This window comes from Oryx dammah, unplaced genomic scaffold (genome assembly GCF_014754425.2).
Source record: "Oryx dammah isolate SB20612 unplaced genomic scaffold, SCBI_Odam_1.1 HiC_scaffold_27, whole genome shotgun sequence".
Taxonomy (NCBI): Eukaryota; Metazoa; Chordata; class Mammalia; order Artiodactyla; family Bovidae; genus Oryx; species Oryx dammah.
In genome coordinates this window covers 80,596,749-80,740,927 of record NW_024070211.1, presented here as the reverse complement: position 1 = coordinate 80,740,927, position 144,179 = coordinate 80,596,749, and positions in this window count along the sequence as shown.

The following is a 144,179-nucleotide window of genomic DNA, read 5'->3' as shown; positions in this document are numbered from 1 at the left end:
AGTAATCATTAAAGATTACCATTAAGATACTTATCTTTGCTGTTTAAAAAATAGAAGGAGGCTGTTTCTGTTTTCAGACTCTCTGAACTTTTCTGGCAAATGTAGTTACCATGAATTTGCAGATTTATTTACAAGTGAACAGAATAATAACAGTAGTGTAAAGTAAGAGCTTAGAAGGAAGATGTTGAGGTTCATAGAGTTTATGCTATATTAGCATAAATGACCAAACATGTCTATTCTCAGTCATAATTATAAAGCTTTGTAAAAATCTAAAATTTACAAACAAATTTACTAGGGAAACACTATTTGCTCTTAGGGACTGTGGAAACAACTTCCCAAAATTCAGTGACTTATAAGGATTCTTCTGGTGTGGCATGCTTTATATCTACCTTATCAGTTCAGTTTAGTTGCTCAGTCATGTCCGACTCTTTGCGACCCTATGAATTGCAGCATGCCAGGCCTCCCTGTCCATCACCAACTCCCGGAGTTCACTCAAACTCATGTCCATTGAGTCGGTGATGCCATCCAGCCATCTCATCCTCTGTCATCCCCTTCTCCTCCTGCCCTCAATCCCTCCCAGCATCAGGGTCTTTTCCAATGAGTTAGCTCTTCACATGAGGTGGCCAAAGTGTTAGAGTTTCAGCCTCAGCATCAGTCCTTCCAATGAACACCTAGGGCTGATCTCCTTTAGGATGGACTGGTTGGATCTCCTTGAAGTCCAAGGGACTCTCAAGAGTCTTCTATAACATCACAGTTCAAAAGCATCATTCTTTGGTGCTCAGCTTTCTTCACAGTCCAACTCTCACATCCATACATGACCACAGGAAAAACCATAGCCTTGACTAGATAGACCTTTGTTGGCAAAGTAATGTCTCTGCCTTTTAATATGTTGTCTAGGTTGGTCATAACTTTCCTTCCAAGGAGTAAGCATCTTTTAATTTCATGGCTGCAGTAACCAAGAAAGTCAGCCACTGTTTCCACTGTTTCCCCATCTATTTCCCATGAAGTTATGGGACCAGATGCCATGATCTTCGTTTTCTGAATGTTGAGCTCTAAGCCAACTTTTTCACTCTCCTCTTTCACTTTCATCATGAGGCTTTTTAGTTCCTCTTCACTTTCTGCCATAAGGGTGGTCTCATCTGCATATCTGACGTTATTGCTATTTATCCTGGCAATCTTGATTCCAGCTTGTGCTTCTTCCAGCCCAGCATCTCTCATGGTGTACTCTGCATGTAAGTTAAATAAGCAGAGTGACAATACACAGCTTTGATGTGCTCCTTTTTCTATTTGGAACCAGTCTGTTGTTCCATGTCCAGTTCTAACTGTTGCTTCCTGACCTGCATATAGGTTTCTCAAGAGGCAGGTCAGGTGGTCTGGTATTCCTATCTCTTACAGAATTTTCCATGGTTTATTATCTACCTCATAGCTACATCCTAAGGAACACTTGGCTTTCTACGAAGCTTAGGGACAGAGAAGAGAGAACTGAAAGTTTCTTTGAACTTTCTTTAAAACAAGATTGTCCACTAGATTTGACTAGAATGTGGTATTATGAATCCAACAGTGTTTCAGAGGAATGGGCAAAGAGAAAATGATGAACTTATAGCATGTGGCTCAGCTGGTGAAGAATCCACCTGCAATGCGGGAGACCTGGGTTTGATCCCTGGGTCAGGAAGAAACACTGAAGAAGGGAAAGGCTACCTACTCCAGTCTTCTGGCCAGGATAATTCCATGTATTGTATAGTCTATGGAGTTGCAAAGAGTCAGCCATGACCAGGCAACTTTTACTTTCAGCTAAAGCCTAATTTGACAATGACACAAAATCAGTATTCTTCTCATATTCATTTCTACCTGGGCCCTTCTCCCCAAATCTGCAGCTGTCTCCATTGTTACCTGAATGCCATATCTCTTTGAAGATGTAACAAGATAAAAAAGAAAGAAAGAAAGTGAAGATGCTCAGTTATGTCCGACTCTTCATGACTCCATGGACTGTAAGCTACAGTCCATGGAATTTTCCAGGCAAGAGTACTGGAGTGGGTTGCCATTTCCTTCTCCAGGGAATCTTCCCGACCCAGGGATCAAATCTGGGTCTCTCACATTGCAGACAGACGCTTTACCGTCTGAGACACCAGGGAGGCCCTAACAACAAGGTGGAAGAGAGGATATAGGAAGAAAAGGAGGGAAGATGACAAGAGGAAGAAGCAGGGAGGAGGAGGCCAAGGGAAAGAGAAACAGCTATGTTAAAATCAGAATCCTCCTTGCTTTTTGTCTTGCCACCGACTGTTACTAGCCTGACAAACGTGGTGCTCTGTCACATCCCTGGCCTGACTCTAGCCTTGCTGCCTGATCATCCACTCACTAGTACCTAACAGGCTTAATCTTCTTATGGAGAGGTTCTTATACCTTATGGGTTGAACAAATCAACCCTTAAAGACTTGTTCACATATCCCTGACTGTGAAGCCTCCCCTGAATATTAGAGCTGCCTGGGAACTACATTTCCACTCTCTTGATTATGTGAGTTTCAGTTCAGTTCAGTCGCTCAGTTGTGTCTCATTCTTTGTGACCCAATGGACTGCAGCACCCCAGGCCTCCTTGTCCATCACCACCTTCCAGAGTTTACTCAAACTCATGTCCATTGAGTCAGTGATGTCATCCAACCATCTCATCCTCTGTCGTCCCCTTCTCCCACCACCTTCAATCTTTCCCAGCATCAGGGTCTTTTCAAATGCGTCAGTTCTTCGCCAAAGTATTGGAATTTCAGCTTCAGCCTCAGTCCTTCCAATGAATATTCAGGACTGATTTCCTTTAGGATGGACTGGTTGGATCTCCTTGCAGTCCAAGGGACTCTCAAGAGTCTTCCCCAACACCACAGTTCAAAAGCATCAGTTCTTCAGCACTCAGCTTTCTTCATAGTCCAACTCTCACACCCATTCATGACTACTGGAAAAACCATAGCTTTTATTAGATGAACCTTTATGTGAGTTTAGAATTACTATTTAGATTACTCCTCACATTTCCATGAGTTCTCTTCATAATTGAATTATAAACTTCTTAGTGAGTTGTAACTTCTTCTTCTTACTGCTGTATTCAAAATGTTATTGGCGTATAGAAAGAAGATGTTTACTAAGGACTAAGTGACTTAATTTGCTGTTTTATAAAATCATTGTCTTCCTATCACTTAGAACAACTTTGTGTCTAGAGCAGGACTTCAATAAGCATTTGACATAAGATTGACTGGTTCTCCTTTTAAATGCTGCAAAATGAAACAGCATTCATGGCAGGAATATATAAGTTGGCTCTTAAATACACTTTATAATAGCAATTAAGAAAATAAATTATAAATAGCTATTCCATTGTGTGTGTGTTACTCAGTTGTGTCCTACTGTAATGCCATGGACTGTAGCCTGCCAGGCTCCTCTGTCCATGGAATTCTCCAGGCAAGAATACTGACATGGGGAGCCATTCTCTTCTCTAGGAGATCTTATTACCCCAGGGACTGACCCAACTCTCCCACATTTCAGCCAGATTCTTTACCATATGATCCACCAGGGAAGCCCCCATTCCATTGCATGGTTTGATATTCAAATACGTACACAAACATTTTCCTTGCAAACATGGAATTTTTCCTAGAGTTTGGCAAAAATGAATATAAAAGCTAAGATGCAACTCCTTGGACAATTTACCCTGATTTTTTCTTCTAATTCATGTTTGCATATAATTAGAATGGGAAATCAGGGTAATTTTATCTGACAGTGTTGATGTTTAGAGAATTGTGCAAAATCAGCATAAACACATCTTAAATCAGAATATATTGCATGAAGTATGTAAAATGCTGTCAGAAATGCTTCATATTTAAATAAAGCTGTCAGAAATGCTTCATGTGTAAATCCTGTGAAGGCTGGAGCACTTTTAAAATTTTGTAAGAATAATCCAGGCAAAAATTTTGTCATGAATTTTTAATTTTTTTTCCTACCAAAATGTGCTAAATCTTACCAAATATGAATACTGCACAATAATATATTAAAATATTGAATGTAATATTTCCCCCAATAATTTTAACTAGATATTGCCAAAAAAATTACTGATAGAGGAAAATAATGATTAAATGGGAGAAAGGATAAAGATTATATAGTTGATAGAACTATATTGTAGATCTGGAGATACATATGTATATTTCTCCCAAAGTAAACATTATGGAGGCTCTACCAATGTGCAGAGTGCCATGAATTTTCCTTTGAACAGCAAAGAGTTGGACACGACTGAGCGACTGAACTGAACTGAACTGAAACCTATTCTAATCCTTGAAAGTCTGGTGAGGTAGCTGCTGTTGGTCTCATTTTGTACACAATGAATCTGTGAACCAAAAGTTAGGCATTTTCTTCCATGTCATAAAACTAATATATGTTGAAGTCAGGGTCACTGCAATATCCTCTTTGTAGTACTAATTCCACCACATCAAAAATACCTCCTGATAACACCTGTAGATAACAAGTATGAATTCCATGTCTAATGTACTCTTTTTTGATTCTTTATAGCTCAATTTTCTACCTCGCTACTTTTGTGGGATAAAATATCAGGAACTTCTCTTTCCCCAGTATAGTAATTTGCAATAATTTCCAGCAGCTTGCACATATGTGTATAAAGATAGAGACCTAGATGAAAGAATGACCAAGTTACAGTATAGAGGTAACTTCTCCCACAAACCTGCATTTTTGAAAATGTTTTATAATAGAATTTACATATTAATTTCTAATTTTAAAAAAGAGTACAGAGTGCTATTTCATTATCTCAACTGTTTGTGCTCCCCAGTTTATTGAGATATGAATGGTATATCCTTTATTGCTCTACTCCTTTCCCTTAGCCAGCCCATAAGATGTGTCCTGGTGAAATACACTTTTCTGAAGTCTGCAGATTGCAGAAGGCAGTTCCCTTACCTTAATTGCTGCATTGCCTGTAAATCAAGGTAATTTAAAGAGGACCACTTGTAAAAGAATAAAACTAGGTCACTTTCTAACACCATACACAAAAATAAACACAAAATGGATTAAAGATCTAAACGTAAGACCAGAAACTATAAAACCCCTAGAGGAGAACATAGGCAAAACACTCTCTGACATAAATCACAGCAGGATCCTGTATAACCCACCTCCCAGAATACTGGAAATAAAAGCAAAAATAAACAAATGGGACCTAATTAAATTTAAAAGCTTCTGCACAAAAAAGGAAACTATAAGCAATGTGAAAAGACAGCCTTCGGAATGGGAGAAAATAATAGCAAATGAAGCAACTGACAAACAACTAATCTCAAAAATATACAAGCAACTCCTGCAGCTCAATTCCAGGAAAATAAATGACCCAATCAAAAAATGGGCCAAAGAACTAAATAGACATTTCTCCAAAGAAGACATACAGATAGCTAACAAATACATGAAAAGATGCTCAATATCACTCATTATCAGAGAAATGCAAATCAAAACCACGATGAGGTACCATTTCACACCAGTCAGAATGGCTGTGATCCAACACAAACAATAAATGCTGGAGAGGGTGTGGAGAAAAGGGAACCCTCTTACCCTGTTGGTGGGAATGCAAACTAGTACAGCCACTATGGAGAACAGTGTGGAGATTCCTTAAGAAACTACAGATAGAACTGCCTTATGACCCAACAATCCCACTGTTGGGCATACACACCGAGGAAACCAGAATTGAAAGAGACACGTGTACCCCAATGTTCATCGCAGCACTGTTTATAATAGCCAGGACATGGAAGCAACCTAGATGTCCATCAGCAGATGAATGGATAGGAAAGCTGTGGTACATATACACAATGGAGTATTACTCAGGCATTAAAAAGAATACATTTGAATCAGTTCTAATGAGGTGGATGAAACTGGAGCTGATTATACAGAGTGAAGCAAGCCAGAAAGAAAAACACCAATACAGTATACTAACACATATATGTGGAATTTAGAAAGGTGGTAACGATAACTCTGTATGTGAGACAGCAAAAGAGACACAGATATATAGAACAGTTTTTTGGACTCTGTGGGAGAGGGCGAGGGTGGGATGATTTGGGAGAATGGCATTGAAACATGTATAATATCATATAAGAAATGAATCTCCAGTCCAGGTTCGATGCAGTATACAGGATGCTTGGGGCTAGTGCACTGGGATGACCCAGAGGGATGGTATGGGAGGGAGGTGTTAGGAAGGTTCAGGATTGGGAACACATGTACACCCGTGGTGGATTAATGTTGATGTATGACAAAACCAATACAATATTGTAAAGTAAAATAATAATAATAATAATTTAAAAAAAAAAACAAAAGAGGACCAGCCTTCCAGTCATGCCATGCAGAGCAAAAGATCAGTGATATTGCAAATACAGCACAAAAAATTGCGGCTGACATTCTGAGGAGAGGGTTGTTTTTGCTCAACAAATTAATAAGTCTCAGATATCTACTTTTTAATTTCCAATATATTTCAGATCAACAATTTTTTCTCTTTCACAGGATTTTTTCATCACATTTTCTATGTCTTTTTCAATAATTTGACCCTTATGTTTGTCTTTTGACTGTGAGATTAACATTGTTCTCGCCTTATCCTTTAATTGTATTAGCGATCACTACTTTTAATGCATGGTTTATTTAGCCTATATTTGGCTTGAATTGAAGTTGACTCAGTTGGGTTTTAAACAAACAAACAAACAAACACTTACTTCAAAAGGAGCCTTGTCATTTTAATCTTCAAGAGCTGTTTTAGCTGTTTTGTGGTTAGTGCCACTGAACCTTATTTTGTGTTCCAAGGGGCTATGCTTGTCTCTCTCACATGAAGTATCAGCAATGACATTCTGGCCCTCATTCTTTATTTTTCCTTCAAGTTATTCTCATGCTATCTCTCTTTCTTTATAGCCTCCCTGATTCCTCCTTTATAAAATAGTTCACCCAAGAAAGTATGCATATCCAAATGATTTAAGAAAGTCTATATATTCTGTCCAGATGCTTCTTTTAGGATTACTTATGTGGAACATTGTATGTAGATAATCAGAAAAGTATTCCCCCTTTCCTAGGTGTTTTACTGTTTTCTGTTAGCTTGTACACTCAAGTTCATATGATTGGAAGTTTTGGAGAGAGAAGTGAATTATCTAAAGTCATACAACAAATCCAGCCATGACTTTTACATCTTTTCTCTTTTTGTTAACGTTACATGAACAGATTATACTGGCTAGAACTATCTGTTGAACTGCAAACAGACATTTCTGGATTCTGGATTTATAAGATCATTAAATGGTGTTATCAATCATCATCCTAGGTCCACTGCAGAGGCATTCAGGACTCTAAACAATTTCCTATTGCTGTTTTGCCATTCCTCATCCATGTACATTATCTTTCATTGTCTGGCAATATTAAAAGCTTTAACATGTATGTGAAAAATGTCAATGGAATATAAATCCTTCATAATGTCATTTTATGGAGGAACTTCCATGGAAGATTGTTATAACTAACTGCTTGCAATTGAATATTAGAATTATAACACTGCATTTAAAAGAGTTGAAAGTGAGTTTTAAAGTGTTTTGGAAGCATCGCTTATTCAAAGCCAGCTTAATTATGTTTTAAAATAGATTCTATAGTCCACTAATCTAAAATACAAACCACAAACCTATAATGAAATAAAATGAATATTGAGTGTAGTATTTAAGTTTTTAGTTTATAACTGCATGTTTATTTTTATAATTTTTTAATATCAAATTGTGTATATCATTGTTGGAGATGTAATGTTGTAAACTCCAATGAATGGTATCTGAATGGATATTTTCAAAAATGAGATGCACTAGATCTCACTAAAATACATTTGATAATACAATTATTATTGCTGGCACTTTAAATAAATGGAATTTAAATTATTGCAAAGGACTCTAATTTTCTCAATAGAGGGGAAGAAAAGATAATTGAAAGTTAATGTATAATAGAAAATATATTTCACACAATGTGTTTATAGCTATTGCTTGCTTCAGTGGGTATTTAGTAAACTAACTTCAGCTTTCTTTTTAACAAACAATTTAACAAACATTTATTGGACATATACTATTATGTGCCAGGCCCTGAGGATAAAGAGGCAAATAAGCTTATTTGCTGTACTTTGAACAGCTTATTCCAATACAGATGCTTTGTTTAAAGAATGAGATGTGTGAAAAATAATGTTGGAACACCAGTGAAATACAGGGATTCGTTCTGATTGTATTAGCAGTAACTTGAGGTATTTGAGGAGAAAAAATAGAGAAGATGCCATATGATCAAAGCTGAAGTTTAAGCACAAAGAACAAGCCTAATAAAATGGAAAGAAAATTAGATTAAGACACCCTAAAGCCAATACAAGAGACATGTGTTCAATCCCTGGTGGGAGGATGTCCTGGAGTGGAAACAACCCACTCCAATACTCTTGCCTGGAGTATCCCATGGACAGAAGAGCCTAGTGGGCTACATACAGTTCATGGGGTTGCAAAGAGTCAGATACTCTTGCCTGGAGAATCCCATGGACAGAAGAGCCTAGTGGGCTACATACAGTTCATGAGGTGGCAAGAGTCAGTTGACTGAGTGACTGAGTATTCACCCTAAAGCCTAAATGAATCCATCTTTTACCCATAGTGTTAACTTTTTTGCCGAATAAAAACAAAGTGCATGTTCTGCATACTCAAAGTCATAAAAATTATCTTGGGACAAGTTGTAGATATCCACAGATCTTGGATATATCTGTTATTATTGATATCTTTAGCAATTTGTCAGGGGTCAAATGAATACTTAAAGAAGCTTGACTCTTCCTTCAGCAAAAGGGAATGTGGATACCAGGCATGGGCTTCTCTTTAGCTTTCTGTTCTTAGTTATTGATGCTGTCAAAGTCCAGGTTAATGATTAGTGATTACAATTATTAGTTTGTTATTCACTTTGGTTCAAGTTTCTGTTGCTGAATCATCACAGAAAACATGAATACTTGAGTTTTCAGGGTTGGGAACCATCATTGTATTTTCTTTTCCTTGCATGCATCTTCCCTGTGAGCTTACAAGGCAAGTCTTAGATATAAGCTTGTAGCTGTGTGGTATGTAATGAAATGAAGTAGGGGGACTTTGCAAAGCACATTATGTAAAAAAAAAAAAAAAAAAAAAACCCAAAAAACAAAAACAGTTACCTGTTAAGTAATTCATTACTTGTATACTTGGATCTTTTCTGTAACACTTAAAAGGAACAGAAAAATGATGTGTTCTGTAACAATTCTGAAAGGAACCTTTAGTTGGAGATCAAATGAAGATAACAGAAGAATTAAGAATGACAAGTCCACACAATTAATTGAAATAAAGTCACAGTGTGTATATATGTATATCTAGATATAAAAGTTTATATATAAATTTATATATAAATTAGATTTAATTTATATATATATATATGAAAACTAAGGCTTCTCTGATAGCTCAGATAGTAAAGAATCCACCTGCAATGTGGAAGGCCTGGGTTCAATCCCTGTGTTTGGGAAGATCCCCTGGAGGAGGGCATGGCAACCCACTCCAGTATTCTTGCCTGGAGAATCCCATGGACAGAGGAGCCTCGGACATGACTGAGCGACACAGCACATGCACACATAAACAAGCAAAAATAAATAAAAGAGATAAGAGATTTAAGTAACTGTACAGGAGGATTCTGATAAAAGGAATCACATAAGCCTTCACACTGCTTGCTGGTACCTGCTCATGAGCCCAGGCACAAACCCTTTTTCCCAGTTTGCATACTGCTGTCTTTGTGTGGCCTTTGTCTCTAGTGTGCTACCTGAAACCCTATTCTGTCGTGACCTAAACTGACCATGGCTTGCCCTTCACCCTGCAAACAGAAGTTATGACACCATGCCATTTATGAGTGCCACTATTAAGCATGAACCTGGTATGAGAATCCCATGATTTCTGTTTGCATTTAAAGACCATTGTTTGGTAAGCACCAAAGATATCAGTGAGCATCAGACCTTGCACAGTAATGTAGGACAATGAAAAGCAGTAGCAGATACCTGCCAAACAGGAATGAAGTGGGAATGTGTTCACCAAATTCTAATTATCAGTCTTTAAGTTCATGTCCTTAATTTTCAAAATGTAGAGACCATGATCTACTCAGACCCAGTTAAACATTTCCTGCATGAATCACAGTAGATAATGCTGGCTCAGTTTCACCCACCCTGGTTTCTTCCCCCATAATAGTATATATGCTCCAAAAATATCATTTTAATTGTTGTCTCCTTTTACTTTCCCCAAAGAACTAGTATCTCATTCAGTTCAGTTCAGTTCAGTCGCTCAGTCGTGTCTGACTCTTTGTGACCCCATGAATTGCAGCACGCCAGGCCTCCCTGTCCATCACCAACTCCCAGGGTTCACTCAGACTCACATCCATCGAGTCAATGATGCCATCCAGCCATCTCATCCTTTGTTGTCCCCTTCTCCTCCTGCCCCCAATCCTTCCCAGCATGAGAGTCTTTTCCAATGAGTCAACTCTTTGCATGAGGTGGCCAAAGTACTGGAGCTTCAGCTTTAGCATCATTCCTTCCAAAGAAATCCCAGGGTTGATCTTCAGAATGGACTGGTTGGATCTCCTTGCAGTCCAAGGGACTCTCAAGAGTCTTCTCCAACACTACAGTTCAAAAGCATCAATTCTTCGGCGCTCAGCCTTCTTCACAGTCCAACTCTCACATCTATACATGACCACAGGAAAAACCATAGCCTTGACTAGGCGGACCTTAGTCAGCAAAGTAATGTCTCTGCTTTTGAATATACTATCTAGGTTGGTCATAGTGGTTTACATAATTTTATTTTAAAAATGTGTGCATTTCTTGATCCTCTGGTTGCTTTAGCTTCACTCTCAAACTTCTAGCATACACATATTATTTCTAATTCCTTTCATGAGTTTTTTGTTTCTCCATTAATCTGTCTGTCAGTCATGTCTCAATACTGTGTTGCTTCTGCTTTATCAGTACCATGCATTTTCAGTCATCTTTGCCTTAAAAACTACCAGTTTGCATAAATATATTCACAGGGTTAAAATCCCTAACAATGCAGAACTATACAAAACAAAATACTCTCATCTCCTTTCACTTTTCTCCCCAGTCTTCATTCTCCCTCCCAGAAATAACCATTTTCAACCATTTGGAATATGTATTTTCAGGCATCTTTCTGTGTGTTTATATATATATACAAATGTATGTGATATGGAATAGATGTGGATATGTTAATTTACATAAATATATGTATTGTTCTGTGCTGTACTTTATTCATTTAGCCATATGCCGGATAGGGTATTATATGATAATATATAAATTTCTTCCTTACTTTTTTTAAATCTTAAAATATTTCATAATGGAGCTAAACCATGCATATTTTTAAACTACTTTCCTGCTGTAGGATCTTTAGTTAAGTTCACTTTATTTTCTTCTATTCACATGGTAATGAACATTCTTGTCAGCATATGTTGATATTCTTATGACAGCTTCTCCAGATTAAATCCCTACAATTGAAATTCTTGTGTTCAAAACAAAATTCTACAGTTCTAACTTTGATAGACACTGCCATATGGCATTGAAATAGACTTTATCAATTGACACACCAATTGTAGGTTTTAACATTTGGTATTATTAATCTTAATTAATCTAAGGTTTTGTTAACCTTATGTGAGTGAAGTCGCTCAGCCGTGTCTGACTCTTTGCGACCCCATAGACTGTAGCCCACCAGGCTCCTCTGTCCATGGGATTCTCCAGACAAGAATACTGGAGTGGGTTGCCATTTTCTTCTCCAGGGGATCTTCCCGACCCACGGATTGAACCCATGTTTCCCACGTTGTAGAAAGACGCTTTACCGTTTGAGCCACCAGGGAAGTCCCTGTTAACCTTATAACCACATTTATATCTGGTTATTTTTAATTTACATTTTCCTTATTGTTCCTGAAGTTGAGTCCTTTTCCTTTGTTTTTGTACATATAATTTTTTATGTTAGAAATTCCTTGATAACATGCCCATGCTTTTTTGTATTGAGTTGTTTTTTACTAATTCAATAAAATAGTTTAGATATTCCAAATATGAATAATTTTTATATACCACTAACTTAGTGATGACTCCCAGTGTTAAACAGTATATATTTATTGCTTATTTTTATATTTTTTATACAAATAGATATTAAACTCTATTAGTTCAGGGTCCTTGTTTTATATCTTTTCTAACATACTCAGTACTCAACATGACATAATAAAAAGTCGCTCAATATTGATTGTCCATTGATAATGGAGACTTCAGTGGCAAATGTAAGACAAGGGTTAGTGGAAATATGCTGGCAATTCAATGCCAGGAATGACACAGTCAACTCTGGGTGAGCTGTGCGTGGAGTCCTGAAAATCCTGAAAGTATAAAACCAGGGGATAAAATGGTGCTTTTATACCCAGAGATACAAGCACTTCTTTTGATCTGTTGATAGTTTACCTAAGAGTTAACTATACTAGTCAAACAATGTATTTATCTTCACTCATCTGTCTAGCTATTTACATGATAATCGTGGAAAGGCAGATTAAACCAAAATATTTTTCAAAGGCTTCTGTCAGGAAGTCATGTCCTAAGTGTTATTCCATAAGGCTGCCTGCAAAAGCCAACTGAAACACTTGTACATGTTCCATTTGTCAAATCACTCATTTTGCTTAGTTTTTATTTTTAAATCAGCTTTTATTTAATAAAGCTTCTTCCACATACATATTTATAAGCACATACAATATGCAGATTTTGCATATAGATATAAATATTTTTAAGTGAGCAGAGTACTAGTTCTCTCAGGAAGAAAGAATATATCTTAAGATTCAAATGAAATATAGCAAACCCCTTTTTATATTTTGCCATTTCTCTCAGTCCAGATTAGCATATACACTTCCCTTCTGAAAAACTTTATTCACATTATTGCCAGATTCTGAGGTAACATCCAATGCGTTCCATCCCTAGTCAAAGAGGCAGTTTGTGTTTATCCTTTATGGAAGGATACAGTTTTCTCTAATGTTGTAAAGTGTTAATTACTCAGTCATGTCTGACTCTGCGACCCCATGGACTGTAGTCAACCAGGCTCCTCTGTCCATGGGATTCTCCAGACAAGAATACTGGAGTGGGTCACCATTTCCTTCTCCAAATGTTATAAAAGACAGGAGCTAATTTAATTATGCAAGTTTATAATACAGGTTTGTAGGAAAAACTGTCTTTCCCAACCATCCTGTACAGTCCTAAAGCAGCAAAATTTAATTTTTTTTTTTTTAAGGGGAAGAGGTTGGGAGATGAATGAAAATAGTTTCTTTCAAACCTGTCAGTATGTGTATGTATTTGACTATGGTTTTGGCTTGAGAAAACTAATTATGTTATGCAATCAGTAAAATTCTTGAATATCAAAATACTAAAATGGGCATTTTATAAAAATAACAATGAGTGAATGAAGGCTTTAGAATATCTCTTGTTTTAATGGGAAATTTTTTTGACAAGTAAAACCAAAAGCCTGGCCAATCTCCCATGATTGACTTTTAGTTGAAATGGGCCCCTCCAATCATATCACTAGAAGTCTTTTTAAATTGTAAAAAGCTAATTAATCTATGAATTTAATATAAATGCAGCAAGAATGTTTATTATATATAGCTTTTATATAAAATGCATATAGCACTACATTTTTATATATTGCAAACATGCTACAATTAATATCTGTCATAAATCTGTAATGTACAACTGTAATTGCTGAAGTATTAATAAGAGAAACATTGAAATATGTGAAAGGAACAATAGATTGAGATGAAGAAATCTTTAGTTTTGGTGCCTATTTCTACAATCTACTTTGGTATATTAAAAGAATGTCACACATCTTCTCTGGACATTTGTTTTTTTTTTATTCATTCAACAAGAGACTTGAACTTGTTAATGTTCCAAAATCACTTTTAGCTGTTAAATTATATCAAGAAGTGTAATTTTCCTGTTTTACATGATTGCAAAGGTTTATAGTTTTTATAGATTTGCTTTTTTTGACATCTTATTGGGTATATCTGTGATTTATTCAATGCAAAGTCCTGCTCAGGAATATAGCTCTCCAATTATAACATTGTTTCTGTGGAAAGAGAACAGTAAGTTTTAAAATGGACTTTTTTGGATAGAATTTATATGAACACATTATATCAGGAATGTAGACTGCTGGTATATTTCAGTTTCTCTAAGAGCGAATTCTCCCTGTGGGCTTATTTGTTTTCTGAATACTCTTTATCTTGAGACTACATGAAAGTAAATGCATATTACTTTGTGAAAAATAATTAGTAATGTTTAATTATTTTAACTGAAGGTTTATAGTTAATTTATTTGGGATCAAGAAGAGGGCTTCAAATCCTGTTTATTTTTTTAAATTTTTTGGTAGAAATGTTTAAATAAAACAGTATATAATATGAATTTTATTACTATCTGCCATGCTAATACAAGAACTTTAGCACATGTGGCTAATTTTACTTTAGATTGCTTAATTTTTATAGTTTTTCTTTCAGAAACTCAGCAGTCCTTTAATGTAACTTGAGTATGCCTGTGAATATTCATAAAATAAGAATATATTTAATGGGTACAGAGTTTCTATGTGGGATGATTTAAAAGTTCTGGAAATAAAATAGTGGTGCTTGTTACACAACACTATGAATATATTTAATGTACTGAATTGTACCCTTAAAAGTAGTTAATGGTAAATTGTATGTTAGCATATTTTACTACAATAAAAATATAAATATTATAAGAGCATTATATTCATTATCTGTGGAATTAAATTTGTGAATTCAAAGGAAAACACTTCCCTGGAAGAAAAAAATCAGAAAATACTTTGTATTTGATATTTGAGGCTGACTTTTTCTATACTGGGTTCTAGATACCTAACTGTCTCCAAGCAAGTCTGGTATAGTAATGATTTGAAAGTAATATCTCTGACTCAAGGGTAGGATGACCTCTGTGGGTCTATTAATTCCATATCCATATACATGTTTATGGTTCTTTCCTTATAACAAGACTATTCCCCTCTGGCATTTTGATGATATGGATGTGAATGGAATATACAATTACAGTGGCTAAAGTTAAGAACCTGTATGCAAGTCAAAAAGCAACAGAACCAGACATGGAACAGACTGGTTCCAAATTGGGAAAGGTGTACATCAAGGCTGTATATTGTCACATTACTTATTTAACTTATATACAAAGTACATCATGCAAAATGCCAGGCTGAACGAAGCACAAGCTGGAATCCAGATTGCAGGGAGAAATATCTACAACCTCAGATATGCAGATGACACCACCCTTAAAGTAGAAAGTAAAGAGGAATTAAAGAGCCTCTTGATGAAGGTGAAAGAGGAGAGTGAAAAAGCTGACACTAAAACTAACGCTAAAACTCAACATTCAAAAAACAAAGATCACAAGCATCCTGTATCATGCTTCGAACCTGGACAGATGCTTGGGGCTGGTGCACTGGGATGACCCAGGAGGATGGTATGGGGAGGGAGGTGGGAGGGGGGTTCAGGTTGGGGAACACGTGTACACCCATTCATGGATTCATGTGGATGTATGGCAAAACCAATACAATATTGTAAAGTAATTAGCCTCCAATTAAAATAAATAAATTTATATTAAAAAAGAAAAAAAAAAGCAGAGACATTACTTTCCCAATAAAAGTCCATCTAGTCAAAGCTATGGTTTTCCCAGTAGTCATGTATGGATGTGAGAGTTGGACTCTAAAGAAAGCTAAGCACCAAAGTATTGATGCTTTTGAACTGTGGTGTTGGAGAAGATTCTTGAGTGTCCCTTGGACTGCAAGGAGAGCCAACCACAATCCTAAAGGAAATCAACCCTGAATATTCATTGTTAGGACTGATGCTGAAGCTGAATCTCCAATTCTTTGGCCACCTGATGTGAAGAACTGACTCCTTGGAAAAGACCCTGATGCTAGCAATGGTTAAAGGCAGGAAGAGAAAGGGATGACAGAGGATGAGATGGTTGGATGGCATCATGAACTTGATGGACATGAGTTTGAGTGAGCTCTGGGAGTTGATGATGGACAGGGAATCCTGATGTGCTGCAGTCCATGGGTTCCCAAAGAGTTGGACACAGCTGAGTGATTGAACTGAACTGATTACTACTATCATTATTAAAGTTGTTATTCTCATGTTAAGTCATAGCTCAGTTGGTAAAGAATCTGCCTGCAGTGCAGGAGACCTGGGTTTGATTCCTGGGTAGGGAAGATTCCCCTGGAGAAGGAAATGGCACCCAAGCCCAGTATTCTTGCCTGGAGAATCCCATGGACAGAGGAGCCTGCCAGGCTGCAGTCTATGGGGTCACAAGAGCTGGCCAAGACTTAGCGACTGAACCACCACCACCAAGTTATCAAGCCAGCTTCACAAATACAAGATTCTAAATTGAAGACTGCAGAAAGGAAAAACTCTTCCATCAAAAATTACCCAGCCAACCCAGATTAGTATCTGGCTGGTAGGCAGCATAGTATTTAAAGAATACAGTCTTTGTAATAGAAAGACCAGGATTTGAAACTTGGATTTTTTTTTAAACTAAGATACTTTAGCTATTATAACAAACCCAGGACTAAAACAAAAATTCACCTCTAAAAAAACAAAAAAACAAAGATCATGGCATCTGGTCTCATCACTTCATGGCAAATAGATGGGGAAACAATGGAAACAGTCACAGACTTTATTTTGTTGGGCTCCAAAATCACTGCCTATAGTGACTGCACCCGTGAAATTAAAATACGCATACTCCTTGGAGGAAAAACTGTGGCCAATCTAGATAACAAAAATAAACAAAGAGGACATAATCCAACTTATAAGCATTTGCACAGCAAAGAAAGCCATAAATGAAAGGACAGCATACGGAATGGAAGAAAATATATGCACACAATGCTACCAATAAGAGATTAATTTCCAAAATATACAAATAGATCATATCACTCAATAGCAAACAATCCAATTTAAAAAATGAACAGATCTAAATAGACATTGCTCCAAAGTAAATGTGCAGATGGCCAATAGGCACACGAAAAGATGCTCAACATTGCTAATGATAAGAGAAATGCAAATCAAAACTACAATAAGGTGTTGCATCCCCTCAATAATGGTCAGAATGGCCATCATTAAAAAGTCTGCAAATAATAAATGCTAGAAAGAGTATAAAGAAGAGAAAGCCCTTCTAAGCTTTTGATGGGAATACAAATTGATACTGCCACTACGTAGAACAGTATGGAGGTTACTTAAAAAAAAATAGTGTTGCCATATGATCTAGCAATCCCATTCCTGGGTATATATCCAGAGAAAAAAATTTTAAGATACATGTATCTTAATGTTCTTAGTGGCACTATTTACAATAGCCAAGACATGGAAGGAACCTAAATGTCCATTGACAGATGAATCAATAAAGATGTGGTGTATGTACACACACACATATATATGATGGTTGCTTAGCTATAAAAAATAATGCCATTTTCAGCAACATGGATGGACCTAGAGATTATTAGACTAGGTGAAGTAAATCAGAAACACAAATATCATTTGATATCACTTATGTGTAAAGTCTATATTATGATCAAAAAGAATCTACTTCCCAAACAGAAACAAGCTCACAGACATAGAAAATAGACTTATAGTTACCAAAGAAGAAGGGTGGGCGATAAATTAGAAGTATGTGATTAGCAGATAAAACTCCTATATATAAGTTACACAAACAAGAAATCCTACTGCATAGCACAGGGAACTGTATTCAATAACCTATAATGGAAAATAATATGAAAGTGTGTGTGTATGTATTGTTGTTCGGTTGCTAAATCATGTCTCTTTGCGACCCCATGGACTGTAGCAGACCAGGTCTCTGTATTCCTGTCTCTTGGAGTTTACCCAAGTTCATGTCCATTGATCAGGTATATTATATATACACACACAACCAATGGAATACACACACATATATATTATATATAATAGTATATAAAATATGTATTATATTATTAGGACTGATATATATATTTTATATACTATTATATATAATATATAGTGTGTGTATTCCATTGATTGTGTGTGTATATATATGAATCATTTTGCTATATGCTGGAAACAAACACAACCATTGTAAATCAAGTATACTTTTAAAAATAAGAAAAAATAAAAAGAAACAGGATGGAGCAAGTAAGGTGTAATTACAAAACAAACAAACTTGAGATTGATGAGTCTTCCTAAAGGGTAATATGAGATGGCGTGTTATTTAGTAAATAATGTGGTAAAGGAAATGTCTGGTAATTCAAAACATGAGTCCAGACATTGATTGCAACATCCCTTGCACACGTTTTCTGATCAGTTTAGTTCAGTCGCTCAGTTGTGTCTGACTCTGAGCCCAATGGATTGCAGCATGCCAGGCCTCTCTGTCCATCACCAGCTCCTGGAGTTTACTCAAACTCATATCCATTGAGTCAGTGATGCCATCCAACCATCCCATCCTTTGTTGTCCCCTTCTCCTCCTGCCTTCAATCTTTCCCAGCATCAGGGATTTTCCAATGAGTCAGTTTTTTGCATCAGGTGGCTAAAGTATTGGAGTTTCAGCTTTAGCATCAGTCCTTCCAATATTCAGGACTGATGTCCTTTGGGATGGACTGGTTTGATCTCCATACTCTCAAGAGTCTTCTCCAACACCACTGTTCAAAAGCATCAATTCTTCGGCATTCAGCTTTCTTTATAGTCCCACTCTCACATTCATACATGACTACTGGAAAGACCATAGCTTTGACTAGATGGACCTTTGTCAGCAAAGTAACGTCTCTGCTTTTTAATATGCTATCTAGTTTGGTCATAGCTTTTCTTCCAAGAAGCAAACATCCTTTAATTTAATGGCTGCAGTCACCATCTGCAGTGATTTTGGAGCCCAAGAAAATAAAGTTTGTCACTGTTTCCAATTTTCCCACATCTATTTGTCATGAAGTGATGGAACCAGATGCCATGATCTTGGTTTTCTGAATGTTGAGCTATAAGCCAGCTTTTCACTCTCTTCTTTCACTTTCATCAAGAGGGTCTTAGTTCTTTTTTACTTTCTGCCATAAGGGTAGTATCCTCTCCATTTCTGAGGTTATTGATATTTCTCTGGCTTGCGCTTCATCTAGCCTGGGTTTTGCATGATGTACTTTGCATATAAGTTAAACAAGCAGGGTGACAATATACAGCCTTGATGTACTCCTTTCCCAATTTGGAACCAGTCTGTTGTTCCATGTCCAGTTATAACTTGTTTCTTGACCAGCATACAGATTTCTCAGGAGGCAGATAAGGTGGTCTGCTATTCCCATCTCTTTAAGAATTATTGACAGTTTGTTGTGATCCACACTGTCAAAGGCTTTGGCATAGTCAATAAAGCAGAAGTATATGTTTTTTCTGGAACTCTCTTGTTTTTTCGATGATCCAGAGAATGTTGGCAATTTGATCTCTGGTTCCTTTGCCTTTTCTAAATCCAGTTTGAACATCTGGAAGTTCATGGTTCACATATTATTGAAGCCTGGCTTGGAGAATTTTGAGCATTACTTTACTAGCGTGTGAGATGAGTGCAATTGTGCGGTTTGAGTGCATGAGTGCATTGCGGTTTGCAATGAGTGCAATTTGAATATTCTTTGGCATTGCCCTTCTTGGGATTGAAATGAAAATTGACCTTTTCCAGTTCTGTGGGCACTGTTGAGTTTTCCAAATTTGCTGGCATATTGAGGGCAGCACTTTAACAGCATCATCTTTTAGGATTTGAAATAGGTCATCTGGAATTCCTGGAGGAGGCAATGTCAACCCACTCCAGTATTCTTGCCTGGAAAATCCCATGGATGGAAGAGCCTGGTAGGCTGCAGTTCATGGGGTTTCGAAGAGTCGGACATGACTGAGTGACTTCACTTTCACTTTTCACTTTCATGCAATGGAGAAGGAAGTGGCAACCCACTCCAGTGTTCTTGCCTGGAGAATCCCAGGGACAGAGGAGCCTGGTGAGCTGCCATCTATGAGGTCACACAGAGTTGGACATGACTGAAGCAACTTAGCATCAGTAGCAGCAGCAGCAGCTGGAATTCCATCACCTTCACTAGCTTTGTTTGTAGTAATGCTTCCTAAGGCCCGCTTGACTTTACTTTCCAGGCTGTCTGGCTCTAGGAGAGTGATCACACCATTGTTATTATCTGGGTCATGATATGTTTCTTGTATAGTTCTTCTGTGTATTCTTGTCAACTCTTCTTAGTATCTTCTGTTTTTGTTTGGTCCGTACCATTTCTGTCCTTTATTGGTTTTTGATAGTTACTAATTAACTAGTGGTTCATCATGATAACATGAACGTTATTTAGATAGATTGTATTTTGAATAGTCTGGGACAAGGGATCAGGAAAAATCTTTGCTAAATTAAAATTTAAAAATCCACAAAACTCCATAAAATATGAAACTGTTATTCAAGTGGGGATGGGTAGTTCAAGGTGTGGGGAAGTTCTGAGTGTGACAGTTAAATTCAGTTAAAGCATCCTGTATGATAATTTTCATCTGGGAGTTTGATCTTATCCCTTTTCTGTTTTCTGTTCCTTTTTGCTAGTGACTTAGCATTTTTTTTCCCCAATAATCTCAGTCTTTCTACCTTTGCCTTCAGCACTGTGGAAATCAATATAGTAGGCTCTCTCTATTCTGTACTCAACACCTGTAGTTTCCTGTATGTGATGGTCTGAGTTTCTGTAGATGTTTCTTAATCCAACAGCCACAGCATGATCCATTTGTCCATATAACATTTTCCACAGCAGCAGGGAACATCAAGCTACTGCTGTGGGTGGTAGAATATTGCCTTTTGTTAGCTACAGGATGCAAGAGGCCTTGGAAGAGGTTAGAATAATGTTTTTGTTTTTGTGGGTGCTTTGAAGATTGTATTGATCCAGCTTATAAATGCCTTGACATGGGGTGGGATTGCTCTTCTCTCATGCCGTTTTTCCCTTAGCTTCTTAGTGACTTCCCTCTTGGTGGGAACAGAGAATTTAATCAAATAGCTGGCTGGGAATCTATTCTCTGCAAGGGTCATATGAAGGATATGGATTGTCTATAGGAAGAAAGACGATTCAGCCACAGCCTTGGTTTGATATATTAACCTTAAATTCAGTGTTCTCACTTTGAAATACAATTTTCAAAACAGTTGGTTAAACAAGCCCAAGTTACATTTAGAGTTAAGTGCTAGCCATACCAACTTCATAAGATTTGCAGAAGGTGGAAAAGATGGAGGCAGGCTATTTGGAACCTTTTTTCAAGGCAAAATTCTTGCTCATAACAGATACTTAGGTAGAAGCAGCACTTACATGACTTCAAATCTTTTTTATTGTATTCACTATATACTTACAAAGTGTTCCAGGTGCTGTGAGTAAAACCAGGATGATTAGTTTGTGCCTTCATCGGGTGGATGTTACACTTTACTTCAAGAGTTCATGGCTCAGAAAGTGAGGTACCAAACAGCTAATTTAAATTGATGCCAAAAGCTCAGCTTCTCTATTCACTAGTGCTGAATTAAATCTCAGAGAAGGAACTTTGGGTGAAGAGGCAGAGGATAGATTTATTGCTTTGCCAGGAAAAGAAGGCCACAGTAGGCTAATGCCGTCAGAACGCTGTGTGTCCATTTGGGGAAGATAGAAGCTTTATGGTAATTGTTTAAAGAGTGCATGTATCAGTCCATGAACATTCTTCTGTCAGGTTGATGGTGAGGTAAGTGCGAGCCAGCACCATCAACCTTCATGTGCAGTCAGTCTGGGGGTCTACATGCTCGAGGGGAGAATACCACCATTAATTGTTAAGTTCTCCCATCTGGAGGGGTTTTTGGTAGCTGCAAAATAGCTCAAGGATATTGTTGTATGTATCTCTTGATGAGGAAACAGAACCTTGCCCCAAGGCTACTCTTGGCTTATTTTTTCTTCTTGGTTGCCCATCCCCTCCTTTCTCTAATTAATAACTGCTTGAATCTGCCAGTTGGAACTCAGGGAAGGTCTTGGAGGCTGAATGAAGGCTGTTTGCTATATAATCAGAGAAACTGGGGACACAGAAAGACTTGTGCCCAGAAGCCCACTGGGTTCTGCATAGTACCAACAGTACTGTAAAGAAGTGATGGCAGTCTAACCTGGTCTAGGGGTCAGAGAAAGCTTCCTGTAAGGAATGATGCTTAAATCGAGGGGCATAGAAATGGTAGCAGAATTTCAGGTAGCTTACTGCATTTAGTCTTGGTTGTTTCTCCATTTCTCTCATACCCCACTCCCCCCGATCCCCACACACTAGAAATGACTTTAGTAAATGGAGGGTAAAAATGGCATCAGACTTATAATATATTAGGAAACTGTGAATCTTGTTTTTCCAAAGACCTTTAAAAGTCATTACTCACAGTAAATTTGAAAAAATATAGATCTCACAGATTTAGCTTAGTCTCTTAAGGAGTATGTGACCTTTGGACATCATGCTTCTCATTTGTAAATGGCAATATACCTAGGTTATATAATAGATTGGTTCACATATTAGGTGATATATGTAACATTTTCATAAAACACTTGTTCATAATAGACAATTATTATAGCTTCCGCTCTCCCTCCCCAGGCAGCTTGTACTCTTGCTAGAGAATTTGGAGACAGTTATCTTACCTTGTTCATATGTTTATTTTCCTTAAAAGCCAGCTTCTTAAATTCCTATGGGCCACCCAGCAGGAGAGTTCTGTTAAAAGCATTAACTCTTCCATCAAGAAGCTTGTTTCCCTAAATTATAATCAGTCCACACCTAATATCAAGGGAGCCAATGTAGTTAAAAGGATAGAGAAAAACACTAAGCTCAAGAACAGTGCCAATGACTTTTCTGAGAGATACCTCTTTTCTGAACCCAATTTAATGTACCTTTATCACTGTTGAACCATCAAATCAAGCAAAAATAAAGTTATGTTTATAATTTGATTTTCATCATTTATTCTAACCAACATGAAAAAAATAAGAAATTACATTTAGTGGTGGAAATGTGACTCAGGGATTTTGAGTCTAGATGAAGATTCTTAAGTTAATAGTAAGTTATAGGGTCCTATTATTCTATTCACTGATCAAAGACCCTTGTTCTTTTCTCACAGCCGCCTACTGTAGGTTAGCTCTAAACCTCAAAATATGTCAAATTGTTACCATATTCTGCGATCATTTATTTTTAAAATAGATTTTATCTTTTAGAGAAGGTTTAGATTCATAGCTTTCCGGGTGGCGCTAGTGGTAAAGGAAAGTGAAGTCGCTCAGTCGTATCTGACTCTTTGCGACCCCATGGACCATAACCTACCAGGCTCCTCTGTCCATGGGATTTTCCAGGCAAGAGTACTGGAGTGGGTTGCCATTTCCTTTTCCAGGGCATAGTGGTAAAGAACCCACCTGTCAATGCGTGAGATGTAAGAGACACGGGTACAATCCCTGAGTTAGGAAGATTCCCCAGAAGTAGGCAATAGCAACCCATTCTTGCCTGGAAAATGGATAGAGAACCCAGTGGGCTACAGTCTGGTGCCACAAAGAGTCAGACATGACTGAGCACAGAAGGTTCACAGCAAAATTAGGAGGAAGGTATAGAGATTTTCCACATTCTCCCTGTTCCCACACATTCATAGCCTCCTCCATTATCAATGTTCCCCATCAGAATGGCACATTTGTTGCAGTGAACCTACTTTGACACATCATTAACACCCAAAATCCATATTTTACCCTAGGGTTCAGGTTCACTCTTGCTGTTACATGATGTGTGTTTAAAAAAACACATGGGTTTCAGACAATGTAAAATGACATGTATGTACCTTTGTATTATCTTACCCAATAGCTTTATTGCCTTAGAAATCCTCTGTGCTTTACCTATTTAGCCCTCCTGTTTCCTTACCCCTGACAACATCTTTTTATTATCTTCCGCTGGAATCATACTATATGTAGCCTTTTAAGAAGAGCTGTTTCACTTAGTAATACATATTAAAACTTCCCTCTTGTCTTTTCAGTGATTAATAGTTCATTTCTTTTTCTGAATAGTATTTTATTATCTAAATAAATCAAAATTTAACCATTCACCTATTAAAAGGCATTTTGGTTCCTTCCAAGTTTTGCCAATTGTGAAACATCCATGTGCAGGTGTTTGTGTTGACGTAAGTTCTTAGCACATTTGGGTCAATACTAAGGAGAGTGATTGCTTACATATGTGGTCAGAGAATGTTTAATTCTGCAAGAAACCATCAAACTGTCTTTCAGAGTCTGTGTAGCATTTTGCAATCCCACCAGAAATGAGTGAGAGTTCTTGAGGAGTGCTCCATATCCTCAGCACCACTTGCTGTTGTCTGTGTCTTGGCCTTGTTTTCGTTTGCAGTTCTCTAACAACATCTAATGTTGAGTTATTCCATCATGTCCTATGCTTATTTGCTATCTGTATGTCTTCTTTGAAGTGTTTCTTCAGGCCTTTTGCCCATTTTTAAAGCAGATTATCAATTTTCTTATTTGTTGAGCTTCAAGATTTCTGTGTATATATTTTCTTTTATTAAATATGTCTTTTATAAATACTATATCTTCATGTGTGGCTAATCTCCTTATTCTCTTAATATTAAAAATAGTATCTTTTATAGAGCAGAATTTTTAACTTTTAAGAAATCCAGTTTACCAGTTATTTCATGCATTTTTTAATGTGTTGTATCTGAAAAATAATTGACATGCCCAATGTTTTTTTAGATTTTCTGCTATGTTGTCTATTAGAAGTTTTATAATTCTGAATTTTACATTTAGGTCTGTGATCTTTTTTAAGTTAATTCTTGGGATGAGTGTAAAGTTTGGATATAGATTCATATTTTTGCATGTGGATTGCCAGTTGTTGAAAGGCTATTTTGCTTCATTGCTTTGCCTCTCTCCTTTGTCAAAGATCAGTTCACTCTAGTTGTGTGTGTTTATATATAGGATCTCATAACTTATTTTTGAAAGTCTATTTTCCTCATGTGTTGTGAATTTTATAAAGGCCCATATCATATATTAATCCTATTTATGCCTAATATTAAAATATAGGAACTAGATGAATATTTTCTATATGAATCTCCTCATAAGATTGCAATAGATGATTAACTACTACATAGAAAAAATAAATAATATAAAGTTAAATGTGTTTTATTAATGCTGTAAAAATATGCAATATATTAATGAAATCATTTCAAACCTCTGATAATATAACTATTCTGAGGCACTTTTAATCTTATAGCTTCCCAGTCAACACTGGAAGCTTTCAAGAGAGGGTTAATAAAAAATTCCAGGTGTTTGTTATGCTCAGTATAATTAGGTAGTACTGATATATGTGAAAAGTAATTGCAAAATTCAGGATATCTAACATTGTATGTAAATATGTACTACATTTATTCATTTATTCATTCATTTACTTAGTAAACATGTACTGAGTTCTGAGTATATCAGTTGCTATGCCTGGGGAGAAAAGGTAAATTATAGAGGCAGGTAAAAGGTTAAAATAAGTGCAAAACAGAAGCACAAAGTAAAGAGTATTTGAAAAGATTAGAGATTTCACAGAGTAGATAATTTCTAATATCCTTAGTATGCTTTTTATCTGACTTTCTTCTGACTTTTCTTTAGCCCTAATTAGGATGGATATATGATCCAACACACTTTTTAAAAATCCATTAACTCAGGCAATTGAAATATCCTATCACTGAGTATAACATTAATTATATCACTCAAAGTACCATTACAGGTTTGAATAATTGCATACATTTCTGCTGAATCATGTTGGCATTGTGTTGGTAGCTCATTGAAGACTTCATCAGCTGAATGAATTCTCTGACTTGCAAAGAGAGAGGGGAAGGACTAATAAACAACATTTTAATTTAAATTACTATAAAAATCTACTACTAGGAGTAGAAGACATTATTACTATTATTATTTTGCCCCTTTGAGTTGCATTTTCAAAAAATGAGATCAAAAGAATGAATAATGTTAAAATAAAGTTTGGTTTTGAAAATAGTAACTAGACTTATAATCTTTACTGTCAGATATATATAAATAAATATATATATATACACACATATATATTCATCAAACAATATCTTTAATATTGTTTCATCCAAAGGCAAGAACTTTCTAAGTAGATATAAAAAACATACATAAGCAATTTTGAATGAAAACAAACCATGGTTTTATGGAAAGAACATAACATTAATATTCTGGTCCATTTTTTTTTTTTTACTAGCTGTAAATACTTTTAGGTGTTTTATTTACTCTCTTTGGGCATTACTCTCTTCATGTACAAAATGTTAGCTGATTGCTAACATTTCTTCTATTTTAAAATCTATGATAAAATATCTACTCTGTACAGCATTAAGCATATGTCTGGTTGTCAATAAAAATTTTGAATGAACACAAAAGGCTTACACCTTATACTAGCTGGCGTTAGGTGTTTGTGATGAAAGATTTACTTACTTGTGGTTAGTTTCATATACATATATAATATATACTAATTTTATTCCTTTAGTCTGTGTACCTATTGTGTACTAATCCTGTGTGTTTTAGATAGCATAACATTTCTCATTAGCAGTACTGAATGTGATATTTCTATTTGCATACCGAGATGGGGATATCTAAAATAACACTGTGAGATTTTCTGGTAAAAATGGAAAGATTATTACCCTAAGATTCAGTTCAGTTCAGTTGCTCAGTCATGTCTGACTCTTTGCGACCCCATGAATTGCAGCACACCAGACCTCCTTGTCCATCACCAACCCCTGGAGTTCACTCAGACTCATGTCCATCAAGTCAGTGATGCCATCCAGCCATCTCATCCTTTGTCGTCCCCTTCTCCTCCTGCCCCCAATCCCTCCCAGCATCAGAGTCTTTTCCAATGACTCAACTCTTCACATGAGGTGGCCAAAGTACGAAGTTTCAGCTTTAGCATCAGTCCTTCCAGTGAACATCCACAACTGATCTCCTTCAGAATGGACTGGTTGGATCTCCTTGCAGTCCAAGGGACTCTCAAGAGTCTTTTCCAACACCACAGTTCAAAAGCATCAATTCTTCGGTGCTCAGCCTTCTTCACAGTCCAACTCTCACATCCATGTATGACCACAGGAAAAACCATAGCCTTGACTAGGTGGACCTTAGTTGGCAAAGTAATGTCTCTGCTTTTCAATATGCTATCTAGGTTGGTCATAACTTTTCTTCCAAGGATTAAGTGTCTTTTAATTTCATGGCTGCAGTCACCATCTGCAGTGATTTTGGAGCCTGAAAAAATAAAGTCTAGGAAAGTTAGTCAGTATTTAGGCAAAGAGAATGAGTGGAAGATGTGTGTGAATTACTTCTTTTGAGGAGCATTTCTTTTTCTGAAATTCTTCTTGAGCCAAATAATGTGAAAGGATTCCTAATGATTTAGGGTGCCTTGTTTGCAGTATTCACTGCTGCTGCTGCTGGTAAGTCGCTTCAGTCATGTCTGAATCTGTGCGACCCCATAGATGGTAGCCCACCAGGCTCCCCCGTCCCTGGTATTCTCCAGGCAAGAACACTGGAGTGATTTGCCATTTCCTTCTCCAATGCATGAAAGTGCAAAGTGAAAGTAAAGTCGCTCAGTTGTGTCCAACTCTTAGTGACCCCATGGACTGCAGCCCACCAGACTCCTCCATCCATGGGATTTTCCAGGCAAGACTACTGGAGTGGGGTGCCATTGCCTTCTCCAGCCAGTATTCACTAGTAGTGTCTTTTTTTTTTTTTAACCTTCGGCACAACTTCTTCATATCAACCATGTAATTTATTATGCCAATTGTTATTTTATTGAAGTATGTGTCAATTTCTGCTGTACGGAAAAGTGACTCAGTTTTAAATATGCATCCTTTTTTTATCTTCTTTTCCATTATGGTTTATCACAGAATATTGAATATAGTCCCCTCTGATCCACAGAAAGATGTTGGTTATTCATTCTTTATACAATAATTTACATTTGCTGATCCCAAACTTAATCCATCCTTTTCTCACCCCTACTCCCCTGGCAATCATATTTAAGTTAGATTTTGAAGAATGTGATGTTTTCATCAATTCAGAGTTTATTTAGACATGGCCAATGCAAGTTAACATTAATATTTCCTTAGTTATTTTTAATTAAGTGACTATAGTTTTGAAAACCTTTTAAAATGTACATCTTTAAATCTGATAAGTATCTTTAGGAAATGGGCGCTTGCATTCTTTTTTAATTTTTTTAGTAATCATAGCCAATTCCAGCTGGAGTTGCCATAGTCTTCAAGGACAAGTTGATGTCATGCTGAACTCTCTGTGTTATGCTGATAATCAGCATCATTGGACCTGAAACTCTGCCATCTTTCTTTTGTGTGATTGACCTTGTTATTTTAAAGGTGGCAGGGACAGGGGAAGGAATTTGGCAAAGCATCGGAAAATCAGAACACTTCATAGCTCAGCAGTTCACTCTAGACATTAAGGTCAGACCAGGTGCCAAATAGCTTGACAAATTTGGAATGAGCAGCAGGGCAGCTACCTAAGGAACGTCAAAAGTTCACAGTGCACCAGAACAGCACAAAAAGGATAGCTACTAGCAATCCATTTATATTTATCCAGTATTATTTTTGGAGACAATGAACTTTTCTTATTTTCCAAACAGACTGTATGTATACATAGCCTGTCAATAAAAATGGATTCTTACATAGTCTGAGAATAGTTAATGCACCCATCTGTAATGTGAATCACATTACTGATGCCATAGCAAGAAGTTGAAGTTCAAAGGGCAGTTTCTAAGTAGATATATTGAAAGATATGTAGCAGAACCCTGTACTACCTGCTGACGTGCAAGTTCTAATAAGGAAGTTAAGTACAGTAATTGACATCAAAGTCACATAAATAAAAAAGAATTCATTTCATCTTTATTCAACATTTTAAAAAGACACCATTCACAGTTCTATAAAGAAGTTTTTAAATTGGATACTTTGCTATGATATTCATAGATGAGCAATTTAAATGTATAATGTACAGTGTTTCAAATCACAAATTTTCCTCTTAAATAGAAACAAATACTAGAAATTATCCAGTGATTAATTAAATCCCTTGGTATAAAATGAAAGAGAGGAAAAATATTTCAGTTATTTTGTTGGATCTGTTGCTCCTCCCTAGTAAGTTTTCCTTCTTACTCCCACAATATTTTCCCCATGCCTTTATTTTCACATCAAATCCACAAATTCAAACTTTTGAGAGGAATATCTCTCACACAATTGTCAGACAAACTATTCCATTTTCTGTCCTTCCCCAGTTTAAGTTCCAGCTACACCTAAATATTTTAATTTGTGAAGTTTTGCCTAGCCTAGGAATATAGCAAGATTTCCTAATTATTTTCCAAATAACCCTTAATTTTGACATCACTGAGATAGTTGTGTGATTAGTTTAATTGTTTACTTCTAGTTTGCAAAAAATAGATCATGAAATCGCCAACACCCGAATAATTCACTTCATAGAATAAACCTTGGCAGAAGGTTCCTCTGCTTATTTAATTCTAACTTTGTTATTTTCTACCCTAAGTCATTTATCTACCAGTAAATAGGAAATAGTATTGGCTGTTATTTATATTAATTTTTAAAATTTTTTTATTATTTTTTACCTGTTTCCTTTTTTTAAAATTTGAATTTTATTTTTTTTTACTTTACAATACTGTATTGATTTTGCCATACATTGACATGAATCCACCACAGGTGTACATGAGTTCTCAACCCTGAACCCCCCTCCCACCACCCTCCCCATATCATCTCTCTGGGTCATCCCAGTGCACCAGCCCCAAGCATCCTGTATCGAACCCAGACTGGTGATTCATTTCTTACATGATAGTATACATGTTTCAATTCCATTCTCCCAAATCATCCCACCCTCTCCCTCTCCCACAGAGTCCAAAAGTCTGTTCTTTACATCTGTGTCTCTTTTGCTGTCTTACATATAGTGTTATCATTACCATCTTTCTAAATTCCAAATATATGTGTTAGTATACTGTATTGGTGTTTTTCTTTCTGGCTTACTTCACTCTGTATAATCAGCTCCAGTTTCATCCACCTCATTAGAACTGATTCAAATGTATTCTTTTTAATGGCTGAGTAATACTCCATAGTGTATATGTACCACAGCTTTCTTATCCGTTCGTCTGCTGATGGACATCTAGGCTGCTTCCATGCTCTGGCTGTTATAAACAGTGCTGCGATGAATATTGGGGTACACGTGTCTCTTTCAATTCTGGTTTCCTTGGTGTGTATGCCCAGCAATGGGATTGCTGGGTCATAAGGCAGTTCTATTTGTAGTTTCTTAAGGAATCTCCACACTGTTCTCCATAGTGGCTGTACTAGTTTGCATTCCCACCAACAGTGTAAGAGGGTTCCCTTCTCTCCACACCCTCTCCAGCATTTATTGCTTGTGGACTTTTGGATCACAGCCATTCTGACTGGCATGAGATAGTACCTCATTGTGGTCTTGATTTGCATTTCTCTGATAATGAGTGATGTTGAACATCTTTTCATGTGTTTGTTAGCCATCTGTATGTCTTCTTTAGAGAAATGTCTATTTAGTTCTTTGGCCCATTTTTTGATTGGGTCGTTTATTTTTCTGGAATTGAGCTGCAGGAGTTGCTTGTATATTTTTGAGATTAGTTGTTTGTCAGTTGCTTCATTTGCTATTATTTCCTCCCATTCCGAAGGCTGTCTTTTCACCTTGCTTATAGTTTCCTTTCTTGTGCAGAAGCTTTTAAATTTAATTAGGTCCCATTTGTTTATTTTTGCTTTTATTTCCAGTATTCTGGGAGGTGGATCATAGAGGATCCTGCTGTGATTTATGTTGGAGAGTGTTTTGCCTATGTTCTCCTCTAGGAGTTTTATAGTTTCTGGTCTTACGTTTAGATCTTTAATCCATTTTGAGTTTATTTTTGTGTGTGGTGTTAGAAAGTGTTCTAGTTTCATTCTTTTACAAGTGGCTGACCAGTTTTCCCAGCAGCACTTGTTAAAGAGATTGTCTTTAATCCATTGTATATTCTTGCCTCCTTTGTCGAAGATAAGGTGTCCATTGGTGTGTGGATTTATCTTTGGGCTTTCTATTTTGTTCCATTGATCTATATTTCTCTCTTTGTGCCAGTACCATACTGTCTTGATGACTGTGGCTTTGTAGTAGAGCCTGAAGTCAGGCAGGTTGATTCCTCCAGTTCCATTCTTCTTTCTCAAGATTGCTTTGGCTATTCGAGTTTTTTTTTTTGTGTGTATTTCCATACAAATTGTGAAATTATTTGTTCTAGTTCTGTGAAAAATACTGCTGGTAGCTTGATAGGGATTGCGTTGAATCTGTAGATTGCTTTGGGTAGTATATTCATCTTCACTATATTGATTCTTCTGATCCATGATCATGGTATATTTCTCCATCTATTAGTGTCCTCTTTGATTTCTTTCATCAGTGTTTTATAGTTTTCTATATATAGGTCTTTAGTTTCTTTAGGTAGATATATTCCTAAGTATTTTATTCTTTTCATTGCAATGGTGAATGGAATTGTTTCCTTAATTTCTTTTTCTATTTTCTCATTATTAGTGTATAGGAATGCAAGGGATTTCTGTGCATTGATTTTATATCCTGCAACTTTACTATATTCATTGATTAGCTCTAGTAATTTTCTGATGGAGTCTTTAGGGTTTTCTATATAGAGGATCATGTCATCTGCAAACAGTGAGAGTTTTACTTCTTCTTTTCCAATTTGGATTCCTTTTATTTCTTTTTGTGCTCTGATTCCTGTGGCCAGAACTTCCAGAACTATGTTGAATAGTAGTGGTGAAAGTGGGCACCCTTGTCTTGTTCCTGATTTTAGGGGAAATGCTTTCAATTTTTCACCATTGAGGATAATGTTTGCTGTAGGTTTGTCATATATAGCTTTTATTATGTTGAGGTATGTTCCTTCTATTCCTGCTTTCTGGAGAGTTTTTATCATAAATGGATGTTGAATTTTGTCAAAGGCTTTCTCTGCATCTTTTGAGATAATCATATGGCTTTTATTTTTCAATTTGTTAATGTGGTGAATTACATTGATTGATTTGCAGATATTGAAGAATCCTTGCATCCCTGGGATAAAGCCCACTTGGTCATGTTGTATGATCTTTTTAATGTGTTGTTGGATTCTGATTGCTAGAATTTTGTTAAGGATTTTTGCATCTATGTTCATCAGTGATATCGGCCTGTAGTTTTCTTTCCTTGTGGCATCTTTGTTAGGTTTTGGTATTAGGGTGATGGTGGCCTCATAGAATGAGTTTGGATCTTTACCTTCCTCTGCAATTTTCTGGAAGAGTTTGAGTAGGATAAGTGTTAGCTCTTCTCGAAATTTTTGGTAGAATTCAGCTGTGAAGCCGTCTGGACCTGGGCTTTTGTTTGCTGTAAGATTTCTGATTACAGTTTCAATTTCCGTGCTTGTGATGGGTCTGTTAAGATTTTTTATTTCTTCCTGGTTCAGTTTTGGAAAGTTGTACTTTTCTAAGAATTTGTCCATTTCTTCCATGTTGTCCATTTTATTGGCATACAATTGTTGTTAGTAGTCTCTTATGATCCTTTGTATTTCTGTGTTGTCTGTTGTGATCTCTCCATTTTCATTTCTAATTTTATTGATTTGATTTTTATCCCTTTGTTTCTTGATGAGTCTGGCTAATGGTTTGTCAATTTTATTTATCCTTTCAAAGAACCAGCTTTTGGCTTTGTTTATTTTTGCTATGGTCTCTTTTGTTTCTTTTTCATTTATTTCTGCCCCAATTTTTAAGATTTCTTTCCTTTTACTAACCCTGGGGTTCTCCATTTCTTCCTTTTCTAGTTGCTTTAGGTGTAGAGTTAGTTTATTTTACTTTTTTCTTGTTTCTTGAGGTATGCCTGTATTGCTATGAACTTTCCCCTTAACACTGCTTTTATAGTGTCCCACAGGTTTTGGGTTGTTGTGTTTTCATTTTCATTTGTTTCTATACATATTTTGATTTCTTTTTTGATTTCTTCTGTGACTTGTTGTTTATTCAGAAGCGTGTTGTTCAGCTTCCATATGTTGGAATTTTTAATAGTTTTTCTCCTGTAATTGAGATCTAATCTTACTGCATTATGGTCAGAAAAGATGCTTGGAATGATTTCAATTTTTTTGAATTTATCAAGGCTAGATTTATGGCCCAGGATGTGATCTATCCTGGAGAAGGTTCCGTGAGCACTTGAGAAAAACGTGAAATTCATTGTTTTAGGGTGAAATGTCCTATAGATATCCATTAGGTCCAACTGGTCTATTGTATCATTTAAAGTTTGTGTTTCTTTGTTAATTTTCTGTTTAGTTGATCTGTCCATAGGTGTGAGTGGGGTATTAAAGTCTCCCACTATTATTGTGTTATTGTTAATTTCCCCTTTTAACTTGTTAGCAATTGTCTTACATATTGTGGTGCTCCTATGTTGGGTGCATATATATTTATAATTGTTATATCTTCTTCTTGGATTGATCCTTTGATCATTATGTAGTGGACTTCTTTGTCTCTTTTCAAAGACTTCGTTTTAAAGTCTATTTTATCTGATATGAGTATAGCTACTCCTGCTTTCTTTTGGTCTCTATTTGCATGGAATATCTTTTTCCAGCCCTTTACTTTCAGTCTGTATGTGTCCCTTGTTTTGTGGTGGCTCTATTATTTAAAATTCACAGATGTTTGTTTCTCCCTTTTTACTTAATCTTTATTTGCCAGTTAAGAAAGAAACTCAAAATATTGCATTGAGTCAGTGACATTATTATGAACACTGGTGATCATTCCAGAGTACTATAAATGTTTGTGAAGGTCGCTCAGTCATGTCCGACTGTTTGTGACCCCAGGGACTATACAGCACATGGAATTTTCCAGGCCAGAATAATGGAGTGGGTAGCCTCTCCCTTCTCCAGGCGATCTTCCTAACCCAGGAACTGAACCCAGGTCTCCCACATTGCAGGTGTATTCTTTACCAGCTGAGCCACCAGGGAAGCCCAAGAATACTGAAGTGGGTAGCCTATCCCTTCTCCCGCAGATCTTCCTGACCCAGGAATTAAATTGGGGTCTCCTGCATTGCAGGCAGATTCTTTATCAACTGGACTGCTAGGGAAGCCCCATAAATGTATACTTTGATGTATATGTAAGAGTGTGAATGATGGAGCTAACCATTTATTGGCTGTAGAGACAATCCTAGCATTTTACTTTTCCAAATATAAACTGTAATGGAAATAAAGATCATTGTGCTGTGGTCTGGCTGTTTTGTTCTCCTGGGAATACATGGCCTTAGAGCTAAACAAATGAGAAATACACCTTTTTTTTTTCTTTTTACTAAAAGGTTAATGAAATTCTTCCTGACTTTTTGGAGGAAAGTTCAGTTTGGGCTTTTGCCAAGGTCTGGAAACTTTCCCAGTATGTCCAACTAACCTGAATGATACAAGCCACTTTAAAAATCAATACTATAACCAAGACTTCAACCAAATGGGTTCTCAAAGGGCATCTTTATTTAAATATGTCAAAAAACAGTGTAAAAATGGAGTAGGAGAAGAAAAGTTACTAGCACTGATTTTAAAGGTTATAAAATTTTATGTTTCCAGTGGTTACATATATTTTAATTTTGTAACAGGGTTATTATACCATGAATAATTCCAACAGTAAGTAAATATGTAAAATATGTATTAGTATATTGAACCTAATTATTTTAAAATGTAACAAAATCATTTTAACTTAGTATAATAACATCATAGTAAATAAACTGTGTTTCCTTCTAGTATCTAATGTCTTTGGAATACGTTTTAGGAAAGAAAGTGAAAGAAGTCGCTCAGTCGTGTCCGACTCTTTGCGACCCCATGGACTGTAGCCTACCACGATCCTCCCTCCATGAGATTTTCCAGGCAAGAGTACTGGAGTGGGGTGCCATTTAAAAGAGAATGTTTATTACTTCTTCCACATGCCATTTCTATTTTATGGCTTGTGGCACCGCACTCCAGTACTCTTGCCTGGAAAATCCCATGGGCGGAGGATCCTGGTAGGCTACAGTCCAGGGGTTTGCTAAGAGTCAGACATGACTGAGCAACTTCACTTTCACTTTTCACTTTCACACATTGGAGAAGGAAATGGCAACCCACTCCAGTGTTCATGCCTGGAGAATCCCAGGGACAGGGGAGCCTGGTGGGCTGCCATCTGTGGGGTCGCACAGAGTCGGACACGACTGAAGTGACTTAGCAGAAGCAGCAGCAGCAGAAGTATTGTGTTAGTCACTCAGTGTCCGACTCTTGAGACCATGGACTGTAGCCCACCAGGCTCCTCTGTCCGTGGAAAGTCCAGACAAGAATACTGGTTTTGGGTACTAAAATTATCACCTTTTAGAGATGCAGCCAGTCATGCCTGTATCAGCTGTTTTCAGAATAATCAGTGCGACATAACAGCTTTGTAAAAGATTGCTCAAGGGAAGATACTGTTACCAGTTGTTCTTGTTGTTTAGTCACTGAATTGTGTACATCTCTCTTGTGATGCAGTGGACTGTAGCCCACCAGGCTCCTCTCTCCATGGGATTTCCCAGACAAGAATACTGGAATGGGCTGCCGTTTTCTTTTGCAGGAGATCTTCCCAACCCAGAAATTGAACCTGTGTCTTCCTTCATTGACAGGCAGATTCTCTACCACTGATCCACCAGCGTTACTCCTTTATTAATCTTTACTGCCACAACTCCACGATTATACAAATTATCTTGACTTCAAAAATGGCCAGTTATAAGTAGCATGAAATAATAATGTTAGACAATCATCAGTATTAGCTTTTCAATCCACTAATAGTATGGTTTTAGAGTGGGTGGACACTTGCTCTCAATTTAGGCTACTCCCAGAACATTTGCTTCCTTCAGAGATAAATAAAAGCTGTATCACTGTGTTCTGTCTATTTAATCTCAGGTCCCAAGGGAATCCAAGCATCTATTCTCCAATCTTATCTTTCATTTGTGGAGAGAAATTGCTGTTTTGCCATTCTTGTTGAACTAAGCTCCAGATAATTTGAATTCATTAATTCACAAACACTCTTAGTTTCTTAATAACTCATACATTTAATCTGTCGTTGATTATCCCACTTTTTCAAGAGCAGGAAATTCCCTAGCACGTATTTAAATGAAACCAATCAGACAGATTATAATGCAAATTAATTGAATTGTGGAATTATTTTTGGCTTTTCTTTACTTCATCCAATCAAATATCACATCCCATAGATGGTATCTCCACAGTGTCTAGCATATGCATTACTTACTTATTATTTTAACAGAGATTTAGTAAGCTCTATAATGTCTAGAGGTAGAAAACTGTCAGAATAAAGTACTAGATGTAAGCCCCTCTAACTGTTAAAGAAAGAGTTTATAGGTAACAATGAGAAACAAATATGAAAATGGATGAGAAAACTCCACTCCAGTATTCTTGCCTGGGAAATCCATTGCACAGAGCATTCTAGTGGGAAATCCAGTACACAGAGGATTCTAGTCCATAGGGGTCACAAAAGAGTCAGACAGGACTTAGTGACTAAACTACAGCAACAATGACACTAGTCAGAGATGCATATAATCAAATGCGCAAATATCTTCTCTTCAAGCCCAGGCTCTTTGATTATATGGAACAGAAATTATCTAAGAAAGTTCAAGAAAAGCAGCTTGATGTGAGGATAAAGGTAAATGTTTTATGCATACAGAAGTAAACCAAGTTAGGAACCACAGACAGGCAAGAAATTTGTTGGTCTCTAAGAATAATTCTGGATTCCAGACTGCTTTGTGGAGCTACAGCAGATGAAACCCTGGAATCATCCCTATATTTTATTTTAATGCAACTTACTTGAACTCCACAAGCTTATTTTTGTTGTGATACCAATGTATTGCTTCTTAAATCAAATTTTGAATAGGAAAAAATAAACTGGCATAGTTCAGCCTCTGGATATTGTTTGTTGTTTAGTTGCTAATAGTGCCCAACTCTTTGTGACAACATAGACTATAGCCCACAAGACTCCCCTTGTCCATGGAATCCTCCAGGCAAGAGTACTGGAGTGGGTTGCCATTTCCTTCTGTAGGGGATCTTCCCCACCCAGAGATCAAACCCACATTTCCTGCTTGGCAGGCAGATTCTTTTCTATAGAGCCACCAGGGAAGCCCCTCAGCCTCTGAATGGGTTTCCTTAATTTAAGTTTCCACATTGATTCTGTCAAATAGAGCTCAGAAAAATGTCGTTGGAAACATTGGTCCATGCATTCAGCAAAGACTGTGGGTAGGGGATCAGGTGAGCTTAACCAGCCAACATATGGAATTAGAATATCCTTTCCACTCCCACTGATATTCTTATTCTAAAAATAAGAATTAAGCTATATTAATAACATCCTAACTGACTGAAGCTCTGTATAGACAGACATCAAGCAGATTGCACACAAACAATCCATCTGTTGTTACAGATATTCTCATAGTGCTTAGTTTTTATTTCTATTTTAGCATTGTTCACTTACAAGTCTGTCTAATATGACGGTAACATAGAAGGAGCAAACCAATGTATAATACATGAAAGAATAACTGAATAATGAGATTGATTTAGATTGCCTTGCATATAAAAGTCATTATACTTTTTTGAGTTCAAATAAATGGAACTTTCATTTGTTAATGAATCCAAGACAGAGGGGCTGTCCACCTTTTAGCACGGTGAAGAAGGACCTTCCACCAAATTGTTATAGGATCTGATGAAGTGACAACTAATGACTAGAGGGAGAAAGCACTTGAGAGAGGACAATAATTTCCTAGTTAAGGGCATGGTCTGTTCTTTTTTACTCTGTAGACTACAAGATACCTGCCTATAGGTGCCTGGATAGTCACTCACACCCAGCAAAGTGGCAGTACTTCTCATTGGGCCTATTAAAAACTGGCTTCATTTCTCTGGGGCTTCCCTGATGGCTCAGAGAGTAAAGAATCTACATGCAATGCAGGAGACCTGGGTTCCATCTTTGGTTAGAAAGATCCTCTGGAGAAGAGAATGGCTACCCACTCCAGTATTCTTGCCTGGGAAATCCCATGAACAGAGAAACCTGGTGGGCTACAGTCCATGGGGTCACAAAGAGTTGGACATGACTGCAAGATGAATGTTTTCATTTTTCTGATGCTGATTGCAACAAGTCTATAACATGTCTTCATTTTCTTTCGTAAAAGCATAGTCTCGACCCCCTGTAAGATTAGTAATAATTACCTTTCAATTCTTTTTTAATTTACTTTTATTTTATATTGGGCTAGAATTAAATTTTCATACTCTTCATGGGGTTCTCAAGGCAAGAATACTGAAGTGCTTTGCCATTCCCTTCACCAGTGGACCCTGTTCTGTGGTGGCAAGAATACACAGAAGAACAGTACAAAATAGATCTTAATGACTCAGATAACCACAGTGGTGTGATCACTTCCCTAGAGCCAGCTATCCTGAAGTGCAAAGTCTAGTGGGCCTTAGGAAGCTAGTAGGGTGATGGAATTACAGCTGACCTATTTAAAATCCTACAAGATGATGCTGTTGAAATGCTGCATTCAATATGCCGGCAAATTTGGAAAAATCAGCAGTGGTCACAGGACTGGAAAAGGTTAGTTTTCATTCCAATCCCAATGAAGGGCAATGCCAAAGAATGTTCAAACTACTGCACAATTCCACTCATCTCACACGCTAGCAAAGTAATGCTCAAAATTCTCCAAGCTAGGCTTCAACAGTACATGAACCAAGAGCTTTCAGATGTACAAGGTGGATGTAGAAAATGCAGAGGAACCAGAGATCAAATTGCAAATATCTGTTGGATCATAGAAAGCAAGAGAATTCCACAAAAACATCTGCTTCATTGACTATGCCAAAGCCTTTGACTGTGTGGATCACAACCAACCGTGGAAAATTCCGAAAGAGATGGGAATACCAGACCACCTTGCCAGCCTTCTGAAAAATCTGTATGCAGTTCAAGAAGTAACACTTAGGAATGGACATGGAAAAACAGACTGGTTCCAAATTGGGAAAGCAGTCTGTCAAGGCTGTATATTGTCTCCCTGCTCATTTAACTTATATGCAGAGTACATCATGGGGAATGCTGGGCTGGATGAAGCCCAAGGTGGAATCAAGATTGCTGGGAGAAATATCAATAACCTCAGAAATGCAGATGACACCACCCTTATGGCATAAACCAAAGAGGAATTAAAGAGCCTCTTGATGAAAGTGAAAGAGGAGAGTAAAAATGTGAGTTTAAAACTCAACATTCAGAAAACAAAAATCGTGGGATCCGGTCCCATCACTTCATGGCAAATAGATGGAGAAAAATGGAAACAGTAACAGACTTTATTTCTTGGGGCTCCAAAATCATTGCAGATGGTGCTAGCAGCCAGGAAATTAAAAGACATTTGCTCCTTGGAAGAAAAGCTGTGACAAACCTAGACAGCATATTAAAAAGCAGAGACATTACTTTGTCGACAAACGTCCTTATAGTCATAGCTATGGTTTTTCCAGTGATCATGTATGCATGGATGAGTTGGACTATAATGAAAGCAGAGCACTGAAGAATAGATGCTTTTGAACTGTGGTGTTGGAGAAGACTCTTGAGAGTCCCTTGGACTGCAAGGAGATCCAATCAGTTCATTCTAAAGGAAATCAGTCCTGAATATTCATTGGAAGGACTGATGCTGAAGCTGAAGCTCCAGTACTTTGTTTACCTGACGCAAAGGGCTGACTCATTAGAAAAGACACTGATGCTTGGAAAGGTTGAGGGCAGGAGGAGAAAGAGGTGACAGAGGATGAGATGGTTGGATGGCATCACTGACTCAGTGGACATGAGTTTGAGCAAACTCTGGGAGTTGGTGATGGACAGGGAAGCCTGGCATGGTGCAGTGCATGGTGTTGCAAAGAGTCGGATGCCACTGAGCTGATAATTGACTTAAAATAGTATGTTTCAGATACCCAACAAAGTGGTTAAGTTATACATAAACGTATATTCATTCTCTTCCAGATTCTTTTCTGATATATATGTTACTGCAGGATATTGAGTAAAGTTTCCTGTGCCATACAGTGTTTGTTCTCTGGTCACTAAATCCTGTCCAACTGTTTTGTGACCCCATTGATTGTTGCCCACCAAGGACTGTAGCCCAGCAGACAAAATCTCCTTTGTCCATGAGATTTTCCAAAGAAGACTACTGGAGTAAGTTGCCATTTCCTTCTCCAGAGGGTCTCCCCAATCCAGGGACTGAACCCATGGCTCCTGCCACATCTCCTGCATTGCAGGTGAATTCTTTACCTCTAAGCCACCAGGGAAACTTTTGCTATACTGTAGGTCTTTTTAACTATACATTTTATTTATAGTAGTGTGTATATGTTAATCCCAAACTCTAACTTATCCCTCCCGTCACCCTTTTGCCTTTGGTAACCATGAGCTTGTTTTCAGTGTCTGTGAGTCAGCTTCTGATTTGCAGATGAGATCATTAGTATAATCTTTTTAGATTCCACATATAAGTGATATCATATTATGTTTGTCTTTCTGACTTCACTTCATGTGATAATCTCTAGGTCCATCCATGTTGCTGCAAATAGCATTATTTCATTGTTTTGTATGACTGAATAATATTCCATATATAAATGTACTGCATCTTCTTTATCCATTCTTGTTGATGCACATTTAGGTTTTTCCGTTTCTTGGCTGTTATGCTGCAATGAATGTTCAGGTACATGTATCTTTGAATTACTGTGTTCTCTGGATGTATGTCCAGAAGTGAGGTTGCTGGATCATGTTGTGTGTGCTAAGTTGCTTCAGTCATATCTGACTCTTTGCAACCCCATGGACTGTAGCCCATGATGCTCCTCTGTCCATGGGATTCTCTAGGTTAGAATCCTGGAGTGGGTTGCCATGCCCTTCTCCAGGGAATCTTCCTGATCCAGGGATTGAACCTGTGTCTCCTGTAACTCCTGCATTGCAGGCAGATTGTTTGCCACTGAGCCACTGGGGAAGCTGGATCATATGGTAGGTCTACTTTCAGGTTTTTAGGGAACCTCCATAGTGTTCTTTATAGTTCTTATACTAATTTACATTTCCCAAAATAATAGGAGTAACCATAAAGTTTTCATTGTTTTGTTTTTGTTTAAGCTTTAAAACAATTAGGATAGGATACTAAAGCTTTTATAATTGTTGAATTATTTGATTTCCTATGTGAGTTCATATAAATATACTATTCTCTCTATTGTTGATGTTTAAAATTTACAGTAGGAAAGTAAAATAGGAAAAATTAAAAACATAAATATGGTAATTAAGTTAATTTTTTTAATTTTAAAATTTCTTCCCCCATTTTAATAATCCATTAGTATAATACTAAGATTTTATATGAAAATAAAAAGTTACTGGATAACTTCATTTCTATTTTCTGAAGAGGAAAATTCTTACTCTCTTACCATAATCTTAGAAGATTAAGAGGCTGTTTAAGTAAGGAAAGCATTGAGAAATGTGAAAAATCACAGGAAATTTTTAAGGGGGAAATAAAAAAGCACGTTCATGTCTGAAAATTAATTTAAAGCCAATATGCACAATTCTTTTCTGCAGTCCAGTTGGATGATATCTCATCATAATGAATAGAGCCTTAAAATTGCACCAGGAGAAATAAAGGTGGTCATATAAGTCAGTCTAAGTATTTTCCATAATGCTTGGGTTCATATAGCAACAGCACAAAAGTAACTATTGACTTGATTTTTCTTCTGCTCCCTAAACTTCTCTTTTTTGTCTGTTTATTCACTAAATATTTATTGAGGCTGTAAATTGTGTCAGGTACATGTCAAAGCCCTGGAGGTAGAAGTATAAAATAGATACAGTTCTTGCCTTGACAAGGACACAATCTCATTGAGGAGGCAAGCCCCCCAAAGTAATTACAATATGATATTTCACAGATATATGTTCCAAATGCTAAAATAACCTAGAATAAAGAGAGAGACTGAATAACTCTACTTAAAAGAGGTGAGGAAAGCATGGCAGATGTGTGAACATTTTTGCAGGGACTTAAAGAATGGATCTGATTGCTCAAGTAGAAAATAGGGGAGAGAACTATCTTTGAAAGATAATTTGGAGCTTCTGAGGAGTAGGGAAAAGCAGAAAGATTAGAGAGTGATAACTTAAGAGCCTTTAATAAAACAGTATGTGCAAATGGAAGTGAGTAAAGCAGCAAAAATAGCATCACAAAGATACAGCAGACATGTAAAGAAACTAATTTGGAAAATCTTAGTAATGTGAAATTAGAGGTAACAAATTGATGATTGTGTAGAGTAGTTGGACATGACTTAGTGACTAAACAACAACAAAACATTAATCAGGTACCTGGTATTTGCAAAGGAGGCTAGTCCTGGGTGTTCATTGGAAGGACTGATGCTGAAGCTGAAACTCCCAATACTTTTGCCACCTCATGGGAAGAGTTGACTCATTGGAAAAGATCTTGATGCTGGGAGGGATTAGGGGCAGGAGGAGAAGGGGACGACAGAGGATGAGATGGCTGGATGGCATCACCGACTCCATGCACATGAGTTTGGGTGAACTCCGGGAGTTGGTGATGGACAGGGAGGCCTGGCGTGCTGCGATTCATGGGGACATGACTGAGTGACTGAACTGATATATATAAAGTTAACTATGTTTGTCACACTGAGGAATGTAAAGAAATACATCCTGAATGTACATATTTTAATATGAATGAGGGCTTCACTTGTGGCTCAGCTGGTAAAGAATCCAGCTGTAATGTGGGAGACCTTGGTTCAATCCTTGGGTTGGGAAGATCCCCTGGAGAAGGGAAAGACTACTCACCCCAGTATTCTGGCCAGGAGAATTCCATGGATTGTATAGTCCATGGGGTCACAAAGAGTTGGACACAACTGAGTGACTTTCACTAATATGAATGAAAAATATAACAATTTTTAGCCTTTTTACATCTAAAGTATCTTTCTAAATAGTGTACTGAGTCCTCTATTGCTGGAAAATTGAATTGTATAAATAAGAGAAGACAAAACTTTAATTGCAGAGTATCAGTTATTCTTAAAAGACTAGGTTTGCCCATGTATGAACCTATTTAAAATAGAATAGAAGGGTGGGCAAAGTCAATTTGGTTATTGTTTTCATTGCCTAACATATTGGATTGTTCATATAAAGTCTGTATCATTTTATGTAGCATTTTTAAAACAATAGGGATTTAAGGTGTCAGTTTAATTAACTTAAAAATAAAGACAACCATCATTTTTTATGGCCTTAATGTATTCTACGGAGGCTTGGATTTTTGTTTCTGTTACTGTTTATAGGATTTATGCTATTAAATCTATCCAGCTGTTATCAAATCTCATCTTAAGAGTAAAATGCTAAAACCTTATTGAGAACCAATTTCCTATGTGGCCTCAAAATTGCATCTCTATAAACTGTTACTTGTCTGAAACCCCTTAATTGTTCTTCTTCAGAGGAGTCCCTAGTTTGAGTCCCTTTCTTAGGTAAATTTTAATTTCTTGTGTTATATCAATATATGTTCTAAAACCCAGTGTACTCATAGTCATGTACATTATTTTCATTTGAAGATAAAGGAAATTTTTTCTAATAACACTGTAAGAAGTGTGCATCTCTTATAAACCTGTTGGAAAATTAAGGCATGAAATTCAGTTTGAGAAGTTTGGTCCTATGCATTAATTTCATTCATTCTTCAATACTTATTGAGCAACTGTGAGCATCTGGGTAGTTGGGAAATATCAGTGAACAGAACACACTAATATACCTGTTCTTTTGCAGTTACATTCTAGTGGAGAGGAAGAGATATATAGTAAGTGATAAATGTGGTATATTAGATTATGTTTTGAGGCAGAATTCCTTCTGCAGTTTATCTTTCCTCTCACATTCACTATAAGCAGCAAGGGGAAACAAAGTTGTGCCTTCCACACTTTGCTTGGAAATCTCAACTAAATATCTAAGTTCATCACTGACAAGTACCCCTTGCCTTACAGCAGTAGAAATAATTCAGTCAGCTCCTTTGCCACTATATAACAAAGGCCACCTTTCCTCCACTTTTCAACATGTTCCTCATTTCTGTCTGAATCCTCACCAAAATCACCTGTAACATCCATATTTCTATCAAAAGTCTCTTCAAGGCAATCTAGGCTCTTCTAATGAAATGCCTCAAAAGTCATCCAGCTTCAACCCATTACTCAACTCCAAAATTATTTCTGAGTTTTTAGATATTTGTTATGTAAGCCCCCCACTTCTTAGTAGCAAAATCTGTATTAATTACCAAGGGCTGCCATAACAAAGGACCACAAACTGGGTGGTTTACAAAAACTGAAGTTTATTCTCTGAGTCCTAAAGGATACAAGTCCTAAATCAGGGTATCAGCAGTATCAATTCCTTTTGAGGGAAAATCTGTTGCCTGCATCTCTCCTAGCTTCTGCTGCAAGCTAGCAACCCTTGGTGTTCATTGTAGACACATCACTCTGGTCTCTGCTTTTGTCTTCACTTGGCATTCTGCCTGTGGCTCTGCTATCATCCTCTGTAGGTAGGTGTCTGTCTCTGGGTCCAAATTTCTTTTTATAAAGATGCTAGTCATTATTGGATTAAGGTTCACCCTGAGTATCAACATAACTTGATAACATCTGTAAAGACCTTTGGGGTGTGTGTGTGTGTGTGTGTGTGTGTGTGTGTGTGTGTTTTGTAAAGACCTTATTTCCAAAAGAAGATCACATTCATAGGTACTGGGGCTAGGACGTGTATATCTTTGTGAAGGAGACAATTTAACCCATAACACATAATACTAGTAAACTGTGCAGCATATTAGAAGGGGATGAATGTATACTTGCTAATACCTTAGAACAGCCAGGTCAAATTAATTTTTGCCAGAAAATTTGAGATAAGCTCTAATTTCCCAAAGTGTGTTCTATGAAGACCTGATTTATCAAGATACTACATAAAAAAAAAAAAGATTCCATAATCAAGTAAATTTATTTTATGTAAAAATCCAATCTCCACTCTTAGGTGCTTCACAGTGTCCCTTAACCTATCAAGGATTCTATGAATTTCTACAGTAAGTAAAATAAACTTATTTTCCAAATGAATTTGACCATGAGAGTCTTTTAATTTAAAACTTCTCTTAGAACTAGTCCATTACTTGGAAAATACTTGCTGAAAATACTGCAATAAAACTATAGATTTTTTTTTCTCTTTATGTGTTTTAGACATACTTAAGAAGGCTAACCAAATAGGAAAACAGGATGACTCCAATGTAGAATTTATACCTTGACAAAATGGAAACCTCTCTCTATCATATCCCATATTAATGTGGTGAAGTCTCTGGTATATTTAGGTGTGTTTCTGTAAGCCAGTCCAGATATCTTTGAAATCATTTATGAATATCTGAGTCACTGATAATTAGTTTGGAATATTATCTAAATCTAAATCTCAAGTGTTACAAATGTTAATTTTGTGCACATATCTGCTCACAACTTCATCTTATGTAGTTTAATTTCTAAGTGCTAGAAAGAAAAATGTCCAGGGGAATTCTGACAAGTGTCTCTTACACCTAAAGCTTGCTTTGAGGGCAGGAACATGATCCCAGAAATATACACTCTACTTAGTCCACTTTCTTGAGGCCTTTCTAATCTCAGGGCAATTAGTAACAAATTTCCATCTAAACCTGCTTTAACACCAAGTTTTACCTATTATGGACAACCAATTCTAAAACAGCCATTTAATGAAGCCTTATTTCATGGGTAATAGAAATCTTGTTGTTTGTGTTTTAAAAATCCATTTCCTGTACAAGCAACCGTTACAGCTAGAGATAATAAAACACTACCATTTTAGTTTCATACTTTCCTCATCCATTTCCCCAAATAACCTAGGGCATGAGAGAAGAAATCATTAAAAGGACTGATAACTATCCAGAAGCTTACCAGTTTTACCAGTCTCTGAAGAAAATCCCATTAAGTTGGGCTGTGTCCTGTTTCCCCAAATAAAATAAGACCAGCAGGGGCTTATCAGCGCTTATCATTCTGAGGCCTTTAATTAAGTAAATTCTACTCCTGGTGAAAATATTTCCCAGAAATCTCTCTTCGATTGACATTTATTTTGTGTTAACCATTCTGCCCGACTTGGCTTCATACCACATCTAGAGGCCATTTAAACAATATTAAGATAACAACATTAATTCACTGTTTTTTGTTAATCATATAGAAGCAGATCAGTTTGTTATAAATAATGATCTTTCCTTGCCTGCAGCTTAGATCTTTGAGCACTTGTTCTTAATGCAAATCCCTGTCCTTTTGTACTAGCTGCAGAGTAATAGTATTTAATACTGTTTCATCCTTTTCTAATGTTTCAATTCTGTGTGTAGGATGGTGGAGGTGGCTTCAGTTTTGAGCTCCAGTAGGATCACCTTTCAAAAGAATATGAGGACACAACCTTTTTTACGTGCTTTGTCAAAATTATTATTTTTCTCTTTTCCAGTGATGATTACTGGAATTGAGACTCAAGCATGTATCTGACACATGATGTAATATGTCATAACTTTTCCTTATCTGCAAAATAAGTATATTGGGTTGAAAAGTCAGGAAGTTTCGTCAAGATTTCATTTTTTATATGTGGCTCATAGTCACTAAAGAGGAGATATAGCTACTCTACTCCTGGCAAACCATGGTTAAAAGATTTGTCATTCCCTTAGGTGGGGCATTTGAATTTTTCAGGCTGATGGGGAGAAGGCAGGAGGATGTACAATTGGATTCCAGTAACTAGAGATCCTTCTGTGTTTGCTTATATAATTAGGCATGCCTTTTGAACAACTTTCTCTCTCCCTCCGGGGATTTCAGGAACCTATTATAGAAGGTGGTGTTCCTCTGTGCTGGTGCTGCAGTTTATTGCTAACCAGTTGCTCATCTAATCAAATTCTGTTCTTTAAAAGAATTTCAAAATAACACAGGTATAACCTGAAAGAGAAGCAATTTGGCAGTATGTTCATAATCTTACTGCTCTGTTTTTTCTCCTTGGAATCATCAGCATTGTATTCAACCTGGACTTGCCAAGAGCCAACAAACCGCCCAGTGTCATTCTGGGTATTGGAAGATACTGATGAACAAGGCTAACTTGTCCCCTTCTCCCACATTATGGAATTCCCAGCCATATGCTGTAGATATATGATGAGGCATTTAGAGTCAAATTCTAAAAATATTCATATCAAGTACATGATATGATTTGAAGAACTGGTACCAAATGAGATACATATTACTGCAAGAATAACCACAGGGTGCTATGGGGGCTTACTTAATTCAGAAAGGGCAGGGAAGGTTCCTCAAGGAAAGTTCTGGCTCACTCGACATAGAAGGATCTGAAGCTAAGCTCAAGGAGTGAGGAGAGGGAGTGGGGAGGGTATTCTAGGTGGGGAGAACTAAAAGGAGCATGACATTCTTAGGGATTAAGGTTCACAAGGGTGAGACCAGAGAGTAGAGGAATGGTAAAAATGGGAGCTTCACACTGAATCAATAAGGATTAATTACCTAGCAGGACTACTAATTCCAAGGTTATTAAAGAAGTGTAAATAGTTATGTATCTTGACCAGAACATAATAATTCTAAATATATTCATGTCAAGTACATAATATAATTTGAAGAACCAGTACCAAAGTATCTTTGTTCCTTCAGTTCAGTTCAGTCGCTCAGTCGTGTCTGACTCTTTGTGACCCCATGAATCGCAGCACACCAGGCCTCCCTGTCCATCACCAACTCCCGGAGTTCACTCAAGTCAGTGATGCCATCCAGCCATCTCATCCTCTGTCATCCCCTTTTCCTCCTGCCCCCAATCCCTCCCAGCATCAGAGTCTTTTCCAATGAGTCAACTCTTCGCATGAGGTGGCCAAAGTACAGGAGTTTCAGCTTTAGCATCATTCCTTCCAAAGAAATCCCAGGGCTTTGTTCCTTGGTGGGCCATTAAAAATTATAAACTTACCATAAGAGGAATTTCAATACTGTACTGGTATTGAACAGGACACATATTGGGTATTTTTAGCATAAACCATGTTAGTTTAAATTACTTATACTTTATCATATTATTTTAAAAGCTATAATATTAACGTCAGATTATGGAAAGGTTGTGAAAAGCAGGCAGAGAGGAATATTTAGAAATAGAGGAATTGCTCAATGGAAACTCAAAGTTGTGTGAGTACACAGAAGAAAATCATGAGAGAGAAAAGGGGTTTGAGTGAAAAGGGTTGGCTGAAAGCAGTGGAGTGTTAGAGCTGGCTTGCACCACTCAGAAAATCCATTTGTTTAAATTTTCATAAATTTTGAAAGCTTAATATTAAATAGTCACATTTAAAAATAAATAATATAAATGTATAATTAAGTAAATTATATATATTTTTGAAAGTACTCAAAACTCATTATTTTCTAACCACTTTATTACATTTAATATCTTTCTTCTTGGAGTTACTTTAAGCCCATTGTAATTGTGTGATAGAAAACCTATGCAATAATGTTCTCTTGTGCATATTTTTTCCAGTGTCTTATTTGACATCATGTTAGTCATGACAGGAGTATTTATACCATGAAAATTGAGAAACAAAATAAATCTGAGTTTGATTTATTTTTTGGTTGATTGTGTACTGTAGACTTAAAGTAGTGAAGAAAAAAATGGTTAAAATGTAAGACTGAACTTAAAAGTGTATCATTGCTGTGCATGCTACATGGTGAATAACCTAAGAAATTAAGATAATATTCTGCATGTTTCAAAAATTACTATAGAACTCAGCTTCTTCATCATTTGTATCCATTCGTTAGTTACAAATCCAAGAGTTTGGCAAAATCAACTGAAGCATTTTATGTAAATTGATTGGCTATAGGGAATTTACAAAAAATAGCATTGCATTTTTTTGTTGATTTACACGGGTGCTACACATCCTTTATATGAATAATATTTATAATAAACTAGATCCTTATTTTTTAAATTAGGTTCATTAAGTATTTATTTTCACCACTGCACCCAGTACACCAAAAAAAAAAAAATCTACTTACAGTTTTCCCCATGTCTGGCCTTTGCTTAAAGGATTCTATACATATCATTTCTATGAGCATACTAACATATTTAGCCTTCTAACTTAGTTGCACTGAACAGTGGTGGTTGAAATCTTCGAATACTACTCTGTCCATCATAGCAGAAACTGAAGACTAACAAGAGAAACTGTATCTGTGATGGGCTCAGGAAAGAGGACTGTTCATTTAACTTGGAATTGTGTACTGCTGCTCCTCTCTCACTACCCACTTCTCTGATTTCTACCATTTGGAGCATCCGTGCCTTAACTTTTGAACTGCCTCTCTGGAAAACATCTAGAGCATCTTTCAACTATGACAATGGACTTTATCAAATTATTTCTGATTGATTCCTATATTAGCTTCTCATCAACACTTTAGGGCAATGTGCTGAAGCTAGAGTAAATGGGGGTGAGGGGGAGAGTGACCTCTAAAAAAATAGAAATCCATCCCTAGAAATTATATATGGCTACTCTCTAGTAGTACTGCATTTCAGACTCTTTTGTTGACCATGATGGCTACTCCATTTCTTCTAAGGGATTCCTGTCACAATAGTAGACATAATGGTCATCTGAGTTAAATTCACCCATTCCAGTCCATTTTAGTTCACTGATTCCTAGAATGTCGACATTCACTCTTGCCATCTCTTATTTGATCACTTCCAATTTGCCTTCATTCATGGACATAACATTCCAGGTTCCTATGCAATATTGCTCTTTATAAAGCATTGAACCTTGCTTCTATCACCAGTCCCACTCACAAATTGGTGTTGTTTTTGCTTTGGCTCCATCCCTTCATTCTTTCTGGAGTTATTTCTCTACTGATCTCCAGTAGCATACCAGAACAGAATGACAGAATGATCTCTGTTTATTTCCAAGGAAAACCATTCAGTATCATGGCAATCCAAGTCTATGCCCCGACCAGTAATGCTGAAGAAGCTGAAGTTGAATGGTTCGTTCTATGAAGACCTACCAGACCTTCTAGTACTAACACCCAAAAAAGATGTCCTTTTCATTATAGGAGACTGGAATGAAAAAGTAGGAAGTCAAGAAGCACCTGGAGTAACAGGCAAATTTGGCCTTGGAGTACAGAATGAAGAAGGGCAAAGGCTAATAGAATCTTGCCAAGAGAATGCACTGGTCATAGCAAACACCCTCTTCCAACAACACAACAGAAGACTACACATGGACATCACCAGATGGCCAACAGTGAAATCAGATTGATTATATTCTTTGCAGCCAAAGATGGAGAAGCTCTTATACAGTCAGCAAAAACAAGACTGGGAGCTGACTGTGGCTCACATCATGAACTCCTTATTGCCAAATTCAGACTTAAATTGAAGAAAGTGGGGAAAATCACTAGACCATTCAGGTATGACCTAAATCAAATCCCTTATGATTATACAGTGGAAGTGAGAAATAGATTTAAGGGTCTAGATCTGATAGACAGAGTGCCTGATGAACTATGGACAGAGGTTCATGACATTGTACAGGAGACAGGGATCAAACTATCCTCAAGAAAAAGAAATGCAAAACAGCAAAATGGCTCTCTGAGGAGGCCTTAAAAATAGCTGTGAAGAGAAGAGAAGCCAAAAGCAAATGAGAAAAGGAAAGATACAGCCATCTCAATGCAGAGTTCCAAAGAATAGCAAGGAGAGATAAGAAAGCCTTCCTCAGGGATCAATGCAAAGAAATAGAGGAAAACAACAGAATGGGAAAGACTAGCGATCTCTTCAAGAAAATTAGAGATACCAAGGGAACATTTCGTACAAAGATGGGCTTAATAAAGGACAGAAATGGTATGGACCTAAGAGAAGCAGAAGATATTAAGAAGAGGTGGCAAGCACAGAAGAACTTCAAAACAGATCTTCACAACCCAGATAATCATGATGGTGTGATCACTCACATTCACCTAGAGCCAGACATCTGGGAATGTGAAGTCAAGTGGACCTTAGGAAGCATCACTACAAACAAAGCTAGTGGAGGTGATGGAATTCCAGTTGAGCTGTTTGAATCCTGAAAGATGATGCTGTGAAAGTGCTGCACTCAATATGTCAGCAAATAAGGAAAACTTAGCAGTGGCCACAGGACTGGAAAAGCCATTCATAGGACTGAATGCCAAAGAATGTTCAAACTACCACACAATTGCACTCAGCTCACAAGCTAGTAATGTTCAAAATTACCCAAACCAGGCTTCAGTAATACGTGAACCAGGAACTTCCAGATGTTCAAAGTGGTTTTAGAAAAGGCAGAGGAACCCGAGATCAAATTGCCAACATCCACTGGATCATCAAAAAACAAGAGAGTTCCAGAAAAACATCTATTTCTGCTTTATTGACTATGCCAAAGCCTTTGACTGTGTGCATCACAATAAACTGTGGAAAATTCTGAAAGATGTGGGAATACCAGACCACCTAACCTGCCTCTTGAGAAACCTGTATACAGGTCAGGAAGCAACAGTTCGAACTGACATGGAACAACAGACTGGTTCCAAATAGGAAAAGGAATATGTCAAGGCTGTATATTGTCACCCTGCTTATATAACTTATATGCAGAGTACATCATGAGAAACACTGGGCTGCAGGAGGCACAAGCTGGAATCAAGATTGCTGGGAGAAATATCAATAACCTCAGATATACAGATGACACCACCCTTATGGCAGAAGAAGAACTAAAGTGCCTCTTGATGAAAGTGAAAGAGAAGAGTGAAAAGTTGGCTTAAAGCTCAACATTCAGAAAACTAAGATCATGGTATCTGGTCCCATCACTTCGTGGCAAATAGGTGGGGAAACAGTGAAAACATTGGCTGACTTTATTTCTGGGGGGCTCCAAATTCACTGCAGATGGTGATTGCAGCCATGAAATTAAAAGATGCTTATCCTTGGAAGGAAGGTTATGACCAACCTAGACAGCACATTAAAATGTAGAGACATTACTTTTTCAACAAAGGTCAATTTAGTCAAGACTATAGTTTTTCCAGTGGTCATGTATGGATGTGAAAGTTGGACTATAAAGAAAGCTGAGCACAGATGCTTTCTTTATAATAATTGATGCTTTTGAACTGTGGTGTTGGAGAAGACTCTTGAGAGAGTCCTTTGGACTGTGGAGATCCAACCAGTCCATCCTTGAGGAAATCAGTCCTGGGTGTTCATTGGAAGGACTGATGTTGAAGCTGAAAACTCCAATACTTTGGCCACCCGATGTGGAGAGCTGACTCATTTGAAAACACCTTGAAGCTGGGAAAGATTGAAGGCAGGAGGAGAAGGGGATGACAAAGGATGAGATGGTTGGATGGTATCACTGACTCAATGGACATGGGTTTGGGTGGACTCTGGGAGTTGGTGATGGACAGCGAAGCCTTGGTGTGCTGCAGTTCATGGGGTCACAAAGAGTCGGACACAAGGAGTGACTGAACTGAACTGAACTATCTAGTAGTGATCAGTAACTGCTAAGTATTGTTCACATGTACTGGAGCTTAATCACATGTGACACAAAAGCCACATGGCATGATTTGCATTGTTTACAGATGACTTTGTTCTTTTGCTATTGTAGGAATATTTGGCAGTTTGTTTCTATATAACTCCTATTACAGGAAGGGGTGTGTGTTGGGAAATGTTGAGATGGATTTTTCTTTTTTTCTCATCAAAATAGTATACACTTAAAACCTATCAGATTAAATTTTGTAGAGATGGAATCAAATCATGCTTTGAATACTGAGTGCTTAGGGATCACAAAGCTGGCCACATTATAGATGTCCAAAAGACCTTTTTGGAGGAAAAACAAGAGAGAAAAGGAAAAGGGGTGTGTATAAACAGGGAGGGAGGGAATAAGTGCAAGCAATGAGTTATACAGAACAATTAAAAAAGCATGAAACTCAGGCACAATTTCATCACCAAAATGTAATGATAACAATGCTGAATGGTATTCCATGTTATGTATTATTTGCTGCGGCTGCTAAGTCACTTCAATCGTGTCCGACTCTGTGCGACCCCATAGATGGAAGCCCACCAGGCTCCCCTGTCCCTGGGATTCTCCAGGCAAGAACACTGGAGTGGGTTGCCATTTCCTTCTCCATTACTTTACTAAGTCTGCCCTAAGAGATAGCACAGATTGGGTAGCTTAAACAACAGAAAATATTTAGTCATGGTTTTGAAAGTTATAAATCCAAGGTCAGAGTGTTAGCAGGTTTGTTTTCTTCTGAGGTCTTTTTCTTTGTTTTATGTATATTTACCCTCTCCTTGTGTCTTCATATGGTCTTTTTCTCTGTGCAAGAGTCCCAGGTATCTCTTTGTCCAAATCTCCTTCTCTTAGGACAGAGGACAACAGTCATTGGATTAGGGCCATAACGGCCTCATTGTAATCACGTCTTAAAGCTTGATCATTAAAAAAAAGTCACATATTGAGTCTGGTGGGCGGGTGGATTTCGGAGTGGTGAGGGGAAAGGGTTTCAACATATGAATTTAGGAGTCGGGGGTACAATTCAGTCCATAACAGAAAGAACATTCTTGTCTCAGTTTCTCTACTTTTAAAAAATTGCATAGTAAACATGTTATTTTTAAACTGTATTTTAAAGTTACATGTTAATTTTAGATGTTTTACCATATCAGTAAGAGCTTTGCAAATATGTGTGTATTGGCTTAAATGTTACTTTATGCATTAACTAATTCCTTCCTTTGGTCATATAAGTGGTTTGCAGTGTTAAGTCCTGTGAATAATAGTGCAATGCATATCAACATTTGTTGAAATTTCATATTTAGGTTTCTCAGTGTTGGTGAAGGGTTTTTTGCAGTTTGAAGTGATGTGGTCAACATTATTTCCCATGGAAGAGCATTATGATGTGCTTAATAGAATGGAATTGCGGAAAGTATCCCTAAGATGGATGTGTATAAAAGAAATACCTTGCCCCAGATGTGTACAAAGAGGCATTCACAGGCATTTGATGAAGTAATATCAAGCTGAAGGTTATTTATTTTGGCTTAAAGTCTTTTTTTTCTTTCCTTTTACATTTTACCACACTGAAATTGGATGGACTTTATTATTATAAGAAACATGAAAGCAGCTGAATGATGTTAATGGCTTTAAAAAAAGGAAAACATAACAGACTATTTTCTGACATTCAATATGGGTAGAGCCAGGACAAGATGTATATCCAGTTTGATACAACAACAACAACAACACCTCTGAACTTGTGGCTGAGGCAACCTTTTCCAAAATCTTGCTTGGCATAAGGAAAGTATATTTTTCTATTTAGCAGTAACAGCTGCTAAAATTGTGCTCAGCCATTACCTGTGTGCTTATGGTGGCAGAACCCAGTGTATCATGTAATGGGCTCAATGTTCTGCTGCCAGATCTAGCTAGGCCTCTTTTGGCTATCCTACTTAAAGGGACCTGGGTTGAGGTCTAGATTTCCAGGTGGTCTTACTTGACTCAGTTAAAGAGGTCTCAGGTCTTTCATGATTCCATAAATCTGAGAATACAGAGGACACTCAAGTAGAATTTATCTAGTCCTTTACCAAATTAAGCATGAAGAACCTATTTAAATCATTCAAGGGACCTCTTTTTAAAGCTTAAATCATGTGTCAGCATTTTTTTTTTTTTGTATTTTTATAAAGGGCCTGATAATATTTTAGTCTTTGTAGGCCACATGTATCACCATTTAATATTTTTTTTCTTTTTCCTTTTCATTTTATACTCTTGAAGCATGGAAAACCATTCTTATCTCCAAGGGTCATACAAAACAGTTCATAGGCTGGATTTGAACATAGTTTTCTTTCATCCTTCAAGTTGCACAAATAAATGTGGCAAACTGAAATGTTGTCTGTAGTAGCACTTTAAAAATAATTTCCTCTGTAGTTTTGCTATTCCATGCCCTCTTTTTATAGAGCTTGCCTCATGAGAAGAGTATATTAGAGAGCCCTCAGGCACAATATTTCAAAAGTTTTGAGATTATTAAGTTACATGATTTCTGTGTGTGTGTGTGCGCGGTCGCGCACTCAGTTGTTCAGTTGTGTCAGACTCCATGGAGTATAACCTGCCAGGCTCCTCTGTCCATGGGATTTTTCAGGCAAAAATACTGGAACTGGTTGCCATTTCCTTCTCTGGAGGATCTTTCCAATCCAGGGATTGAACCCATGTCTCCTGCATCAGAAGGAGGACTGTTAACCACTGAGTCCTCAGGGAAGCCCTCATATTGTATCTGATCAACCATTTTATGTAATTTATAAATTTATATAAAATTCATATAAACTTTGTTATATAAAATATTATTGTTTAAGCTCTTACTACAACTTTTACAAAAGATAGTCCCATGGAAAACTAATATCAGCCTTTTATATTTAAGAGTTAATCATCTCAGCTGTTAAAAAATCTGCCTGCCAATTCAGGAGACACAGGAGATGTGGGTTCAATCACTGGGTCAGGAAGATCCCTTGAAGAAGGAAATGGCAACCCACTCCAGTATTCTTGCCTGGAAAATTTCATGGACAGAGGAGCCAGGCAGGCTACAGTCCATCGGGTCACAAAAAGTCAGACGCGACCAAGCACACACACTCAATGCTCAATATGGTACAGGAAAAATTTGGGGGATGAAATTAACATCTAGACTGGTCAGGAGGATGAGGCGCAAAAACGATTTTTCCATGCCATGTTCTTCTCTACTGTAATTCCTCTTCTTTCACATGTAGGCCAGTGGTGTTTCCAACAATTTCTAAATATCTATAATCTATATTCACTTATGTAGTTTTTGTTTGCTTGCTTTTTGGTAGCATTTCCTACTCACAGTACAAGGAAGAATACTATAATCATTTGAAACTTCTGTGAAAAATTAGGAAGGTGTAATGCAATTACCTCACTGGAATCTAGCCTAACTCCTAAGGCAATCTCTTTACAAAATTGGATCATAGAATCTATAATGACAATTGTTGGTTAGAACTTCCATTTTAGGCCTCATCCTAAAGAAAATATTTTTAATTGGAGAGTTATCCTCAAGGAGTTTTCTTAACATGTTTTATGATTGCTTTTTTAGATGAGTTTTGAGAGAAGAAATTTACTGGAACTGGACTGATAGAAAGATCACTTTTTTAAATGAATACAGTATGCAATTATCAATTATAGATTTAATAAGATTTTGCTTCATCTAAAAACATCAAATGCCATGAACTTTTGAGTAGAAAGCATTATTTACTGGTCAGTTATGATATTATAACATAAATATAATAGCCATTAAACATACCAGCCCAAAAAGGTATAAATAAACTAAATTCTGAATGAATTTGGTACAATTTTTGTAGCAGGAAAATCCCCTATTATGTACATTCTCTGGTAACCAACAGGGGCAAATGAAGTTAGGAAATACTATCATCAGGCCTAAACTCCAAGGACAAAGCACACTTCCTGTAGAACCTAGGGTTGACTTAAAGATTTGAAACTATGTTAACCTTTTACACATATACATTTGACTGTGTTTATTATGCTGTACTCACTTGCTTCAGTTGTGTCTGACTGTTTGCTACCCCATGGACTCCTCTGTCTGTGAGATTTCCCAGCAGGAATACTGGAGTAGGTTGCCATGCCCTCCTCCAGGGGATCTTCCAGATCCAGGAATTGAACCTGTGTCTCCTTCGTCTCCTGTTTTCCTGGCAGATTTGTTACTTCTGAGCAATCTACTGGAAGAGTTTTTTGGGACTATCATAATTCTTTCAAAAGTTCAGTAACACAGATTTTCTGTGAAATGTTAGGTACCTTCTAGCCAATCACTTTTTCATCTCTTGCCTTCCAATAGGAAATGCTTGAATGATATCCTTGGTGAATATTTTACTCACTTAATTTACTTGCTTGAATCAGGTACTGGTCTTACTTACAGATGTTTAAAAGTGATACAGATCTGCTTCACATTGAGACAGACCAATCATAGACCATAACATTCAATCTAGGTTATTCCATGTCCTTTATCAGGAAAAAGAATCCTACTCTTCTGGAATTTGTATAACAGTTTGTTTTCTTACCTTGAGAAGGCATGTCAAAATAAGTTAAAATCAATGAGCTAATTTATATTCACTACTTTGTAGATAGAAAATTCTCAACAAATATTTAACATTTTAATCTGTGATAAAATGGGTAATACATATTAACAATCAATTAGTTTGAGGTCTGTCAAGCCTCACTTTAACCTGTACTTGTTTGTGTATGTCAGTTACAGATTGGATGAAATGATTTTCTTTTGAAATTAAAAACACTTAATGTGAGAATATTTATAGGCTTACACCTTTCCTGTACTTCCTTTGAAAACAAGGAATCCAGGTGGAGGAGAACTGGACAATTAGAAAACCCAAATAGGTTTTTTGAAAAGAGTTTAAGGCAGTTGAGCAAGGGAGAAGTATTTTGCGAGCTATGTGAGAACATGAAGATAGCTAATGCAGAAATTTGATATGTTATGCACAGAATACCCTTTATAATATTTTGAGAGGATCATAAAATATTCAAATTACTTTCTAAATATCTTTGCCTGTTTGACTTAAACCAACAGGAGATTGTGAGGACCCATAACTAACTATAATGTGGATTATTGACTAACTATAATATGGGTTATATTTGTGGGGCCAGGTTTATAGTTCAGGACTTAGCTAGACTTGAGACAAAGTCAATGCCATAGAGTGTATTTTCTTGCTGGTTACAATCTCATTAGATTTATGGTCCAAAGTGTAAAAATTTACCCAGGGAAACATTTCTTTGTTAGCATATGACTACAGGGGAGCACTGGAGACCCCTCAGAGACATGATGGAATTCCTTATGAGCCTGAAAGCTAGAAATATGTTTGAAACTCAACCCTCATGGGCATAGACTTTCTTAACTTGGAGCCCTTTGTGGATAATAGCTGTATGTCAAGGTATCTATGCTTAGGCTGATTCAAGGCATTTGCTTGTTCCAGTGATAGTAGCTTCCCTGGAAAATTGACTGCAACTCTGTGTTGCTTTAGAACTTATGTCACTGGCTATTTGTTATTAGACCCCTGATAAATCTGGGTGGAGTTCCTCATGGAGGTTCAGAAAACTAATTCAGAGAGTCCTGATTAGAGCACAGTACTTAAATTGTCTAGAAATGGTATTCAGTTCAGTAACTCAGTTGTTTCTGACTCTTTGCAACCCCATGGACTTCAGCACGCCAGGATTCCCTGTCCATCACCAACTCCTGGCCATCAAACTCATGTCCATCGAGTCAGTGATGCCATCCAACCATCTCATCCTCTGTTGTCCCCTTCTCCTCCCACCTTCAATCTTTCCCAGCATCAGAGTCTTTTCCAATGAGTCAGTTCTTCACATCAGTTGGCCAGAGTATTGGAGTTTCAGCTTCAGCATCAGTCCTTCCTGTGAATATTCAGGACTGATTTCCTTGAGGATGGACTAATTGGATCTCCTTGCAGTCCAAGGGACTCAAAAGTCTTCTCCAACACCACAGTTCAAAAGCACCTATTCTTCGGTGCTCAGTTTTCTTTACAGTCCAACTCTCACATCCATAGACTGCTGGAAAAGCTGTAGCTTTGATTAGATGGACGTTAGCAAGGTAATGTCTCTTCTTTTCAATGTGCTGTCTAGGTTGGTCATAGCTTTTCTTCCAAGGAGCAAGCATCTTTTAATTTCATGACGGCAGTCACCATCTGCAGTGATTTTGGAGCCCAAGAAAATAAAGCCTGTCACTGTTTCCATTGTTTCCCCATCTATGGCTTCCCTGGTGGCTCAGAGGGTAAAGCGTCTACCTGCAAGGTGGGAGACATTGGTTCAATCCCTGGGTCGGGAAGATCCCCTGGAGAAGGAAATGGCAACCCACTCCAGTACTCTTGCCTGGAGAATCCCATGGACAGAGGAGCCTGGTAGGCTACAATCCACGGGATCACAAAGAGTTGGACATGACTGACTTTCACTTCGCTTCACTTCATTTTGCCTCAAAGTAATGGGACTGGATGCCATGATCTAAGTTTTCTGAATGTTGAGTTTTAAACCAACTTTTTCACTCTCTTCTTTCACTTTCATCAAGAGGCTTTTTAGTTCTTCTTCGCTTTCTGTCATAAGGGTGGCATCATTTGCATATCAGAGATTATTGAAATTTCTCCTGACAGTCTTGATTCCAGCTTGTGCTTCACCCAGCCCATCATTTTGCATGATGTACTCTGCACATAAGTTAAATAAGCAGGGTGACAATATACAGCCTTGACGTACTCCTTTCCCAATTTGGAAAAACTTGTTCCATGTCCAGTTCTATGACCTGCATACAGATTTCTCAGGAGGCAGGTCAGGTGGGCTGGTATTCCCAACTATCTAAGAATTTACCACAGAAATGGTACTAGAGCCAGGCAACTACAACAAGGTGAAGGTTTACATTTCAACATTAGGGATAACTTATGTTCTGAAAGTCACCAAGATTCTGTTTGTTTTAGAAGCTGCTTTATTGTCATGGAAACTCTAGAGAGCAAGATGATTTGCCCTCATTTATATGCTGAATGCATATTTATATGTCAATAAGATAGGGTACTGATACGTTTAAAAAGGAGCTTCAAGAGTCTTTCAGGGAGAAGTGTATCAGGTTTCTGTAAACATTTGCCATGACTAAAATCCTTTCATGTATACTCACTGAATTAGCTAGAGATAAAGTAATTTTAGTATTTATTGTGTTTTGTTTGTAGTATCTATTTTAAATATAAGCAGCTACCTGAATTCTCAATGTTGTAACACTAATCTATTTTGAATCAGAAAATGGGGAAACATTGAGGTACTTGGGAAATTAAAAGCTAAGACCAAATTACAGAGTTCATATTTAAGGTGGGAGGAGAATGTATAAATTCAGATTGGCTTCCATCTCTTGGGCTTCCCCAATAGCTTAGTTGATAAAGAATCTGCCTGCAGTGCAAGAGACCCCAGTGTGATTCCTGGGTTGGGAAGGTCTGCTGGAAAAGGGATAGGCCACCCACTCTAGTATTCTTGGGCTTCCCTTGTGGCTTATTTGGTAAAGAATCTGCCTTCAATGCAGTAGACCTGGGTTAGATCCCTGGGTTGGGAAGATCCTCTGGAGAAGGGAAAGGCTACGTATCTTAGTATTTTGGCCTGGAGAATTCCATGGGCTATATAGTCCATGAGGGGTCACAAAGAGTGGGACATGACTGATATCACAACTGATATCCAGCTCTTGATAGCTGATTACTGACAGAACAGATTCAGATTAGTGTGGATAAGAATGCACAGAAGACTCCAGCACCTAACTGTGGGTACTGTTTGGAGGCCATGGCTTAACTCAATAGCTTTCCTTTAACAGTGTCAGATACAAAGGGGAAATGTTTTAAGTGTTTGGCCTTCTGCTTCTTATTATTTATTTATTTATTTTGTATGTCCTTCTATATAGGTGTACAGACAGTCCTGTGTGTTTACTAGAGGACTGTCTAATTGCAACCTGAATCTATGAAGAAAATAATCCAGTAAATAACCTTTTCTTATGTCATGGTAGAGCCTGAATTAGGTATGGTTACCTGATTCTTTTTCTGCTTAGGCTGTGCTAATCAGAGAATGGGGGAGTGATCTGGGATTTAATGGTAACTGAAGTGTGCAGGAGTAAGTGTCTTTTAATTTCATGGCTGCAGTCACTATCTGCAGTGATTTTGGAGCCCCCCAAAATAAAGTCTGACACTGTTTCCACTGTTTCCCCATCTGTTTCCCATGAAGTGATGGGACCAGATGCTGTGATCTTCGTTGGCCACCAGAGCTGAGTCATTGGAAAAGACCCTGATGCTGGGAGGGATTGGGGGCAGGAGGAGAAGGGGACAACAGAGGATGAGATGGCTGGATGGCATCACTGACTCGATGGATGTGAGTCTGAGTGAACTCCGGGAGTTGGTGATGGACAGGGAGGCCTGATGTGCTGTAATTCATGGGGTCACAAAGAGTTGGACACAACTGAGCAACTGAACTGAACTGAAGTGTGCAGGGGACACAAATAACAGATTTTTCTACTTTACTTGTTCACCTTAAGTACTGATGCCAAGAACTGCCTCCCCAGGATAGTTGGAACTCACCATCAATTGCCCCTTCTCACCAGTCCTCTCACCACCATTCCTCTATGAGCAAATCATTTAGAAAAAAAAATATAGTGCTATTATTTGTGGAACACAACAAATCTCCAAACCATTCCAGTGTTTCTCAGCTTTGGCTGTGCAGTTCGGTTCACTTAGAATATGTTTTAAAACCTGTCTAGTCTCCACCCCAGAGAAAAATTAATTGAAAGTGGGGAGTAGGGAGGGTCTTGGGCATTGCAATTAAAAAAAATTTTTTTTCCAATTGATTCCAAAGCATAAGCAAGACTGCCCTAAACAGAGCATTTAAATGGGAAGAAGGAAGGGTTATGGAGGAGTCGATGACCGTTTAAGCTCCCCCTACCTTCTACCTACTTAACTTTTGCTTTTTTGTAACATTGATCAGAGTACTGTGATGTAGAAATTTAGAGATCCTAGAAAGGGAAGATTGATTTACACTGGAATGAGACACTTGCTATGAAGAAGCAAAAATGAATAAATTAAAAGGTGATTACGGGTGAGAAATGTAGATAAAACCATCACTCAAATGGCCCAGGCTAGAAAGTTAGAAGTTCAGATAGAAGAGAAATAATTTGGGACATTTCTAGGCACATGGGTTACAAAGAGAAGAGGAAGTAAGATTTCAAGAAGGTTTACTTTGTTTTATGAATAGGAATTCCTTAGATGATTCTTTGAGAAATTAAGAAAAAATAAATTGCTAATGTTTCTTCAAATGGGATATAGACTTGACATGGAGCCATAATGTAGTTCACCTAAAGGTGATATAAGATATAGCTTATATCTTTGTAACATTTATCTCTGGATCAGATTTTGCAAAGTGTAAAAATAGGTTCAAATTAAATGCTAAAGCATGTCCATCTGTCTGAGCACTCTGGTTATGATAGTTGCAAGCTTCAGCCATAGCGATCCTATACTAAAGGTTTAAATGAGAATTCAATTGAAATAAAATTTAATGTTCAAACTTAAAATTTCCTGCACTGGCAAGGGTTAGATTTTATCACTCATATGGGAGCTTTTGGACCTTGACATCCTAAAATTTGCCTTATCAACACAACCAATAGGGAAATTCTTTTCTGAGGCAAAACAAGCTATAGATCTGAAATGAAATAGATAATCAAAATGCTGAAGAGGGAAATAAAAAAAGCCAAAGGGGAAATAGATATCTTTTTTTTTTTTTTTATGAGCATTACTTCCAGTGCTCTTTTTCAATATCCTAGACCAATTTGGAAGTAACATAGTAGCTATGAACAAAAGTGATATGACTGCTTGAGTTGCTGATTGCAAAGTGACAAAACTCAGCCCTCTGTGGAGTTAATCTGAAATAGTGACTTTCCAAAATTAGAACACTTGACTAGAGAGCTAGGGAGAAAGCAGGGGAAATTGAGCAAAATAAAAGCAAGTGGATTTTTTGTGGACTAGGTTTCCCTTTGTATTTGAGACTGCCGTAGCCAGAAGGGCTATTACTAGTGTGGCTATCACATCTGATCTAATTTGATAAACTGTCTTTTATTTGAGTTTCTGCTTCTAGATTTGCTAGTGCTCTTCACCTTATGGGGTACATGGTAACTTTGCTACTTAAAAGAAATTGTATGTTGGAGTTTCCTCTGTCTCCCATATACTTCTGTAAAGCACAGTGTCTCTTTTCATCTTTCATTCAATCAACCATGTTTAAATTGAACTCACTGTTTGAACATATACCAGACCACTACTAGGCTCAGTTTTTAAGGCTACAGTCAGTTAAATAACCAATTATTTATGCATTATTATTTTGGTGTTTATTTACCTAGTGTTAATGGTTGAGATTTTTCTGGAAGGATGCCATATAGCTAAATTATCCTTTGCAAGATTAATGTGAGACATACTGCAATTCAGTGGATAATAAGAAGATACCTGTTATCATTGCTGTCCTTTAAGGAGTTTTCAATTTAGAAGTGAGGTAAGGCAAGAGGTGAAGAACTCTTTAACCATATAAGCTTTTCGGAGATGTATAAGCTCTGTAATCAAGTTCTAACATAGTCTGTTTGTACTATTTTTTATTAATCATCAGATCTCCATGGTTGTTTTCCACTTGAGATTTTATGACCTTTCAAAAAAGGCTTACTTTTATTCAAAGTAACAAAAATATGTGTGTCAACTTTGTGTGAAGTACTATTAAGGACAGAGTGACATTCAAAGATGAATAATCTACTCTGATTGTATGCTCACTAAAGTAGTGAAACAGAAATGTATATGACTAAATAAACAGACTCTTAGTTGGCACTCAAAGTCAGAGGTTAACATGAAAAATCATAAAAAATTAAAAATTAAAAATTTTTCATCTTTTAAAATTGCACAAACACCTATGAATTTGTGTGCATGGCTTTGGGAATATCCTACTGTATTGCTGCAGATCCAATACAGTCCATTGTCTTCTGAACAGAGTGCTGTTTGTTTGGTTGGATTCCAGAGAAGCTCGTTGGATATTTATAATGTCTTAAGTACCGACAACAAACAAAATAAAACAAAACAAAATATAAAGCAAAACAGAAAACAAAGTACAAATTTTAAAAAATAAAACACACAAAGTAACCTTTTCCTATGTTAGGCCTGATATGCTTATTTGAATGTCCATAATTTAAATGCTGTATGATATATCTTCATTGTATTAAAATACTGTGGCAAGAACCTTAGAAGAAGAACAAACAAGGGGCTGTGGGGTATAAAGGAGAATAAAAATTCATACCATAATAAAGTGTATAGAAAGAAACTTCTTAAAGGAAATTGAATTTGATATTTTAAGAATAGATTTAATTTGACAAACTAAGGTTTCCAATACAAGTACATACTGTCTGGGCTAAGTATACTCTGTGTGTGTGTGTCTGTGTGTGTGTGTGTGTGTGTGTGTGTCTGTGTGTGTGTCTGTGTGTCTGTGTCTATTGTAAGCAGTCCTTTCTATTAAAACTTTAGAATAGGAGTTGGGCATTAGAAGGTTATTATGTCCAGAGGACCGGTTAGAAACTGTTATAAGAGAGAGAAGGTTACATTTAACTTGAAAGGCCACTGCCAGGAGAATGCCTTAGTTGTAGTTTGGTTGTTACCAGTCAACTGAGTTCTCATAAAAATAGAGATGAGAAAGATTTGAGACAGAAGCAGATTGTACTGGATTATAGAGATAAGAACCGGAACTGGGAGAGTGGCAATGGAAACAACAGAGGAAAGATCCAAGAAATTCTGTTGTGTGGATTTTGTCTGGTTCTGATATGATTGGTATTGACAGTGGGAGACAAATTTGTATCTGATCACTTTGGGTCAACTAAAGTTTCCAGGACAATGGTGTGTGTGTGCGCGCGTGTGCGCGTGTGTGCGTGTGTGTGTGTGCGTGTGCGTGTGCGTGTGCACGTGTGCGCTTAGTCATTCAGTTGTGTCTGACTCTTTTGTGACTCCATGGACTGTAGCCCATCAGCCTCTTCTCTCCATGGAGATTCTCTAGACAAGAATACTAGAGTGGGTTGCCATGCCTTCCTCCAGGGGACCTTCCCAACCTAGGGATCAAACCCATGTCTACCGGCAATGCAGGCAGATTCTTTACTGACTGAGCCACAAGGGGAGTAACGGTAGACAGATACTTATGTAAATGAATGGTCCATATAGTATATAGTATATAATACACAGAGATAACTACTAAACTATTCATAAAATAACCCTTCATAATATTTTTCCTTTACTTAGAATACATTTAAAACATGGATTAAGTAATGTTCTAAATGTTTATCCCTTACTGGCATATAGTACAATCCTTTGGCCATATTACAAGCATCTCATATATATCATCTCATCTTATATCAGTCTATATGTTGTATCTGGGTTGTATATTTATTTTCCACTGCAGTCTCTTCAGTGAAAAGAAGTTAAGTTCCAGCAGAGGAACTTATAATACTTTTTAAGTGATGAAATTTGCTAGCAAGCCCTTTAAATCTAGAAGGTAATTAAGTTCATCACAATTACTTTAGATCAATAGTTCATTTGTGGTAATGTGGAATGGCTTTAGAAGGGTATTGTCTCATTATTGTTATTAATTCTGTATATTACCTAACATAGAAAGAAGGTCATTATGAATGAGTGTTTGTATCCATCCCTACATCTGTCCAAATTTATCTCATCTTTTGACTTTTGGTCAAATCAGTTTTGTTTGGGTTTTTCAACAAAAAACTACACTAATTTAAAAAGAGAAAACTTTTCTCTTTTTTTATGAAGAATATAAGTTCTAACAGTTTCATCAAGATTTTTTTTTAAGAAATTCAATTCAGGATCCTGTTTGAGTCTCACTCAACTCCAAACATTTTTTTTCATTTTTAATAATAATACTGAAATTATAATGCCTTTAAGATATAGCCATTGATTGAATAAAATCAACTTTGTCATTAGTTTCTCTTAGACAAAACTGAGTAAAATACAGATACCCTAGAGAAGGGTTGGAGTAGCCAATAACAGTATCTTAGATAATATACATATATATATATAATAAGACAGATAAGATAAATAACTGTCAAGATAACTAGCTGTTTTGATTCTCTATGATTGGGAAGTCAGGAAAATACAATCATTTTTATGTATGAAAACATTTTACTATGCCTATTAACAGTTATTCATTTAGAAGTGCTAGAATATCAGTGTTCAGTTAAAAAAATTAATATAACCCCACAAATAATAAAATGGTACACACAGTATATTTCTTCCTGACCACTATTCCAATAAATATAGATTGTCCATAGTTGGATTCATGCAGTGTCTGAGATATAACTTATCACTCCAATTATCTTATAAATGGATACAGATAAATTTTTACTAACTTTCAATAACTAGTTTAATCTTCAAGTACCTCTAGTACTTGCTATGCAACACTAGATATTCTTCTGACATGAGCTAAAGTTTCTAATATATGTAGGGCACTTAAATAACATATTTTCATGCATTTGGTGCTTTTCCAGTACTGTGATGGCAGTGCGAACCTGTGACTTCTGTTTAACCATATGGCCGTTAAGTAGCAGATGCTTAGAAAAATTGATGAAAGGTATGAGTCATATTATCTGAAGAATTTTCCTAATATTTTTTTTGCAGTTTGTCAAAACATTACTTAAAAGAATGATAGCTTATGAGTAACAAAACAAAATCTACATTTCAAAAGCCTGTCATATTTTTCTGCTTAGTAGAATATCTCTTTTCTGCCAAAGACTGTTAACACTTAAATTAAAAAGCTGATAGAGTGCTGTCTCATTGTTTACAAATTTCTAATATATGAAATCAACTTGGATATTTTCCTATCTCATTATAAAATTCCCTGTAAACAAATCTAGAGACCAACATATTGAAAGTATGTTGCATTGTAATGTAGTTAGTGGCTCTTAAACATTGGTTGTGACCCTGAGTAAGAAACATATTTTAACACTGACAATACATGTGTATGTTTTCAATAGATATCTGCAACTAAAATGAAAATTTCCGAAAGATTTCACAAAGTAATGTTACTAATGTGATGTTTTATTTTCCAATTTTATTTTTTTAAATTAATATTTGTAATCCTATCTTCTGTGTGCAGTTTAATCAAATTAATGGGTAAGTATGTGTTCCTTTGTTAGTGTTCCGTATTTAGCTTAAGTAGTTGTACTACTACATCTATCATGAATTAGGATCTCAAAAATACATATTAAAAGAGAACACAAGATATTTTAGTTGTATTCATAGTTTGTTATAATGAGGTAAAAATATCTTTTTCACCTCATAGACTTCAGTAATTCATAAGAACCCTGGAGATTCCATAAACAGAATGTTCAAAGCTAGATATATCCTTGAGAATAAAATGATGTACATTTCTTCTGGATTATGTTTAAGACTGTGTACCACAAATGTAATCTCAGCATGATCTAGAAATTAAATATTTATCTTTTTTTTAATTTTGACTTGCATCCAATTATAACAACTTTAGTTTAAAATTTTAAAGCAACCTTTTATTGTTTTGTTTGTTTTAATTTATTTATTTTAATTGGAGGCTAATTACTTTACAATGTTGTAGGGGTTTTGGCCATATATTATCTGGCTGTCTGCTCAGTTTAGCCAATCAAGTGAAAATTCTGATGTCAAAAATTGTTCTTTCTGAAATAATATTTTGTAATTACACTTTTAAATTGGTCATCTATAACTCAGTCTGATCATAACTTTATGTTGGCTAGACATATAGGAGAAAAAAAGAGTTCCTTTTATTAGAATTTCTCTAAGTTTTAAGTCAATGCTAGACTTAAGGAAAATTTTGGGACATCATGGATGCTTCAATTTTTTTAATCTATAAAAATGTGCATATTCTCAGTGTTTTTCTCAGTGCTTTTGATTTATCAACTAGGTTAGTTTCTCTGAAGAATTACTAATACATAGTCTTGTCTTATTCACCATCTCCTACTCCAAGTCACCATTTTCTTCTATTTCCATTTTTAAGAAAATGAGATGTTTCTTAAGGAAAAGATTCAAAACACCCTATTTAGGCCAAAGACATATACTGTAAGAATAAACATGTCTTATCAGGGGAAAAAAAAAAAAAAAGAAAACTATATATGTGTGTGTGTGTGTCTGTAGAATACAATGAAATATGCCCTGGTAGAATACAATATGGGCTGTTTATCTTGCACTGCTCCAGGTATCTTCTATACTTTTCTCTTTGAAAAGGCTCTTAAGGATTTCACTGATTCCCTAGAATGTAAAATTTCTTTCACCCTCTGAATTCCCTAATAATATCCATTTGCAAAAATAATGTTATCCGGCCTTATGTTTTTTGTTCTCTGGAGTATTGTTTGTGCAACAGTAGATTTTTCTTGTTTCATATATTTTGGCAGAAGTTTACTAAGAAAATGTGTCCTCAATTGACTTCGTAAAATGCCTATATATACGAGTAACACTCCAATTATAAGGATGAAGGAGAATCTCTTATGAGGATATTAAAGGGTTTTCCTATTATACACTCTGAAAATAAAATGTCTGGTATATGAAGCAAGTTGCTTGATTTAAATAGATTTTCCTTGGACACTATAATATGTTCCAAAGGTCCATGGATTCTCTCATCTTATGAAATCAGTTTCTAATTATGTGAGTAAAGCCTAGTGTGGGATCTCCAAAGTGGGCCTGTGTAGGAGGAATAAGCCAATTTCATAAGTCACATTAAAAGTAATAGTATCTCTTACTTCATTTTTAATGAGTCTTCCCTCTACAATTTACACTTTGGGAGTCCTAAAGCACAGTATTACACACATGAAACTAAACCATATATTTTGAGATGGCCAAAAAATTCATTTGGGTTTTTCAAAACATCTTACCAAAATCCCAGGTGAACTTTCGGCCAACCCAGCATCTTGAAATGGGTTAAGATAAACAGAAACCTTGTCTTCAGGAGGCTTGTAAGTCAGCTGCAAGAAGGCAACATAACATGAGTGACTGACTGGGAGAAAGGGGAACCACATTCAGAAAATAGAGACTCTCACTGTTGGTGGGAAGAGGGTAGGTGAGGTTGAGGTGAGTAGCAGAACATCAGAGAAGTCCTTCGGGAGACTCCCTGAAGGAATTTGTGAATGAGCTGTAATAGAATTCAGGTCATGGAATTTGAAAGTGAGAATTTTTTTTTTTTTTTTCTGTTTAAGCAGTTCCGGTTTATTGGTATAAGCTCTTGGTTTATAAAGGCAAGCAGGGAGGGGTTTGTGAGGGACTTTCCATAGTTGCACCAATCATCATGTGCCATCATTATAACAGGAGTCTATGGTGATCATGCGCTATCTACGTGCACAGAAATCAAGAGAGCCAGTCAAAAGTTTTGACAGACAACTTAGGCCGCGCCCTCATCTCTTCCACCAGGCGCCATCTTAGCTCTAAACCACAAAGCTAGCCCTTCTTTTTTAAGGTTTCCCATTTAGGGCCCCACATCTCCCCCTTTTTTATTTTATTTAAGCCCTTGAGACATTTGTATTGATGTTCTATAGAGCAAGGTGTAAAGCTGTAGGCGGCCAACCTCCAGCTTTGCCAGCCCCTCTTGTGGCTGTGCCTGTCTTAGGTTGCCCTCCTCTGAGGGCCTTACCCGTCATTGGCTATCCAGCCACCTCTTGGGGGCTAGGCGGAATCTCTCTAGATGATGGGCATCTAGAACTCTTATTTATATGTCTCGGTTAATCTCTTGAAGGGCTAAATTAATCCAAGGGTTTTGTGGGTGCCCAACGTGGGGTTCCTTTTCTATGACCTGGGCAAGCATAACTATTTTTTGTTGTAAGCGTCTATTGTGGGCTGTGAGGTTTTTTACCTTTAACATTACAACAAGCAGAATAACAAAAACAAGCAAATAGAAGGCATTTTTAAACCAGGTAAATGGACTTTGTACCCAGTCCCATAGATCCATTGCTCCCTTTTTCACCTGTTAGAGTCTCATTTAACACTGGAAAAGCTGTCAGACAAAAGCTGGGGTATCTCACATCTCAGTCTATGTGTGCCAGAACACTCAACGTCTCGATCACTCTGGTGTGGAGATTAAGCTGTTGTTGGAGTCCCGTTATGGTGAATCTCAGGTGTTTGAGCTGGTTTGAAATCCTTGAGCAGAGGCAGTGGATATGTTGTTTATAACTTCGATGGTCTGAGCTTGTTAAACTCCCAGCACGGATGCTGACACTGTTGTACCCTCATGGTTGATGGCCTTGTGTGTCGTTAAACCGAGATTTTAAAGATTCTAAAAACTGTTGCACAGCCGTGGCAATGACGAAGGTCAGCAAGGAGAGGATAGGTAATCCGATGATCACCAGGAGCAGTGTCCACCAGGGTTGCCGCATCGATGATCTGAAAGGGAAGAAAAGATCGCCTCAAGAACTTTTTGTTCTTGGGCTCAATATGTGAGTGTCTCTTTAATCTGTGTCAGATTTTGAGATTTGACCTCTATCTTGTGGTGTAAATTTAAGATTTCTTGCTGGCACCCATATAGGGCTGGGGTCCCCAATGGGGAATATGCATCCGAATCCTCTTCCCATTGTAAGGAGTGGATTGGGCCCCTTCCACTGGCCAGTGATGGGGTCTTTCCATCGCACTTGTATTTCAGGTTTTATTTCTTTTGAAAACATGGTATCGGTTCAGTTTTTGAAAAATTTAAAATGTTTAAAGAGTAAAGTGAGAATTTTTCTATGTCTGCATAGACCTTGAAAATTTAGGTTGCTGTAAGAGTGTAGATTATATATTTAGTTGCAAATAGCCTTGCTATCTATACTAGTACTGACATAAAGTTAACTAAACAACAGATGGGTATTATATCCCAAATGCTCTCACAGACACACAAAAAATTATAAGAAGGGACTCTAAATAATATAGTCAGTATTTTCATGGGCTTGATCATTCACATAACACTATGATTTTATTTTAAAATAAAATCTACTTTTATGCTGCATGAATTGAGAAATACATTTTTATTTGTCTGCCTAAATTACCACATATCAACTACCTCACACGAACATGCATATCACTCTGCAGCAGTGGCCTACCAGGGACCAGAAAATTTCCTCCCTGATCAAAGCCTTCATTAAAATATTACATTGCTAGATAATCCCTGCTATAGTACATATGCATTACCTGGTAGTGGTGATGCAAAAATACATTTTCTCTTTTAACGTATAATAATTAGTTGACTTTTTTTTTCTTCCCTTTTCTGAGAATAAACACATATCATAGGGCTGACGAGAACTGAAATCAAATTTTTGATAGAATGTAGTGTTTTAAGTAGTGTTTTAAGACGTTTAGATCTTTTTTATGGGGGAAGGCCGGGTAGAAAGCTATTTTTGGGGAGATGGGGAAAGCAGGAAGGTATTGATTTGGCCAAAAAGCTCATTCAATTTTTTTTCCGTTATCTGTTATGGAAAAACCTGAACGAACTTTTCGGCCAACCCAATACATAAAGATTCGGAGTGATTAGGAAGCAAGAGAGAGGGGAACAAAGGGCATGAGGTGAAACTAATGACTTGCTTCTTGCAACTGCTTCCAGTTAATCCTCTCATTGCCTTTGGAGAATTGCTGCCAAATTATAACATGCAGAGGGGCCGAGGTGGGATGAGTCAAGCTGTAGGCTATTTATCATGGCTTTTACAGAGGGCTTCCCTGGTGTGTCAGTGATAAAGAATCCACTTGTCGACGCAGGAGATGCAAGAGATACAGCTTTGATACCTGGGTCTGGAAGATCCCACTCCAGTATTCTTGCCTGAGAAATCCCATGGACCAAGAAACCTGTGGGCTACAGTCCATGGATCTCAAAGAATCGAGCACAACTGAACATGCATATACCAGGCTTCATAAACAGCCAAATAGGTAGAGAAAGGTTAAAAAAAAAAAAAAGTCAAAGGCATTGTTTTTGGATATGTTTGTGGAAAGACGCAGGAGTGTTTAGGGAGGGATGGGGATGGTGATGAAGGAAACTTGGAAAGGACTTTGGTACTTTGTTAACATTTAGTTGGTGTCCTTGACTCAGTAGTAGGGAAGTGCAGCCCTGAGCTGTGGCTGTCATGTGGCAATGATTTTAAATCAGCCTCTTGACATATCTGGTAGCAGCAGGAGGGCAAAATAAAATCTTTCCTCTGATTGAAATGGTTAGGGGATTCAGGGAAGAGGAGCACAAGTGCCAGAATTAGAAGGAGCCTGGGATCATCAGCTGAAATCCATTCTCTTTAGGGAGCAAAAAAAAAATCCTCTGATGAGTGCAAGTAACTGGGGTCTTTCTTCCCTCTTTTATTGCTCATCTTAGAAATGATACCCTTGCTTGCCTATTAAAAAAAAAAAAAAAGAAAGTTTGAGGCTTAATTCAGAATGACATCCCCATTTAGGCCATAAATGTTTGAAGCTTAAACTTAAAATCAAACTCGTTTTCCGACTCTCTGCAACACGAACAACCCCTGGGGCGCCCCAAGTATTTTTATATGTATAAATTGCTTTTGCTGTACAAAAGTTTTAAAAATTCAGTCTTTGTGTCACAAAGGAATAGGCAAAGGTATTAAAAGGGTTGTAATCTCTGCTAGAGCTTTAAATTCAGCTTACATCAGGCAAATACAGTTTAGTTCATATGTCTCACACATCTAAGTCTCTTTAAAAAAAAGAACTCATTATGCCTCATGAAAAGCAGTTTATAATGAGACCATCACCAATAATTGTTTGTTTTAAGCTGTGAAGTAGTGGGGCACATTCCTGCCTAGATGGAATCGATTGAAAATAACCATTTTTTTTTTTTCTGGTTCCCCTACATTTGCAAACACGGTAGGTTGCAGTGAATAAGCTGCCAATATAAGCCATTCCATTCCAAAACAGACATTTAGTTGAAGAATGACATTGGGCTATGACAGTATTTTTATTTTTTTATTTTTGTTTATTTTTATCAACTCAAGAGTCCTCATTAGTGGTTGAAAATGATAATTTTTGTAATCATAATTCAATAGCTAGAAATTTAGTTAGTATACATAATAAAAAATCAAACAACTTGTGCTATTGAGTGACTTTTACATCAAAGTTTAGTGTGCTCTTTAATAATACTGTTTAACTTTGAAAAACTGTGCTGCCTCTCTCCAGATATGCAGCCCAGCTTTTGCAGACATGACTTAACCTGTCTGCATAACATACCTGATATAGATGTGACAGTCTCTCTACTTCATTTAATAGTTAATGCCCCACCCATCTGGTTTCAGCTTTGACAGCCTCCCTCTCTTGACAGACTGAGAAGCAAGAGTTAAACAATAAATTATGCATAATCAATATTACATCCCACAAAGTCCATGCAATAAGCAAATGCATTCTTCTCTTATGAGCGTTCCCTTAGAATCTACGAAATCTGATTTTACTGACAAGTTTTAACAAGCTTAGTTATCCGGGTGCCAAACCTACTGCCTATTAGAAGGAGGCAAATTAGAAAAGGGACTGGGGCTGTAAGAACCAGCACCATGATAGCAGTGAAAAGTGACAAGGTTGCTGAGAGAAAATCTATAAAAAGCCTACACAAAAGCTCAAGAAGCACAAGAACTGAGTTATTTAATAAGGGTAAACAGACCTACAAATTTTTATAATCCCTAAGAGCATCCCCATACCCTAACTGCTACCCCTAATGATGGCCATAGGTCATTAAGAAATGTTGCATTAGGTTTGGTAGTTGATCAATTTTAAGAAAAAAAAAAGTGTATGATTCATTTAAGAAAGATTTTCATGCCATATTTTTTAAAAAAAATTGTAAAAGTTTAGTCGTCATGCTTTTTTGGTCCATTTTGCTAATTCATTATCCAGTATTACAAGTGAGTCCCACTTAATTAAGAAACTAGCATAAAAATGTATTTGGTAATGAGATGGTCAAAGCTCATTTGGTATACTGTTGTTCAGTCTCTAAGTCATGTCAGACTCTTTTTTGACCCCATGTACTGCATCATGCCAGTTTCTCCTATCCTTCACTATCTCCTGGAGTTTGTTCATGTCCATTGAGTCTTGATGCCATCTAACCATCTCATCCTCTGCCACCCCCTTCTTTTTCTTTAATATTTTCTAGCATCAGAGTCTTTTCCAGTGAGTTGGCTATTCGCATCATGTGGCCAAAGTATCAGTTCAGTTCAGTCACTCAGTTGTGTCCAACTCTTTACGACCCCACAGACTGCAGCATGCCAGTCTTCCCTATCCATCACCCACTCTCAGAGGTTGCTCAAACTAATGTCCATCGAGTCGGTGATGCCATCCAACCATCTCCTCCTCTGCCCCCTTCTCCTCCAGACTTCAATCTTTCTCAGCATCGGGGTCTTTTCAAATGAGTCAGTTCTTCATATCAGGTGGCCCAAAGTATTGGAGTTTCAGCTTCAGCATCAGTCCTTCTAGTGAACAGGACTGATTTCCTTGAGGATAGACCGGTTGGATCTCCTTACAGTCCAAGGGACTCTTAAGAGTCTTCTCCAACACCACAGTTCAAAAGCATCAATTCTTCGGAGCTCAGCTTTCTTCATAGTCCAACTCTCACATCCATACGTGACTATTGGAAAAACCATAGCCTTGACTAGATGGACCTTTGTTGGCAAAGTAATGTCTCTGCTTTTTAATATGCTGTCTAGGTAGTCATGGCTTTTCTTCCAAGGAGCAAGCATCTTTTAATTTCATGGCAGCAGTCACCATCTGCAGTGATTTTTGGAGCCCCCCAAAATAGTCTCTTGCTGTTTCCATTGTTTCCCCAGCTATCTGCCATGAAGTGATGGGACCAGATGCAATGATCTTAGTTTTCTGAATATTGAGTTTTAAGCCAGCTTTTTCACTCTTCTCTTTCACTTTCATCAAAAGGCTCTTTAGTTCTTCCTTGCTTTCTGCCATAAGGGTGGCCAAAGCATACCATTTGGTATAACCTATCTTCAAAATCATCATCTAAAATAAAGTCAGAGATTGTTTTAACATGGCTACTTCTGTTTAGGTGGCTAAATGTATTGAAAAACCTCTCTGATATAACTTAGGCTGCAGGTTCATTCCCATATGGGTTTGTTGTCTTCATCTTCTGCCTACATTTATGCCTCAAAGTGGCACAAAAAATTAAATCCCACTCTTTGTAGAAACAATCACACAATGACTGGAATATAAAATCTTATTATTTATCTACATATTTTAAAGTAACATGAAATAGTAAAAATCCGTTTTTTTTTATTGTTCACTATTTCATTTTCACACTAGAGAGAGGAAGAGAACTAGCCCACCTTTTGTACCCAACTGTAGCAAACACAGAGCTAGTGGCACTTACATTCTTTCACTAAACCTACATGACCACTTTTTATATGAAGTTGAAGCCCACAGAGGTAACCTGTATCAAATGCAGGATATGTCCAATCCTTTTAACCCACAGCTAGGGAGGTACTAACACAAACCCTATAAATAAGTTACTTGTTAACATTATGATAAAAATTAGCTTGAGTGAGTTTCAGTTTGGTATTTTGTTCTCAGTTCAATTAATTTGAGACATTGAAATAAACTGAGAAAAGTACATAGCCATAGTTTTAGTTGTCTCTCTAGTTCTCTGATCTTAGGCCTTATTAAGTTACATTTTCTAGTCCTTTATATCTTCTTTAAAAAAAAAAAGATGAGTAGCCTTCAACTACCTCTACCTAGAAGTCAGCATATGCTTACTTCATTATAAACAATGAGCAAAATTATACATTTAATAATTAAATTCTGTAATACTATAATTACCAGATTCAGATTCTATCTGAGACATAAAATTGAGTTAAAATCAAGTAAAGAACTTTCTTTTACTTATAATACTGAATTTTAATCTTGCCTCATGTATTTTTTCACTGTTCCTACATATCATGTTGGTATGGGGGGAAGCTGCAGGTTTCTAAGGAAGAGGTTAATGAATGTGCACTTCGACAGCTTTGTTGCTTGGGATATCATGGACACAATGGGACAAGAATTTTCAGTGTTTGGACAAGGATGTACATCCTAAGAGAATTTATATTTTTTATTCTCCAAAAAGAAAGAAAGGTATTCTATGGAAAAGAGATTTATCAGATACTTAAATAGTCAAATTCAAAGATAAGTCAACTTAATGAAATAGTGTAATTTAATATACCTATTTTGGTTTAACAAGGTATTAGCATTTAGAGGACCAATTTGAATTTCTCACTTGTAAACAACTAAGCAAGAGAAAGTGTATATTTAGTGTATTATGATTTAAACATTGTTATCAACTACTATGGGTTATAACTCAGTTTATAATAGTTATAACACATCACATATTGTTTTCATTAATTTCTGTTTTCCTTTTGTTTTGTTATACATTTTAATTATAAGACTATTAAGTACTCTTCATGAGTTGGAAATATTGAAATAATTACCTACTGTTGACTTCAGTGGTAATTGTGTTTTTAAGTTCCAATAATTACCCCTAGGATTTTTAGAAATGAATTACTCTGAAATGGAGAGATTGTATAGACATTTCAGTGTATATTTTGGTGTACTATGTTCAAAAAGAGAGAAATTTCATGTTATTCAAAGAATAACCTAATTGAAAGTGGAAAGAATATTAATATTTATTGAGAAACTAATACACACCATACACTTTCAAGCTGGTTTACAGATTCTATTTAATTTTTTTCTTCATAACAATTATTTTAAATAGACATTATTCTGCTTAAAAAGATTCAGAAGTTCTATTTATAGAAAGTAGCACATTTAGGATTTAAAGCCATGTCTGTCCCCAAAGCAGGTGCTTTTTCAGCTATATTATGCTGTCTTTTGACATTAATTGTTAATTGTCGTATGTGGTAGACTATTGACTAGCACAGTTTAAATTATTCAGTATCTCTTAGTCTGCTAGTTTCAAGGAAAAAAGTTAGATGACACTTAGATAATTTTTGCTAATAAGACAAAAGTCATCACATGTTTCCTTTGCTGTATAGTTTAAACTCTTTGCATATTTGTTATTTATTACTCATTTCTCTTTCTTTCCAGTGTGCAAACATTTGTGGTTGTGTTGCAGAATGAGTTCTTATACATGTTATTTTTGCATATAGTTTTTGCACTCAGTCTGCCTAACACAAACATTTCCTCTCCCTTTCTTTAATACATATCTAAAATTTGTCAGTGGCATTTGGGCATGGGTGTTTGAGGAGTGTGAAAATAAATATAATCGTATAGATAAAATTTTCAATCATTTCATTTGTTCTCAGTTCAGATCACTTCAGTCGCTCAGTTGTGTCTGATTCTTTGAGACCCCATGAATCGCAGCACGCCAGGCCTCCCTGTCCATCACCAACTCCTGGATTTCACTCAAACTCACGTCCATTGAGTCGCTGATGCCATCCAGCCATCTCATCCTCTGTCATCCCCTTCTCCTCCTGCCCCCAATCCCTCCCAGCATCAGAGTCTTTTCCAGTGAGTCAACTCTTCGCATGAGGTGGCCAAAGTACTAGAGTTTCAGTTTTAGCATCATTCCCTCCGAAGAAATCCCAGGGTTGATCTCCTTCAGAATGGACTGGTTGGATCTTCTTACAGTCCAAGGGACTCTCAAGAGTCTTCTCCAACATCACAGTTCAAAAGCATCAATTCTTCAGTGCTCAGCTTTCTTCACAGCCCACTCTCACATCCATACATGACCACTGGAAAAACCATAGCCTTGACTACACAGACCTTTGTTGGCAAAGTAATATCTCTGCTTTTCAATATGCTATCTAGGTTGGTCATAACTTTTCTTCCAAGGAGTAAGCGTCTTTTAATTTCATGGCTGCAGTCACCATCTGCAGTGATTTTGGAGCCCCCAAAAATAAAGTCTGACACTGTTTCCACTGTTTCCCCATCTATTTCCCATGAAGTGATGGGACCAGATGCCATGATCTTCGTTTTCTGAATGTTGAGCTTTAAGCCAATTCTTTCACTCTCTTCTTTCTCTTTCATCAAGAGGCTTTTTAGTTCCTCTTCACTTTCTGCCATAAGGGTGCTGGCATCTACATATCTGAGGTTATTGATATTTCTCCTGGCAGTCTTGATTCCAGCTTGTGTTCCTCCAGCCCAGCATTTCTCAAGATGTACTCTGCATATAAGTTAAATAAGCAGGGTGACAATATACAGCCTTGACGTACTCCTTTTCCTATTTGGAACCAGTCTGTTGTTCCATGTCCAGTTCTAACTGTTGCTTCCTGATCTGCATACAGATTTCTCAAGAGGCAGGTCAGGTGGTCTGGTATTCCCATCTCTCTCAAAATTTTCCAGTTTATTGTGATCCACACAGTCAAAGGCTTTGGCATAGTCAATAAAGCAGAAATAGATGTTTTTCTGGAACTCTCTTGCTTTTTCGACGATCCAGCAGATGTTGGCAATTTGATTTCTGGTTCCTCTGCCTTTTCATTTGTTCTAGTGTGCACTAAACTGTGATTTAATGGAAAGTAAAACTGCTTTCTTATGGTTTAGCCATAATATGCTTTAGATTTATTTCAAGGCACAGCTTGTGCTAGACCAAAGCTATCTTTAGACCAATGGAGCCCAGTCTTTCATTTTATTTTCATAATCCCTTCATATTTCTACAAAATAAAAAAACTTAGTATTATTATAAGGAAAACTGAATATTAAAGTAATACCAAGGTTGGTGGTAAAAATATCCAAAAGTGTTAGCAGTTTTGATTTTGAAAGCTTGTAATGTTTTATTCTGTATGGTTTAAATATGGTTATAATGCAAATATAAAGGGATCTTGATAAAAGGATTTACATTAGACTTTTTCTTCACATCTAATAATTCATTTTTTTAAAAGGAAATGAAGTGAAAAAGTATACCATGAACTGAAAAGATTTAATGGTTTAACCAGACAATTCTACTTACAGGATATGCTTACTTCCTCTAATACATTTCATGTTATATCAAAGCCCATTTTAAAGTTATTTGCTTCAAAGAATAGAGTGGACAACATTTCACTTAAAATATCTTAATATTCATCTGCTAGTTTTGATAGGAGTTCCAGATATTAAAATTAAGCTATTTTATCTTAGCTTTTTTGGGCCATCCAGTAAGTTGTACACACACACACACTCACACACAACACATTCACACACATTCAATTGATAGTTACATATTTAGAAAGTACATGGCTAGAATGCCTTCAATGTACAACCCCTTTAGAATAAGCTGCCTAACCTAAAACCCATACTCTTCCAAGTAAACTGACCAACACTTCCTCCAGTTTCACCTCATCTTTGCACATGCTCAGTTTTGCAGGATGCTCACAAGCACTTCCCTGTGTGTGTGTGTGTGTGTGTGTGTGTGTGTGCGCTTAGTCACTCAGACGTGGCTGACTCTCTGCAGTCCCATTGACTTTAGCCTACCAGGCTCCTCTGTCTATGGAATTCTCCAGGCGAGAATACTGGAGTGGGTTGCCACGCCCTCCTCCAGGGGATCTTGCTGACCCAGGGACTGAACCTGCATCTTCTGTATCTCTTGCACTGCAGGCAGCTTCTTTGTCAACTGAGCCACCTGGGAAGCCCAGTGTTAACATTACCTGTACCTAAATCATCTGACTCCCCTTATATCTTGGTACACATCCCATAGTAGTGGTTTGTGTGAATCTGTGAATGCTGAACATTTAACTGTTGGTAATTTGGTTTATAAACTTTTCATTTTCAAAAAATATATAGTACTAAAATTTATAAACACTTGGCATACTTTTCTCCTCTAAGTTCTGAAATATTACTTGTGGATAAAATAGGAAGGGGTTGTATCCACTCTGTATAAATTAGTATTGCCAGTTTTTAGCCTTGTTTGTGCTTTGCCTAGCATGACTTTTATTACTGAATCTGCTCCCATTCTGTTCATTTGGAAACATTAAGGATAGGCAGTCCCATCTCACTTTATTTTTACCTAATCACTTGGCAAATCCATCCCAACTTTATCCTTATCTGTAGGCAAAAAAAATTCTATAATGACTTCAGTTCGGTTCAGTTCAGTCGCTCAGTCATGTCTGACTCTCTGCGACCCCATGAATCGTAGCACGCCAGGCCTCCCTGTCCATCACCAAATCCCGGAGTTCACTCAGAGTCATGTCCATCGAATCAGTGATGCCATCCAGCCATCTCATCCTTGGTCATCCCCTTCTCCTCCTGCCCCCAATCCCTCCCAGCATCAGAGTCTTTTCCAGTAAGTCAACTCTTCCTATGAGGTGTCCAAAGTACTGGAGTTTCAGCTTCAGCATTATTCCCTCCAAAGAAATCCCAGGGCTGATCTCCTTCAGAATGGACTGGTTGGATTTCCTTGCAGTCCAAGGGACTCTCAAGAGTCTTCTCCAACACCCTGTTCAAAAAGCCTAAACCCATAATATTCTTTAACTTGAAAATATTTTCATTGATCTATATTTGTTTATTTTTCTGATATAAAAAGGAAACCACAATATTAGGTCAAGAATCATCAGAGTCAACAGCATTAGTAACAATAGTTTTATTTCTGTCTCATTTTATAAACTCCCTACTGATTTTCTTATGCTGGTCCTCTCAAGTCTCTAGTTATTTCTTTGTTTCTTGTTTCTTCCACTGCTTGAATATTGGTATTTAATTTATTTTCCCATGAGCAAAGCCTTTTGTATTTCCTCAGTACCATCCTATTCAGTATCTCTGTTTGTAAGCCCTGGGTCTATATTATGATTTTTCTCTCTCCTTAAAAATGTTTGCAATATTTACCAGCATGTTATCACTTGCTTTGTTCATTTGTATTCATCTGACTACCTATTTCAAATTTCCATAAAATTCTTAAGCTAAAAATAAGCCCTTTTCCAAACTGACATCAGAAATTCACTTGATTAGAATTTATAGATGTGATCATTTATTGTTAACAGATTATGATCAAGATTTCAGACACTGCTTTTTTGGTCAGAATCCTCAAAGTAATTTTTTGGAGAACATTTCACTAAATGTTTGCTAAATTCCCTTTGCTGCATATTGGATTTTACTTAAATGATTTTCAAAATTCTTTAACACTTACCATATACTTTGCAAAAATATAAATTATAACAATAACTTTAATACATATTTTCTATGCTATTTCTTTATCTCAAACCATCATTTTCGTAAAAATTTTGCTAGCAAATCAAGTGATAAAATATTTAAAATGTAAAACAAATTGCTATAGAATAGACTTTTTTGGCTTTATTGAGCTAAGAACAGTTATAAAGCCCATTGCCCTACATAGATTGTAGGACACAAATGTTTGGAATATAATGCATGACAAAGGAAAAGGAAAAACTGCTGAACTTAGTGTCTCTGAATGTCATTATAAAGACATGATACGCCAAGCATATGAATTAAAGGCTAGAGACTCCTTGGAGGGTTGAAGTAATGTAATTATCTATAACCTAGTGTTAAAAAAGAAGGCTAGTTTTCAGACCCAATATTTTTGTGAATAAATTCTTTTTAAAAATATTTCATGTTTTAGGAAAGCTACTTTAAAATATTTGCTATTTGATTGAACTTGAAAATTTAGTTCATTTCTCTCTCCCTTGACAATATTTTAGTTGGTTTATTATTTTAAGGTTAACCTATCCACCCATCCAGGTAGATGCTTTGATGTGAAACATATCAGGTAATCAACATCTGCATGCATTGTAAAAGTATAAGCCAAGAAATGAGGTGGGCAAAGTTATGTGGGGAACTTAAAGTATATTAGTTAGTGGACAGTTGTTCTTAAACAGTTCTCACCTGGAAGTAGATGAGCTAGAGATCGAATATTGTTCTAATCAGTAGAAATATTTTCCATTCAGTTCAGTTCAGTCACTCAGTCGTGTCCGACTCTTTGCGACCCCATGAACCACAGCATGCCAGGCCTCCCTGTCCATCACCAACTCCCGGAGTCTACGCAAACCCATGTCCGTTGAGTCAGTGATGCCATCCAACCATCTTATGCTCTGTCACCCCCTTCTCTTCCTGCCCTCAATCTTTCCCAGCATGAAGATCTTTTCCAATGAGTCAGCACTTCACATCAGGTGTCCAAAGTATCAGAGTTTCAGCTTCAACATCAGTCCTTCCAATGAACACTCAGGACTCATCTCCTTTAGGATGGACTGGTTGGATCTCCTTGAGAAGACTATCAAGAGTCTTCTCCAACATCACAGTTCAAAAGCATCAATTCTTCTTCACTCAGCTTTCTTTATAGTCGAACTCTCACATCTGTACATGACCACTGGAAAAACCATAGCCTTAACTAGATGGACCTTTGTTGGCAAAGTAATGTCTCTGCTTTCTAATATGCTGGTCATAACTTTCCTTCCAAGGAGTAAGAGTCTTTTAATTTCATGTCTGCAGTCACCATCTGCAGTGATTTTGGAGCCCAGAAAAATAAAGTCAGCCATTGTTTCCACTGTTTCCCCATCTATTTCCCATGAAGTGATGGGACTGGATGCCATGATCTTAGTTTTCAGAACACTGAGCTTTAAGCCAACTTTTTCACTCTCTTCTTTCACTTTCACCAAGATGTTCTTTAGTTCTTCACTTTCTGCCATAAAGGTGGTGTCATCTGCATATCTGAGGTTATTGATATTTCTCCCAGCAATCTTGATTCCAGCTTGTGTTTCTTCCAGTCCAGCGTTTCTCATGATGTACTCTGCATATAAGTTAAGTAAGCAGGGTGACAATATACAGCCTTGACGGACTCCTTTTCCTATTTAGAACCAGTCTGTTGTTCCATGTCCAGTTCTAGCTGTTGCCTCCTGACCTGCATACAGGTTTCTCAAGAGACAGGTCAGGTGGTCTGGTATTCCCATCACTTTCAGAATTTTCCACAGTTTATTGTGATCCACACAGTCAAAGGCTTTGGTATAGTCAGTAAAGCAGAAATAGATGTTTTTCTGAAACTCTCTTGCTTTTTTAATGATCCAGCTGTGGCTGTGAGGACGCACAATTGTGGCAGCTATAACGCTGCATAAGCGCGGGGAGAGGAGCTACCCCACACCCGTGCCCGAGGTCAGGGGTGGTGGCTCAGAGGAGCTACCTCATGTCCAAGGTTAGGAGCAAGCAGCTGTGCTTTGCTGGAGCAGCCATGAAGAGATAACCCACATCCAAGGTAAGAGAAACCCAAGTAAGATGGGCACTGAGAGAGGGCAACAGAGGGCAGAGAGCCTGAAACCATAATCACAGACAACTAGCCAGTCTGTTCACATGGACCACAGCCTTGTCTAACTCAGTGAAACTAAGCCATGCTGTGTGGGGCCACTGTAGACAGATGGGTCATGGTGGAGAGATCTGACAGAATGTGGTCCACTGGAGAAAAGAATGGCAAACCACTTCAGTATTCTTGCCTTGAGAACCCCATGAACAGTATGAAAAGGCAAAAAGATAGGACACTGAAAAATGAACTCCCCAGGTCAGTAGGTGCATAATATGCTATTGGAGATCAGTGGAGAAATAACTCCAGAAAGAATAAAGGGATGGAGCCAAAGCAAATACAAACCCAGATGTGGATGGGACTGGTGATAGAAGCAAGGTTCAAAGCTGTAAAGAGCAGTATTACTTAGGAACCTGAAATGTTAGATCCATGAATCAAGGCAAATTGGAAATGATCAAACAGGAGATGGCAAGAGTGGACGTCGACATTCTAGGAATCAGTGAACTAAGATGGGTTGAAATTGGTGAATTTAACTCAGATGACCATTATATCTACTACTGTGGGCAGGAATCCCTTAGAAGAAATGGGGCAGCCATCATAGTCAACAAGAGAGTCTGAAATTCAGTACTTGGATGCAATCTCAAAAACGACAGAATGATCTCTGTTTGTTTCCAAGGCAAACCATTCAATATCTCGGTAATCCAAGTCTATTCCCCGACCAGTAACAATGAAGAAGCTGAAGTTGAACAGTTCTATGAACACCGACAAGACCTTCTAGAACTAATACCCCCAAAAGCTGTCCTTTTCACTATAGGGGACTGGAATGCAAAGTGTTTCCAAGAAACACCTGGAATATTTTCCATTATCAGGAGCATTATTAGGGAGATAACTGAGAGGTTTCCATGGAGAGGGAAAAATACAAGTTTGTGAAAGTTCATCGAGATTACTTCAACATGCAAAATAAAAGGCCAGATTTGCATATGATGCTTGTTGAAGACTCTGATAGCATTCATCCCTTGACCCTTATCAGTGCTCAAACAGTTTCATATGACACCTGTGCATTTATAATAATACCTGGTACATTTTAGAGTAACTGAGTTAGCTTGAGCAGAAGTGTTCCAACAACCGATAAACAGCCATTCCTGATATGTTGATATGTGTTTGGGGAGCCCCCAAAGCTAATCTTTTTACATTCCAATGTATACTTACTGCCTTCTCCCATTTTGATAAGCACCATTGAAATCTAGAGAGCAATTCTTTCTCTTTATCTGTAAAACTTCAGTGACTTTAGTATAAACCACAAATGTCTTATTTTCAAAACTCAGTGATGTTTGCTTGGCAGTGAGGTTTTGTGCTTTGTATAGCCTGTTGTGTTCAGGATTGATGTTTAGAAAATCCTTAATAGGATAAGTTTGCTTTTTTTTGTTTGCTCAAACAGTATACTGCTCTTGATGTTCCCACTTATTTTTATACAGTGTTTTAAATGTCTAAACATTAGTTGGCACCAACTAGGGACTAGAAAGTAGAGAGATTCTTAGTTGAAAGTATCCCAGGTTTACTCTGACATATTTGGGACATCATCATTCATAGACATCACATTTCCACAATGTTATCCACAACAAAATACTCTAAAATGTGCATATAAGGATAAAAATGCTTATTAAGTCACATTATGTAGAGAATATGCATTTTCATGATTCTTTGGGAAGAAGGTCGACAGTGCTTTACATATTGTGGTTTAGTTACATCCAAGAAGTGGCCTTTGTAATTCATCAATGACATAGTTTTCAGTATTCATCTAATGAAGGAGAAATGGTCAAGTTTGTCCATAGTGTATTCATGTGAATTTACCTTCAAAAACTGTTTATACATATTTTGTATAAACAAGGGGTCTAAATAGTGCTTAGAAATATTAAGTTTTTAATCTTGCAGTTTTTAATTATTGAAGTTTTGGAAAGTAATTGAGGATTACTAGGCAAAATATCTTGAACATTCTTGCACTAAGCCAAAGAAATTTGGTGACAAAGTACAATATTTCCTGTTTGTGAAATGGAAACATTAAAGAGAAGGAAGCAAAATGTACTATAAAAGCTTATTTATTTTTCCCATGAGATTAAGAATACAGTTAAGTAAACAACAGGACTTAGAAGAAGATGACTAAGTTCAGTACCATTTTAAGTTCTAATTAATTTATTACTTGTCCAATGAAGGCAAACTATTTAAGGTTCGTACAAAAGAGATTTATGAGGACCGTGTGTGTATTGTATGTGGAAACAAAAACATGAGATGAATAGTCTTGAGTTTATAACTGTTAAAACAGCAAAAAAGATTTTTAGTTTTATTTTTGGTAGGGAAAGAAGCACACATGGAGATTAAAACTTGACAAGAGGTACACACCAAGTGAGAACACAGTTGAAATGTAAAAACTTTCCATGGCTTTATGCTAGTCTACTCTCTTACCCTCTACCACCAAGATGTTAATATATCCATTCATAACTGTATTAATGCAGCCTTAAGACTCATATAATTCTCAGATCTGAACATACTATGAAACGTCTTTAGAAAACTGTCCGTCAACTTCCCTGGAATTTCTGCTTTCTCTCAAGAAAATAGAGCCTGAAGATCCTCTGCTTATATATTGAAATATTTGGTGGCTCCCCTGGAGGAGAATGAGTGAGCCAGAGTCCCTTTAGTTGATGATTTCATTTTACTATGGTTGTGAATGTGATAAATGCACCTGTCTCTAGAGAATGAAACTGCCAGCTTTGGAGAGTGCAAATGCGACTGTAACTGCCTCAATTTCAGTGAGTTATTATTCTCTGAATCTGGTTTGCTTGTACTGGGATAAGTTGGTACAGAGATTGTTTACACTATATTTAAAAACAGGAAGAGTAAATAAAATGGCAGAGGTGGAAGGGAAAAATTGACCTATCGATAGACAGGTCCAAAATTGTTTTGTTTCTGGTTGATATTCAGAATACCAGGAATTAAAGAAAAATTATAGCCTCATAATTTAATAACCTACATTATTTCATGGCTACACCATAAAAAGCTTCTCTTGGGACTGATCTGGGTTTTCTGGAAAATCACAGCAACATGTGTTACAAATATCTTGTTTGCAAACTTAGTTCCCCAATATGTTGTCCTGGGAATCACAGAATTACATTTCAACACACTGGTTCATTTTACTTATGGCTACTTTCACACACACACAGAAACCTTTGCCTAGGTTTCCTCTTGTCTCCAGGGCTTCTATTTCAAAATGTTTTTTACTTATTACTTCTTTAGACAGAGTGTACTTTGTTCTTCCTGTTATAATCTAAAATTGCATCAGTCAATAGAGCATTGAAGTAAATGAATCTGAGTTCCAAAATAAAATATTTTAGTTATGGAATTGTTCATCTTTCTACCATAGCTTTTGAGTATGTATTAATATAAATTGTAAATATTTCTAATATTTTTACTTATGAACTCAGTAACCCAGGTCTTTGGGTACATATATGCATAGAGGTAATGGGATAAACAGTGACTTCTTATCTAGCCATTCTCCATACTATTAAAGATTTTCTTCTAAGCAGAGATGAAGGGCAATAACTGATTTCTTTAGAGTCTTTTCCATTCTACTAAACATCATTTGAGTAGATGGTCAAATTCTCTCCTGTGGGTACTAAAGAAATGAGTTTGTATACTCAGTAGAATTGGCAGAAAATTCATTTATAATATTTGTATTCTGAGGAATGTACTGTGAGATCCTGGAAATTGTTATGACTAAGAATGAGAAGTAAAAGCTTTTGCAGTTCCTTTCTGTCTTGATTTTGCTACCTATAAAATGAATATAACAATAGTGCAATGACTTATGATGCTTTACTAAGAAGTTGCTAATGTGCTACCAGCAGAATATGGAAACCATGCTTTAGAAGCACTTAATTCTTTCAAGTTACAAAACTACAGTTTAATCTACAGATATAATAAATTAGTAAATGGTACCTTTATGATTTGCAAGATGTAACATACTTTAGCATATCCTATGTTTTCATAGGAAAACAATCATAAAATCTCATAGCTGAAAGGGACCAGAGGCACCCTATATAAATGTCTGTCAAGTGCTTGGATCCCCTCAATGGCATCCAATCAAGAGAAGTCCTCCTGGCATGGAGATCTTTCCTTGTCAGTGGAGCCTAATCAACTCTTAGAGTGTTCTAATTGTAGGCATATTTTATACTTATAAGATTCCATCTATTAAGTTATAAGGTATTTATTAGAAACTGACTATATTCTAGGAACTGGGTTAAATGCAGAATAAAGATGCCACCCTTGACTTCGGGAAATATTCACTCTGCTAGTATAGGTTGTACCTCTCATGGTGATAAGCCCCCTAGTCAGACATCAGAGGAAACAAGTCCTCATTCTTTCTTGAGTATTCCCATTAAAAACCTGAATGATCTTCCTTGTTTCAAAGAATCTGGGATAAACCTAACATTTCTTTATTCATTCATAAAATCTAGGTTATGCTGGTATCTTTTAAGTTGAGGATAATCTACTAAAAAAAAAAAAAAAAAAAAACATAGTTTCAGTAGCTACCAGTGATCAGTATCCCAGACACAGGTAGTTCAAAGACACTTTAAATTTAAATTTTCTCTCCAATTCATGCATTTTGAATTGGTTGTTTAATATAAAAGATGAGTAACTAGATTCTGTAGTATTAGAAAAAAAATTCCCAGTTATTTAACAAATGTTTAGCACTTTTCAAACACAAGTGAGTCTCTATTTATTTGGTTTCCAGCATCTCTACATTAGGGATTCTCAAGTGGCCCTAGTGGTAAAGAACCTACCTGCCAATAAGAGACATAAGAGATGCTGGTTTGATCCCTAGTTTGGGAAGATCTCCTGGAGTAAGAAATGGCAACACACTCTAATATTCTTGCCTGGAAAATTCCATGGACAGAGGAGCCTGGTGGGTTAAAGCCCATAGGGTTGCAAAGAATCGGACAAAAACTTAACACACATGCACGCATGTCTGTATGAGTAATAAATGTCTCCCAAACTTCATTCTTTCATATTTTACAATACTATTTTTGCAATATATGCATACTACTGACATAATAAATTTCTAAGATTTTGATTATGTCGATTTATTTTAATATATGCAATAAAATAATATATATTAAAAGTTTAAGTTATTAGTTATATTTTATGTTTTAAAATAATTCATGAACATTAAATATTTTAAAATTTCTATTTTAGTTCATTTAACATATCACAGTTTGTAAAACACTGGGCCAGATGCTTTCTAATTCTTTTCCTCCACAAACATTTGGGGACTGTGTCTTTCATTGTCTCTAGCCCTTTCCATTTAGGTACTATATACATTGTATGTTATATGTTAGGAAGTTGCATACATTTATGATAGTACCTATTTTTAAGCATTTTTCTATAACTATAATTAAATACACCTCTAAAAAAATCTGAAAATTTGCATTGCTATTACTTTGAATGTCCATAAAAATGCAATCACTTTACCTTAGATTAGACACTTGAAAAAAGTGCATATATGTGTGGTACTGTATGGGAGTTATAGTCTTAATGGGACCAGAACAAATAAACCACAGTTTGCATTCAGGAAAATTTGCCTTTAAATGACTGAAGGTTAATGGGTATTTTGCTGTCAAATCGTCAGACTGAAACTTTTAAAATATATTTTTAAATACCATTTCTAAGGACATATATGAAAAATTTAAAAAGAAAAATTGTGTTATTAATTTGTCTCATTTAGACTGTCAGATGTACCTTGATCTCAAATGCCTTTCAAAGTAGCTCTTGACTGAAAAATAAGAAAGCGTGATAACATCAAATGAGAGGAAATAAAGTTCAAACCACACTAGTTAACATTTTTTACTTTGGCATTGTCTAACCAGCCAACTTAAAAAAGACTTTGAATTAATAACACTAAAAAGAACAAACCTAACTTGTTCTTCTGTAGTATTATAATATTGCTTAAAATATAGTTCTGTTATGTAGTACACAGGACATTTTGCATCATATAATAAAATTAGCTAAAGTGTTGGCCATCTTTTCTATAATTATTAATTTGATCACTCTCTCTGTCCATAGACCCAAATAATCCTTACCTCATATTTTAAGAATGTTTTGAGGTTTCAGGAAATAGTAACTTTTGTTTTTCAAGCATATTACCTATAATCACCACTTCATTTTCTCCACTGAAGTGCCTTCCACTTCCTTTCTGAATGTACACTTTTATTATCTTTCTTTGTTATTGTTCAGTCTCTCGGTTGTGTCTGACTCTTTGAAACCCTATGGACTGCAGCATGCCAGGCTTCCCTGTCCTTTACTATATCACTATTATTTTTCTAAGGCCACTCAAAACTCACTTCCGTGAAGTCTGCCCTCTCCCTACATAAGTTAGAAATAAGCCCCCCTTTTTGAGATACTGTAGTAATTTCTCTCTCTGTTTTACAGCCTTTGCCATTTCCTAGTTTTTTTTTTTTTTTTCAGATTACCTAGAAGACTTCTGTTGCATCTTTTGCTAAAGTGAACTATGGGCGGCCAATGATGTTCATCCAAATTTGTGCCTTGTATTTGTTGGTTGAGCAGTTTATCCCTCAGAAGGTGTCAAAAGCACTACCTGATTTACTTTTTTGTTTCCTAATGTAGGCAGCACAGTGCCTTGTGCTTTTTGGTGGGTGCCAAATAAGTATTTGTTGATTGACCGAATGACCAATTAAATAAACCAACATATGAAGGGAACATTTTCCTTAATACACATGTGTGTTTGTTCAGGTTTTCTTTTCACTTCATTCCATGTTATAGGTCATCTTACAAAGACATGCATATGAGTTAATCAAAATCTTGTTAGCAAAGTCTACACATTAGTTTTGTAATGTGTAACCTAATGTCATCCCCTGATGGATATACTGAGTTCTGGGTGAAGTCACTCAGTCGTGTCTGACTCTTTGTGACCCCGTGGACTGTAGCCTACCAGGCTCCTCTGTCTATGGGATTCTCCAGGCAAGAATACTGGAGTGGGTTGCCATTTCCTTCTCCAAGGGACCTTCCTGACCCAGGGATCGAACCCAGGTCTCCCGCATTGCAGGCAGATGCTTTAACCTCTGAGCAATCTGGGAAGCCCAGTGGATATACTGTGAGTCTCTATTTTCTGATGACTAATAGTCTTCATAGTAAAGAGCTCTTTCTTCCATTCAACTTACTTATTACATTCATTAGATTATTCTATTCCTTTTACTTTTACTTCTTGAGACAGATAGAAATAGATACACCTTAAATCTCTTACAATGGTAACTAGCTTTTCTATTTTAAATGATCACACACCCAGTGATTTTTTAAAAATCTGTTTTGAAAACTGTCTTTAACTTTCATGATAAAATGTATGTAAAATTATTGTGAAACTCTTAACTGTCATAAAATTATTATATTATTGGTAACCAGTCCTTAATACTCCAACTTTATCATGCACTTATATCAAAGTTTATCTCTTTATTTAGTCACATTTTTGTTTCCACATATAATACAATGTTAGGTCCTAGACAATAGCATGTGCTAAATATTTGCCTTTGTATCTACAGTATCTAGCATAGTGCTGGCTAGCTGTTGTACTTTTAGTAAATGGTTGCTGAATGTCTGGGTAATGAATAAATACAGGGGGGCTTTTGAGGGATAAACGATTCAACCAGCAATACCAAGCACGAATTTGGAAAACATCATCAGTTCCCCTATAGTTCACTTTAGCAAAGTGAAACAGAAGGTGAGAAACTGCCATAGAAATTCTCACTTCCTTCATTGCTTCCATTACAAATTCAGACCAAGCTTATAATGATTTCCTAGTGGCCTTTCCAAAATTAACCCTCAAGAGATTTTAACCTTTAACAGATAAAAATGGCAGAATCTGAAAGAGTTCATATTCAAGGTTTACACATACCTGTTATATTAACCGGAGAAGGCAATGGCACCCCACTCTAGTACTCTTGCCTGGAAAATCCCATGGACGGAGGAGCCTGGAAGGCTGCAGTCCATGGGGTCGCTGAGGGTCGGGCACGACTGAGAGACTTCACTTTCACTTTTCACTTTCAGGCACTGGAGAAGGAAATGGCACATCACTCCAGTGTTCTGCCTGGAGAATCCCAGGGACAGGGGAGCCTGGTGGGCTGCCATCTCTGGGGTTGCACAGAGTCAGACACAACTGAAGCAACTTAGCAGCAGTCATGTAAAATTGAGGAGTAAGCAATGACTTCACTACAGAATATTTTTGCTTGTTCAAATATAACAATTAACCCAGATTAGAGTTTGGGTGCTTTAACAAATTATTATAAAACCTAAAAATAATTAGAAACCTAAAAAACATAAAAACAGAAATATAACTAGATGTCTTGAAAATAGTTAAAAATAGCAAATATTTTTCATATGTATTTGTTTTCATTATTTGCAAACAAAAACCTTAGCTCATGATGAAAGTATTTTTAAGCACATGCTTTCTTCTCTAAATATTTATGCACACAAATATGGAAATTCCCTTTGTATGATATTGTCATCAAAATGGAAAAAGAAATTTATATCAGTTTATGAAGCTCTACAGTGATAGAAACTTGGCCTTCTTATAAATTGCCTTTATTTAGTCTCCTAATGATAGTGAATACTTAAGGGATCAGAGATTTTTTTTTTTTCAGTCAAATATGCCTTTTTTAATGTTTCATTTTAATAACAAACTAAATGGATTCATGATTGAATTATATTAAAATAATTTACTATTTTTCTTATTTGTGAAGTATTTCATGATCTGTTTGTCTAAAAATGATAGGTATTACTGGACAGGTTGATTAAAGTAAATAAGATAATCTTTTCTGAACTATAATTGTAAATAATAATACTATGACTTTAATGTAAAGTACATTTCTTTCAAAGTGTTTTTATATCTAGAAATTTTTTAAAAATTGAGGTTTATCAATACCATTTTTGTATCTTCCATATATATGTATTAATATGTGTAATTTGTTTTTCTTTTTCAGACTTACCTCACTTTGTATAACAGGCTCTAGTTTTATCCATCTCACTCTGACTCAGATATGTTCCTTTTTATGGCTGAGTGATAGCTTATTGTATATAATGTAGCACAACTTCTTTATCCGTTCATTTGCCAGGGCAGGAATAGAGTCACAGACATAGAGAACAGACTTTGGACACAGCAGGGGAAGGAGAGGATGGCATGAATTGAGAGAGTAGCATGGACAAATACACACTACCATATTTAAAATAGATAGCCGGTGGAAAGCTACTATATGGACACAGAGAGCCTCAGCCCAGTGCTGTGTGACAGCCTAGAGGGCTGGGGGATGGGAGGGAAGTTCCAGAAGGAGAGGACATATGTGTACTTGCAACTGATTCATGTTATTGTATGGCAGAAGTCAACACAATATTGTAAGCAATTATTCTCCAATTAAAAAAATAGATGAGAGGAGGATTTGATATTTCTGTTTCCTAGTTGGGAAAGTGAGGCTGCTCACTTTTTAAGGTGCTCATACTTGATGGTTACACATCAGTCAGTTCAGTTCAGTCACTCGGTTGTATCCGACTCTTTGCCACCCCATGAACCGCAGCATTCCAGGCCTCCCTGTCCTTCACCAACTCCTGGAGTCTATCCAAATCATGTCCATTGAGTTGGTGATGCCATCCAACCATCCCATCCTCTGTCATCCCCTTCTCCTCCTGCCCCCAATCCCTCCCAGCTTCAGGGTCTTTATATAACTCACGACTTCAAGAAATGGTGTTAAGAATTAGATAAAACAAAGTATAAAGTGCCAGACAGAGTGCAAAAAGCTGGGGCTTATTAAAGTTAGTTATATTTTCAATTACAGTTGGTCTTAATGAACTGGTATTTCTCAAAGCAGAGCAGGAAAAAAACGAAAGGAAAGTCAACAGTGAATTAAGATTTCATTTACTGATTAAGTGTAATAAACAGTGCACCTATTAATTTATCATTATGTAACTTACTAATATCTTGGGTTCTGTTTGTTTATCCTTGGACTGTTATATTTTGCCAATATAGAAAAACATATGCATAAAGCATAAAATAGTACAGGAGTGTGAAGAAGTGTGGAAAGCCATTAACGTTATTACTAAAAGTTTAGGATAAATGAACTATATAGGTAGAAATATGAATAAGATAGGATGTTCATCCCAATAAAATGATAATAAAATCTTTATTGCATCCCACATCATTACTTGCTGTATTTTGCTTATATTGGATATAAAGAAAAAAGATATTGCAGATTCTTTCTCTGTAACACTTAAAAGCCATGATTAATTGTCTCTTTACCTCTTTCTACTTATAATGGCATGTTCCTTAGGCTTCAGATGAAAGGACAGAAAATAAAAATGTAATGGAAAAATGTATCCTAATTTCACTTGAATTGTGTCCCCTGGGGTGGGGTAAATAAGCCAAGCCCTATGGAATACACTGTAGATATAAGCAGCCCAGAGATATTAGTACTAAACCAGAAATATAAGAAATGTCCTCATTCATTCTTGCTATGCTATTACTTGGTCTCACAGCATCCAACATTACATGCACTCTGCCTAAAACTTACAACCTCAATGAATTCTTAATTAATTAATACACTGTAAATAATTATTTAGGTGTTTAAAATAGCAGACCTAGGCAATAGAGCCAAGTGTAGCAGCTTCAGGCTGATAAGCTTTGCCTAGTACAAAAACTCTTTCAGACTGTCTGATCACTACTTTATTGAATGTAAATGATTTGTTAATTTAAAGTCTTTGTTCATCTTATTCTTTCATATTTTTATCAATCATTTATACAGTTACATATATAATAAATATTATTACATCTTTATTAGTATTTTTATAAACTAAAAACAATGTAAAATTATTGGTGTAAGGCCCTATTCTTTCTTATTTATGAAATGGATTCATTTTCTTTTTATCTGTTGCTATAGTGTCAATTATTAGAGGGTATTACTCATTGCTCTCTGCTTGATTAAACTTATAGGAATATCATCTGAAATTGTCTTTCCCTTCTAATTATATCTTCTCTCATGTCCTTTTCCTGACACACAGCATTAGCAGCTCCTGATTGTGGTGTCCAATCTTTCTTTCATATACATTGAGGATATCCCTTTGATACATGCCAAAACCACCAGGACAATGAGAGGAGAATTAACATGAATAAAATGATGCTTAAGAGGCTTACAGGTGCACCAGAGGAGCCACATCACCTTGATTCAAACCCCAACAACTTCTACTCAATTTGTGCCCCAGTTGAACTCCTCACTTATTCTGTGATAATGGTCTGTTTTCTTATTTCTTTGGAATCGAGACTTTCTTAAATAAAATCCTTCAATGTGCTTACCCTCCAATGAATATTTGCTCTGTATCTTAATTCTTTCTGTTAGGTAAGTAGAATATGGAAAAGGAGTCCAAAATGGTGGTGGCTAAAAGACAAGGAAGGGAAAAGCTGTGAAAATAGAAAAGAAGGTCCGAGGACCAGAGTGAGGACCTCAGGTAAAACAAACAACACTCCTGGCTGGTCCAGTTTACATAGAACAGGCCCAGGGAGAGAAAAACATATAAATAGAGGAGCCAAAGCTAGCTCTCTCTCTCTCTCTCCTGCACGCTGGGGCGCTCTTCTTCTCGTGTCTTTGGATCAACGTGCCCTCACGCCTCGAAGATGGATTTTCCTGCTGTCTTCTAAATAAAATAGAGCTGTAACACTGAGCTGTAACACTGATTTGTCTAAGAGCTATAGCATGGTCCATTCGAGACCTGAGAGCTATAACATGGTCTATCCAAGACCTGAGAGCTGTGACTTGCCAAGGGGGCTTTAATGTCCGTCACTCCAAATCTTTGTTGTGACCAGACAAAGAACCGAGCAACATATACTTGCATGGCAATTCTTTCTTTTTGCCTTCTCAGTCAGAGAGAGCTATTGGTTTCATTTTCCAAATTTCCCCTTAACCTGTATTCTCCACCCTGACCTTCTCCATTATCACCTTAGCAAACATTCGATATTGTCACCTTGTCTAGCATTTCTAGTAGCATTGTCTACTAGATCCTCCTTCAGAAACTGTCAATCTGCTGAAGACTTGCATGTATCAAACAAAATCCTCACTCAGTCTTTTTCTAGGTGTATAATTTTTTTTTATTCCTTGAATTGGATAGTGGCAGCATAAATTCCCAAGTTTATTTTATTAATCATCACTTTACTACATACATTTAACTTGTCAAATTTAGGTTCTTCTTGAGTTATTCTATAGAAACTACAAAGATTATTAGCTTCTCTCATACTTCTTTGTCCTTGAGTCTCCCCTTTGGTAATTTATTCATCTCCACTCCCAAGTCCATGTTGCTAATTCTTATTGCAAAAGCCCAAGTGCTTATTCCTTCATTCATATCAAGATCAACATTCTAAGTGAATGATGATTTCCATACAGATGTCTAGTACCTTAATTTAACCACAACTCATTTAGAAAGTAATACCTTCTAACTTGGAACTACTCTGCCATTTCTATTATATTATAGGCACTGGCTTTATTAAACAGTTCTAGAAATCATCTAATATCCAGGCTTACTTAAAACCTGCTTTAACTTCCCTCCATCACATATATCCAATTATGTCCAGCCAAGATTTCTAAGTCTTTCACATTCCTTCTTCAAGTCCAATTTCCTTTTCTACTACCACTATTTTCATCTCATATGATGGTGTTGTCATAGCTTCCTAATTAGTCTTATTGTTTATACTGATTATTTCTCTAATGTTTTCAGATGGTTTTAGGAAAAATATCCCATAATCCTAATGATGGAATTTCCTTGCTTAGTGATGTGCAGTATACAATTCCCAGAATTCCCAGTTGTCTACAGAATGGACCCTAATCTCCTTGCCCGGAATTCAAGGTACTAGAATCTTTGAAGTTCACTTTCCTTATGGCCTGAATACTTAGCACTTACCTAGCCTAGTCTAGAACTGGAAAAAAGGGGTGATCAGATTCCCTTGTGGAAGGGCCCCAGTGTACTACCCAAAATGGATACTGCTGATCTTTGTTTCAGTCTTCTTCAATAGGACCTATGGCTTTTTATCAGAGTAACTATCCTACTTGGAAAAGGAAATAATCAGAACACTCCTAGACCACTAGACACTGACTCTAAACTGCAATTCAGGAGACCCAAAATGCCACTGTGGCCCTTCAGTCAGAAAAGAACTTTAAGGAGATTAGGTAATCAATGGAGTTTTAGCTCAGATTTGCCTCACTGTGGGTCCAGTGCATCCCCAAGCCTGTCTTGTGGGTTATGTCTCCAATTTCAGAGTGCATAATTGCAACTGGCAGAATCTCCAAAACTTTCTTTTGAACACTCATTATTTATTGACTTTCAGCCAGTGGTTCCACAGTTCCTTCTACCTGGAAGGCCCCTGTAGATGTCCATAAACACCCAGTCCACATTTTAAGGTCTGTCTTGCCTTGCCCATTATATGCAGTTATGTTGAGATTATCAGACAGAGTATCTGGGTATGCAAAAGCAGGCATCAGATTTAGTGAGGAATCTGCCAAAGAACCATATGCATGTGGCTGAAAGAAGGTCAGTCACAGGGAATAACAGAGGTAGTTAGAGCCATACCGAGGGAGTGAGAAAACATAGTCCATTAGTCTCCTTGAGTTTACTTGTAAAAGTGGACAAATTAAAGATGGAAAAGAAACTCCTGCTTGTATCAGTTGTAAAACCTCTCTCCAAATCACTTGATTATTATCTAGGATGGTTTCTTCTTCTTCTTTTTTTTTTTTTAAAATTAGAGTGCAATTACTTTACAGTGTTGTGTTAATTTCTGCCTTACAATAATGTGAATCAGCTATATATACACATACATCATCTCCCTCTTGGACCTCCCTCCTCCCTCCACCTCATCTCACCCATCTAAGTCATCACAGAGCACCAAGTTGTGCTCCCTCTGCTGTATAATAGGTTCCCACTAGTTAACTGTTTTACACATGGTTTCTTAAAAGAGATACTCTTAGCCTCTCACATTGTTCATTATTCACAAACTCTCCTCTGAAACTTCTTGGTCAGTTTCCTAACCTCCAAAATATGACATCCCCCCTCTTTTATATGACTGACAGTGAATTTGACCCAGTGTTAAAAATATTTCTGTAACATATTTCTTTAATTAAATTATAGGTTCCTGGAGATTGAAGGCTTTGTTTTATTTATCTTTGTATCCCCATCTCCACTCTATATAATCCTTGTTGCAAAGTAGACAAGCATGAATAAACATTTATAGGTAAGCTATGAAGAGCTAAAGTTGAAATTTACAGTGGGTAGATTTTCAAGAATGTCCTTACACTTTTTGCCTAAATACCTTGACATGAATGCTGCATGTAGTGTATATTAGAAGGGAATCGTTATATTGTAGAATGTAGTTATTATCGATTCACTTACAGATTAGAAGGAGAAAGCAAGATTTATGAAAAGTGAGGAAAATTGGCAATCTGTGATTTCAGCTTCAGACTAAGCTATGAAATGTTCAAAAAAAGATTTTTATTTTTTTCTGAAAGAGTTTAGTGTACATGTATTCTTGGGAGTAAAAATGGCCAGATTATTACCAAAAAAAAAAAAAGTGAAATTGATCGTGAAAAGAAAGGCTAATAAACAGAATATTCACAGAGAAACTTGTTTAAATTGCCAAGATTCACTTCTTTGCTATCTTCCTACCCTGAGGCATAAGTTGTCCTAGTTTGCTATATAAACTTTTAATTTTGAACACAGATAAACAACATATTGAGATAAAATTGGCCCAGATCTATCTCTATAAATGCTAATTTTTTTGAAAAAATGTTTGGATATATAGAAGTTGGTTCCAGTTCTGGTAAACATAATTTTAATGTTAGTAGATATTGTATCATATGGAATTCCATTTCAGGAACATAATGACACATAGGGTATCTAAATCTATGCTGTAACAAATAATGCTATGGATATCATCCAGTAAGAATTGTATTTAATAATTATTGTGTGGTTTATGGTGTTGGGAATATTTAGAAGTAAAATAAAATTTTCTTCATTTCAAAAAACTTGCAAGTATTGGCCAAGTTCTATCCTACTTTTGGGCTTCCATTGTGGCTCAGCTGGTAAAGAATCCACCTGCAATGCGGGAGACCTGGGTTTGATCCCTGGGTTGAGAAGATCCCATGGAGAAGGGAAAGGCTACCCACTCCAGTATTCTGGCCTAGAGGATTCCGTGGACTATCCATGGAGTCACAAACAGTTGGACACAACTGAGCAACTTTCACTTGCACTTTCATTACCCTACTTTTAACCCCAAAAGTAGACCAGTTAATTCAGTTTGATTAAAAAGTTTTAAAATTGCAAATGCCCACCTTTTTCTGGAGTTCTTAGCTGAAGTAAGCTTAACCATAAGTGGAAAGAAAAAGAAATAGGAATCTGCTTATTCCAAAAGCACTATAATGAGTTCCTTATAACTCAGGAGTTAATGATTATAAGCACAGTGTAGCTTGTATTTCCTGATGCAATTTCCTGACTCATAGTCACATATACTAATTATATCCACATATGCTGATTATGCTTGATTATTACTCAATCTCTGATCTTCAACTAGTTAGTGTTTTCTATAAAATATCCTAACCAACATTTACTTTATTTTTAAAGAATGTATAGTTTCTGTAATGTCCACATCTTTTTTTTTTGACCATGCCATGCAGCCTTTAAGATCTTAGTGCCCCACCCAGGGATCAAATTGGACCATCAGGGAAGTCTGTTCACAGTTTATTAAATCATGTTCATGGCATCATCTGGAAAAATCTTTTTCCTTTACTCACATCCTTTAAATAATAATCCATCATCAGTGTGCTAAAACATAAATAGACTTTCATGTAGATTTAGGCTTAAGTTCTCTGTAATCCACTTATCCAAGCTACCTAAGTGAGCCCAAGAAAGGATCAGTTGAATTATTATATAAATTCCCTTTGGAAAAGTTGAGTAAAATGCAATGTCTTACGGGATGTATATTTTGCATGAGTGTTGTAGAAAACCCACAACCTAGTAAATTGGAAAAGCAGTCTAGTGGCTTAGCTGTTTAAGTAGCAATGCAGAGATAAAATTGCTTTTAAAAAGTATCACACCCTCTTCCCAAGTGCACTTTTGTTTATTTCCTATTCAGGTTGCATTGGAGAAAGGAGAATGAAGTTAATGTTCCTTTGACATAAGTGCACCATAATGTTGAATACATTAAATATCCTAAAGTAGATGGAATAGTTAGGTAGCTAATTTACTATATCATGAATGGTTAGGGATAATGCATCTTCTACTATTTCTGTTAACCATCCTTTTGCCTTTTTGCATGTCTCAGGTGTCAAAGAGTAAACTAAGACTCAAGGCAGTTAAGAAGGCAGAATGGTTTAGCAGGGAGAACTTGGCCTGAGCCCAAATTTGCCAGTATGTTTCAAGGTTTTGATTTTGGAAAATCAATTTAGATCCCCTGAGGTCTGATTTCTTACTTGTAAAAGAGGGAAATTGGACTAAAGTATCTTGTTTCCACCTTGATCTTTTCATGTATTGATAATGTGCTAACTCATCAACAAGACAATCATTGATAATTGCATTTTTCAGATGAAGTTATTGTTAAATTCTTAGAAAACAGTCCAAAACAATTGTGCCCTAAGTTCCATTTATTTTATTATTATCCTCAAGGTCACTGAAAGGTACCATTAATGATGCACCTACAGTGCTCAGTGCATTGTGCTGGCAGTGATAATGTTACTTCCCATTAGGAACAAGTTTACATTATGATGCCAAGGCAGTCCATCCTAACATCACAATGGGCATCTACCATCCAAATTAATGCTGATTTCTGACCACAAGAAAACAGTTTTAAAATAATGATATGACTAATTGGACAAGGTAATATTTCTGCTAGTGGTATCTGGTAGCAAGAAGAGGCACAATATAACCTGATATATAATGACATCTCATTTTATCAGCTTCATTTTCATTTGGCTTGGATATGTTCTTTCACTTCTGATAATGGGCATTTAGTAGGTATTCTTGCTTACCAAAAAGCTAAACAAGAAAAATGTCAGATGCACTGCTGATGGAAATAAATGATAGCCTGTGGATAGAACTAATATTTGTTTATGAGAGTATTTAACCACATTTTACAAAAAAAAAAAAATCATCATTCTTGAAAGAAGCAAAAATATTTAAATGAAAAGGCCATGATAGTGATGAAGAATAATTTTTTTAATTACCATTTAAAAGTAATTGACCAGACTTCAAATGTTAATTCTTAAATGATTTTTCTATATATTAGTTATCAAAACAATTCAAAAATTTAGTTTAAAAATTAGTATTCCCTTTTCTCTCAAAATTTTTTAAGAACAATAATAGATCAGTTCAGTCACTCAGTTGCATCTGACTCTTGGTGACCCTGTGGACTGCAGCACATCAGGCTTTTCTGTCCATCACCAACTTCCAGAGCTTGCCTCGAGCATGTGCCTCGAGTTGGTGATGCCATCCAACCATCTCATCCTCTGTCATCCTCTTCTCCTCCTACCTTCAGTCTTTCCCAGCATCAGGGTCTCTTCCAATGAGTCAATTCTTTACATCTGGTGGCCAAAGTAAGAATTTAGGGCTAAAATTAGGGGCAAGAATGTTGACAAAAAATATTCAGGTCTGTAGGCTTGGGACAAAATAAGTTAGTTCTATTTATCAGTTCTTGATATTTTTATCCCCTATGGCCTTGACTTGATTTATAGAGCTGTGTTAAAAATATAAGAACTGAGCAGCATATTGATTTTTGATATTTTGATCTTATGCTGAAGACAATTTCCTATTTGTCAGGCTGCTGACCTACTTAGGTTTTAAAGATATTGAGTAGAGATTGCCTGAATCCATTAATCCATCCAATTGATTGGATTGACCTTAGCTAAGTTACTTCTTGCATTACTATTGTATCTGTGCTTCAATTTTGTATGTTGTAGCCATGATGTAATAGGACAAATTGCCTTAAATTTAAATGTTTAAAGTTGATTTACACTACAAGTGAATGTACTTATATAGGGCTCATGGAGACTTGGCTCATAAATTCATTAGAAAATTTGTTGTTGAATAGGTAATAAGAATCTATCTTATGTGAAAAAGAAATGAATGTGATTTAATTTTCTAGGGTGATAGTACTTTAGTTAATAAGTCTTTTGACATTTTGTGGCTGACCTGTTTAGTTGCTGAGGGCGAAAAACATTATCTGCCTTATTTACTTAATAAGTCCTATTGAATGGTGTAAGATGTCAGTGGAACTATTCAATAATAGCATCAGCCCTAACATAAGTTTCTGAAGTAAATTATCACCTTACGATGACGAATCTCCTACTAGTTCATATCTATTGAACCTTGGAGACCTAGGAGTTCATATCTATTGCTTCCCTTTAAAAGACTTGAAAGGCCAAGGACATAGTAGAAGATGGTTAGATTAGAAAAGGAAGTGCTGGAATTCCAATCAGCAATGGACTCAGGAAAGATAGGGTTTTGATGAGCAACAGTTACCTTTGCCAGCCTGTAAACCTCACATTTCCAGATTCCTGCTTACCTTAGGTTGCAGGCCATGCACAGAGAGCATCCTTTAAAGCAGTTATATTCATTCCTAATCTCCTTCCAAAAAGAATAATTTTTAATTCTACCCTGATTTTTATCTCTATTTTGTAGTCTTGATTATTAGAAAAAAGAAGAAACACAGTTCAGTGTTCTGGCCAAAAGCAACTATAGAGCCGCATAGTGGCCATGGCTAATTAAGGGTCATGTTTCCTCACTGCCTACAGCCCAACTATTAAGTTTTGATTATGGGAGTTCTCTGTCTGTAGGTACCTGTTTGCATATTAATTCTGATAAAAGCAAAGCTGCTATAATGAAAAGGTCAAAAACTTTAAAAGTTCGAATACAGTAAACTTTATTTCTCTCTTGTGCAACAGTCCAGAGCTAGAATGGCTGTCTTGAGAAGATAGGTTTATTAGGCAAGGTTACCCCAGGCTCCTTTTCTCCTGTACCTCATCATTTCCAAGGGTTTCTCAATCAGCTGTGCAGCTGCCTTCTAGCCCATGGGTAAATGAGGGAGAAAGTAAAGGACGTAGCTGTTCTTAATGAACTGATGTGGAAGTTGTGTGCATCGCATTTAGTCACATTTCATTCATAAGAATTTAGCTGTTGCCACATCTAGCTGCCAAGGAGACTGGGACATGTAGTACTTCTCTGCAAATAGTCGTAAATACTTGATTAAAAAACAACAACAACAATACTCTTGGATTTTTACCCCAAAGTTTTCCCAGTATGTTATTACAGTGATCTATGTAATACTGAAATGTTATTTTATTTGATGTATTATCTTTATAAAATGTGGACTGTTAGTCCAAAAATTTTTGTTCTGGGAACATACTTCTGCCTTTTGTTCTGAGTGGAACCATGGCAGTGATTGCAGATTTATTTTTCTTTTATTTATTTTTGCCAGTTCAGGCATTTTGAAGGAAACAGAATAAGCCCCCTCAATTACATAGAAATCAAGTCTATGAAACTTTCACCCAAATATCCCCCTTTTGTGTGTGTGCTCATTCATGTTCGACTCTGCAACCCTGCCAGGCTCCTCTGTCCATGAGATTTTCCGGGCAAAAATACTGGAGCGGGTTGCCATTTCCTCCTAGAGTGGATCTTTCCAAGCCTCAGGGATCGAACTGCATCTCCTGCATTGGCAGGTGATTCTTTAACACTGAGCCACCTGGAAAGCCCATTCCCCTTTTACTGTGTGTATTTGCAATTTAAACTATGTTTTTTGTTGTTGAATAATATCAGCAGAGAGTGGAATGTCTGAGAAATAAGCATATAAGCACTCTGGAAAAAGGAATAGAATGAAAGGGAATAGTATGACAAGAACAAAATAGTGGGTGCAAAATAATACGCCCGGTAACTGGTATACTTTTACCCATCTGTTAATGGAAAAAGTCTAAAGATGTACCCCCGACCCTAGCAGAGTTAAGTTGAGAAGAGTGATGGTAGGCTTCTCTTATTTTACAAACGTCTGATATTTTTCATCAGCATGTACTGTCTTTGTCATTTTTTGAATCTCAGTAATTTTCAAAAGATACAAGAAAGTAGCCTGGAAAACAGATTCCAAATGGTTTCCTGTACCATATTTAACCCTAAACCGATATGGCTGCATTTCTTTTTCACTGCTTGACTATTTGTCCCTCCTTCTTGTTTTTGAAAGTTTTGTCCCTCTTTTTTATGTATGGGTTTTCAGCACAGTGTTGTGGAAGTAAGAGATAGAGTCAAGATGTATTGAGAATCAACTAGAATAGTCTGTAGCCTGGAACTTCTGCTTGCTTACTTGCTTGCTGTGGACCTGGAACACACATTATTTAATTTTGTAGACTTAGGTTCCACCTCAATGAAATGGACATACCATTGAGTGCTTACTTGTGCTCATACCATATTTACAACACCCTTGGAAAGGAATGAACCTTTCAAAGTAAAGAACAGAACTGAAAATTTAACCCATTTTTGTCTGATTCCAAATCTCATCTACTTAACCAATATCAGCCTTTGAAGGTTTACTGGAAATTTTGTATTTGTTTTTGCAACATATAAGGATGTATTCCCATTTAATTGTAGGAGTTTCTAGTAAATTTTTGCCACAGCTATTAACAAATACACACAATAAAATCATTAACATAATGACTGGGTGTTTGTGAAGTTGTAACAGTCTCTATGAGGATTCATTCAGTGTCTTGAAGATGGAGACTGTACCTCTTTGGGACAGATTATTTGTTTTTCAAACCACAACAAACAGAATATTTATATGATTAAATTTCACTAATGGTAAAGTACCTTTTTCTAAATTCTACTTGGAAAATGATTGATGTTCCAGAAGATACTTGCCAAACTGGCATTATTATGAATTTGTTCTGTGCTTCAAATTGGGTAGCTCCTCTCAAGTAACTAAGTGTTGGTGTTTTAATGCTTGTACATTCTTAGAAGTAAAGCTAATTATCTTCATTTTTACCTAATATAATCCTGGCAAGAGATGCATAAACCTATCTGTGGTGGTCCCAAGTGAGCCACAAGAATTAATATTAATGGATGACACAAAAACATTGAGTTTATGCCAGCCCATTGGTCATCACCAATAATATTGTTATGATAAACATTAGTTTAGATAAAGATGTGGATTAGGCCATAAAAATCCAGAATGTGCAGTAGCCACAAACCAACAGAAAATGGAATGGCTTCACTTAACAAAAACCCTGCAGAAATAAGAAAATTAAGCACTAGTTTACTTACCTTTTAACTCACTTTAGTGTTCTGCTATAGAAAGTATCTTACTTTCTATAGGGCCCATGACTGGAAATGCTGAACCACCTTTCAAACACTGTTACAGTCTATATAAATACACAGAAAACATATAAAATGCAATGTTCTACACCCAACAAGAACTTCATAAATGTTGCTTACTATAAAGAAGTATAGGAGATTTTTACTAAGGGATTTTAACAGTTATTCAAAATTTTTTAAAACATGAAGGCAATTTTTCAAAATACACACTTGAATACAGATAATGGCAAATTTGTCCCCTTTGATTTCAGGATTTCTTGCAAGAGGATATTCTAAAAATCCTTCTCTTTTATGCAGAATCTAACCAAATATCTGGTATTTTCCTATTTATTCATTTCTTGAATGCCTAGGAGATTTATTGGGTGTCAAGGATGTGTTTGCTTCTCTCCTTTGGCCTGGACTAATTGTCTTGCATATTCAGGCTCAGGGACAGAGCCTCAGAAACAGTGCTTCCCACATAGTAAGTGCTCAGTAAGCATCTGCTTCAATTTTTATTTACTTACTTTTACACATAATGATGGCTAATTTTTTTGACAATACTTGGTTTAAATGTCACCACTACTTGGAACATTTTTTCACCTCCTATTATTGACCCGATCTCTACAGTTTCTGTGCTCCCCCATCAGCTCCTTATTTGTACTTAAAAAAGAAAAAAAAAATGATATTTGTTTGTTTACATGCATTTACTCTAATAAGCTGTAAGCTTTCTTGGGGTGTGCATCTGTATGTATAGGTATCTTTTCATCAGGCATTCTGTCTATTCTGTCTCTTTAATACAGCGCATGAAAACTGGTATTAAATGGGCATATTCTCCTTTGGGACTGTGTGTCTCGATTCTGGGACAATCACTACCAACAGATGGTGCTGTTAGTTTGTAAAGTTCTCAAAGATAATTCTCTCAGAGCAATGTTACTCAGATTAAAGTATTCACTGGAATAACCTGAGGGATTTGATAAAACAAAGATTCCAGACCCTGCCTCCTAAAGGTTCTGATTCAATAGTTTTGGATAGGGTCTAAGAATCTGCATTTCTAACAAGCATGGAGATTCTTTAGGTGATATAGTTCTGTGGACCATATTGTGTTACCACTCCATTAGACCTTTACTGGTTGAAAAATAAAAGGATGTTCTTTCTGTACAGTCCATTTTTTAACTAAAATAAATCTAATTAGGTGTTTGTAAGGCTGTTTATCTGTTTGGTGCTTGGAAAGATTATAGGCTATAGGAAAATATTATCTTTTAGAGAAATTGAAAATACATAATTAATGCATTTTGAAGTTTTCTTGTAGTATTCTTGATATTATCTACATAATTTGTGTTAAAATAAATATACCTGTCTTTTCATAAATAAGTGGTATAATATAACAATAAAATCTTACTTCGCAAGCCTCCATTCCATTTTTCAAGAAATCCACTGTTAAATTTCTTAATCTTTCCAGATATATTCTATGCATTACAAATATATTACAGATGCACTTCTTTATGCAAACAGGACGGGCAGTTTTATTATCACACTAAGCATATCTTGGACTATTTTCAGTATCAGTATTTGAAACTCTTGTGCATAAGTTAATTTTAATCAGTTTTGCTCATGAGTTCTATTATATAATGACTTAAACATACTGCTAAATGTAAGACATAACTGAGTGCTGCAGAAAGGCATATAGTAAGAGAAATGCCATTTGGTTTGAGTTCCAATGAGAGAGATAATTCCTCTTTCTCTCCTTCCTCCCTTTACTCTCTTCCCTTTTTTCCTTAAGGTGTAAACATACTATGTGCCAACTCTGTGCCAGGCACTATATTAGACATTGTGAATACAAAGAAATGAGGATCCTTCCTTGATGTAGGTCTGTAAACTGTGGTAGAGATAGACATAAATAATTATGATGTATAATATGTTTTTGTTGTTATTCACTCACCCAGTTGTGTCCAACACTTTGTGATCCCATGGATTCAGCACACTATACCTCCCTGTCTCTCACCATCTCCCAAAGTTTGCCCAAGTTCATGTCCGTTGCACCAGTGATGCCATCCAGCCATCTCATCCTCTGATGCCTTCTCCTTCTACCCTCAATCTTTTCCAGCATCAGGGACTTTTCCAATGAGTCAGCTGTTTTTATCAGATGACCAAAATACTGGAGCTTCATGTATAATATATATGAATAATATAGCCAGATCCAATATTTTAGAATGCCTAGCTCAGTGTCAGAGGTAATGAAAATATACCCAAAAGAGAAATTACTTGGGATTACACTCAGAGGTCAAGCATGAAGGCCAATAGCGTTCTTCATGGAAACCCAGACATAGCAGTAAAAGACTCCCCTCTAAATGTTGTGTATTTATGTTGGACCTTAAAGTTGTTGTTGTTGTTAAGTCACTCAGTCATGTCTAACTCTTTGTGACCCTGTGAACTGCAGCACACCATGCTTCCCTGTCCTTCTCTATCTCCTGGAGTTTACTCAGACTCATGTCCATCAAGTCAGTGACACCATCCAACCATCTCATCCTCTGCTGTCCCCTTCTCCTCCTGCCCTCAATCTTTCCCAGCATAAAGGTCTTTTCCAGTGATTAGACTCTTCACATCTGGTGGCCAAAGTATTGGCGCTTCAATTTCAGCATCAGTCTTTTCAATGACTATTCAGAGTTGAATTCCTTTAGGATTGATTGGTTTGATCTTGCTGTCCAAGGGACTTTCAAGAGTCTTCTCCAGCACCACAGTTCAAAAACATTGGTTTGGCACTTAGCCTTCTTTGTGGTCCAACTCTCACATCTGTACATGACTACTAGAAAAACCACAGCTTTGACTAGATGGACCTTTTTTGGCAAGTGATGGCTCTGCTCTTTAATACTTGGTCTATGTTGTCATAGCTTTTCTACCAGACCTTACAGAGTGAGTGGAATTCAAACAGATTAAGAAGGTTTAGGGTAATTACAAGGATAAACAAATTAAGAAATACTGGAGAAAAAGATACTACTTTCATGATAAGTAGTTATGTGATTCTAGAGTTTATTTTAGGAAGTAGAAAGACCAGAAACTTGGATAGAGGCTGAGTTATAAAGAAACAATATCATTGTAATGAAAAGTTTGGGTTTTATCCTTAGGAAGCACTAGCCATTTTAAGCAGGGAAGTAATATAATCTTTTCTAGGTGGTTTTATTGTTGGTGGTGGTTTGGTTTTTAAGAGTTATTTCTTCCATCTTTGTAGAAAATAGACTGGAATTGGAAGACTTTAAAAGAATAAAGATAGGTTTGGTAGATAAATATTCTAATAATGGAAGTAAAAGTTTGAGAGGATATGAACTAGACTACAAGTCCTACAAATGTATGAATGGTGTCTGTCTTATTTCCCTGTCAATATCTAGTACCTAGTATAGTATCACCTAATATCAGTTGACTAAAATGATAGTGAGTTGCTAGTTGAATTTTGAAAAACAAGAATAGAAAATTTGGTAGTAGGAGCAGTCTTCAAAGGGAAGAGAATGAATTTGCTGTTGTCTTTGTTAACTCTGGTGTAGCTATGGGCCATCTAACTAGAAGTGTTCTTAGAATGGATTATTTCTCTTTTAGTAGCAAGCTTGTAGGTTTCACAGTTTCTCCTCTCTTTTAAACTGCCTTCTTCTATGGAATAAATAGAATGTCCTATATCCTCTGTATGATTTCTCACCAATGTGGCTCAGTGTGAATGTCACTCTTGCCATTAATTTCTTCTTTATTCAGCCAGGGAGACATAGCTCAATTCAAAGTAATGGTGTTCACTCATACTCATTGTACATCTGAAGTTCTCTGTGGGCCATTGTTTCTCCTGGGTGAAACTGAGTTTCACATCTAGAGATTTGCTCATCAAGAATAGGACCATTTTCCTTTCAGAAACATGGCTTTTGAAACCTTAGCTAGTTTCTCAAAATAAATTGTTTAAAACATGCACTTTTGAGCTCACTTGATAACCTACTCCAAAATGAACATGGCAGGCTAATTTTAAAATAGCAACATGAACGTTTCTTCAACAATATTGTCCTGTAATCTGAATTTTTACTTGTTGACTGAGAGAATGCTTGAGATAATTTGTCCAATAGGCACATATGGTTGAGTTATTGTATACTTAGAACTAATGAAGATACCCTGGAGACATTATTTTTAATGCCCTTTGTCTACTACGCATCTTCCCCTTGGTACTCAGATATTAGTATTTAATTTTCCATATAGCCCAGATACCCTCAAGATTAATTACCCTATCTCTGGTCGGTAACATGGGCAATTATGCAACAGCACTGAACTCCATAAAATTCAGATAGATTTTAGAAAACCCCTCTTCTTCATCCCTCGTTTTGCCTCAGCTTGTACATGGTCAGTTATAGGCAGCACTCTAAATGAAAAGGGAGATAGTCACTGTCTTTGCGAATTACTCCACACTGAGCTAGTAGTGATGATTCTGTAAAGTGAAATTCCTAGTGTTAGACTGGCTTTAGACAAAGTAAGCCTGGCACTTTCCAGAGGAGTCATCACCTCTTCCCCCACTCCTGTGACCTTTCCCCATTCTTCTTTGTACTTTATGTTATTATTGTTTAGTGGCTAAGTTGTATCCTACTCTTTTGCAATTCCATGGACTGACTGTAGCTTACCAGGCTCCTCTGTCCATGGGGTTTCCCAGGCAAGAATACTTGAGTGAGTTGCCCTTTCCTCCTCCAGGGGATCTTCCCAACCCAGGGATCGAACCTGTGTCTCCTGCACTGGCAGATTCTTTACCACTGAGCCACCAGGGAAGCCCGTATTTACATTAATCAGATCTTTCAGTCTTTCTTATATGACACAATTTCTGAATTCCTTCATCATCAGTATTCTTATCTTCTTGAATATGTTATCATTCTTTTTGTGATACCATGGAAAAAGGAGCTTTCTCCTCTTTTTCAAATACTGTCCCCTCTCCAGCACCCCAACAGATTTTTTTCAATTAGTTAAATAAACCTGAGGAATCGCAGGACACTTTCTCCCCATAATCCCACAAATATTTTGTTTTCAAGCCAGTTAATTGCATGTAAATTCTCAAGAAGAATATTTGTTAAATACAAAGGAAATTTCTAAACTGCTACAAGCAATAATGACTGTGTCCACTGTATCAAAAGATTGTACATCTTTCACGGGGCAGGCTAAGGCAGGGATGTATAGGCAGATATACAATAATTTGGAGAAAAGATTTCTGTAGCAGCTATTTAGTCCAAGTAGCTAACCTTTGATGTCTCCTCTGATTAAGCTATTCCTTTAAATTTTGAGTCTATAAAGTGTTTTAAACCTGTTATCAAGACTATCTTAGATTTGTGGAAAATTATTCCATTTCAACACCCACAATATGAGAGTGCATTATTGTGTCACACAGAGATGCTGAGTTGCTGGACCTTTGGGACCCAAAAATGTCAGTGCTTAGGAATGAAGTAATTGTCATTTTTCACTAGAAATAACTCAAGACACCAGTATAGGTCTTCAGTATAATTTGGAGGAATAAAAAACCAAAAAACAAAAAAACCTTTGTTCTATATACTAATTAGTTTCCTTGATAGCAAAGATACTGCATTTCTCAGAATGACACAAATGATAGGAACATAGTTATCCTTATAATAAGTTTCTAATGAATTACTGATCTTCATATTAAGAAAGAAAGACTTAGAATCTTGTATTAAATGTCACACTGTGATTAGACTCATAATAATTACAAAATACATTGAAAGCCTACTTGGTGCCAATAGCCAAATAATGAATGAACTATTTGTGTAGCAGAGACATCTTAATTTTAAGTACTTTTAAGTTATAAGTGAACAATCTAATCAAGAAACTGAGGATTATTTCTGTACGGTAAATTGGATCTGGGAGATAATGGGTTGTTTATCATTTTTCGTTAAGCGTATTAGGTTATCAATGTATAGATTAAATAACCAGTATCTTCCCATGGTATTATCATTTTTTACCAAGGTATTTTTAATAGGGTCAAGCTTCAGGTATTAAAGAGATGTGCAGGTGTTGATTTAATCTAAATGCTCCTTTCCGCAAATTTGAAAGTGCTATCGTCCATTATAAGTATGGTGCAGTTAGGTTTTATTATTTTTTGAAGGGACGTTAACAGACCTTTCTGTTCTTAATTTTGCCCCAAATTTTTATTTACTAAGTTTATATTTTGGTGCTTGTTTGGCAACTTGTGATAAAGTTTTTTAATTAAGTCAATATGATCATAAAATAATAAAACCTAACTACACCATACTTATAATGGACTACAGCACTTCCCTTGTTAAGGGAAGTAGGTTGTGCACTCTTATTTTTCTGGGATAAAGAAGCCTATTTAAATTGGCTTTGATTGTTTCAAAGTATGAAAAGCCTTGGAAAAAATTAGAAGACGGTAGAGAAAAAAGACAGATGAGATGTTAATTTAACAAAGGAAAAAATTAAGTTAAGGAGGTGGAGAGGTTGAAGAAATAGCCAAAAGATAACTATGTTGAAGGGCTCTCTTAGTGGCTCAGCAGTAAAGAATCCAGCTGCCGGAGCAGGAGTCACAGGTTCAATGCCTGGGTTGGGAAGATCCCCTGGAGAAAGAAATGGCAACCCACTCCAGTATTCTTGCCTTGGAAATCCCAGGGACACAGGAGCTTGATTTGCTTCAGTCCATGAGATCTCAAAAAGAGTTGGACACAGTGACTAAAGAACAACTATATTGAAGAATAATTTGAAGTTTTTGAATCATACAGAGCCATTAATTCTAACTCTAGGTTCCCTCTTCTCTACACTACCATATTTTTTAAGACCCACTCTCTAAAGTATTGTGAGAAATTCCAAAAGGAGTTTGCATCTAACACTTTTCCTAGTGGAGGAACTAAAATCTGTTTACAAATGACAGTACTTTTACATATAATTAAATGAGAAGGATTAATATGATAATATGATACTAAGAACATCTTCCAGGTGGGTGAAATGAGAAATATTCACTTCTAGAGAATTTTGGGAGAGTTAAAAAGTACACATTTTAAAAAATGCTTTTTATTTATGCTTTTTCTTATTTCAAAAATAATATATGGCTGTTGAAAAATTATAAAAGGTAGATAAGTCAAAAACAATAAATTGAAGCTACTCATAGTCTCATTATTCAAAATAAGCTTTAAGGTAATGGTTTGAGTCAGGGTGGAATGAGAAATTTCAATTAAACACAAAACAGATATAAAGTAAAGGTAAAATATAGCTAGAAGGATTATTTTGTGTAACCTAATTCAAATTTGTATATTTAAAAGTAGCTTACATATGATTGGAAAGAAAATTGTTTTGTGTAAAGGAACAATGACCTTTCTGTTCTGAAGTTTTCAAATAATAGCTTTTGTGATTTTCTGTAAGATTAAACATACTCAGTAAATGTCTGTAAATTCAATATGAAAAAGCAAACTTGGGAGTTAATTAATGCATAAGTCAGGCAAATGATCAAAAATGTGTAAGCCACTTTTCAGTGTTTTATTTATTCTTTTTTTTAGTACAAAACAACAACCACTGCTTCTTGTGTTAAGAGAACAACTATTGATGAAAGGTAGTGTTCAGTTCAGTTCAGTTCAGTCACTCAGTCGTGTCCGACTCTTTGCGACCCCATGAATCGCAGCACGCCAGCCTCCCTGTCCATCACCAACTCCCGGAGTTCACTCAGACTCATGTCCATCGAGTCCATGATGCCATCCAGCCATCTCATCCTCGGTCGTCCCCTTCTCCTCCTGCCCCCAATCCCTCCTAGCATCAGAGTCTTTTCCAATGAGTCAACTCTTCGCATGAGGTGTCCAAAGTACTCGAGCTTCAGCTTTAGCATCATTCCTTCCAAAGAAATCCCAGGGCTGATCTCCTTCAGAATGGATTGGTTGGATCTCCTTGCAGTCCCAGGGACTCTCAAGAGTCTTCTCCAACACCACAGTTCAAAAGCATCAATTTTTCAGCACTCAGCCTTCACAGTCCAACTCTTACATCCATACATGACCACAGGAAAAATAGCCTTGACTAGACGGACCTTAGTCGGCAAAGTAATGTCTCTGCTTTTGAATATACTATCTAGGTTGGTCATAATTTTTCTTCCAAGGAGTAAGCGTCTTTTAATTTCATGGCTGCAGTCACCATCTGCAGTGATTTTGAAGCCCAAAAAAATAAAGTCTGACACTGTTTCTACTGTTTCCCCATCTATTTCCCATGAAGTGATGGGACCAGATGCCATGATCTTCATTTTCTGAACATTGAGCTTTAAGCCAACTTTTTCACTCTCCTCTTTCACCTTCATCAAGAGGCTTTTTAGCTCCTCTTCACTTTCTGCCATAAGGGTGGCGTTATCTGCATATCTGAGGTTATTGATATTTTTCCTGGCAATCTTGATTCCAGCTTGTGCTTCCTCCAGCCCAGCGTTTATCATGATGTACTCTGCATAGAAGTTAAATAAGCAGGGTGACAATATACATCCTTGATGTACTCCTTTTCCTATTTGGAACCAGTCTGTTGTTCCATGTCCAGTTCTAACTGTTGCTTCCTGACCTGCATACAGGTTTCTCAAGAGGCAGGTTAGGTGGTCTGGTATTCCCATCTCTTTCAGAATTTTCCACAGTTTATTGTGATCCACACAGTCCAAGGCTTGAAAGGTAGTGTAATAGCCTTAATTTGAATAATAGATGAATGGTGCCTAGTGTCCTCTCTTCTGCATCTTTCTCACTGATCTGTTGGATTAAAAATGAGGAAATGAGTAGAAGTAATAAGAAAGAAAATGTTAGAATTTAGAGGAATGTATTGGGGGCAATCCTCTGTTGTTGTTGTTCAGTTGAATCCAACTCTTTGTGACCCCATGGACTGTAACCCACCAGGCTCCCCTACCACACTGTAAAATCTTAACTAGAATATCCACATCAAAGGAAAGGCATGCAGTTGAAAAAAGCACCCAGCATGGAGGTTTGGAAATAGTCCAAACAACAGAAATGTCAGATCAAGCACATAGGGATTGGCATCTGATGATATCAGTGATTGGGGGTTAAATTTTTTTTTTCTTGGGAATTTCTCCAAAGTCAATTTTAATAAGTGTAGTTATTGCTTTCTGTTAAATGTATAAAGAGAATGGGATAGGACTCTATTACTGTACACCTTGCCTCAGTTGAAGAATTAGCTAATTCTGAGTACCTACTCTGTGCTAGATTCTATTCTAAGGGCTTAATGTGAAATGTCCATGTTATACTCCCAAAAATCTCATGAGTGTGGACTTTTGGGGTGTGCATGCTGACAATTGGTGCCCAAGATCTTGCAACTACCAGGTTCAGGATTTGAACCTTTTTTGTCTAGTTTCAAAGCTTGTGTTTATAACTACCCTACTATATTTCTCCTTCTAAACAAAGCAATTGATTTTACATAGCAAATTTTTCAGTGAATATGTGCAATTCCATCTTTCTCAAGTATGTGATTTGAGAATGCATAATTGCAATAAACCATGACCCTACTGCTATAGTCAGTGCCTATATATCTTCCCAATTGCATGTTATTATGTTTTTCTTTAACTCATCACTGCTTCAAAAAATACCAAATACATTATGTTTCAGGAAAGAGCTCATGCAGCATTATTTTAAATACTAGGTAGAAATTTCTAAGATGTTATAACATGCAATCAAAAACAAAATGTTAGTTCTTTGTTATCACAACCAGCCACATAAATATAGTATGTTTTATTTAGCAATATCATGGACAGCCTCACCAGGCAGTATTTATATAGGTACCTATGTAACAAAGGCACCTGGCTGGTACCTAAACCAAATGATTTGCTAAGTCAGCATGGTGATATAGATTAACAATCAGGCAGAACAAGTCTGGTGTCATGTACCAAAGAAATCCTACCCAAGGTCAAAGATCTTTATTGGAAGTACACAGCGGAAAGATTACACTGAATATTGTTATCTCAGCAATACACTAACAATGAAAAAAAGATAAAAAAAAAAAAACCCTCAAATGTCATCATGTCTTTATATAGATAGCAAGCAAGTGAGCATTTGAGAAGCAAGATAAATGGCTCCAAAGCATGACCATATCTAACCCCTATCTACTTCAATGTCATGCCTAAGTGCCTTTGCACATGCTGCCTGTAACAGAGCCCACTCCATTTTCTCCACTTGCTTACTTTCTAGTCATTCTTCAGTTGTAGTAACAACATGGTAGGGATGATAAAGGCTATAACAGAAGAGATGACAAAGTCATGTTTTTAAACACTAATGCAGATACTTGCGAAGCTGCATCTCACTGAGATCACCTAACAACCTAGAAGGGGCAAAATATGATCACTATTGTATAGACGAGGAGATTGAATATAGGAGAAGTGAATAATCTGCCTAAGGCTGCCTAGCTGATATGTACCAGATCTGGGTTTCAAATACCCAAGTGTTCTGTGCGGCTTTGCAACTTTTTTTCTTTTTATGTACATTCAAGTCCAGTTTAGACACTCACTTGTGTCCAGCTCTTTGGACCCCATGGACTGCAGCACACCAGGCCTCCCTGTCCATCACCAACTCCCAGAGTCTACCCAAACTCATGTCCATCAAGTCGGTGAAGCCATCCAACCATTTCATCCTCTGTCGTCTCCTTCTCCTCCCACCTTCAATCTTTCCCAGCATCAGGGTCTTTTCCAATGAGTCAGTTCTTCACATCAGGCAGCCAAAGTATCAGAGTTCAAGCTTCAGCATCAGTCTTTCAACTGAATACTCAGGACTGATTTCCTTTAGGATTGACTTGTTTGATCTCCTTGCTGTCCAGGGGTTTCTCAAGAGTCTTATCCATTATCACAGTTTGAAAGCATCAGTTCTTCAGTGCTCAGTCTTCTTTAAAGTCCAATTCTCACATCCATACATGACTACTGGAAAAACCATGGCTTTCACTAGACGGACCTTTGTTGGCAAAGTAATGCCTTTGCTTTTTAATATGCTGTCTAGATTGGTCATAACTTTTCTTCCAAGGATCAAGCATCTTTTAATTTCATGGCAGCAGTCACCATCTGCAGTGATTTTTGAGCCCCCCAAAATAAATCTCTCACTGTTTCCATAGTTTCCCCATCTATTTGCCATGAAGTAATGGGACTGGATGCCATGATCTTAGTTTTCTGAATGTTGAGTTTTAAGCCAAGACAGAAAAGCAAATATCCTTTCTTTGGGATTGGAATGAAAAGCAAATATTCAGGACACAAAAGCAAATATCTTCTCTATGAAGTCTTCTTGGTTTCCTCTCCAAGTCCCAGAGCTGGGATTCTAACACCCCCCATTTTGTGCTCACTAATATATACTGCTTTTAGAAAATACATTAAATGCAGTATATACTTTTTCATTTCTAGCCTTCTACTAAAAACTACCTTGAAGGCAAGAGCCATGCTTATCTTTGATCCCTAATTACTAAAATAAAATAAGTAAATGATGGATGAAGGATTAATTAGAGGATTCAAGAAAGATTTTAAAGAGAAAGATCTTTGAGAAGAACATGAAGATAAAGATACATGGAAGGTGATGTGGGAGAGGTAGAGTAACAAAAAGATGAAAGACCTGAGGCAAAGCACAAGTCTCGAGAATCCATTGTGCTTGAAAAGTGCTGAGTAACTTTGGTGATTGAAGTGGGAATGCTAAGAGATAGGGCTGGATGTTGGACCTTGGACCTGCCTATAAAGAAGCTTAAAGTGAAGTTGCTCAGTTGTGTCCAACTCTTCGGGACCCCGTGGACTCTAGCCTACCAGGCTCCTTTCCATGGGATTCTCCAGGCAAGAATACTGGAGTGGGTTGCCGTTTCCTTCTCCAGGGGATCTTCCCAACCCAGGGATCGAACCCAAGTCTCCTGCATTGCAGGCAGATGCTTTAACCTCTGAGCCACCAGAGAAGCCCGAAGAAGCTTAAATACCAAGCTAAAACCTGGGACATGGTTATATTGACAAAATGAATCATCAGTTACTTTTGTGTTGGAAAAAGATCCAGACATTCAGACAATTGTTTTAAAAGGCCATCTTTCCTTGCAGTGTGCAAAGAATAAATTAAAACAGGTTGGGAGACCAGTAGCAGGCTACTGTAGAAGTTTATTTAAAATATATATATACAAATTGAGAGCTGAAACCAAAACATTAGGAATGAGGATGGAAGGATTATATTGATATGAAAGACATTGCAGAGGTGAAATCAATGGCATGTATAGGGAAAATAATGCATTTAACTTATCTCTGGTATAATCTAGTCCATGATGGAAGATAATACACTAATCAAAAACACTAGATAAAGAACAAATGTTAACATCGGTTAACAGTACAGTTAACAGAGAGCTAACAGTACAGTTTGGATGCCTTTGGTTCATGCTGCCTGTATGACAACCATGAGAGTATACCGAGAGAGTGCTGGGAATTCAAACTTAGACAACAAAAAAGTCATTTGGGAGGCATTAGAAAATATGGGATGTTGGAACTTTGGGCATCAGTGAGAAATACTGAGAAGAGGTTACTGAATTTGGTGCTTTAGATATCAGTGCTAATTTTCTTTATTATTGTTATTTATTTTAAAAATTTTATTGGTGTATAATTGTTTTACAATATTATGTTAGTTTCTACTGCACAGTAAAGTGAATCAGCAATATGTACGCATATATCCCCTCTTTTTTTGTATTTGCTTCACATTTAGATCACCATGGAGCATTGAGTAGAGTTCCTTGAGCTATAGTGTATGTTCTTATTGAAAATGAAAGTGACTCGGTCATGTCTAACTCTTTGCAACCCCATGGACTATATAGTCCATGGAATTCTCTAGGCCAGAATACTGGAGTGGGTAGCCTTTCCCTTCTTCAGGAGATCTTCCCAACCCAGGGATCGAACCCAGGTATCCTGCATTGCAGGTGGATTCTTTACCAGCTTAGCCACAAGGGAAGCCCTGTGAGAACTAATAATGTTCTCATTAGTTACCTCTTTTATACAAAGTATCAATAGTGTATATATCAGTCTCAGTTCATCCAAGCCCCTTCACACCTTGATATTTATACATTTGTTCTCTACATTGGATTTATACATTTGTTCTCTACATCGGTGTATCTATTTCTACTCTGTAAATAAGATCATTTATACCATTTTTTTCAGATTCCACATACATAAGTTAATATACAATATTTGTCTTTCTCTGATTTACTTCACTTTGTTTGAAACTCTCTAGGTCCATCGACTCCTCTACAAGTGAATCAATTTCATTTTTTATGGCTGAATAACATTCTGTTGTGTGTATATATACACACAAGATACAAAATACCACATCTTTATCCATTCTTCTGTTGGTGGACATTCAGGTTGTTTCCATGTTCTGGCTATTGTAAATAGTGTTGCAATGAGTATTAGGGTGCATGTGTCTTTTTGACTTATGCTTTTCTCTGGGTATATGCCTAGTAGTGGAGAAGGCAATGGCAACCCACTCTAGTATTCTTGCCTGGAAAATCCCATGGACAGAGGAGCCTGGTAGCCTGCAGTCCATGGGATGGCAAACAGTCAGACATGACTGAGTGACTTCACTTTCACTTTCATGTATTGGAGAAGGAAATGGCAACCCACTCCAGTGTTCTTGCTTGGAGAATCCCAGGGACGGCGGAGCCTTGTGGGCTGCCATCTATGGGGTCGCACAGAGTCAAACACGACTGAAGCAACTTAACAGCAGCACCAGCAAGATGCCTAGTAGTGGGATTGCTGGGTCACACGGTAGTTCTGCTTTACATTTTTAAGGAACCTCTACTGTTCTCCATAGTGGTTTTATCAATTTACATTCGCACCAACAGTGCAAGAGGGTTCCCTTTTCTCCACACCCTCTCCAGCATTTATTGCTTACAGATTTTGTAATGTTGGCATTCTCAGCAGTGTGAGGAATTAGCTCATTCCCCGTGCTAATCTTCAAGAAAGAAATGTTCTACTTAGGAAAATCGATATGCTCCCTTACCTCATTCATCATTGCTGTATGTCTAGCAAGGGTTATATAATCACATATAATACATAGTAGGTGCTCAATATATATTTAGAGTGTCTGGATTTAATTAGTTTTGAAGACACTGAACACAAGTAATAGACAAAAATAATAATGGAATTGGAGGAAATTGATAGAACATGAAAGTAGTAAAAGATACAGAAGATGGGATCCATGATGCAGCTAAACAGGTTACAGTGCCCAAGAGACAAGACCTTTAGAGAGGAGATACTGTGCTCAGGATCTGGAGTTAGACAGCTTGGGTTTATATGCTACTTCCCCATTTACTATCTTGAGAAAATTATTAAAAATCTCTGAGTATGAGTTTCCTCAGCAGTAAAATGAAGCTCATGAGGCTTCAACAGTAAACAGTTGTTGAGGTAAGGATACTGTCAAGAGTGAGCTCAACTATCAATGACTCCAGACTTGATGATAGTGACGTAAGTGTAACAATGGTAAATCAAAATTTATCACATTCAGGCCTAACTCTTCAGGATCAGCATAGAGTAGAACTTACCTAGGTTTGGGGCAAGGGTTGGTAGGTCTCATGAAATGTGAAGGAGGCATCAATGAGGTGTGTATGTGTGCGTTCAGTCACTTCAGTCCCGTCTGACTCTTTGAGGCCCTATGGATTGTAGCTCACCAGGCTCCTCTATCCATGGGATTCCCCAGGCAAGATTACTAGAATGGGTTGTCATGCTTTCCTCTAGGGGATCTTTATGGCACACGTTTCCCATGTCTCCTGCATTGTAGGCAGATTATTTTACTGCTGACCCACTGGGGAAGCCCATCAGTGAGAGCTCTAACTACATTAATGTTCTACTGCTGTTATAACAAATGACCACAAACGTAAGCAACATGTATGAATTATCTCCGGAGAAGGCAATGGCACCCCACTCCAGTACTCTTGCCTGGAAAATCCCATGGATGGAGAAGCCTGGTAGGCTGCAGTCTATGGGGTCGCTGAGAGTTGGACAGAACTGAGCGACTTCACTTTGACTTTTCACTTTCGTGCATTGGAGAAGGAATGGCAACCCACTCCAGTGTTCTTGCCTGGAGAATCCCAGGGACTGGGGAGCCCGGTGGGCTGCCATCTATGGGATCGCACAGAGTCTGACATGACTGAAGTGACTTAGCAGCAGCATGAATTATCTCACTGTTCTTCAAGTCAGAAGTTCGATACAGGTCTCACTAGGCTAAAAAGAAAGGTGCCAGCAGGGCTGCGTTCCTCTCTGGATGATCCAGGGGGAATTTGTTTCCTTGCCTTTTCCAGTTTTCTGAGGGTAGCCACACTCCTTCACTCTTGGCTCCTTCCTTTCTTCTTCAAAGCCATCATGCCACATTTCTCTGACTCTTTTCCCGTTGGCACGTCTCTGTATGTTCTCCCTGCATACCCAGACTCCTCCCCAGGAGATAAAAAAATCTTTCTCATCTCTAATATTCCCTTTTAGAGCTAGTTATTATGTACATGGGAAATAAATGTTTAGTTCTTACTCAAATGGTTACAGTCTGACACCATTTTACAACCTTGTCTTATTACTTAGTGCAGTAGCTTGGATGTATTTATCTTCTTCATTTGCTCAGTTGTGTCCAGCTCTTTGTGATCCCATGGACTGTAGCATACCCAGCCTTCCCTGTCATTCACTATCTCTTAGAGTTTTCTCAAATTCTTATCCATTGTGTCAATGATGCCATCCAACCATCTCATCCTCCAGTGCCCTCTTCTCCTCCTGCCTTCAATGTTTCCCAGAATCAGGGTCTTTTCCAATGAGCTGGCTCTTTATATCAGGTGGCCAAACTATTGAAGCTTCAGCATCAGTGCTTCCGTGAATATTCAGGTCTGATTTCCTTTAAGAAGGACTGGTTTGGTCGCTTTGCTGTCAAGGAACTCTCAAGAGTCTTCTTCAGCACCGCACTTTGAAAGCGTCCATTCTTTGGTGCTCAGCCTTCTTTATAGTCCAACTCTCATACCTGTACATGAACTGGAAAAATCATAGTTTTGACTATATGGACCTTTGTTGGCAAAGTGATGTTTCTGCTTTTTAATATACTGTTGAGGTTTTTCATAGCTTTTCTTTCAAGGAGCAAGTGTCATAGCTGCAATCAGTACATAAAATGCTTCCTCATTCTTCTTTAACACATGTATGGTAATCTAGCAATTTTAACCTTTCCCATGCAAATTCTTGTTTTCAGCAGGGTTAGAAATAGGTAGGAGGAGGGAGTGAGTCTGATTTAACAGAGGTATTCTAATGTGGGTAAGTAGGAAGAAAAGCACAACAGTTATTCCTTGCTCTTCTGCCTTAAAAATGAGAGAACACAAAGTTTGGAGATGCTCTACCTTCTCCACAGTAACAGTTAACTGTATTTTAATAGTAGATATTTGTATACTTAGCATTATTTAAAATTATGCAGCAATACTTAAAAGGTGTAATTTTTATAATATCTTCTTATTTAGGGAAAAAGCTCAAGTGAATAACCAAAGCACACCAATCTCTGATACCAGAGGTATGGTAGAGATCTATTATTATAAAGATAAACATTTCAGACAGTCATGTTTCTGTTGATTTAAAGTTTGTGTTAAGAGAAAGAAAGCAACATATTTTAGCTGCAAAATCTTACATTTAAAAATAAGAGACTTGGGACTTCCCTGACAGTCCAGTGGTTAAGATTCTGTTTCTATTGCAGGGGATTCGAGTTTGATCCTGGGTCTGGGGAGCTAAGAGTCTGTGTGCCATGCAGAGCAGCCAAGATAATAGCAACAATAATAATAATATATAAAAATAAAAAGTTTGACTAGAATCTTTAAATTTTTTCTATATATGAAATTATGATAGGATGGAAAAGTTGACACAAAAAACCATGGAATGCTTATTATGTGTGAGAATGCATCCAGATTTTTGAATTATTGTATTTAGTCTTGAATAATTTTTAAAGAGCACTTACCAGGTGGCACAGTGGTAAAGAATCCATCTGCCAATGCTGAAGATGCAGGTTCAATCCCTGGGTTGGGAAGATCCCCTGGAGAAGAGAATGGCAACCGACTCTGGTATTCTTGCCAGAGAAAAATCTCATGGACAGAGGAGCCTGGTACACTACAGTCCATGGTGTTGCCAAGAATTGGACATGACTGAGTGACTGAGCATGCACACGATATTTAAAGATGTGTGCTATTATGTTTATTTTATGTTAAAAAAGCTTTTGACATTCATCTTTGACCATTTCTAAGTATTTATGCATGTATTTTGTTCTGTTTTTAAAAATACTATACTATACATTCATTTTAGCCACAGAAGTTCTGCAAAGTTACTCCTCACTATAGTTGCAAGAAAGAACAAGAAGATCTTGTTTGAATTCTAACACTTACAACGTGTGTATTATTGAATATCTGAGACCAAGAATTAAAATTGAACTATCAAGACTGTACTCAATCTGGATGTGTGAATGTTTATAACTAAAGTGAACAAAAGAGATGAAATTTGACATGGTTATTTTCACTAAAAACAAACATACTGTGAATTTGTAGAACAGGATTTGGTGGTAGCAACTAGAAACATAAAGATTTTAGGTTAAATAGGTTTTTCCTAATTACTGTTCATAAGATATAGTTCAAATGGCATTTTATCTGAAGGCCACAAGCAGACTTAGTCACCTGTCTTCTCTTTCTATTGCATGTTAAAACTGAAACATAAATCTCTTTGTATATCTGTCTCAACAAAAGCCGAGTGCTTAGATGGCAGGATCTACTTTCTTGATTGTTTCTATCCAAATATAGCAAAATACCTGGGCCTTTGATAGTAATTGTGTGTGCAAGCAATGGAAATCATCTGAATTATGATATTTTCCCCATAACATAAAGGTACTTAATTCCTTTTAATATTTGACTACTAGGTAGCCTGTCTTTGTGCTTTGAAATAAAAAAACTTTCTCTTTTTTTGTGAAGAGTTTGAATTGAAAGATGTTCTTTTGGAAATTAAAATTGCTCTATTGGATATTTTTTATGTTATATTTCTGAGCAGCTACATAGGTTGTCTTGTTTACATTTTAATTTTATGCCAACTCTCATTTTATTATTAGTCTCCTTTAATATTAGTTTTTGTGTAAACTAAAAATTCAGAATAATTCACCACCTCTGGCATGTCATTTTAATATTTCAGAAGAGTGGTATCAGCAACTTAATATTTGAGCACAGGAGAATTTTTAGCTTAGGAAATCTTGAAAAAGTACAAGGTATCCAGGTAATAACTGTATCTCAATGATCTCATAATAGCACAAGTCCATGATAATGGCAGTTGTTATAATAATGTTTGTCTCAAATTTTGTGACATTAAATGCATTGATATACAAGTTAAAAATTCCAGATTGCTCTTCAGTTAAATTAGAAGTCAAGCACTGCTTTATAACAGAGTTCTCCTCTAATCAAGAGCACTTCAGTAATGACATTGTCTTTGGTTTCCTATGGGGCTCAAGTTGTTAGTGTAGATGACTAAACATTTTTCTCACTCAACTCAGTTGTTAATTTGTACTCTTGGAAATTCAAAAATTAAAACTAGCCAAATAGAGCCACCTTTGAATTTCCCTTTTAGAAAAATTAAATTAGGGGGCACATTCTAACACACTTATAAATACTCTTCATAATAAAAATAATATTTGTTCAACACAAGCAATTGTGTATCTGTTAGTCAATATGAGAGTGTAATGTTTTTTTTTTTTTAATTTATTTATTTTTTATTTTACTTTACAATTCTGTATTGGTTTTGCCATACATTGACATGAATCCACCACGGGTGTACATGCGTTCCCAAACCTGAACCCCCCCTCCCATCCCCCTCCCCACAACATCTCTCTGGGTCATCCCCACGTACCAGCCCCAAGCATGCCATATCCTGAATCGGACATAGACTGGCAATTCAATTCTTACATGATATTATACATGTTTCAATACCATTCTCCAAAGTCATCTCACCCTCTCCCTCTCCCACTGAGTCCAAAAGTGCGTTATACACATCTGTGTCTTTTTTGCTGTCCTGCATACAGGGTCATCATTGCCATCTTTCTAAATTCCATATATATGTGTTAGTATACTGTATTGGTGTTTTTCTTTCTGGCTTACTTCACTCTGTATAATTGGCTCCAGTTTCATCCATCTCATCAGAACTGATTCAAATGTATTCTTTTTAACGGCTGAGTAATACTCCATTGTGTACATGTACCACAGCTTTCTTATCCATTCATCTGCTGATGGACATCTAGGTTGTTTCCATGTCCTGGCTATTATAAACAATGCTGCGATGAACATTGGGGTACATGTATCTCTTTCAATTCTGGTTTCCTCAGTGTGTATGCCCAGTAGTGGGATTGCTGGGTCATAAGGTAGTTCTATTTGCAATTTTTTAAGGAATCTCCACACTGTTCTCCATAGTGGCTGTACTAGTTTGCATTCCCACCAACAGTGTAGGAGGGTTCCCTTCTCTCCACACCCTCTCCAGCATTTATTGCTTGCAGATTTTTGGATCGCAGACATTCTGACTGGTGTGAAGTGGTACCTCATTGTGGTTTTGATTTGCATTTCTCTAATAATGAGTGATGTTGAGCATCTTTTCATGTGTTTGTTAGCCATCCGTATGTCTTCTTTGGAGAAATGTCTATTTCGTTCTTTGGCCCATTTTTTGATTGGGTCGTTTATTTTTCTGGAATTGAGCTGCAGGAGTTGCTTGTATATTTTTGAGATTAGTTGTTTGTCAGTTGCTTCATTTGCTATTATTTTCTCCCATTCGGAAGGCTGTCTTTTCACTTTGCTTATGTTTTCCTTTGTTGTGCAGAAGCTTTTAATTTTAATTAGGTCCCATTTGTTTATTTTTGCTTTTATTTCCAGTATTCTGGGAGGTGGATCATAGAGGATCCTGCTGTGATTTATGTCGGAGAGTGTTTTGCCTATGTTCTCCTCTAGGAGTTTTATAGTTTCTGGTCTTACATTTAGATATTTAATCCATTTTGAGTTTATCATTGTGTGCGGTGTTAGAAAGTGATCTAGTTTCATTCTTTTACAAGTGGTTGACCAGTTTTCCCAGCACCACTTGTTAAAGAGATTGTCTTTAATCCATTGTATATTCTTGCCTCCTTTGTCAAAGATAAGGTGTCCATATGTGTGTGGATTTATCTCTGGGCTTTCTATTTTGTTCCATTGATCTATATTTCTGTCTTTGTGCCAATACCATACTGTCTTGATGACTGTGGCTTTGTAGTAGAGCCTGAAGTCAGGCAGGTTGATTCCTCCAGTTCCATTCTTCTTTCTCAAGACTGCTTTGGCTATTCGTGGTTTTTTGTATTTACATACAAATCTTGAAATTATTTGTTCTAGTTCTGTGAAAAATATCACTGGAAGCTTGATAGGGATTGCATTGAATTTGTAAATTGCTTTGGGTAGTATACTCATTTTCACTATATTGATTCTTCCGATCCATGAGCATGGTATATTTCTCCATCTATTAGTGTCCTCTTTGATTTCTTTCATCAGTGTTTTATAGTTTTCTATATATAGGTCTTTAGTTTCTTTAGGTAGATATATTCCTATTTTATTCTTTTTGTTGCAATGGTGAATGGAATAGTTTCCTTAATTTCTTTTTCTGCTTTCTCATTATTAGTGTATAGGAATGCAAGGGATTTCTGTGTGTTGATTTTATATCCTGCAACTTTACTATATTCATTAATTAGCTGTAGTAATTTTCTGATGGAGTCTTTAGGGTTTTCTATGTAGAGGATCATGTCATCTGCAAACAGAGTTTTACTTCTTCTTTTCCAATTTGGATTCCTTTTATTTCTTTTTCTGCTCTGATTGCTGTGGCTAAAACTTCCAGAACTATGTTGAATAGTAGTGGTGAAAGTGGGCACCCTTGTCTTGTTCCTGACTTTAGGGGAAATGCTTTCAATTTTTCACCATTGAGGATAATGTTTGCAGTGGGTTTGTCATATATAGCTTTTATTATGTTGAGGTATGTTCCTTCTATTCCTGCTTTCTGGAGAGTTTTTGTCATAAATGGATGTTGAATTTTGTCAAAGGCCTTCTCTGCATCTATTGAGATAATCATATGGCTTTTTTATTTTTCAATTTGTTAATGTGGTGAATTACATTGATTGATTTGCGGATGTTGAAGAATCCTTGCATCCCTGGGATAAAGCCCATTTGGTCATGGTGTACAATCTTTTTAATGTGTTGTTGGATTCTGATTGCTAGAATTTTGTTAAGGATTTTTGCATCTATGTTCATCAGTGATATCGGCCTGTAGTTTTCTTTCCTTGTGGCATCTTTGTTAGGTTTTGGTATTAGGGTGATGGTGGCCTCATAGAATGAGTTTGGATCTTTACCTTCCTCTGCAATTTTCTGGAAGAGTTTGAGTAGGATAGGTGTTAACTCTTCTTGAAATTTTTGGTAGAATTCAGCTGTGAAGCCGTCTGGACCTGGGCTTTTGTTTGCTGGAAGATTTCTGATTACAGTTTCAATTTCCGTGCTTGTGATGGGTCTGTTAAGATTATCTATTTCTTCCTGGTTCAGTTTTGGAAAGTTGTACTTTTCTAAGAATTTGTCCATTTCTTCCAGGTTGTCAATTTTATTGGCATATAATTGCTGACAGTAGTCTCTTATGATCCTTTGTATTTCTGTGTTGTCTGTTGTGATCTCTCCATTTTCATTTCTAACTTTATTGATTTGATTTTTCTCTCTTTGCTTCTTGATGAGTCTGGCTAATGGTCTGTCAATTTTATTTATCCTTTCAAAGAACAAGCTTTTGGCTTTGTTGATTTTTGCTATGGTCTCTTTTGTTTCTGTTGCATTTATTTCTGCCCTAATTTTTAAGATTTCTTTCCTTCTGCTAACTCTGGTGTTCTCTAATTCTTCCTTTTCTAGTTGCTTTAGGTGTAGAGTTAGGTTATTTATTTGACTTTTTTCTTGTTTCTTGAGATATGCCTGTATTGCTATGAACTTTCCTCTTAGCACTGCTTTTATAGTGTCCCACAGGTTTTGGGTTGTTGTGTTTTCATTTTCATTCGTTTCTATGCATATTTTTATTTCTTTTTTGATTTCTTCTGTGATTTGTTGGTTATTCAGCAGCATGTTGTTCAGCCTCCATATGTTGGAATTTTTAATAGTTTTCCTCCTGTAATTGAGATCTAATCTTAGTGCATTATGGTCAGAAAAGATGCTTGGAATGATTTCGATTTTTTTGAATTTATCAAAGTTATATTTATGGCCCAGGATGTGATCTATCCTGGAGAAGGTTCCATGAGCACTTGAGAAAAAGGTGAAATTCATTGTTTTGGGGTGAAATGTCCTATAGATATCAATTAGTTCTAACTGGTCTAATGTATCATTTAAAGTTTGTGTTTCTTTGTTAATTTTCTGTTTAGTTGATCTGTCCATAGGTGTGAGTGGGGTATTAAAGTCTCCCACTATTATTGTGTTGTTGTTAATTTCCCCTTTCATACTTGTTAGCATTTGTCCTACATATTGTGGTGCTCCTATATTGGGTGCATATATATTTATAATTGTTATATCTTCTTCTTGGATTTATCCTTTGATCATTATGTAGTGGCCTTCTTTGTCTCTTTTCACAGCCTTTGTTTTAAAGTCTATTTTATCGGATATGAGTATTGCCACTCCTGCTTTCTTTTGGTCTCTATTTGCATGGAATATCTTTTTCCAACCCTTCACTTTCAGTCTGTATGTGTCCCTTGTTTTGAGGTGGGTCTCTTGTAAGCAGCATATAGAGGGTTCTTGTTTTTGTATCCATTCGGCCAGTCTTTGCCTTTTGGTTGGGGCATTCAATCCATTTACGTTTAAGGTAATTATTGATAAGTATGATCCCATTGCCATTTACTTTATTATTTTGGGTTTGGGTTTATACTCCCTTTTTGTGTTTCCTATCTAGAGAATATCCTTTAGAATTTGTTGGAGAGTTGGTTTGGTGGTGCTGAATTCTCTCAGCTTTTGCTTGTCTGTAAAGCTTTTGATTTCTCCTTCGTATTTGAATGAGATCCTTGCTGGGTATAGTAATCTGGGCTGTAGGTTATTTTCTTTCATCACTTTAAGTATGTCTTGCCATTCCCTCCTGGCCTGAAGAGTTTCTATTGAGAGATCAGCTGTTATCCTTATGGGAATCCCCTTGTGTGTTATTTGTTGTTTTTCCCTTGCTGCTTTTAATAGTTGTTCTTTGTGTTTGATCTTTGTTAATTTGATTAATATGTGTCTTGGGGTGTTTCGCCTTGGGTTTATCCTGTTTGGAACTCTCTTGGTTTCTTGGACTTGGGTGATTATTTCCTTCTCCATTTTAGGGAAGTTTTCAACTATTATCTCCTCAAGGATTTTCTCATGGTCTTTCTTTTTGTCTTCTTCTTCTGGGACTCCTATAATTCGAATGTTGGAGCGTTTCATATTGTCCTGGAGGTCTCTGAGATTGTCCTCATTTCTTTTAATTCATTTTTCTTTTTTCCTCACTCATTCATTTATTTCTACCATTCTATCTTCTATTTCACTAATCCTATCTTCTGCCTCTGTTATTCTGCTATTTGTTGCCTCCAGAGTGTTTCTGATCTCATTTATTGCATTATTCATTGTATATTGACTCTTTTTTATTTCTTCTAGGTCCTTGTTAAACATTTCTTGCATCTTCTCAATCCTTGTCTCTAGGCTATTTATCTGTGATTCCATTTTGATTTCAAGGTTTTGGATCATTTTCACTATCAATATTCAGAATTCTTTCTCAGGTAGATTCCCTATCTTTTCCTCTTTTGTTTGGTTTGGTGGCCATTTCTCCTGTTCCTTTACCTGCTGAGTATTCCTCTGTCTCTTCATCTTGGTTATATTGCTGCGTTTGGGATGGCCTTTTTATATTCTGGGAATTTGTGTAGTTCTCTTTATTGTGGAGCTTCCTCACTGTGGGTGGGGTTGTATCAGTGGCTTGTCAAGGTTTCCTGGTTAGGGAGGCTTGTGTTGGAGGTCCGGTGGGTGGAGCTGGGTTTCTCTCTGGAGTGCAGTGGAGTGACCAGTAATGGGTTATGAAACGTCTAAAGTTTTGGAGTAACTTTGAGCTGCCTGTATATTGAAGCTCAGGGGTGTGTTCCTGTGTTGCTGGAGAATTTGTGTGATATGTCTTGTTCTGGAACTTGTTGGCCCTTGGGTGGAGCTTTGTTTCAGTGTAGGTATGGAGGCATTTGATGAGCTCCTATTGCTTAATGTTCCCTGAATTCAGGAGTTCTCTGATATTCTCAAGCTTTGGACTTAAGCCTCCTGCTTCTGGTTTTCGGTTTTATTTTTACAGTGGTCTCTAGACTTCTCCATCTATACAGCACTGATGATAAAACATCTAGGTTAAAGATGAAAGGTTTCTCCACATTGAGGGACACCCAGAGAGGTTCACTGGGTTACATGGAGAAGAGAAGAGGGAGGGGGTAGTTAAAGGTGACTGGAATGAGATGCGGTGAGATCAAAAGAGGAGAGAGCAAGCTAGTCAATGGTCACTTCCTTATGTGCGCTCCATAGTCTGGACTGCTCAGAGGTATTCACGGAGTTATACAGGGAAGAGGAGAGGGAGGAAGTAGACAGAGGTGGCCAGGAGGGTAAGAGAGAGTAATGAAAAGGAGAGAGACAAGTCTAGCCAGTACTCAGTTCCTTAGGTGTTCTCCACCATCTAGAACACACAGAATCACAGAGTTGGATATAGAAGAGATGGGGGGAGGGGGGAGACAGAGGCCCCCTGGTGGAGAAAAAGGAGAGTCCAAAAGGAGGAGAGAGTGGTTAAGCCAGTAATCTCACTGTCAGGTAAAATTGGGTTTTGAAATGTACAAAATTGACAACAAAAACCGAAAAGCAAAGATTAAAAAACCTAGAGTAGAGGTTGGATTTTCAAAAATACAATATTAAAGAGAAGAAACAGAAGGAAGAAAGAAAAAAAGAAAAAAGAAAAAATAAGAAAAAAAGAAAAAAAAAACACAAGATTAAAAAAGAAATACCAACAACAACCACACAAAGACTATATATGGTGTTTGCCTTAAAAAAGTAGAGTCTTTTCTTGTTTTTTTTTTTTTTTTGAAAAGTTATAGTAGGTTATAGAAATTAAAAATTAGAGGAGAAATAGAAGACAACACTTAAAAAGTTAGAAAAAAAAAAGAAAAAAGAAAAAGAAAAAAAAATAAGGAATGATTGTAAAAATAGTGAAGATATATCTGGCCCTTCTCTGATGTTATGGGCCGTGTGGGGTCACTTCCAAGGTTGTTCCCTCTGTTTGACTTCTTCTGTTTGCTGGTCTCTTCAGTGTCTGAGTTCCGTCCTGACACAGGGGGGCGGTGGTGGACACTTTTTTTTTTTTTTTTTAGGCTCTGGGAAGGGGGGATGCTGCAAACAAATAGCACTGTCGTGGGCACACAGTGTCTCAGCCCCGCTGGACCTGTCCCCCGCCACGGCGAACAAACCGCTCTGGCTCCATGGTGCTCAGCCGGGAACCGTCCGAGGCCGGCCCCAGGTTGCGCGCACCTCCCCGTCCAAGCCGCTCAGGTTTGGCGCCCAGGTAGCCCTCAGAGGCACAGACTTGTTTGGGACTGCACTCTGCACCCTTCCCAGGTCCAAGCAGCTCAGGAGCTTGGCGAGTGTGGTCGCCGCGACTTGTCCCCTTCTCTGTCTCTACTGCTCAGTTTTCTGGGTGTACTGCTGGCACTCCCTGTGAGGCGGATGGTGACTGTCCAGCACCCCCAGAAGTCTCAGCAAAGAAGCCTGCCTGTAGTTTGTTAGGTAAAGTCTCTCCGGGGCTGCGATTGCCCCTTTCCAGTCCTTACGGCTCTGGCTGCCTGTCCCCGGCGGGGGATGGTCTGCAGCCAGCTATTTCCGTTCTTTCCTTTGTTCTGTGCGCGGTCCTGGCGGCGTTTTATGTTCCAGCTTTTCGCGTGGTAGCTATCCCCCGTCTGGTTTGCTAGCCCAAGTTCGATCACTCTGGTTACGCGTGGGGCGTTTCTGCCCGATTCTTACCAAGCGCGGCAACCCGCGCCTCCCGCGCTTCCCTGCCCTGCCCCCACTTGCTAGTGGCGGATGCAGGCATCTGTGCTGCTTTTCCGCTGGGGGAGTTACTGTTGGGCTTGTAATCTGTTGGTTTTAATTATTTATTTGTTTTTCCTTCCTGTTATGTTGCCCTCTGTGTTTCCAAGGCTCGCCACAGACTCGGCAGGGAGAGTGTTTCCTTGTGTTTGGAAACCTCTCTTCTTAGAATTCCCTCCCCCAGGACGGGCTTCCCTTCCTGGGATGGAGCTCCCTCCCCACCTCCTTTGTCTCTTTTCTCGTCTTTTATATTTTTTCCTACCTGTTTTTGAAGACAATGATCTGCTTTTCTGGTTGCCTGATGTCCTCTGCCTGCATTCAGAGGTTGTTTTGTGGAGTTTGCTCCGCGTTGAAATGACCTTTTGAGGAATTTGTGAGGGAGAAAGTGGTCTTCCCTTCCTATTCCCCTGCCATCCTCCTTTCTTCTTTTCGAGAGTGTAATGTTATTGTGGTTCTTATACACAACGACCTGCATACTTCCAACACGTGTTGAATTTCCACTGGTTCTGGGCTTCTTTCCCCTCTTAAATTTGAATAGATATTAGGTGTGTGACTTTAGCCATATTACTAAATGCTTTTGAGTCTCCATTTCTCCATCTATAGAAAGAGAGGATTAAATGAAATAATACATGTGCTAAATTGTTGTTGGTCTATTAAGCAAGAAGCAAGATTTAAAATAAATACTAGTTCATTAGTTGAGCCACCTAGCTATAGTTAGGAACTCTTTGTGAAATATATATTTTTGTCAAAATGGTTTTGATATAGTGATATACTTTTTTTTTTTTTTGGTCTGGAAGTCTCATTCAATCTCTATAATTTTCTATTTGTCTCACATACAGCTTGCTATGATTTGTAGCTAAAATCTGGCCTGTGGCTTGTTTTTCTGAGGCTCATGACTTTATGTTTCTAAACACTTGAAAAAACTCAAAACATTTTTATAATCTATGAAATCAAATTTTGTTATTCATAAATAATATTTTATTGAAAAAAAACTCTGCTTATTTTCATGTCTGTGATGATTTTCATGATATGTTGGCAAGGTTAGATTATCCAATAAAGAGTATGCTCTGCAATGCCCCAAATATTTATGACCTGGATCTCTAGAGGAGAGGTTTGCAGATCCCTGGTCTAATCACTTGAATTATAAGATAGAAATCACAGATATCCTTTATTGGCTTTGATTGAAAAAAATCAGATAACTAAAAATTTGGAAAATGGAAACAATGGAATTACTTAGACAATTTGAGAAAACCAGAATTACTGAAAGGAATGATGTGATCAAGTACACAGTGTAATTCTTGTTGTCAGTTTCTACAAAAGTATTTGTTGTTCAGTCAAACAGTTGTATCTGACTCCTTGCAACCCCATGGACTGCAGCACACCAGGCTTCCCTGTCCTTCACCATCTCCCCAGAGCTTGCTTTAACTCATGTCCATTGATTCGGTCATGCCATCCAACCATTTTGTCCTGTGTTGTCCTCTTCTCCTCCTGCCTGCAATCTTTCCCATCATCAGGGTCTTTTCTTATGAGTCAGCTCTTCACCTTCACATCAGATGGCCAAAGTATTGGTGCTTTGGAGTATGCCCACTTTCAAAAGCAAAATGACCAGAAGAAAAGCTGAATCATAATACCTATGTTTCCTGTTTCTCCAATTGCTGGAAATGTATCCAGGTCTACTCCCTAACTATCCTGATCTAAATTTGTGAGGGCAGCTTCCTGTTGTTGTTCAGTCACTCAGTTATGTCTGACTCTTTGTGACCCCATGGACTGCAGCACACCAGGCTTCCCTGTCCATCACCAACTCCTGAAACTTGCTCAGACTCATGTCTATCGATTTGGTGATGCCATCCAACCATTTTGTTCTCTGCCATCTCCTCCTCCTGCCTTCAGTCTTTCCCAACATCTGGTCTTTTCCAATGAATCAGTTCTTCACATCAGATGGCCAAAGTATTGGAGTTTCAGCACCAGTCCTTCCAATGAATATTCAGGACTAATTTCCTTTAGGATTGATTGGTTGGATCTCCTTGCTGTCTAAGGGACTCTCAAGAGTCTTCTTCAACACTACAGTTCAAAAGCATCAATTCTGTGGTGCTCAGCTTTTATGGTCCAAGTCTCACATCCATACATGACTACTGGAAAAACCATAGCTTTAACTATACAGACTTTTGTCAGTAAAGAAATGCAGTTTCCTGAGGCACCACTGTCTCTCTCCACCAGATTTGTGATAATCATAAACATTTGGTGTTTAAACTAGGGAATGCTGGCATCACATAATCATTAGTAAGTTTTTTCTGTTTTGATCATAATTCATTCAGACTTATTTATGTACTATAACTTGGATACCAGGAACATGAAGCTTACTGAACATACCTCTAATGAACACCTAAGTCTCATTTCCGAAATGGTTGTTTCCAGAAAAAGATTTCTTCCAGGATGTCTTTTTCTGCAATCTATGAGTCTAATGAATGAAAGACACTTTTTGTGAATAGTTGTGGATTCATCACTGGCTCATTGGTATTTAGTGTTTAAAATGAACCATATCTCCAAAGTCTGAATGATCTGAGGTTTCATAACTCAGTTGTAATAGGTTGCTAGAGTAATGAGTGATGATTTTGTAGAATAAAAAAGCTAAAAAAGCTTTTTAGTAGTGATTCCAGGAAAGGCCTGTTAAAGCTTTGCACTTTACCAATCATATTCTTGTCATTTACTATAAATGCTAGGGAGGGAATTTTTGAGCTGAAACTTACATAGTAATAATTGAAGACAAATGGACATATCAAGTTATTATATAAAATACCTTCTGCTTTTTGTGCTATTTGACACTGAACATCTTTGGGATTCTCTGAGATACTGGAGCTTGCAGAAAAATACTCAGAACAGCAATTGCATGGTGGTTGCCTGGATTCTTTGTACAAACCCACCAGGATTATTCATTCTACATATGTGAACAGGTATGCATAGATGTGTGTGGTCAGTAGACACAAAGACACTTTCACATATCCCCATGACCCATTAAAATTTAGTAAAAGACCTCAGAGAAAATAGAATACCATGAGTAGATTTCAGGACATCAATTTTCTGAGAAAGCTTCCATTTCGGAGGGTTTTGTAGTGGGTAGTGGATGTCTTGTGCAGTGTTAAGGATGACATTGCACAAAGGGATTATTCAATTCAGTTCAGTTCAGTCGCTCAGTTGTGTCCGACTCCTTGCGACCCCATGAATTTCAGCATGCCAGGCTTCCCTGTCCGTCACCATCTCCCGGAGTTCACTCAAACTCACGTCCATCAAGTTGGTGATGCCATCCAGCTATCTCATCCCCTGTCATCTGAAAAGGTATATACTTACTGAGTGAAGCCAGACTTACCTTTTCACACAAGCCTTGACCCCAGTCTAGGCAAATGAGGTCCTGGAACATAAATATTAAACCTCGCATTCTCTCTCAGTTTGATTTTTTACTGTTCATGAGTACTTATTCAGTCACTCAGTCGTATTCCACCCTTTGTGACCCCATGTACTTCAGCCCTCCAGGATCCTGCGTCCATGGGATTTTCAAGGCAAGAATACTGGAGTGGGTTGCCATTTCCTACTTCAGGGGATCTTCCCAAATCAGGAATCAAACCCACCTCTCCTGAGTCTCTGACATTGGCAAGTAGATTCTTTACCACTGAGCCACCTGGGAATGTAATGTATCATAGTGGCAGTAATATCACCCTGCTGCTGCTGCTGCTAAGTCGCTTCAGTCGTGTCCGACTCTGTGCGACCCCATAGACGAGAGCCCACCAGGCTCCCCCGTCCCTGGGATTCTCCAGGCAAGAACACTGGAGTGGGTTGCCATTGCCTTCTCCAATGCATGAAAGTGAAAAGTGAAAGTGAAGCCGCTCAGTCATGTCTGACTCTTAGCGACCCCATGGACTGCAGGCTACCAGGCTCCTCTGTCCATGGGATTTTCCAGGCAAGAGTACTGGAGTGGGTTGCCATTGCCTTCATAATGTGATAAGTCTCAAAGTACTTATGACTATATAATCTTATTTTAAATTCAGTGAAAACCTATGAGATGCATAGAATGGCTGCTGCTGCTAAGTCACTTCAGTCATGTCCGACTCTGTGTGACCCCATAAACAGCAGCCCACTAGGCTCCTCTGTCCCTGGGATTCTCCAGGCAAGAATACTGGAGTGGGTTGTCATTTCCTTCTTCAATGCACAGAATGGCAGTAAATATTTATTCTTTAAAATTTAAGAAGACAGATTCAAAGAGATCAAGTTATTTACCTAAAGTTGTGTAGTTTTATGTAGAAGTGAAATTCACATCAATATTCTTTGATTAAAGGTCTTGGTATTATAAAGCAATAATTAAAACCAGCCATTCTCATTTTCCCTTTTTAAAATCCTGATTCATATCTGTCCACACTGAGATGACCATAATAAATAAAATCTAGTTATTTCTTCCATTTTGTTTTGTCTTGTTATTGAGTATTAAAATATGAATTATTTTCATAGCTCCAAATAAATAATGATATCACTTCCTACTCTCAATGCTTTATTTATCCATAATTCCTGTAGGCCATAAGGAAAACAACCAAAATTTTAATACATGTTTTCTTTAACTCATAGGCTTTCACTCATTACAGTTCTTTCACATATACTCTCAGTATACTGATCAGATTGCGTTCAAATGAATCCATACTAAGAGAAGTTAATTTTCTGTAATTCTATGATAAAGCAATGTTTCAAACAAGATAAAATGTACTCTTATCTACTAGTTTGTGATTCTTACCTTTGGAACAGTCATTTTCTCATTTCCCTTGAAAAGAAATCCTTTTATTCTTTTTCCATTTTCTCCCTCTCATTTTCTCTATTATAGATTATAGCAAGAGGATGGGTACAAGGAGAACTAGTGACAAGATTTTCTGTTTCAAAAATGGGTGTCCTACTGACAGTTTAATTTCCTGGTCTCCGGCATAAGACACTTTGATCATGAATTTTCATCAATTCTAATTAAATGTCAGGCTCATAATTTACTCACATTCCCCCCTCTTCTACTATGACAAAAAATTTTTAAAGTTATATTTCCTTTAATCTCTCTCCTAAGTGGCAATCAATTTTGTTCAATGCTGGTCAGATAAGTCTCTAAGTGTTGTATGAGCATCGCCAAATAACTTCCAGAGGAGTTTCTAATCAGCATTTTTAGCAACTTATTCTGAAAAAATTGTGCTAGGGCATAATTGGATATGAAACTTGACCCTCCATGGACTTCTAGCCAACAATGTTTTATTTTTATTGATGATTTCCATTTTCTTTACTTCAGTTATGAGGCTGCTTGAATTTGGTGTTTAATTATGACTGCTTCCCTAATTATTAATACAATTATTAGTTTAGTAGAGCACTCACATTTTTTATAATTGCATTACACAGTCTTATAATGTTTCTTAGAAAGAAATGAGGGTTCATTTAATTGTTACAAGTCAAAACTGCTATCAATGGAAAAACTACTAGATTCATCTCAGAAAACAAGTATTCTAATGGTAAAAAAAAAAAAAATAGTTGAAGGACATGAACTTATAAAATTGTTTTCTCAGGATTATTCATTGGAATTTATTATTGATACTTGTTGAAATTTTAATTTAGTGATATTTCACATATCTTAAAACTTTAGCTATTATATAAAAATGTGGAGAAATGTAGGTCAACAATGAATGATCAAATACGTCAAACAACTTAAAGTGATTAAACTAGTTAGTTGTTCATGAAACATCACTCCTAGTTCACGAAATGATGGTTTAAATAAAAATGTAAATCATTGTGCTTTTGGATTAAAGCAGGTCAAAGTATTCTATCTTCACTTACTATTTATAAAGAAGTATTATTATACCAAATTTGAAACAATCTTGCATTTGTATTGGAAATTCTGTTTTGTATGTGTATTTTCTGTGAAATTTATAATGATATATCAAGTAAGTAGATTTTATATAAGTAATAGGCATATACTTAGGCTATGCATATACTTAGGTTTTGAAAAATGATTACAGATGTAACAGTGCAGTTCAGAAATAAACAAATGGGGTTTTACTTCTAAAGAAGGGGGTTTCTTAGAAATTGTCCATTTGGGTTTTGAAGTGAAGATATAGATACTGTTGGAGGCTCATTAACCTTTTTAGACTACTGGGCATCATTAAGAGTTTCAAGATGATAATTTATTAAATTGTCCCTATGAGGCATGTAAAGTTGCTTTTCTGTGTAAAATTATCAGACTTTTGCCTGGGGAATAGTTGATTCGACAGGAAAGTCTTCCTTTCATTTTGATTTCAATTAATTTGCCCTACTTTTCCTCTAAAGCACTGAAAAAGCCTTAATTCTACATCTCAGTCCAATTTACTTGCATCTTTACTACCATTTCAATTTCAAGAATCCTAGAAATGGCAGTTTCCTTGAGTAGCAAAGGCTTGCAGGAGGATCTAGAATCCTATTTTCCTTAGAGGCAGCTTTTATTTTAGCCATGAGCAGATAGCATATTGCAGAGCTTATAGGTAGTCAGTTTTGCTAGATTTTATGTGTATAAGGGGTTGGAAGGGAAGTATTCAATGACTACTGTGAAAAAAGATTGCTTCCAGAGATGTGTGTTAGAAAATGCAGACCCAGTTGAGGAAGGACTATAGGTCACAGAAAGGTCTGTTCAGTCAAGCCTGAGTATTTAAAGCATTACCGACAGACACTAAGAAGAGGGATGAACTCAAAAATAGAGGAGTCAGATAATTATTAGACAATGGACTAGCAAAAATGGTTGGAAAGCACAGAGCCATGGTAGAGAGCCTCGGCAGGAATTGACGGCTATATAAAAGTTAAAAACAACCCAGACCTTGAAAAGAGTAGTCATAATGCTAGAAACCAATTTTAGAAACTAAAAGAAAAGTGTTGGTGTTCAAAAAAGGTATACCAAACTACCCAAGACAAAAAGGGAGTGAAAAAAAAAAAATTGAAAGTACAGTCCTTCTTTGAAGAGGTCATAGATTTTTCTTTCTCAGCCTCCTGCCCTGAAGTGTACTGGGTTTAGGACCACAAAGAAAATGCCCTATTTGAAACCTGAAGGTATTAAAATGCTGTACAGCATTCTCTCTTCTGTTTTCAGTTTGCAGCCTCTGGGCAACTGCCAACTACCAGTAAAAAGCTCCCTATCTCACGGTATGTAATTCTGGTATGAAATAGGCAGCAAGTACAAATGAGACCTTGACCAGAACTTGTATGTATCTATACAAATCTATTTCCCTGTTCTGTGTGTGTTGAGTTGGAAAGACAGAGGCTAATTTAGACCTTAAGAGTAATGATTTGTGTTGTTTAAGGTTTGGAATTAATATGCTAAGAGCAAGAGAGATTTAGGTACTCCTGAAAAACTGCCAAATGCTTCTCCTATTGGGTTATTTACTTACTAGTCTTAAAAATGGGCTGTAAAAGCTTTTATAATGTTTTGATATTTGGATATATGAGAGAATGATGTGAATCTTCCAACAGAAATGGAAACCTAGAAATAATTTTAAAATAATTTTAAATGTAGCTAGTGCCCCTCATCAGACAGCACAATTTCCATTTCATAGTTTCTGGTGAGTGTGCATTCCTCACTTGAACTGAGCAGCTCCATGTCATAGTAATATGCATAGCACAAATCTGTTTTGTGTATCCAGAGCATCTGTTTTTGATGGACTTCCCTGTAATGCTCTTTTAATCCTGTGACTCAGAAAGTGGTTGAAAATAATATCTTTGGTTTGGAATCCAATGAAATCAAGTTTAATTTCTTCTGTATGTTTTTGTGAGAGAGGCGGAAAATAACTAACCTCCCTTGATGAAACATGTCTTGCTTCTATCGACTACATATTAAAGATGTAAATTGAGAAAGTTTAACTAAAAGGAAAAAAATATTCATACAAGTTCTTAGAGCATACACCTAGGTAGAAGACAAATATTAGATCTGTTTACAAGGCAAATGGTAAGTAAAAATTAAGATGTTGTTTACAATCATGGAGTAACTTGATCACAAGAGGCAGATAGACAATTAGGTACCAAAAAACCTCAAAGCTGAGCCATAGGAACAAAGAGAAATAGGACAGTGGCACATACAGTCTTCTTTCTAAGCAAAGAGACTTCAGGTGGTTAAGACAATTGCAATAATAGCCATATGTGGCAATATCAGTTTTCATTCCAATCTCAAAGAAAGACAATGCCAAAGAATGCTCAAACCACTGCACAATTACACTCATCTCACACACTAGCAAGGTAATGCTCAAAATTCTCCAAACCAGGCTTCAACAGTACATGAACCCTTAACTTCTAGATGTACTGGTTTTAGAAAAGACAGAGGAACCAGAGATCATATTGCCAACATCCTCTGGATCATCAAAAAAGTAAGAGAATTCCAGAAAAACATCTACTTCTGCTTTATTGACTATACCAAAGCCTTTGACTGTGTGGATCACAAAAAACTGTGGAAAATTCTTAAAGAGATGGTAATATCAGACCATCTGACCTGCCTCCTAAGAAATCTGTATGCAGGTCAGGAAGCAAATGTTAGAACTGGACATGGAACAATAGACTGGCTCCATATAGGGAAAAGAATACACCAAGGCTGCATATTGTCACTCTACTTATTTAACTTATATGCAGAGTACATCATGAGAAAGCTTGGACTGGTTGAAGCCCAACCTGGAATCAAGATTGCCAGGAGAAACATCAATAACCTCATATATGCAGATGACACCACCCTTATGGGAGAAAGTGAAGAGGAACTAAAAATCCTCTTGATGAAAGTAAAAGAGGAGAGTGAAAAAGTTGGCTTAAAGCTCAACATTCAGAAAACGAAGATCATGGCATCTGGTCCCATCACTTCATGGGGAATAGATGGAAACAGTGTCAGACTTTATTTTGGGGGGGCTCCAAAATCACTGCAGATGGTGACTGCAGCCATGAAATTAAAAGACGCTTAATCCTTGGAAGGAAAGTTATGACCAACCTAGATAGTATATTGAAAAGCAGAGACATTACTTTGCCAACAAAAGTCCGTCTAGTCAAGGCTATGGTTTTTCCAGTAGTCATGTATGGATGTGAGAGTTGGTCTGCAAAGAAAGCTGAGCGCTGAAGAATTGATGCTTTTGAACTGTGGTGTTGGAGAAGACTCTTGAGAGTCCCTTGGACTTCAAGGAGATCCAACCAGTCCGTCCTAAAGGACATCAGTCGTGGGAGTTCATTGGAAGGACTGATGCTGAAGATGAAAGTCCAATACTTTGGCCACCTCAGGTGAAGAGTTGACTCATTGGAAAAGACTCTGATGCTGAGAGGGATTGGGGGAAGGAGGAGATGGGGACAACAAAGGATGAGATGGCTGGATGGCATCACTGACTCGATGGACGTGAGTTTGCGTGAACTCTGGGAGTTGTTGATGGACAGGGAGGCTTGGTGTGCTGTGATTCATGGGGTTGCAAAGAGTCAGACACAATTGAGCGACTGAACTGAACTGAGCACTAACACTTTCATATTTGCGTAGGAGGTTCTGATACTTGGTTGTTTAAACTTTGGGTTTCAGGTTTTATTTAAGAGGCTGTCTTCATGTAGTTTATTAAATTTAGTGTTTACTCATAATTGACTTACCAAGAAAATGTATAAATGTATACTTAAGTGTACTTGTGCCAAAACAGACTGCTTGCTTTTAGCATTTAATTTTCATGAGAAGGTGCAAATGGGTAGACTATTATACATGTAATTATAAGGGAAAAAAAAACATGAAGAAGGCTATAGCTTGCTTGCTTTCTCTATAAAAATACTCTATATTTCATACAGTAATGAATTATGAATGTACTAATAAATAGCTTTCAATAAAATAATTCTGCTATTGAAAATTCCCCACGTTTTGTTTTCAATGAAAATGTTCACTAGTTATTTTCAAGTTTTGGAATCTTATTTCTCTTTAGCCTGTGTTTGCAACGTTAGGTATATGCCTTTGAATCAGTCAATTCTTGATTCTGGTAAGGGCTGGGTGGGGACTGGAGTTCAGTTGATTGAGAGACTGAACTTAATAAGGTGAAGTACATATGCCAGAATTCTGTGTATGCCTCACCTTTACAATATTTTTTGAAAGCAGGCTTTCAGTTTGTCATCGAAAACAAAACAACTGTTCTGAACATGTATGCCACAAGTTATAAGGGGTCCTGGGGAAGGTAGCATGTTGTACTAGAGAAAATCCATTAGTATGAGAGAATGATTCAGTACTCCATTGAGAGTAAAGGGGTATATTCATCTTTGCATGTGAACAACTCATCCTTTTTGTCAGAATATAATACTGCTTTATCTATGCTCTGATATTACTTAAAAGACCAATACTATTCATGCTGGGAAAAAGAAAAAAAATCAGTTTTTAAAATGACTCTTCTATCTTCTAACTTGAATATATTTACGAAATGTATCTTTCAAATCTTACAGATAATTCTTGTGATTTATTAGACTGGGAAATCTTTGATCAGACATAAATCATTTATTAGTGTGGGTGGCTTTATTAACTATGCTTAAGGGTAATGCAGTTTACTTAAGTTCATCAATTATAATCCAAACTAAAAGGAAGGTGTTCTGAAAACCTGAGAAAATGAGTTCCAATCATGACTACATTTTGAACTCTTAAAATTCTATTTGATTTTTATACAGATGCTCTTATTTAAATGTAAAAACCAATATAAGTGGTATAATCACTGTTAGAGTAATGAATGTTTAGTTTGAGCCATACAACTAGTTGAACTCTCTAAAGATATTTATAAGGTCACAAGGGAAATAGTGCAGATATTTCAGACACTTTGAAGTTACTCTTCCTAAGCTAGTCCAATAAGCTCATGCCTCACCAAATGTGTTTATTAGCCAGATACTCTACTGGCAAATAACTAAGGATAAAATTGGTAGCACAACCAGTGACTTTTCTAGTCTATTACACTCCAGTGAGGGTCTAGCACTTTTACTTTCAGCGTCCAACAAAAGAAATATAGTTAAGAATAGTGAAACGTCAATATAAGACCAGAGAAGGCAATGGCACTCCACTCCAGTACTCTTGCTTGGAGAATCCTATGGATGGAGTAGCCTGGTAGGCTGCAGTCCATGAGGTCGCTAAGAGTCAGACATGACTGAGCGACTTCACTTTCACTTTTCACTTTCATGCATTGGAGAAGGAAATGGCAACTCACTCAAGTGTTCTTGCCTGGAGAATCCCAGGGACGGGGGAGCCTGGTGGGCTGCCGTCATTTGGATCGCACAGAGTCAGACATGACTGAAGTGACTTAGCAGCAGCAGCAGCAGCAGCAACACCAGCATAAGACATTATAGAATGTCTCTATACCATGCACTTGTGCTATGCTGCTACAAAAGATTTTGACATCTCTATGCTCAACACTTTTTATTCTCTTTGGGTTTGATTTTTAATTATAAACTTGAGTCTGTCAGAATAGAAGTGGTTCTTAACGGTTTGACTAGCCTGAATCATTTACATTGTCTAATCCATCCTCAAGTAATGGGTCCAGCTTGCTTTGCAAAATAGATCAAAATTTAATTTCTTTGAATTGTCTTTCCCTATTGACTTTGGTGTGCTCTTGGTTAAGCAGATATCTTTTCTGAGAAATGGTTTATTGTTGTAACATTTTAAGCAAATCAATTACCTTCCTGTAATGCAATAGCATTACAATATGCAGGCAACCATAGCTTCCATTGTACATGACACAGTCAGGTTTATGAAGCTGTAAACATTCATATCAGTGCTATTTAGTTAGTGGTAATACAATTTGAAAATGAGATATTGGCCCAGTTATGTTAATATGTTATTTTGAAAGGCTCAAATCAACTCTTTTGATAGATATACAAGATTCAGGTTTAGAGGTTAAAGAGTCAAAATTATGTGGGAAAATATGGCAGTGGTGATAAAATATATATAGAGAGAGAGAGAGAAAGAGAGAGAGAGAGAGTCTTTCTTGCACTTGGCTAGAGAGAGAGCTTTGCTACTCCTTCCTCAGTGTGCATTATTTTTTCAGGGATTAAGTCTCTCAGGTATGTATCTCTATTCTATAGCTACATCCATCCAATAAGACTGTGTTTACCACCTTCTCACCCATGTTTCTTATTTTTTTGGGGGAAAGGTATATGTCTTGGTAGAATGCTTAACTAAAATTTTTTACAGATAAATTGTTTCTTTTCTTAAAAACTTCCAAAGTCTTCCCATTGAATTTAGGACAAAATCCAAAGACCTTGAGGCCCCACATGACCCATTTGGTCCTGACTGCCTTTCCAAACTTCTCTATTATCTCTTCCTCCATCCTTTCTGTGATCTAGTGGGCTTCCTCTATTCCTCACGTGTACTGTGTTCATTCCAACCTCATGCATTTTTGTATTTCCCATCTCTAGGCTTAGAATATGCTTCTTCACATCTACCCCACCAGTCATAATTTGGACATCAGTTCAAATGATACCTCCTAAGAGAAAACATTTCCTCATCATCATCCTGATTCTTGCCCCCTTCCTAACTCTTAAACTTCTCTGTGTTGTCATTCACTGTGGTTTTCCTCAAGGCTATTGATAATATATGAATGTATTGTATTGGTTTTTCTCCTTGTTTATTATCTGATGAGAGTAAGGACTTTGCCTTTTTCACTGCTATATCTTTAGCAACTAGAAAAGTATGTATAGAAGATATGCAATAACCATTTGTTGATGGAGAAATTAAAGAAGAATGTATAAATATTCAAGTGAGCATTTGAAGAGACCATTACATAAGGGTCAGAGATAGAGTCACTTGGCAGGTGGAATGAGCAATTCTTCTCCTGTTCTGTCACCTTACTGCAATAAAGGCAATTTGGTGATATTGACCTTTTTAATGCAAACCTTTTTATCCATTCTGCATGCTTTCATACTCTAGAGAGGAGAAATAATCCAACCTATAACTGTATTAATGAATCATCCTTATTTGGAAAACAATCATAACATTGCCTATACTTAGATCTACTTCAAGCCACCACTGCATTACTTATATAATAGTGCTTTCTGCTGGAAAATCAATATCTCTGGACTATTATTACAAAAACCTTGGTTTCCTGTTATATAATTATAATTCCATGTAATCAGATTGTTATTATTAGAATGACAATACTTATGAGATTTCACCTTAAAAGTTCAAATAACTCTTTTCAGTGGTGGTTTAAATGGTGTTCAGGCAATATATCATTATTTTTCATAGTAAATTGCACAAGATCTTACGCAGTAGCTTTGAAATTACTGCTTGTCATCACCACTATATACAACCACATAAACAGTATGTGGTTTGTACAGTAGATCATTTTTCTTGTTTATATTCAGTAAGCTCTCAGTGCTACACACTAACACCAGCTGTTAAAAAATGACAGTAGTATTTTATCTCTCACTACCAAGATCTTTTATGTAAAGTTTGTTTTTTCCTAAACAGTATATGTTGCTGAATAATAATAAAAGTCGGTTTGATAAATAGTGGTATATTTTTTATTATTCATTTGCAATGTAAAATGGAATGTAAATAGAAAAATTACAGAAAGATTAAGTATAAGGGAACTCAGATTCCAACCTAAATCCAAGTCAGTTATCCACCAATATCTGAAGGATAGAGGAATGATTCTCTTATCTCATAGGTTGTGTAAGGTGAATCCTATAGAAATATATGTGTATATTTTATATACAGGAATCTGAAACTAATTTCAATATCCCAAAATATTTGACTACTTTCATCAGGATCTTTTCTCTAATTTTCTGATGTTCTTTCTTTTTAATTTTTTTCTTTTTCCATGAGAAAGCAAACAGTTCAGGGATGAGGACCATTTCATTCACATCAAATATATAGTAGGTTCTGAA